Source organism: Leuresthes tenuis, unplaced genomic scaffold (genome assembly GCF_036924035.1).
Source record: "Leuresthes tenuis unplaced genomic scaffold, fLeuTen1.0.hap1 SCAF_10, whole genome shotgun sequence".
NCBI lineage: Eukaryota > Metazoa > Chordata > Actinopteri > Atheriniformes > Atherinopsidae > Leuresthes > Leuresthes tenuis.
This window is the reverse complement of record NW_027325364.1, coordinates 22,665,381-22,800,991: the sequence shown is the minus strand read 5'-3', so window position 1 is coordinate 22,800,991 and position 135,611 is coordinate 22,665,381. Positions and strand designations below refer to the sequence as shown.

At 42.0% G+C, this 135,611-nt stretch overlaps 3 protein-coding genes across 10 annotated transcripts; 2 read left to right on the top strand and 1 right to left on the bottom strand.

Annotated features, from left to right (window-relative positions):
• Positions 1 to 17,318: 17,318 nt before the first annotated feature.
• On the top strand, positions 17,319 to 59,635 carry LOC140316794 (myelin basic protein-like). Of its 2 annotated transcripts, XM_072394766.1 has the most exons (4): positions 17,322 to 17,562; positions 33,944 to 34,002; positions 43,644 to 43,725; positions 59,337 to 59,635. In XM_072394766.1, the coding sequence occupies exons 2-4, from the start codon at positions 33,958 to 33,960 to the stop codon at positions 59,633 to 59,635; spliced, it is 426 nt and encodes a 141-aa protein (XP_072250867.1). In that variant the 5' UTR covers positions 17,322 to 17,562; positions 33,944 to 33,957. The 2 variants fall into 2 exon arrangements, with proteins under 2 accessions (XP_072250868.1, XP_072250867.1); XM_072394767.1 differs by lacking the exon at positions 33,944 to 34,002 and having other exon boundaries at positions 17,319 to 17,562.
• Positions 59,636 to 59,650: 15 nt separating this feature from the next.
• Positions 59,651 to 75,479, top strand: LOC140316796 (myelin basic protein-like). Of its 7 annotated transcripts, XM_072394769.1 has the most exons (7): positions 59,656 to 59,882; positions 68,479 to 68,583; positions 68,778 to 68,804; positions 69,331 to 69,360; positions 70,626 to 70,697; positions 70,831 to 70,848; positions 74,543 to 75,479. In XM_072394769.1, exons 1-6 carry the CDS (start codon positions 59,763 to 59,765, stop codon positions 70,831 to 70,833), a joined length of 357 nt encoding a protein of 118 aa, XP_072250870.1. In that variant the 5' UTR covers positions 59,656 to 59,762; the 3' UTR covers positions 70,834 to 70,848; positions 74,543 to 75,479. The 7 variants fall into 7 exon arrangements, with proteins under 7 accessions (XP_072250872.1, XP_072250871.1, XP_072250873.1 ...); XM_072394774.1 differs by lacking the exon at positions 69,331 to 69,360 and having other exon boundaries at positions 59,653 to 59,882; positions 70,635 to 70,697; XM_072394773.1 differs by lacking the exon at positions 69,331 to 69,360 and having other exon boundaries at positions 59,653 to 59,882.
• Positions 75,480 to 77,907: 2,428 nt separating this feature from the next.
• On the bottom strand, positions 77,908 to 127,727 carry LOC140316793 (zinc finger protein 236-like). The gene is made up of 32 exons (XM_072394765.1): positions 127,626 to 127,727; positions 126,313 to 126,452; positions 123,368 to 123,532; positions 123,103 to 123,281; positions 121,301 to 121,431; positions 119,227 to 119,399; positions 112,792 to 112,914; positions 110,803 to 110,976; positions 109,976 to 110,153; positions 109,587 to 109,859; positions 109,071 to 109,271; positions 108,728 to 108,860; positions 107,562 to 107,822; positions 107,173 to 107,405; positions 105,357 to 105,458; positions 103,459 to 103,601; positions 102,953 to 103,056; positions 100,494 to 100,645; positions 99,771 to 99,947; positions 98,668 to 98,968; positions 97,788 to 97,891; positions 96,897 to 97,340; positions 95,925 to 96,070; positions 93,243 to 93,474; positions 92,946 to 93,137; positions 91,890 to 92,048; positions 89,343 to 89,500; positions 89,056 to 89,178; positions 88,699 to 88,893; positions 87,094 to 87,223; positions 81,228 to 81,401; positions 77,908 to 78,919 (listed from the first exon to the last, which is right to left on the bottom strand). The coding sequence occupies exons 1-32, from the start codon at positions 127,675 to 127,677 to the stop codon at positions 78,798 to 78,800; spliced, it is 5,574 nt and encodes a 1,857-aa protein (XP_072250866.1). The 5' UTR covers positions 127,678 to 127,727; the 3' UTR covers positions 77,908 to 78,797.
• Positions 127,728 to 135,611: the final 7,884 nt, after the last annotated feature.

Below are 135,611 nucleotides of genomic sequence, written 5' to 3'. Positions count from 1 at the left end.
TTTGAGTGATTGCGCAATATGTTGGAAAAAACTGGAAAGAACCCCATAGAATTCAGCAGCCATTTTTGAGGCTATTCTTACTGCATTCTTTCATGAAGTGCAGATTTCCCAAGAGACTCAAAGGGTCATGCTAAAGTTCAAGTTGAGTTGTTGATGGAAATTTCATATATGAACTATTGGCTTATTGTTCGGTTTGATGGAGGGACTGCTGTGTGGAGCACGTATTGACATTGTTCACTGAAAATATTGTGACATGATTTGCCGTGATAACATTTATCTCCTGAAATATACTGACTGCTGTCACTTCTGTGACATGCGCTCAGCCAAGCTGCCAAATGTTAAGGGCTTTAGCAGTTTATCATATGATGTAGTCATCCAGAAATGGGTGTACATTTTTTTCAAAATGATTGATTTTATTATCATCCATAAACAATTTGCTCTGCAGACCTAACAGTGACTAAGGGTCCGTCACAACTTCCCAGATAAAACAATGGGAAATCTTGAAACTGCTTGATTTGTCGTCGAGGCAACAGTCAGGCATTCAAACATGTGTGGCTTACCGCTGGCAAAAAACACAGACATGTTGCAAATGAGGGGCTGATCATGGTTGGCTTGTTGCTGTGTTTCGGTCGTGTTATCAAAGCATCCATTAGTCATATTAACTTCCCTGTGCCTGAATTATTCGTGACTGTTTGGTAAAGGTGAAAAACTGTCAGACAATATATCTTAAGTTTCTACCACTTTAGTCTGAAGTTGAACTTATTTCTAGAAATGATGCCATGCAGGAAACTTTTCTGCACCTTCACATACTTTAGTGTGTGTTAGACAACGAACAAGAGCAAAACTTGAATTGTTTTTAAGTATATTGGTCCACCCTGGGGCTCTTGGCTGGAATGTTTGATTACCAAGTAGTTCTTTAACAGCACAAATGTTATAGATACATCTATTCTTAAGATAGAATAAGTCAATTACAGACTTTTAATATACTATATGAATCCCATCCATCCATCCACTTTCTATACCCGTTTAATCCAATTCAGGGTTGAGAGGGGGCTGGAACCAAGCCATTTGGTGAGAGGTGGAGTATATAATATATTATTACAGTATAAATAATGAAAAGTTGAAAATAAGGAGAACAATCATAAAAAATTGTTTGTATAAGGCCATTGTTGTAGGCAGGAACGGCTTGTGTGGTCCTAAATGGTCCTCATTGCAGCCGACATGAAGAAGCCTCTGACTGAAGACATTTCACTGTTTAAGCACTATGGATGTGCAATTTCAGCTAAGAAACACACATCCAAATATATAATTGGTAAATTTTTCTTGATGTCCAAAATGTAATGAGGTCTCAATGGAAGTGTGAAAATTGGGAGACTGTTTTTCATTGCCTGTTATTTTGTTTGGGGAAGTGTTCAGGTGACGTGTTTCAAACCTGTAACCATGTCTTTGTTGATATCCAAGCCTAACCCTGCGTTTTATTTCTTCATTCCTCACCATATATGTATTACCTAAACCTGACCGTGTATTTTTTCAGGCCTAATCCTCCCAACCACGACAGGTCTCAGGGTTGAAAAGCAAAAAAACTTGCTGGACAATATTGGTTCTCTTGCATGAAATGTGATGATTTAACGGTACCATACACCCCCACCTACCCTCTTACAACCCTTTTTTTTTAAATGTAACAGTTGTGCAATTTCATATTTGCGATTATTGAGTTTCATGTAAGGCAAAACATAGGCATGTTACAATTTGCAGTTTTTATATTGCAAATTCGTTTTGCAATTCTTCCGCCCTCTTTTTTTTTAAACTGCTGCGTTTTGTGCCAATGCAGTTCTTTCTTATTCTGGTATATGACAACATGGGCCATATTGTTCATTGTGTTTAGTAACTCATGCAACATTCTTATTTGCACAGTCAGCTCTATGGTTTCAAGAACAGTCCCCAGCACAGAGCCAGCCTTCTTTATCAGTTTGTTCACATGATATGGCGATATTGTTTGCGAAGGAGCTGTTTGCTTGCACATGCAGCAGCCATGAAGTACCAATACCATCCATTTTAAAGCATATTTCTTGCTCCACAGAGACTGTCAGTCCTCTTAGTTCAGATTTTGGTCAGCAGATACCAATAGTGTTCGATGGGTTTTTTGTTGCTTCTTCTGGCACTCACCATAAAGCTTGGTAAAGCTGAAGGGAGCTGCAGTTTAATGTGATTCTTGCTACTTGTTCTAACTGTCAATCCTGTGATTAACTGCTTCAAGGCTACCTAAATCCATCAAATTTCACAAAAGCTGACTTGAATGTCACACATCAATTTTCTTTTTGTTTAAAATCTTTCTTAGAACAAGCATAATAGACTTATCTAAAGAATGTTTATTTTGAGCCATTAGAGTCTGATTTTACATCAAATTTCCTTGCAGGCAGTTATGCTCTGCCACTGACATCTTTTGCTGTTGTTGTTTTTTGCCATCTTTTGCTGGCTTGTGTTCCACGAGATTAAACTATGTTAAAAACTGCAGCGTTTGCAGCATCACTGAGCTCTGCCGGCAGCTATCACAACAGAGCTAAGAGACGTAGGTGTGGAAGGGTCGGTGCAGAATAATTCACTGCTTTCTGCTCCTGTCAGATTTCCAAATCCCACAAGTGTTGCTCGGTTCTTGTTGTGCCTCACAGCAAAGTGCATGAGCACAATTGTCTGGGTAGCACGCGGAACAGAGCACAAGCTTCTCAACAATCGTTCGTCTATTCAGACGTGATTAGATTGCATGTAACCTCTAAAATGGTCAGTGTAATTGTTATTCAAAGGTCAGACAAAAGGCCCAATACAAAACAAATAGATGAATAGGATTTTCTCCTGTAACATGATACAGTACTGTGTATACTATTGACATTTTAAACATTGTATACATTGCGTAGAAGGTTTTTTCTCCTGAGAGACTGTAATTGTGCAATTCTCTGTGTATGGCTGTCTCTAAATGTCATAGCTAAATGTTTCTCCCTTCTTTTGCTGGTTTAGCTGAGTTCTCTCATAAATCTGTTCTTCTGTCATAACATTTATACTTCAATACATAAAGTGTTGAGATTTTGGATGTTGAAGGAAGGGAGGAGAGCCGTCGTTGGCCAGTCGGAGGGTCGGGGGTTTGATCGAAATGTCTTTGGGTGAGAGTGTGTGGAAGAGAAAAGCCTGTAAGACTCTACTGGTGTGTGTGAATTACTGAATGTGGCTTGTAGTGTAATAGTGCTATGAATAGTCAACAAGACTAGAAAAGTGCTATACAAATACAGCTGATGAACCTTTTCTTTTCTTGCGGTGTTTGACAGCTTGTATTTGCAAAGCAGTGTCTTGATAAATGGGCCTCAACTTTTTTTGTTGTCATGATTTTCACATCATTTCACTCCAGTGGAATTGCGTGCTTGCATAGACAAAGTCATAGAATTGCTTTCAATTATACATGGAGGTACAGAATGTTGGTCTCAACAAGATGGACATTGAGCGTACATGATAAAGTGCCACTGACTGGAGGCTGCAGCAGCGACCACATAATTTTACTTTCGGTCTCAGAATGTTTAATCATGTGGTCGCTGAAAATGTTGTTTCGTACATTCTAACTTATCAGCAGACACATAAAAATGAATTTAACTTCAAGTAAAGTCTCAGTTGTGTGTAACAGAGCTGTGGTTCCCAACCCTGGAGCTCAAGGCACATGGCCGTGCATATTCTCCATGTTTTCTTTCTCCATCTCCTGATTCAAATTAATTGGTCTTCATCAGCCCTCTTCAGAGTTTAAAGAGCTTAAGAGCTGATTCCAGTGTTTGAGCAAGGGCACATGGGAAGCATGTGTCTTCATCTTGGTTTACTTCTATTAATTTCCTTTGTAAAACTTTTGTAAAACCTCCCTCTGTAAATATACAGTCCCTTTTTTTCTTTATTTTACATTTTTCACCGGAGTGCAGTTTTACCACCTGTCTGGTTTCAGTCCTGTTTCCTTCCTAGCAGTTTGGTTGCTTTGGAATATAGTTTTTATGGTTTTATTCTCATGGTTTGTTTCTTGTTGTTCTCGTCTGGGCGCCTTCTTTATGTTCCTACACTTAGGTTCTCTTGCCCATACACCTTGACATAAGGAAGCCTGCAGCAAGGTTAAGTCTATGAGAATTTCTCCTACCATCTTTACTTAACCTCAACAAGGACAAGAGCTGCTTACCTGAGCAGGTATCGGCCATATTCCTGCATCAGATCTGTTGCAATTAGAGAATGCCTTCAAACTGATTCAAATTCATAAACAGCCTTCGGGTGCAGGGTGAGTCATCAGCATATTTCGGACAAACGCTTGGACACAACTTCTATTTTATCATTCTTAGGCCAGGCTCGGCGATGTGGTGTATAAGTGATGTATCGCAAAAGACACAAACATTAAATTAGATTTTATGGGAACTTTAAAATCATATTGTTTCACAATTTCTAAGGTGCCCAATTAAATTGCAACAACAGCAATGTCAGCTTGTCCCGACGGTGAGAGCTCAGCAACCCCACATCAGTTTAACACCTGCCGATGATCTTCACTGTAGCATGTTGTCACCTTGTGTTATAAAACTTTAAGGATGATGTTTCAGGAGATGCTGCTGTTTTATACAGAAGATGCATATAGAAACTTTTTTTTTTTTTTTAAATTTGTGATGGGAATCTATGCTTGACGGCTCAAAGTGTATTTGTGTATTCGGGTCATGCAGACGGGTTGATTCTATCTCTGGCAGTAATTCCCACTCTGTGCTTTTGACAAGTATTCAGTGAAAATAATGACACTGCTCGAGCCAACTTGATTTTGGAAAGGCACGCAGGCTAATTTCTGTGGCGTCAGAGTGCCATCGTATATGCAGCTAAAAGATTTGGATGAAAGTTCCTTCACTGTCAGCTCTGCACAAATCCACACAGTGCAAAGGCATGCTGGATGTCAGAATATCAGTTTGTGCTGGTTCCTATAAAAAGATGGGCTTTTTTTATTTTTTAATCAGGTATGCTGTATTACTCATTTTCTGCCATGAAAGACAAAACGGGCTCATTTGAAACATTAGTATATGACTTTGTTATCTTTTATTTTGGCCTTGGCAACAAAGGAATAAGACCTCTTCATTACCCTTCATAGCGCGACAGATGGAAAATATTCACACCACAACTTAAGGCCAACATTGAATCAATCTGTGTAGGTGTGCATTAGACTGATAACATGTTGGCTTTAACTTTTTAAAGTCTTTTTCACCATGTAAAGATGTACCGGTGCACTCAAAGAATACAAAACCCAGCTATTTAGTTTTCTCAAGAAAGGCTAAATCCTTGTATTGAATCCAGGATCTTTTTATGGCTATTCTTAGATCCAGCAGCACACAGCCAGTCAGTTATGGGACTGAAATGCAAAACACAAGAGCTGCAAAATTAAATTGAATGTAGAAAAACCGAGCAGGCAATAAATTAAAAGTGAAGGGGCTAAGAGAAGCCATTGTTTTTATGTGAAAAGCACAAAGACAAAGAAAAAGCGACCAGATGGAAACTTAAGCTGAATACAGGAAAGCATCCAGCTTCCACTAAAAAATCCAGATGGGACAGTTTGAATAATATGTACAGAGGGACTGGTTAGCAGAGTGGAAACAAGTGAGCTGACTGGAAAAAAGGGTCAAAGGCAGGAGACAAAACTGACCAGCAGGACTGCTTGTGGGTGGAAGAAGGGAAAATAAAGGGAAAATAAATACATGAATAAATAATATGGTCAAAACTCCATTGAAATTGATGTAAATGGTCTGAAGGTGATTGGGGGAACAGATAAACCAGAAGCCTTTGATAGATGGCACTATGGAAAGAAAGATGATAGGACTGCTGAGATAAATGCTCTCAAGGTGTGTTAGGCAGGGTGAAGAAATTGTAGGACACAGGGCAGGCAAAGGGTGGGATGAAAGATTAATTGGACACCTACTGTCAGGATGGGCAGATTCCCATTAGACTTGGGATCATAGATCAGTGGCCAACAGAACCTCTATTTAATAACTAAGGGGCTGACAAGCTGTGAAGAGACATGCTTTTTGAGCTGGTCTTTCAAAAAACTCAGTCCGGGAGATTGGTTAGTGGCTGGTTGATTTAAACTAGGAAACTAGTGTGAGGTGATGCAAGCCCAAACCAATTATCTTTAATTCCTTGAGTCTCACAGCAGAATCGTTCCAATGAAGATCTCATTTATAGCAGGTAGAATCCAATGTCTACTGGGTCCATATATGCCAAATCATACTGTCAGACATTAGATTGAAGGAGATGCATCATCAAAAGGTTGACTTCAAAGTCAAAGGGATAGCCTCATCAGTCAAACATAGTTACATGTACAGCTGAGTTAAGCTGCAGGTCACAGCTCAACTCGGCCATTTAATTGTACACCTGTCCCTTGTCCCAATATACATGTGTGGGAGTGGAATCAAGCTATCAAATAAAGTATGACTGACACAGCGACATTGTGATCTGAGTGAGAGAATGTTCTATTGCATGTCTAACTGTCCCAGTAAGAGATCGTCCCATGTGTAAGTGTGACTGAACTCACCGCACAGACATTCTCCTTAAGTTACTTGAATGGATATTTCGTCAGATGCCACTCCGGTGATAAAACCAAAACTTTTAAAGCAGGGCAAAGCTGCAAGTTGACACATAGTCTAAATGTCTAACGCATTTAGCCGTCTGAGAAGAAAAGAAACAGAAAAAACGTGAATGAGAGCAGGTTTATAGGGAATATGACTCTTTAAATACACACTTACGTTTTACAGATTTTATTAATAAATGGAACATCGGGGCGTCAGTGGAAATCCAAGGCCCACTTGAGTCGAACTGATAAAAGTATCCATGCAGGATTGATTTACTCCCAAACTACATTATCTGGGTGTGTTCATTTGTTTTTGTATGATGTTTGTCTAAAATTCTTGCTTTGGACAGACCAATGAAATCATTCTTTTTTTTTCTCGTGTCATGTAAACATGTTTAGTGTGTGACAGATTTGTATTTATTTTCATGCTTTGCTACGTTCATGGCTTCGCTCCGAGTCTCAGATGTTTCCTCGGCTTGCAGCTTTTACATGATTAAACCTAGAAAGGTGAAATCAGTTGACGATTACTATCCATCAGGTCTCTTGGTGTTCATTAGATAAATGTGGAGAGAGAATATGCAAGTGCGTGTAAAACAAGCAACAGTGTGCTGAAGGACTGTACTTTGGTGAAGCAGCATTTTCAGCATTACTGACCATTCAGAGTGAAATCTTGTCAACATATGTCAAATTACCTTTCATCTTGAAATTAAAGGCACTGAAATATCTTTTATGAATCGCTCATATAGCCTTTTTTTGTACTTTACCCCATGCAAAGTTGGTTAAGTGGCTGAATTAGCTGTTTATTTGAGAATTCCCAAATGTCAGAGTTGCCACCAGGGAAAAATCTGTCACACTGCGGCCCCTTTTAAAGGAGGTGGGTCAACATTGGACATTGAACATTGGTCAACAAGGGTAAACCCTTAAACAGGCAACGTGCACCACGAGCTACAGACTCTTTAACATCCTGTAGGGGGTGTGCTGGGAAGTTTTCACTAATCAAATTAGCATGTATCAAAAGTCTTGTCTGGTATTAGTATCTAGATCACATGATTTGGTTCAGGCTATCTTTCATCGTTTCGTCAGCCTGATCAGAAAACATCATGGCCGCCAGTGGTGGAGAACCTGCTTCCTTGGGGGTAAGTAATCATATATCAGTCATACTTATTTTCAATAAAACAGCAATAACATTCCTAATATTAATTAGGACATTTGTCTAAACATTCTGATGAAGAAAAATTTTTCCAACTGTGTTTGTGGTGTTACTTAGCAGCTTTTGAAATGTACGTATCCCCTGAGATACATTGCCAGATTAGGGTTAGAAATTTGGTCAATGTGCATTATTCAAGATTTTGTTTCAAACTGGAAGGCATGTCAATAATTATTGCAGTACCAGATATTATCATGCACAGCTGTGGCCATTAGAACAGTATAACAGCATTTTACTTATAAAAAAATCTATTTATATTCAAGCAGGGCATCTCGGCCAGGTCCTTTTATGGGAAAAAAAAGGAAAGCACATGAATGAGAGTGATAGAGGAGATCCCTGCAAGTTCTTCTGACTCTGAGTCAAACAGTGATGAAGATCAGGAAGTAATTTTCAGCCAGCATGAGATAGAAGCAATGAATGAAGGCAGTTCTGATGAGGAGGATGAAAGTTCTGATGAGAAGGATGAAGAGATGGAACACAGTACAAAGTTCAAACGAGCCAAGGGATTCAGGTGACAGTAGTTTTATTTAGGGGAGACTTATATGTGAAATCCTTACAAATATATGTATGTAGTAGTTGATGTAAGGTAAAAAAACACAAACCTTCTGTATGGTTGTGATATTTTCCGAAAGTAGCATGCCACTAACCAGCTAAATTCAGTCCATACTTGCTAATAATACCACTTTGTACAAATAACACAACACAGTTATGTATTTATGAATATATTTTTGTTTTTTACAGCTGGCGTGAGAAACGATTTCAGCACCAGTCAACAGCAGCTGCCAGTGAATACACTGCACCTGTTGAGCTGTCTTCTCCACGTAGCTACTTTGCCCAATTTTTTGGTGATGATCTGTTCCAACATATTGCTGAACAGTTAAATCTCTACAGCTGCCAATTACTTGGAGCCAGTATTAACACCACTGTGGATGAGATCAAGTCATTTGTTGGAAGTGAGGTGTATGGAAATTGAGAGTGAGAACAAGTTCTCAATAGATGAAATGATGGTCCCTTATAAGGAAACAAAGGCTGGGTCTCTTCGACAGTATCTCCAGAGCAAACCTCACCATTGGGGCATTAAGATCTTTGTCCGAGCAGGTGTTTCTGGGATAGTGTACGATTTCCTGACATACACTGGAAAGAGCACATTTGGCACAGGCCAGGGTCCAGCCAAAGAACTTGGAGTTGGAGCCAATGTTGTCACTCAACTCTGCAAGACCATTAAAAATCCATCAGAGTGTGTTGTCTGTTTGAAAAATTTTTCACTTCACTCCCACTCATTGTGCATCTGAAGGAGTCCATTGGTTTGCGAAGTCTGGGAACCATCCGCAAGAACAGGCGGTCACCTTAGCTAGCTCCTGTGCTGCAATCCGCCCTCTCAAGGAAGTCAGGCGTTTCTCCAGAGAGGAGAGAAGAAGAGTTGCTGTTTCCTGTCCAAACATTGTGTCACAGTACAATGTCCACATGGGAGGAGTTGACCTTGCTGACATGATGGTGGCCTTGTACCGCACCCCTGCAAAGTCCCACCGGTGGTACCTGTGCCTCTTTTGGCAAATGGCTGATATAGCCATCAACAATGGATGGCTGCTGTATCGCCGAGATGCCAAAAGCATTGGTGTGCAAAAGCACAAAAAGCTCAAGTAATTCAGGCTGGAGGTTGCAGATGCCCTTATCCACAGTGGAAAGAAGAAGGGAAGGCCTTCCAAGGGAGGGGAGGAGAATGTGCACAGCCCCACCAGATGCATACAAAGGCCAACAACCCCAAGACCGATGGCTGATGTCCACAAAAGCGGACAAAACTTTTGTTATGGAGATAAATAAGGCTACAGGTTTTGCATATTTTACTTCACATTAGTTTTAGTTTTTAAGTTCAGTTTGTATATTTCAAATAAATAATCTAAACAACATAAAATACAAAGCAAAAATAGGAGGCTTAGTATCAGCAGTAACCACACAGTTTTCCTATTTTTAGCAACATTTTCTTACTTAGAATGTTGGTTTAAGACAGTTCTGTGTTTTTATGAGGTGATAAACATTGTTTAATTTCCTCGGTGCAGTTCTTCCACACATTACTCCCTTAACTGTAAAGCTGTGATAATTTGCTTTAGTTGTTAATGTCCTCTCAATTTATGACATTTCAGTCTTTTTCAGAACAAATTCAAGTAATGTCATTGGTGGTTGTGACTTCTTCTAGAAAATGACTTTGGTATCATGATTATCTGGTCCTCTAAAAGTTTACCATAGTAATCTCGTTTGTCACAGTTTCTTTCCTTGTTGCTCTTTTCTTTACACTAGGTTCCATCCCTCAATAATGGGAGAAATAGATCAAAACTAAGTGTACTGACAGATTACTACAGTACACAGTTTACAATGTGCATCTCTATTTCAGCTTCTACTCTACTCATGCTCATGATGTTCCAGTCAAGTTAATACGAACAGTTAAACTAGACTAAACTAAAAGAGCTACACTGCAAGGAATATATATATTTTTTATTCTTCATTTAATGTTTCACACAATTGATGGATGGTTTAACAGATAAATTGCCTGAGTTCAGTTCCAGGTTGGTAAATTAGGTGTCTTCCTTTGAGCTTTGAAAGATATCAATCACCACTTTTATTTCCTGACATCTACATGGCTCACTTATGATTGCATTCATACAAATAACAGGGGAGAGAATTAAATGACAGATTGTGTCCATGTGTTAACGGGAAACAAGGAAAGCTATCTTCTATATGAATGACGGCTTTCAATTAAGATAATTACTCTCACGACAAATACAGATATGATTAAGACACCTGGGTTTATTTCTGGCAGGTCATCTTGCAAAAACATCCTGCAATACATAAAACATGAAATCATGAAGATGTGTCAGTGTCAAGGCTGTAATTCACCACCTGTGCTTATCTGCAGCTGGTGAGAACAGACACTCTGTGAGTTATGGGGAGTTTTTTTTCAGGAAACATAACTGCTAGTTTGGGTTAAAGGAAACACAACTCTGTGTATGTTGTAGAGAAGTAGCGCAAGTTTTCCACGATACAAATGCATCAAAGACAAATATCTCCCATCTGCCTACCACATGCTATCTAGGTTCATTACTTAGACTGAAGCCTGGGTATTTCCATGACAACGAGTTACAGTATCTCTGCTGAAATCAGTCCAGGCTGTGAGTTAATGGGTTATTATTCTATGACTGACAATGTTGAGTCACTTTCTATGCCTTAGGCTGAAGTCCCTAGTAAACAAATTGCTGATACTGCCAGCATCTCCCACCGACTGCCATTCCCACCACCCAACTCCCACATCGCCCAACCTGTACAGTACAGTCACATTAGAGACACTCACCCCAAGATACATTATTGTGGGCAATTTGAGGTCTTGAGCCATGACGCCATAAAATTAAATATCCTTAGTTATGATATATTCAGTTTGAGTACTTTTTCAAGCTAATGGAACTCCAAGAAACTTCAGTTGTGTGTGTATTTAATGTTAATTAATAGACTTTAGCATGCCATTACGATAAAGTTGGTGAAAAAGGTGCTCAACATTAACGAGTTAGCAGTGCGACTGACAATGTGTTAGCATAAATCAATTATAGTCATGTAAATTAGCTGTTTGTTGCCTGATCAGGTATAAATATTAGCCCCTATACAAGGATCCATGAGCTATTAGACTATTTTTGAGTTGGTAGATGAACAAATGGAAAACTGAATGAAGAGGGAGCAAGCTGAGCTGGATCACAGAATCATTTGGGGCACTCAATTAAAAAGTACCTGGGTTTCAGGTAATTTTGGTGGTTGTTGTCCAGTTCAATCCACATTCATTTGGATCATTGAAATATCTTGCCAAACCTAGTCTTTACTGCTGGGGGAGCGCTCTTTGAACCTAACAGGAACAGGTTCAGCACTAGTAATGTGGTTGGGATTATCAGTCCCTATCAGGATTTTCTATTTAGGGCTTTACCTTAAATATGTTTACATGAGATCTAAAGAATCACTGTTTGACTGATGAAAACCAAACTTTTATCATTTGTTTCAAGATGTTAGTCCCACTGAAACTGTATTCAATCACATTTATCAGTCGGAAGAACACACGTAGATTGGCCAATGTGGTTTGGAGTCATATGTCTCCTACCTGTACCCTTTCAATTGGATCCAAACCAGCCAAGGCACTTTGTGCCCATTTCATAATAAAAACCTGCCCTGAACTTTGACTCTGAAAAGCAGACAACAATGGAGAATAACCACATAAAAACAGGGTTTACAAGGTGATGTGGCTAACCTTGATGCTGTGCTGTAGCTGCTTGAGTACAGAATTGGGCTGTGGTCCATGAACATAAGAAAGGCTATATATCAGGCTGGGTTCAGATCAAGATTATAGTACATATCAGGATCTTTGGTTTTTAAGAGTGATTATTAACATTAGTGTAAAGTGGGAAGTTGGGCAATGAGGGTTCCTCAAGCAGTGGATTATATTTGGGTTGCATATCTTTTTAAGACAAATATCGCTATGCTGGGGCTTGTGGGTATTGTGATATGTAGGGATATAGGGACTAATATAAATGACCAGGTTGGGAAGAGGGAGCAAGCTGAGGTGGAAATGCAGCCAGGGGTAGATAAACATGAGGTAGGATTTGGTCACTGAAGGCTGAAAGTCCATGAGCTGACTGTAAAGAAGCCAATCGTTCTTGTGGAAACACATACTGTTTAGGCTGTGCGTGGCCTGTTGGCACAAGAAGTGGTCATTTTGGGCTTTGATGTGCTTAAGTTAGAGGCACTTGATTGACATGAAGCACCTGGCTATGATTTTCATGGGTTACAGCCAGTTAGCTAAAACACACTCATAACATTAGCCAAAAGTACACTTGGGCTTAATGTGTTTGGCTGCGTAACAAAGGTCCTGGACAAAGTCATCTGTATTGTGCATAAGCAGACAACACTTGGGTCTGAGATGTTTGATATGTGCATGGCTGGGAAGAGAATCGGGGGCTCTGAATTTAAATGTGTTTGACTGAGCTCTACAGGGCAGTGGTTACACAAGGGCATTTGACTGACAGCTACAGAAAATAGATTCCCACAGCCTCCAGCTGCAGAGTGAGCTAAAGTTGTGAGAGTTGCACTGCAGTCATAATCTGTGCAGTATATTACAGTGGTTACTCTCCACTGACACAACAGCATTTGTACTGGCTAAGAAATTTACTTCCAAAAATATTGTTATATTGTTCAGACTGTGAGTGCAGGCTCCTATAGATTGTTCTATGCTTTCTAACGTGAAACATGCTTCTTTAAAATAGAATCACTCTCTGTTTATATTATGCAAGTGTTTTTTAAGCTTTTCAACCAATGATTGTTAGTTCTGCAGGTTCATTTCAAGTTCAAATTGACACTAAAGCATAAGGTTGTTGAACAACATGAAGAACATCAAGTAGAATTAACAAAAGAAAAATCAATACAAAGAGAAAAAAGAGGAACATGAGCACCATTGTATGACCGATGACACAGAAAAGAAGGCAAAAAGCAAATGCAGAAAGGATTAAGGACTACATCTTGCCTAAGAACTTCATAAACATCATTACTATGGAAATGACTTCCGAATTATTTTCCGTTAACCTATCTCACATCGTAGTTCTTTATCATAAGTTTGGAGCGTTTGCAGCTATGCGATATGAAATGGTTGCTGTGATACTGAGTTTATCTTCCCGACAGACAAAAGGGATTGAAAGCCAAAAAAAAGGAGTAATAACTTTGTCTGCATTAAGAAACTACAAACAGACATGCAGACTTTATCGTGCTGGCAGATTCTTGGGCGGCAGAATGTGATTTTGGTCAGATACATTAAGCCAAAATAAAACATTTTATTTTCTTGAGGAATTGAGGTCTCTCGGAGTTGCATCCCCGAGGTCCGCTCTGAGTTAGACTTTATTTTTAAAGTCGTGGGAGATTTAGCAGGGGATAAAAGTAGAAATAGACAATTCTGTCCTCAGTGGAGAACACAAGACTGATTCCATGATACATAGTGATGGCTTCTTATGGAGATTTTGAAGGGAAGAAGGTGTTGACATTCCACGGGAGAACATTTTTTTTATCTGAGCCTAAACAGAAAGGGAGATTGGATCCAAAAAAAAAGAAAGAAAGATTCAAAAGCTTTTAATTACAATGACACCTTTTCTGAGCGCTTTGATTGAAAAGTTGAAGTTTCTGAATAAATTGTGAGCATATTCATCAATTATTTGAGCAAAAAGAAGCATTCAGGACTGAACAGTCTAATATGATTTATTTTTTCATCCAATCAGTGTCTCATCATTCATCACTCATTTCTGTACAAAACTTGGTTAAAAACTCAAAGTTCAGTCCAAACAGGATGGTGTAGACCAATTACAAAGTCATTTGAAAGTACACCGTCTTTCATTTCTCAAGGTTTTATCAGGGCATAAAAATTAGGTGAATACTAACTCAGATGAACGACAACATATCTTGCCACACCGTGTCATTATCCAACTCAAAATAAGCCAAAATGCAAATGCATTTAGGGAACACCCTTAGCCCATCACACGTTTCAACGCTCTGAACAGCCACCTTTAGCAGCATTAAGTATTAGTTTCTGTACGACGGTATCAGCCTGTTGTGGGGACATTTTGGACTCTTCTTTAGAACCTTGCTTCAGTTTTTTGTGGTTTGCAACCATTTGTTTATGCACAGCTTTCTTGAGATCCCACATCGTCTGGACTCTGACTGGACCATTACAACACGTTGATTCTTTTCTTTTTTTTTAAAGCCATTCTGTTCTAGATTTGCTGCTGTGCTTGGGATCATTTTCCTGCAGCATAACCTAAGCGAAGCCTGGTTTTAGCTGTCAAACAGGTGGCCTCACATTTGACTCGAGAATACTTTCGTATGCAGAAGAGTTCATGGTCGACTCACTGACCACAAGGTGCCCAGGTCCTGTGACCTCTCTCACCGATGTACCCAAGGCAGATTGAGTTGAAAAAGGTGAAGAGAACAAGAGCGACACATGTCATATTTTTCTCCGACAATATCTGATTGCCGGGTATACAACCAGCATGCTAAATGCTGTAATATGTCGAGTTGTATATTCTTGACTTTCAGACCAGGTAAGGACCAGAGGCTGCTTAATACATATTCGGCTAAGATGGACGTAGTATTTGCTGTGCTTATTGTTTGCCACAATAAATGTGGTGCTCCTGCAGATGATGATGTTTATACCAGGTTCAATTGTAAATCATTAATAACTCATTGTTATGATGATTTCATATACTCTATAATTCAAAGTTTGGCTGGAAGTAAAACACACTTTTCATCTCTTACTCTGGCATGATAATGAGGACAGAACTAAAGATACTGAAAAGCTAAAAAGGTTAGTTGACTGTTTCAAAAGGCCATCTAAGCCCTGGGATGCATCCTAAAAGCAGTGGAGGATGTGGGAGAATAATGGGGAAGGTGTCATTTCTGATGAAAAACATATTTCATCCCACACAGGACACTCTGACTCCTCTGGACAGATCCATAATGACAGGCCATTTCATTCATAGTGTTTCAAGGAGGCATGCCTCTGATATCTTAATCAACTTTGCACTTACAAGACCAAACACAGCAAAACTAAACAATGTGAATGCAAATAGCTACTAATTATTTTCTCATAACATTTTTTATTCACTCATTTACGATACCTAGATTGTACATTTTCTCACTGTGGGGTCATCTTATTTTGAGAATCCTGTGGCAACTTAACCATAAAAGACATTTTAATTCTCCAATGATTTCTTTACATGCAATAGCAATTAAGAGGTGTAAATTAGGAGAGACTGAAAAAAACAGTGCAGGGTGTAACAGCACCCTTCAAGCGAAAAAATATCACAGGTGTTTTTTCCCGCAGACATTTCGACATGTGACCGCAGCAAATGCACAGGCGTTACCAATAATATGAACAATGGCTCACTGAGCCAGTATGCACAGTACTGGGGCCAGAAACTGAAGCAGCTAATTGTTAATCAGCCATCATTAACATCATAACTTACACCTGTGCTTTTTTCCCCCACAGCCCTGTTTTATATGAAAAAAGCCTGCATGTCTGTGAATTAATACTGAAATAAAGAGCACATATTCAACATTTTGAGAAGCAGGACAGTAGTATGGCAGTGTTGAAGCTCAACTTCAGTTTGTAGCTGACCACTGGGCAAAGAATAAACCCTCAGAGGGAAGATTTTATGGTCAGATGAGAAAACGTTGAGCTGTCCCACCTCAATGACCAGAAATATGTGTAGATGAGTGAAGATGAGGCATTCAGCCTGTAGAACATTGCGCCTTCTAGCAGGCACGGTGGTAGTAGTATCATGCTGGAGGTGCTCTGCTGCCACATTTCATAAAGCAGATGTAGTAACGAGGAAGAAGATTACCTCAGATCTCTTCAGTATAACCTCAAACTATCAGCGCAACAGCTGAAACAAGAGCTAAATTGTTTGTTCTAATGGGACAGTGATGCCAAAAATGCCTCAAAGCTAGTTGTGGAATAGGTAAAACAGATTCAAATGAAGCTTTCTGCGTGAAGTTTCCAAAGTCCCATCTTCCAACTTATCAATAATTTATGAATGAGTTAAACTGAACATTGCTGCCAATTCCATCATAAGGGGCAGGGGATAATACAACAACTCTGCCCAACATCTCATCTTCCTTTTGTTCTTGTTTTCTTTATTAAAGTTCAGCCTGAAAAAGAATTACAGACAGAAATCACTGAAAGCCAAATACAGCCACGACCATCATCATCATAATCACCAAGATCATAATGAGTGTCTGTAAAATTGATTTGGGAAGAGCATAGAACGGATGGAATACTACACCACCAACAATTCAATAGGTGCAGGACATAATTATACACAACAATTTCCAATCCAGCTTATTTCAAAGCAGTGTCTTCAAAATGAGACATTTGCATAAGCAGCACATGTTCGCGCAAATGTGGCTGCTATCCTTTAGCGACCGTTGAATGTGAGAAGATAGTGAAGGAGTGTAGGGACAGCACCGTAAGAAGGGCAGATCAGGTGTTAATTTAATGCGCAGGCCTGACAAAAAAGGAGAAAACACTGATAAGGATCAAAGAAATAACGACACGCCTCCTTGTGGTTTATAATGGAGTAATGATGTGAAAGATTTCTTTTTTTATCGTGAATTTATTGGGAATGGTGTAGACTGTCATGTTTTTTCAAACTTTAAACGACTCTAGGTGAGGGAACGCGGTTAAAATAGTACGTGAGGCTTGTCACTGTTCCCCTGCAACCTGCAACATGGGCAACCCACTCACCTGCCGGGTGCTGGTATTGCGCAACTTCTTACACGCGTTGGGTCCTAGAAGGATCCACTACTCCCAAAGCACGTTCTTTTTAACCCTTCCTGTAAGTGCTCACGAGTCGGTACACAGACGTGCACCAACGTGCTTCTAAGCCAACATTTCTTGGCGGACTGAAGCTGCATTCCGCCCCACCCCTTGCAAACAACATCATCACCACTGTACCTAAATCAGGAAGCACGGATACGTTGTTTTTCTCCCCCCCCACCCCCCTTTCTAACGGAGACACTAAAGTGATTACAGCAAAAACGAACCGTAAAGGGGAAAAAGGCGTTATTGTCAACGGTGTTGACAACCACCGTCGACCACTGCTGAAGAAGACTGTCAGCTGGTTACATCCAGTGCAAGGCTCAACTGTGGATGCATTTAACACAGACTAACCGGAGACGGGTATGTGCACTGTCAAACTGATCAAATTCACGTTTGTGTTCAAGCCGATGGGGGGGGGGGGGGACTAAACAAGTACACGCGCGCGGCGGTGTATATGCAACAGCCGCTTTGTTGCGGCTTTTTTTTTTTTTTTTTACGAGTGCTGGTTACGTGGTGTAACGATAGTAAACATGTTATCCACGTAGACTTGTTTACACTGCGTAACAGACGTCGAGAACCCCTGCAGGTTAAAATGTGCTTTTTCGCGCTCTTCCGAGTTGTCCTAACTTAGTGTTTCAAAGTACATTAAGTCATAATGTGTTTAAGCATCTATCATCAAACTGTCACTCTGTTTGTCATGTGCTTTGACCCCACCGCCTGCACGACACCGCCACCCACCACTGCCATCTCTTCCGCTCCAATCCCTCTTAGCATATATCGTAATTTAACGCTTCTTTAAGCTCTGGTAGTGTATTATATACTTTGAACGAAACTTAGCAAATTTTTTTATAACAATTGGATGTTTTTCTTACATTCGGCATACACAACGCACACAAAGTAGTCTCAAAATGTAATGAATTTCAGTTTGTATTGAGCAATTACAGCGCACTCCTTCCGGAAATATGTGTAGTCTTGGAGAAGATGAACTACTGAGTCGTTTGCGAAAAAGGATATTTATTTAAAGCTTTAATGCAGACATTTAAATTACTATGAAGAATGTATATGTGCCGAAATTAGCATTACGGTAAATTGAGACTGACAAAAACGGAACTGTGCCCCACGACGCATTAAGTCCTGCTCTGAAGTTTGTCACCTTTAAATAGGAAGATTTGAAAATGGTAGTTTAGTATTTGTATATAGGGGCAGCATGGGAGGCGAACATGTCAATGTTTTCTCCTAACCTACAGTTTATATTGTCTGCTAAAATACACCACATTAATACAAACACAACTCTAGGGAGACACAATCTTTTTTTCTTCTTTAATGAATAGAGGATACTTTTTTTTCATTGTTTTCACAGTTGTTGAAATCATTTTTGGGCTGGCTTTCAGGACACTGGACCACTCATTGTAAAGCCCAGAGGAAACTAAGTATTACATAATTCTGCTTCCTAAGCAGAATGCTTGTCTACAGCAAGCAAGCTCCACTTGTTACCCAAGTTTACATAAAAACACTGAAAGCCTGTAACAGAAACTGTATGGGCTCCGTTGGCTTAAATGAACAAAACAGCTTCAGCACTGCCCTGTTGAGGGAAAAGAGCGGCAGCGTGCACAGCAGCTGAAGATCCTACAATAAGCCCACAGCTACATTTCTTAATCACATGTTGTCAGTTTGATATGAAAGGGGAGATGGGGGCTCAAAGCTGTGATTATGTGCTCGCTTACTGTCGCTGCTTGGCGCAGGCTTTGAATAATGCACTCACACATGAGTGGGTGCTTTTGTCTGAACTGCACAGATTCATTAAAGCCTACTGCCCTGAATGCTCTCTTGCTGGAGAGTCCTGTGTGAGATAACCTCAGGCCTTATCTGATGCTAATTACAAACAGGTTTAATCCTCCCCTTTTTAGGTCTTCCTTCAGATGATGAAACACTTAGGGTTCGTCTTTTATATCAGCACGGTCACAGCGAGTGCACGGCGGTCTGGCTGTACTGTCATTTCAGTTTTAATGCAGAAAATTAAGAAATGACAGATTTAGTTAAATGTCAGGGATTACTAAGTATTAAAAGTATGTAAAGCCAACGTTTTTACTGAGATAATGAGATGCCAAAACCTTGATGTTAACCTCTACATGCTTTGAGGAGAAAACTCATGTTCGCCTGTGACTACCTTTGCTGGATAGGTCTATGGAATGCATTCCATTGAGTTTCGTAGGATTTGCCCCAACCAGGAGAAAATGCCTGAGGGTTTGCTCACACCCTCACGTGTCTCGCTTGACATTCCTTTGTCTTTATAAACACACTGCACTTACAGCAGGAAGACTGGAGAGCACATTTGACAGAAATGTGCGTCTCCTGTCAGAATTTTCGGCATAGAGTGAATTTCTTCACTTTGCTCGCTAAATGCACTACATCCACTTGCCACAACTCCGTTTTTTTTTTTCAGGTGATACACTGAGGTTTGTCGACTTCCGTGCGTTCAGACTCACAAACTTCCTCCTGTTTCTCACTTCCCCTCCTGTCTGTGCCTGTTCTTGGCAGACAGGTCGAATCACATTACCTCCTGTTTGAACACCTCTTGAGCAGCAGTGCAATGATTTTGTTAATTTTGCCCAAGGTGTGACGCAGGCAGTCAATCCGGGGTGCTACTCTGACAGCATATCTCATCATCTGCAGTATTTAGTGTGGGAGAGAATAGCTGTTTTGATCAAGGACAATAAGTGTGATATAGCCTTTTTGTTTTGTTTCAGTATTCAGATTGAGAAGTTGCAACTTGGACTTTTAGGTTGGAAATGCATTTGTTGGGCTGTGATGGCTGCCTTGTACATCCTGTGGTTATACTAGCATTAATTTAGTCTACAGGAAATTTTGCTGCATGTAAATATGATAGAGGCAGTGTAGGATCAAAATTTAGCTGCTGTCTCACATCCTCATTGTAGGTGCATTAAATATCATCTATGATGCCACAGCTCTGCTTCTCTTTTTTCCACCAGAACTTAGCATGATCTGAATGCCTCCTGCTGCCACGGTTGCTGTGGTCATTGAGTCCAGTTCCAACAAGGTTGGATCTGGTAGCGATAGGACACTGTGTAAAATGTGTATTCAAAACAGAATGCAGTAACTTGCAAACCTCTGAATAAAATAATGTATTCACAATAGAACAACAACAATAAAATAAACGTCGAATGTTGAACATGAGACACATGGTCATCTTGAATTTGATGGCAGCAACATGTCTCAAAAAAAGTTGGCCTCGAAAAGTAAGTCGTACTAAAAGGGGGTAGCTGGGGTTAATTGGCATCAAAAAGAGCACCATAGAAAGGCAGTCTCTCAGAAGTAAAGAAAAATGTTCAGCAATCTGCAAAAAACTGTCTACAATATATAGAGCAATTTCAGAATAATGTTCCTCAATGTTCCTGTGAAATCGGGAGTGCTTGGAATATTCCATCATTTACAACACACGTTCATCATCATTATGATTTAATTACTCATTGTCAAAAGGGTTTGTTCCGGGGCCTGAAAACCAGAACTGGATGCCTGTGAACCATTGCCTCTGAACGTGGTTCACATTGCCATCTGCAAATACAGGTTAAAATTCTAAAAAAAATCATTCCAAATGTGAAACAAGGGGGATCCAGGAACAAAGTTATTTTAAATGGATAGAGAAAAAAGTATTTTAGGTCAGAAAAATTTAAATTTGGTTTGGAAAACTAATTTGTGGCGAGTGACCATCCACGTCGTTATTAGTGCTCAGTTCAAAAGCCTGCATCTCTGATGGAATTCGGGTGCATTACAGACAGACAAAAACTGTAGATGCCTGGACAAACTAGTGACAAAGGCCAGTTCTGTAGTAGGCAGAAGGCTAGACCATCTCAGTGCTGTGGTGGAGCAACAGATGAGGAGGAAATTATATTCTGTTTTGGAGAACAATAAACATCCTCTCCACAGCAGCAGGACAGAGGAGCAGGTGCAGTGAGAGGCTCATCTCTCTGCACTGCAGGACTGAGAGTTTCAGGAGGTCCTTTGTCCCCACAGCCATAAGGCTTTTTAACAGTGATTGTTGACTTTTCATATATATGAATATATATTTATTAATGTATTCATTTATTATTATTATTGTTCTAATATGCAATCATTGTAAAATTTAAAAAAATTATAATACTTTTTTTTTTAGCTACTCGACTAATTTATAATTTATGTTCTGTTGTGAATAGAATACTGGTTTATGAGATCTTCCCAACATTTTTGGCATTGTGGTTGTATTTCTGATCCAGAGGGGCACTGGCTATGCATCCCTACTGAAGAGTATTGTCCTTATGCTTCAGGTCCTTGGCTATATTAGCTGAACTCTGAAACAAACATCTACTTAAATTAATAAAGCAATATATATACATAGCACTGGACCCTTTGGGATTATTGTTTTAAACAAACATTCCCATAGAGCCATATGTGCTGTTTCAAAAATGTCCCACAGCATCTTTTCTAAGAATTTACTCACCGTAACACTTTTTTTGTCTCAGCAGTCACACTCCTGCAAACATCAGACTGTGTGTCATAGTCTGAGATATAAGTCAAAGTCGGGGCTCCTCATGTGAATGAATCACCCATGTGTGAAACCATTCATGTTGTGGTTTTAGAGCAAGAAGCCAGGATGACAGCGACTTTCATGTTTCAGTCGGGCAGCTGGAGCCCAAAGGCAGGCGTCGCCTCTCTCTGTTGTGGAACTGTTTTAATTCAGCCAAAAGTCATTTCTGCCTGCTCACCAGTCTGACAGAACCGAAACTCCTCCTCCAGTTTGGTCCCACGCACAACTGTCCTCACAGATTGAAACTGAGGATCTCAAACCAGACTGCCGTTATTATCTGAGCGTAGTGCCGATGCCGAAAATGAAGTGACGCTGGCATGACGAATGTAAATGCGAGACCCTGACGATTAGACATGACTGTGACCCCCATACTGGCTTCAGTTAGTTGTTTAAGGTGCCAGCTACTGCAGATATGATAACAAAGAAAACTGTGCTAAAATTATTGCTTTTAATGTCATGGTTACAAGTATTTCTTTTTTTTTTTTTACTGATAACTTTGCCATTCTCACTCTGTTTTATTTGCAGAAAGGATTTTCAATCATTATTAAGCTGCAGAGTGTTTTCCTTATTTTCTCCACAGTCTGGAAGCCATTGAAACTGTGACGGTATGCTAGAGCGCAAGGTTGGCCTACAGTCTAAAGCCCTGAAATACACTAAAATATCAAGAAAAATATCAAACTCTCAAATGTCAGAGGCAGAGTTTTTTGAGATATTGAAATGAATATCAAAATCATGAATATCAAAGTATTTGACCACTGATATTCATTTTGTAAGCAAGCTGACTAGCTGATTAGTAATTTCAGCTTTTAATGTAGCTTGACCTGAATGGATTTTTCTTTGGCCAATTCTGATGATGAGTAAGAAGATATGATTGATGTTTTTTGAGGTGACTCTCATTTCTCGTCTCCTGTTGAAAAAGAAAAAAAGAAAATAAATACCCAGTGAAGCTCACTGATCTAAGCGATTCAAATGATAATAGCTTTACGAACTCTTATTACACAACCTGCGGCTCGTAGTTCCCGAAGATTATGACACAGCGTCACAGTGGCTACGACCAAGGTTTGAACTAAATGAATCCCTTAATGATAGTCCCTTCCTTTCCTAAAACAGACTTGTGGTCATTTTCTGTAAATTTTCTGCTTATGACCAAGTAATTTATGCTTCACTAATGCATGAAAACACAAAAAGAACACAAAAATGATGCCGTAAGGTCAACTTGCAATGAGCCGTCCATTGGGGATTGAGTCATTCTGTAGGCAACATTCCATTTTTTTGTTTGCTCTCTTATTTTCAGTTAGGAACCCTGGTTATCTGGAGTCCTGTTGAATGAAAAACATTGTATGTCTCTTAATTCTTCATTTATGGTCTCAAAAATAGTATTGAGTGTGTTACTGGGTATAGACATTGAGTTTGAAATTTCAGTATTGTGACAGCCCTAGTCTCGACAGTTTACTGAAACACAAATAGTTTCAAAAGGTGTTGATGAGCACAGCTGTGCAGCCTTTTCCAGTTTTCCAGCAACCATCAGTTCTTGTGGGTGAAGGTCGCCAGTTAACTTAGACACACATTGATCTGTAACACTGGTAGCTTGGCTGCATGATTGGCACAAGGGTTGAAGTCAATTCACAATTCCACAGTTCCTTTACCGTCTGTGTTTCCACAGCAGCAGCACCACATGGTGCACAGAATCAGATTTATACCAATAACTGATGGAATCCGTGCGTGAATCGTAAGAGTACCTAACATGCTAAAAGAATTTGGACGAGGAAATTGAAAAACATAAACCATGTGGTTGCTTGTTTTCTTTTTTTTTTCATAAATAAGACAGCAAGATTGAAAACAACCAGTTTTCAGTCTAATAAGACAGGGAGCATCTAAGAATGAGTATGATCCTGAGTGTAAAGCCGCTAATGTTACCCTAAACTTTAACAGAGAGCTGCTGTCAAAGAGCGGGAAAAGTTTCTGGTTTTATTTCAGTGGTTAACAAATGCATTGGGAATAATATGCCCTTTTAGAAGGAATACTGGGTAGTATCATAGCTGATAACAAAACCAATTAACAGAGCATGCCACTCTTCATACCATTTAAATCCATCCCTCTGGCTGCAGAACCATGTATTTCTTTCTTACAGGGAAAATTCCAAAGCTTGACCAACCTGCTCTGCTGTGTGGTCTCTAAACTGTAACTGCACAGCTGCCGACAGCGGAAGGGGCTTTGATCAATGGGTGAGAAATTGACCTCAAAATAACAATGGGGGATCATTTGCATAAGGGTTTGAGTTTGCATTCATTGCCACTTATCTACTGGTATAGAACACCAGCACAAAACACATGCATGTCTCCCAAAGGCATGAAGTGCACTTAGGGCAAGGCGATATGGGAAAGAGTCAAATCACGATTATTTTTTTTTATATCAGTCAATATCGATATATGTATCGGGTCCATAACTTTTAGCATCCACTTGAACCCCTTATATTCCACTGTGCTTATTAGTAGCATGTCTTTTGCAATACAATAAGCTAATGCATTTGTAATATCACAGTGTGTCTTAAATTTTTTTGTCATATGGCGTGGCGCTGGATAAAGCAGACTCGATGGTCTTCTGTTGCTGCTGCACAGGCGTTGTTATTGGGGGAGATTAGTACTTGTTCCGGGCTGTGTTTGTAAAAGTTTGCATTCACCGTGCTCAAACAGGTGGCGCTGCTTCAGGTGATGAAAAAGATTAGCGACATTCCCTTTGTCTTTGTCGGAACTTGTGCTTGACATAATTTGCAGTGCACACTACTCTGTTTTGTGTTGGACTTCATAAAACCAAAATACCGCCACACCACCGAACTTTTAGGGCCCTTCTTATCAACAGTGTCATCTACAATGTCATCCCTTACGCCTTGGGCTGTGTCTCGTTTTCTTTTTTTTATACGGCTGCAACAGCACAAACAAACACGCCACGACTAGCTGCTGGCATGGCTCTATTCCAGCCACGTAATTGGTTCACCGAGACGCAGCTCTCATTGTCATTGGCTATTTGTATTATCTGTCAAAAGATGGACGAATGTAATCTATCGAAAAGTATATCGACCATGTTTCATATCTCTATCGAGGAAAGGTTATTATCACCCAGCCCTACGAGCACTGCATCTCTTTCACGGTTTCAGACGTTTTACTCAATACAGAATCATTATTTAAATACTAATAATACCTCTTTTTTCAACTGTAGAAAGATTGATAACGGCCAAATTTTCATCAGGACAAGTGGTTCTCTTCGCTGGACAAATATCGTTGGTGTCTTTGTGCAGCCCCCTGTGAAACCAGTTCACAGGGTCCTCCACCAAGTGCAACATCTAAAAGAGCAGCAGCTTCTGCCGGCTTTCATGTTTGATACATGCCATGTCAGTTGGATCCGTATTGTCGATTAAAATCCACAGAGACATCTTTGATTTGAGAGCAAGAGAAGGTCCAGTAACCTTGAGCTGTTTCAGTGATCTAATTGTCGGCATCCAATCAAAATCATACAGTTTAAATTAAAGATAAGCTGAAAAAATGATTGAGTTGAAGGTCAAATTCAGTTGTTAGAGACCGAAAAATTGAAGCCTTTAAACCCATGACGTATACTGAAAAAAGACAAAGGAGACTAAAGTCAGCCAGGCTAAATGTGAGGCTTTCTCTTAAACAGTACTGTTCACACAGATGCCCTCCCTCATTCACAGATGTTGATCTTTGTCCTCATATCTCTTCACAAGAATAGTGTGCTCTCACTGGCAGATAAGCAGAGTGTTGTTACAGTTACTTCTCTCCTCCTTGCCCCCCCCCCCCCCCCCCCCCCCCCCACCCCCCCCCCATACATATGGACATGCACCATACTCATTACGTAATTGACTCTCACAGAAGCTCCTGACATGGTGCAGACACAGCAGGCAGCTGGAGGGTTAAAAGAAGCTGTTGTGTCACACGCTCGGCTGCAAACCTCAAGCGAAACAAAGGAACCAAGCAATTTTCAGAGAGGCACACGTGTTCCGGAAAGAAATGGGTTTGTCCACATGTTGTGGAGTGATATGCCATGAAGGCTTTTTTTTCTTTTCTTTTTAGAATAAAAATATGTACGCTGTGGTTACAGAAGCTTTGATGCCAACAGAAGACTTGTATGGCGAAGGTACACGCCTCTTGTGATTCTTAGCTGTAGGTTTGTGTTAGTTCTACTCCATGGGAGACATATATGCAATATATATATTGCATATATAAAATGTGCTTAGTTACACAGAGATATGCCAGAGGGACAGAGAAAACATGGTATTGTGCTGCAGTTCGGAGGGACAAGCTAAAGTCATAATGTGCAGTTAGATGGGCTTTCCTTACTGCAGCTGTCATAAAAGTGGAGTATTTTTATTCGCTTAGCTCAGAGATTGGAAGCACACGGAGAGACTAGGCCAGCTCTCATCAATGTTAAAATCTCTTTTTTCTTAAATTATTGATAACTTTATAGTTTACAGTAAAGTGGAGGCTGCAGAGTTGGTTTGAGAGGAAGTTATGTGCTCGAGCAGAAGGCTGGCAGTCGCACACAGACAGCAATCTGAGAAGTCACTCTGTCACCTCGCTGAGAAATATTTATAGCATGTGACACGCTATGTTATTACAAACTCTATATTACAAAGCTGCAGTAACACTTTCCTTTGTTTTTTTTGTTTTTTTTGCAAAGGCTGTGTGTGTTTCTGTTCATGATGGCGCTCTCACCGGATGAAGCAGGGTTTCTTGCATAATTTTAGTCGTAAATGTTATGTCAGAGCCTCAGGTTAAAGACGCTTTCAGCCAGAAACCGAAAGGGTCGACTGTTTTCAGTCGATCGGCTCGATGAAAAGTAAAAGCTGCCCAAACAAAAAAAATGAACATGTTGCCACTTCTATTTTCGTTTGATTGATACAAAGCTGACTCCTTTGATGCACTGAAATAGCTTTGATTCCGCTGTTTGAGCTAATTTCCCTCAGTTCTTCAGAGAACTTGGCTCCTTGTGGGAAGATGACTCACAACTGTGGTGCAGCTTGGATTCTGACTGTCTAGCAAGAGGACATAGAGTAAACTGATTATTTAAAAGAAATTATGCTTATATCCTTCTGCATGGCAGTGATGTCTGTATCATTTGATTAAATAGTCTGGTTTACGTTTCTGTTACTTTTCCTTTCCCTTGATCTTGCATTTGCATTAAGATGGCAAGATAAAAACAGAGCTTCCTACATTCTCTTGGCCTGATGAACACAGGGAAGTCGACATTTACCTTTCATGCTTTGATTACAGACGTATTCAGTTTTACACCACTGTTATAGTATGACTCAATCATGCAGATGCACCTTTTTAAGAGTAAAACCATTTTGTTGCAATAAATAGTCGAACATAGTCACACGATGATGTCATTTAAAGCCTTCAGTTCTTACCCATCACATGGGTAAGTTTCAACCTGCTGTTTTCACACGGTTGATGAGAAAAAAGACGTAAGTGTCGAAATGAGTTTGACAGTTTTCCGTACCATCCAGACTTTTTAATGGTATTTTATTTTGGATAGCATTAAATCTTGACATCTTACATGAAGCAAAGCTTGCTTGTTGGACCCTAAATGTGTCACGCTGGGGATCTTCACCTGTGGTGGATGCTGAGCCTGGCCCTCAGAACGTTTCTTCCCTCCTCCACTGGAAGCACGGGGTTTGGAGTCACGGCATTCCATCCACTGTTTTCAAAATTTTTTTTGCATGTGTCTGGATTTTATGATAGCTGTAAATCTGCGGGTGGATATCGAGGCAGGATGTATGAATCTGAGCTAACGGAAACACTTTGACTCTGTTTTTCTGTCTCAGTCTCAGCACATTAGTGACCTCTCTGTTAGTGGAGGCACTGACCTCAAACCTCTTAAATCCTTTACCCTCGCATGTTCCCATAAGATTATTAGTTCTCCCCACAGAATGTGCCTTTAAGGGACAATTGTCCAAGAGCATTTCTATGCACTAATATACTGGACAGAAAAGGGAAGTAAATTGCCCCACGTTGCTTACTTGGCTCCTCCCGTCCACTCTTTTTTTATTTTTTTATTTTAGTGACTACACTATAAAGTGACGCTTCATTTAAGGAAGTGTCTCAGACAGAAGAGTCTGTCCCTGCACACCATGTTTTGGCTTTGTTCAGAACTGCTTCTCCAAGCAAAAAAATTCCAAACATATTGACTGCCTTTTGATAAGACAGAGCTTCTTCATTTGACTATTCCTATACTAGCCCCCCCCCCCCCCCCCCCCCCCCCCTTAGGTTTATGTTGCAGGGAGGAAACATTCCATTTATTTTCAATGGCCTGAGGTCAGTGAGTTGAACATCTGTGCATCAATGCTGCATTTAGAAAGGGAAGATTTGGATTTTGCCAGTAAATAAGACACTTTACAGAACCTGAACCAAATCTGCAGCTGGTAGCCCAGAAAAGACTGTCTTTCTTCCATCTGTTCAGCTGTTAGTCCTGCTGACAACTCCAGCATCGCACATCATTTTCCTGCAAAATGTGAAAGCCCCCGGAACATGATCTCTGAAAAAGGAATTCTGTCATTCGGACGTGACGGCTAATACTCGTAACACTCAAGGAAACAGAACATCAGGTTTGACTAACTCGGTGAGAGCTGTCAACAAAAGAATATACGGCTGTTTTGTTTATTTCAGCGTGTAGCTGTTTTCACTCTAATGAGTCCCGTTTTGTTCTCTGCCTCTGTGTAAAAAACATTATTGGCTTATGAGGATGATGATCTGAAATGGCTTCGGGTAATGGGCAGGTCAGAGGGATGTAATTGGTCATATGTACTGCAGTCTCCACTTTGGGGAGGTAATGGATTCTTCGAGGTGCTGGCCTGTGTATGTAGCCACCTGATAATGAAGAGCTTTTTCCATCTTTACGATGCATTAAAATCCCAAACAATGTTTCCAGATATGCACTTAGGCACACCTAGTGGTTAAATGCAACCTATAAGCCTGAAACCAGAAGGGATTATTGAAATGAGCTTTCCTTGCATCATTGTTAATTATTTGTTTTTAAATTACAGGTGTGTGTGTGTGTGTGTGTGAGGAAACCAAAAGGCCATGAAGTACAGTCTGTGCTGTTTTAGTGGCGCGGCTGTATTTTGTCCTGCTGTATTACACCCAGCCTCCCCCTCTTCTGCCTGTCTGCCTCTCTCCTTCTCCTTCTCTCACACTCCATTATGCAATCGTCAATTCTTGCAAGTCCTTGCAGGATCGTAGCTTCGATTGTGTAACATTCAAGGGAAACGCTTTGTATGGCCTCACATTTACCCACAAAGATTCCGGGCAACGTGTCACGACATCCAGCAAACATCAGAGTCCTCAGTAGGTAGTTTGATGTAGATGTTTGTTGATTTTTCTGCGTATCAGTATCTCTAAAACAGCAAAGGTCAGCTGCATTAGATACATGTGGTCATGTTTGGGTGAATTATAAAGAAAACACATCCTCTCAGTGGAAAACCACAGAAACTGGGTTGCTGTGCTTCATTATTCTGTCCCTACTTTCCCTGACACTGTGTGAGGACGTCTGAATCAGACTGGTTGCGTAATGAAAAGAAATCTCATTAAAACCTGAACGAATCAAAACTTTTGGATTGAGTAAACATCGGGTGGATTGTTTGGCATGAGAGGGATTTCTCCCAGTGATGGAATTACAAGCAATAGTTTTGCAAACCTTGATGTTTGCCGTCACATTGTTTTATCTTTAGCTCATTGTTTTGGCTGTATGGTCCTGACTCAGAGAGCGGATTGATAATAATTTGAAAGTTTTCATTGGTAATTTGATTGGCGGGGGGGTGAGGGTTGGTTAATTTTGCTTGCACTAATACTTTAACTTGTTGTTATTCCATCGGAAGCGACGGAATGCCCTCGTGTTCTCTGTTATTCGCTCACATTCACAGCCTCCTTCAGCTGCCAGTCTGCGGTCAAGCAATCAGCCACCGCATTTAGTTGGTCAAATTACCTGCTGCTAAATCTGGAGCGCAGCCATATTACGGCCATTATGGTAATGCACTGAAGCCTCCTAATCTGTGCTCGACGAACAGAGAGGGACGGTCTTACGTGGAGAATAGTTAAGGTGTTTTATAATGTTGCCACTTTTTTTTTCTTTTCTATTTTGGCATGTGCTTTTTTGAAGGAAAAAAAGATGCTAAAAACTGTCAAAATCTAGTGTGACCCAACCATCAATCCTCCCTTTGACGATCTTGTATTGATTGTAACGTGCTAAGAATTGGTGATCACATACTTTAACTTCTGTTAACTGCAAGAGGTTCCACAACCATGTCTGAGCATTTGGAAAGGTTCTTACCCCTTGAAGATTTAGCGGTGAACGTGGGGCAGCCAGCCCGTTGGGATTTGCTGTCAGATCTGAGAGATCTAGGAGATGAGTGGAAGCGAAAAAAGCCTGTGCTTTAAGATGGGGCCCTGAATATCGAGAGGTTTGAAAGCAGTCAGCAGGGACCCCAAATTGAATTCTGAAATAATCATGGAGCAAGTGAAGGATGCCTTGGACTAGGGTAATGTGTAAGTACCTGTCAGCTGCTTTACGAACTAATAAAGAAAGAAGGGGCTTAAATCTGTTGAATAGGACTTTGGCAGTAACTTTTTTCAAGTCAAAGATCTGGCCACACCAATAACAATTTAGATGCATAAAAATGTCAATATTTACTCACTAGTTGGATCAAATCAAACAAAGCACCGTCAGATATGTTTCCATTTCAATTCACCCACTCAGCGCTGATAACACTTTAACTGCACCCACTTAGAAGACATGTTGAAATGCGTCAGCCTCTGGTTCTCTCTGCCACCGACTGAACAGAGCGGGGGCTGAGAGAAGTGTGTCTGCAAGACCTTCCTGTCGCAGTGCAGTACTCCAGGCCGCCTGCTTGAAAGCAAGTTCACACTACAAGATTGTTCTTAAAAGTGTCTTCCGATTACATGTTACATCGTTCAAACTACGAACCATGCAACTCTTATGACTGGCAGTCCCAGTAGGGTTTCACACTACGAGTAGTCTGAACTCGTGTGTCCCAACCCGTGGGATTTTATTTGTATGTCGGCTCCAGCTCGGCACTGATTGGATCAAAGATTGGAACTTTTACATCTGCTGTCTGCAGTCCAGTCAAAAGAATACAACTACCCTAATTACCGTGTCAGTCTGGCCGTGTAGTTTTAAAGGGGAAATTCGTTCTGGTTTTGTCACTGTGCAGTGAAAACCTTGCACGCCCCCTTTAGTTAATGGCTGGAAACCACTGTTCTACTGTCATTTTGTAGATAATCTGTAAACTATGCGTAATCAGCAGCTTGAAACATCTAAATGTGATAGTCTCTCGTTCATCAAGCCAAAATACAGTGACAGCTGCCCCGGACTTGATGATATAAATCAAATATTTTTAAAGCGTATTATTAGACTAGCTGATGTGTTCACAGCGATGGCAAGTTATTCTACTTTTTAAAAATGTGTTGCGCTGAGATAACGTTTGCGAGCACGGGCCTCGTGGCCCACTTGTATCGAGTCTGCCTGTAGAATGCAGCGTAATGCCATCCCTTCATGTCGTCATAGTTACAGGCTTGTCTCCTGGAAGCTGGGGGTAGTTTTTTGACCGGTTGTGAATACTCTGAATTCTCCCTCCCAGCTCCTCTCCTGCTGGCTGCTTCAGTAAGAGACTTGGACATGTGCACAAGGTTAAAAATCACATCTTTGAAACGTTCACACATGGCCGCCAACTGAACTCTGACTTCCCTCAGATCAGGCCCATTCGCAAGCCACCTCCAATGTTTGTCTCTGACCTGAAAATCAGGCTTCGAATCTTGTGTGAACGTGCCTTAAAGGGCCACGAGATCTGTCATTACATCAGTAATACTTCGAATGGAGAATTTCTGTGTTTTCAGCTCTAATGAGAGTTTCAAATGATTAATGATAATGGTATTTAAGCAGTTTTGTTGTTCCAAGGTCTGCACGACTCTGTGCTATCTGTTCAGTGGACAGTGGAAGTAATGACACCTCTCAGTGGGTTTTCTATGTACTATGTGAACTTTCTATTTAATTCGTCCCATTGACAGTTGCATTAGGCAAATTAGGTGATTAATCATGTGTATGATTCTCTGTGACGTGGTTTCTATCCTTGATTAATGTCTTCTTTTAACTGATTGACTTATCTGAAGGAAGTGGGAAACTTGGGTAACAAACTGCATTCTTGAATGAATTGCTCTCAGACTCTGTTACCTTTGACATGTCGAGTTCTCAGCCTTCCTACTGGGGTTTCTGTTCCAACTGTCAGAATTCTGTTCCAGCATCAGTCGATAGACCATCAAGAAACCATAATACAGAACAATTGTATTTAGCATGAGCTATTGCAGCAGTATTGTTTTTGACTGCATATGAAATAAAGAAAGGGGGGGGGGGGGGGTGTCTCAAAGATGATGAAAGCCTTTTTTGGTGTATTCAGAACTCTCCTGAGAGCCAGAAATGCATGCTGTGATTATTTGAAAGTATGGGCGAATGGTCCTTGTGGGGGGAAAATGTTATTCCCAGAAAAGGTGGGTGCAGGCTGAGGTTTAGATTAGATAGTAGATAGATAGTATTCCCCCTTTCAGCTTCTTTTTGCTGTACAGCCTTTAGCTTTTCAAACTTTGCATGTAAATGAACGTCCGTCTGTCCCTCTTTACTCGAGTTAGAATCCTTCATTTCTTGCATTCTTGTTTTGAGATTCTGACATTTCCCCCCACCCCCGTACAAGTAGAAAGCTGAAACTTCTTTACTCTTCTTCTGTTATTAACAGCTCGGTTTTGCCAGAAGCATAGACACTGGGACACATGAACACCATCTTACCTTCTAATGCTGCATGATTGACTACGCAGTCATTGTGTAGTTTATAATCGCGTAGATTAATCACGGCTGGTAATTAGGCCACTTTTTATATGACAAAGATACCATTACTTTCTTTTTATTTATTTATTTATTTTCCGGCCTTCAGTCAGATGGCGGAGTAGCACATGATGATCAGGATGTGACTAATCGGTGGTGCCCCACAGCAGATTAATAAGTCAGTTAATCGTATCAGCTTCAAAGATGACTCGAATGAAGTGGCTGCTAATCGCTGTGCGTTGCAGCAGAAGCGATACTGCAGTGCAAAAAGCAGCGTCACGCGGTTCCTACGGGGACACGGCAGCTTTGTTGGGCTCCAGCATTCGCTGCTGCGTTTGCATACTCACTTTGGTTTGTTTGGAATCTTTTGAGAGGGAGAATGTTTACGCAACACTATAAAAATTTAAAAAAATATATTGTTAGTTCGACCAAAACTGAACTTAAAATGGATGTAAGCGTGTTAGTCTGACCAATAACTTGCGAAATCTAGCTTCTCAAAAAACTTGACCAACGCAGGGAACATGATTGGAGGCTAAATAACTCCTGCATACGTAAATGCTCAGCTAGTTTGAAGCTCCGAACACGCCTTAGAGTTCCATATTTAAGCATCATTTTGTAAAGCCTAACTGGATATTGATACAACTTAATTGACAGTAAAGTTGCTCTTCATTCACATAGTTTCTTTTGTCAGACGGCTAACAGTGCTGGAAAATGTGACTTTTAATCTGAGATACTTAAGCTAATATGGCTGTTGCTGTGTCTCGGAGGTGAAGTAGAAAGTTCAAACTCTTTCTCTCTTGCTTTTCTCTCCGCCCCACGACCCTGAATGGGATTAAGCAGGTATGGAAGATGGACGGTGATGGGTGGTGCTCCCATTATCCCGTATTGCCTGCTCTGATGGCCACTGTTCCCCAGCACGTCTTGCGTGTCATGTCACCTTTCTCTACCCAAGACGTGACTCTATTAGGTCTATTACGTCAGTCTCTATTAGGGGACAGAAACATCGATGTTGAAATGGTATGAAAGTAAAAAAACTCAACTTATTAGAAAGAATGAAGTCAAAAACTAATGTGAAATACACATTCATGAATCAAATTCTTGTTCCCATTATTTAAGTGGCAGTGTTCCTACTCACACTGTGTGTGATGCTGCAGTTTCACACCCAGCCCCTCTTTCTCAGATAAGAGGTGTTTTTAATCTCCACATAATGTGCTGCTTACAGCCCCCCCCCAGTCTAAACTCATTCTCTGTTTCTTACAGTCTCTGTCAGCAGCATGGGACAGCATCTAGGAAAGAGGGAGTCTCCCGCAGACAACAAGGTAAGAGTCTTCTCTGGTTTGGATGCTCTAATGTGTTGTTTAGAGTCCAATTTGACGCTCAAGATCTGGGAATGAAGCTTGTGTGAGGAGTTTTTTTTTTTTTTTTTACCCTTATCAATGTGAGCGCTGGCTTTTATCAGCAGGACTTTGGACCACTTTGCAGTCGTGCTTGTCGGTCTCCTTCTCTCATGCTGATTTATTACTGTTATTGAGCTTTCAGTCAGACGGTTAACCATTCCACAGTTTGTATGTCGGGAATCCCTTTTGAGAAAATCTTGGATAGGATGGCTCAAAGTTCTAGATTCCTTGGAGGTAGTGTTTCTCTTCAACGTCTATGCACTGAGTATCTTTACAAGGGGTTTAAGTTCTTTTGGAGCCTCCTACAGTTTGCAGTCTTGGTTACAACTCTCACTCCCAGCGCTCGGGTGGCAAATCTAGGCTTTGTGCTAATCGCACTGCCACAGGCCACACTTTGTACCCCCCTCACAAATGCATAAAGACGTAGTAATCCACGAACAAAGCTTTGACTCGCGTCTCATGTGTAGGTTTATCGTGTTTGGAGTACAGTATAAAGGATGAGATTCAAATATGTTACAAGTTTCAGACTGCAAACTTACTTTTTACTATCTGTCCATCATTTTGACTCACAGTCATGATACAAAAAGAAAGTGCACCCATGTGTTCGAAGGTTTTACGTGTTCAGAACGTAAAAAAGAAATAAACGCCGTGGTCCTTACCGCTGTCATGTTTGTTTCTCAGGAAAACTGAGAAGCAGCCTGATCGAGATGCTGTGGGGGTGATAAGTGATGAAAGTGATAATATCACACAGAAAACTATTAATTAAACTTATTGCTGTTTAAGGTGGTTCTACAAGCTGTTCAATCATGGTCTAACAGTGTAATTAGTTTGCCACAAGCTGCTGCTGCATCTTAACTTATAAAATAGGTAATGACACGTTCACATTATTTCTTTTCTTGGTGCTGTTTATATATTTGACCTCAATTTAGCACCTGGTAAGGACCAAATTATTTTTTAAATTAAAATTGGAGGAGGATATACTTTAATTTCAAGGTGACTGTGTAGTTATGTGTTATTTCTCTGGGATAAGGACCATTTCCTCTATATTCATTATTTCCCTAAGTGTGGAGGCACTTATTGTGAGAATCCAGCATATCAACACTCTCCTTTTCAAGCACGGCTGCTTGGACCAAATTGCTTCTCACTTTTCGAAGAAAATATTTCACACAGTGCATTTTTAGCAGTCACAGCAGTCAGTATCTCCTTTTCAACCAAAGCAGTTTGCCATATCAATACCTATGATGTGGCGAGCATCCAAGGTTCTTGTGTGCCGCCCGATAATATAGCCTCAAAAGTCAAAGGTCTTGGTGCAGCAACACTTCACAGAGGTTCTCATTTGAACTGGACAAAGTATACAGATGATGGCCAGCATCAGGACTGACACTAAACACTTTCCAGGTACACATCTCACATAGCCGTTAGCTTTAGCCCAAGGATCAGAAGGATGCAGTTGGCCTACCTCTGCAAGTCCAGCTATCGGAAGTGGAGAGGTAGCTTTTGCTGTTTAAAACAATAAACTGGAATGAAGTCAAACTATACTTGCTGATGGAGTGTGTTTGTTGCTGTCACAGGTCAGCAAATGGAAAGAATTATTGGTACAGAAGCAACTTTTTTTTAATTGGCAGCTGCACCTGGAGGTTAACACATAAAAGCCATGTCTGGCTTCTTTTTTTTTCTTCTTCTTCTTCTTAATGTTTCAGCTCTGTAAGTGGAGAAATTACAGGTCAGACGCTGCTCCTGTTCGCGCATCATGTAAATAACCGCAGCCTTTTTGAGTTCTTCGTGTCACAGCTTTTCAAAATTACTGTGGCTGTAATGAGTTTGCACCATAATGGCTGAGGCTCCAATCATATTTGAAGAGGTTTGCCAGCTAGCGGTGAGAGGATCTAACCTCAGACTCTAAAAAGAAACACTGAGGTTGGTAGCACTCCTCTGTATCAGCTCTTGAGGTTGTGAGCAGCAGCATAAACCTGTGGTCTGGCTTTTGGCTCCCTGCAACGATTGTGTAGGGAAGATCGGGAGCCTGAACCAGCAGGGAGGCTTATGGCTCAGCTTACATATGATTTGTTTCCTTTGCCTGCCAAACACACTCCAGAGAGACAAGAGCAGGAAGGAGAGAAGTGGATCAATTTGTCAAGTGTGGAGCTGGTGGAGGAGGTGTTGGGGGCAGCATGCCGCATTAAAGCAGCGTTTCCTTTCAGGTTTTACATTTTTCTTTAGGTGTTATGCTGATAACGTTTCTGTATTTATCTTTTGTTTTCCCTTTACTTTATTGTCAATTTAAAGCGCTGACAAAAGAGCCAGTTGTCATAGCAACGGAAAAACAGGAGCAAGCGCAACAGAGCAAGGCAGGCTGTGTTTAGATGCTGCAGAGTCATGATCCCTCTCGGAATCCCTAATCACTTTGGGAAGGTGAAATTATGCTCTCTGTCTCTCACCTCAGTGGAATGTAAACAATACTGAAATCATGCAGCCACGAATCCTGCTTGGAATTACGGGATAGTTTTGTGTTTTAGACGGCTTTTTGAACACAGCAAGGAAAAGCATTTTTTCAGGAATAAGGGTGCTGAATTTCATGACAAGAGCATTCTCTCAACTGTTAAGCACGGGGGTGGAACAGTCATTATTTAGACCAGTGTTGCAATCACTTTCACAGAGAACATTTCAGTTCTCGAGGGAAGAATGTATTTGATTAAATAGGACTTCAAAAGATTTTTCTTTTGTTGAGATAGTCCTTATAGAACTAGTTCAGCTATGAGTGCAAAAGCTGACGTTATGCTAACAAGATTCACAGCCAACAACATCACACATGTTGACCAAGAGCTGATATAATATTTCATAGTATGTTTAACAGTAAGACTAGCTAGCCATCCACGTCATTGATACAATGCAAAAACGTTTGCAGACGAATGATTGACGGCATACTTTTGCTACAGTTTGAAGCAGCAAGTTGAACGGTGAACAGGATGCGAGATGATTGTTGGTGTAAAACCAGCGCCACAGAGAGGCTGTACGGCTCTTGCAGCTTGTGTGTTACAGCTGCCATCCTGTGGTGTTCAGAGGAGGAGGCGCTGAAGGGCTAATGAGATTTCTAAAAAATGTTTCTTGTCACTTGAAATGTCAAGCGGGTTCAACCTGATGCAGATGATCGAGGCTGATCCAGTGGATTCATTCATAACATTTCCACTGGAACGCCATTTTTTCTTGTCCATTATGAAGAATTCATGATCATTGTGGCCAATCACAGCTGAGTGCTCTTCCAGGAGAGGCTATGATCCGTTGTATAGGGTTGTAGGGTTGTATAATGGACTACCTCAGCAAGCTCCTACCCGAAGGTTCCCGTGACCTTCATAACAACACCAATCTGTGAATGGATATCACGTGACGTGTGCTAAAGATGAAACAGAAGGCCGTTTTGAATGACGACTGAAGATCCTCACTAAAAGAACTGAAATATTCTTAATTTATTGATTTACCCAGCATCCTGTGCAGTCTGTTCTTTTTTTATTGATATTTTCATAAACTGAACTGTAAAAATAGCGTAAAGCCTTTGGAAGACCAGGGGATTTTTAACTTGCCCACACTGTAACAGAAATGAGTAACATTCTTGGCTCATATGTTTCTTTACTTATCAGTGCTTTTGAGAAGGTGTTAAAGAACTCTTGATGTATTTGAACACCGGAATATATAATATCCCCCAATATTAAAGCGGTAACAGGAGAGTCGTGAAAACGTAAGTAAGTTTGTATGCAGTCTGTGTGCTTTAAGTCAACACTGAAATACGGAGGCGGGGGTGGGTACACGCTTAGATTATTTTCCACTGCATTTAGTCTGAACTAACCATCTGAGTTGACGTGAAAAAAAAAATGCAACAAGTGATACACAAGCCCGCTTTAAAATGGCAACCATTCTGAGTGTACCGTGCATATCTCACTGGCCTGTGAACATTACCGCACACCCATCTGTTGCGTGACACCTCGTGTTGAGATGGGTTTTTTTAAAAGCTACAGTGAGTGCTATTGATTTTTACTTAGCTCGAACATCAGCAGAGAACATCAGGATGTGGTATAGCCTCGACATGGTGCACCCTTTTCCTCCCCAGAGTTACTGCTTTGCTGTTAATGCTGAACAATCAGACTGCAACAATTACAGTAAGCACAGAAAGAGGTAAACAGAGCACAGCAGCCCCCTCACTCTGGCTACATAAAGGCTTTTGGGAATGTTTAGCAGTAGTAATGTGCCATTTACTTTAACACATGGTGTCTAAAGCCACTTTTGGGAAGTGTTTGAATGAACTAACTGGAGGAGAGTTAGATGGAATGCATTTAAGTCTTACTTTGTTCCGGCATGACTTATTTTTTGCTGCTTAGCTTTATATTCATGTAAGTTTGGAGAGTACATTTTCACTTTAAAACTCAGAAAGAAAAGCTCACCAGAGTGAAGATGATTGGATCTGTTTAACACATCTAACGGCGTCTTGGGTAATGTTTTCTCCTCGCAGCGGAGAACGGATGTAAATCAGATTGAAAGACCCAATGACTGCAAGTCACCACGCACAAAACTCTTTAAATGTCCGAATACTGAAGGAGAATTATTTGCCTCTGCAAATGAAACTTAAAGCAACAAGTACAGCTCAAGTTTGATCAGTTCAACCTCACTAATGAAATCAAAAAGTAGCTTTACGATATTGGCAGTCATACTTTAGGTGGGTGTGCTGCTCCAAACCACTAAGTTAGCATTAAAGCTTCACAATAAGGTGTTACTTTGCCTGTTTAATGTGCTACTTGGTGCTTGGTTGCAGTGCAGCTCTATTACTGAACTGGCTGAACTGAAGACTCAAGTCTCCAGATGAGGGAGCTTGAGGCTCATTTTAGTTGACAGATCAGCCGTACCAATTAGAACCCTCTGTGTATTGTGACAGGCTCAGCCGGCCTGTTCCTGTGTCTACTTTTCCTCTGTGTAAAGTCTGTCTGGAGTGACAGCCTCATCAGAATCACGGCTACTTCCTCCAATCCCTGAGCGTGGAATTTACACCATTACTGAGCACAGAAACTGAAACTGTGATTCTTTTGTTACCTGGAATACTTTGATTGGGTGTGGGTAAAGATATATAGAGATGCAGTTACTCCAGTTTTCCCCTCATTCTGTATGTGCTCTTTTCCCCTGTGGTGGAAATATTATATACTCATATTTGACCGTCATCTTGACCGTCATCTTGGTGAATATAAGTTCAAATCTGGCCCTTTGAAGGTACAAAGTACAAAGTAAACACAGTGAACCATACATGCTTCATTTGTCCTCGATTCCTCAAGAGTGGAGAGGATAAAACACTGAAGGGCACAACCATCACTGAAATACAGACGAGGTGAACTTGGATCCCTTTGAAAATCTCAAATCAGCCAAGCCATGAAAGGTGTTTAAATTGCTGCATTCCTCCTCACCTTTCTGAGTGCTCAGGAACACTGAGCCCCATCCAGCACTCTTACACTGAACTCGGATCAGAAGTTCGGAGTGGATCTGTGGCGGCAGCCATCATGGCAGAGTGTCTGAGACGGCCATCAAACAAGCAAGCTTGCTCGGAAGAATTAGCTTTGTCATATTTCAGGCAGAGTTACTGGGACTGACATGACACTCGGGAAGCATCAGGACAAAAAAATGGTTCTTTTTTTGCGTTTTCGCAAACTTTCTTTTCTCAAAGAACACACCGCAGTGGTAAACACAGTATTTTTGTCATTGTAGACATAAGCAGGCGACTCTTTTCTTACAGAAATTAGATCTTTGGAGCTTTAGTTAACAATCTAATTATTAGCTACCTTTCATTTCAACATTTACACACGACTTGTTCAAAGTGGGACTGTGCACATTTAAGATTGCATTGATTTCACAGAGGCTATTATCCCTGTCAAATTACAAGTAAAGAATCTGGAAAACATCACGTGGCCTTCAGTGGAATCATTGCTGTAGTGGCGTAACAGTTCATTAAGTCCAGGTGGATCAAGGAAGGTGTGTAGTTCTAAAGATGCTGTAATGATTGAGGGGGGAGTCATAAGAGTATGTTCATTCAGAGTAATTCAGAGTTTGATTGAGGATAACATAAATCAATGCAACCAGAATAGAGTAAAGCAGGACTTTCTCTAAAAAGCTTAAAAAATAAGCATGTGTTCTCCCACCTTAGTTCCCACCCTGCTCCCATTTTCAGGCCACTCAGTCAGATTATGTTCCTCCGTCTCTGGAGTCAAGAGTCATATTTAAAGGTTCTGCATACTGTTATTACTTTTTTGCATTTTGTCCTGTCATGCCATGTTTCGATGAATAGAACCATTGTTTGTGCGCTACTAGTCCTAAAAATCCAGATGCTTCAGGCTAAAGTGCCGTTTTTTTTTTTTTTTTTAACCATCTCACTCGGGTCAAGTCTCGAGCTGTTTTTGAAAACCTGTTATGGGCAGATCCAGTCCCGGCAGTTTCATTGCCAACAATTAAAAAAAAAAAATCTTTTTAGGAAATGTCCAGTCACCAGTGGCTCAGTTCTTGGAATGTGGATTTGTTGTTTGCATTGCTGAATTTAAAAAAATCTGAGGCTGCCAAGAGAGATAAGAGAGCTGTGCCTTTGTGTGCGGGTGTATGCAGACAAACTCAAACAAAGGATGAATGCTAGGTGCTTACGTGATGGAGAAAACCCATCATCAAAACAGACTGTAGGAATGCAGAGATAATGAACCCTGAGCAATGCACAAAGTAAATTCATGTGCAGCTCTATTGTTTTTGGCTAATATGCTGTTTACAGTTATATGTCCACCCGTTTGTCCGCCATGCTCATTATGTTGGCATCAGTCACACGGTTAAAGGGCGTGAAAGATGAGACTTCTTCAGCTGTCTAAAGAATGTACTAAATATAACTGTAAGATTTGGGTAGTTGTAGCTCATTGTTGGATCAGATTCCTCTAACAGTGGCGTCGTTTTTTATTTGTTCACAATCACAATTTATTGTGAAGCAACAACAACGACTGCGGTGGACATCCACAAGAGGAAAATGGAGAAAGTTCTTCTTCAGGGAATGCTTTAAATCTCTGGGAATATCTGGGATGTTATTATCCCAGACATTAGGGAATATCAGGGAATCTGCCAGCCAGTTATGGCAGTCTACTGTTTCCCTGCTCGGACACAGAAACAGCTGGTGAGTCGAATCATTTTCACCAGGTTTACCAGGTCATACGTGATTTGCAAAGTTGTTTTCATTCCCCTTCGTGTACATCAACTCTTCTTGGTCTGTCTTCGAGTTACATAACTGTGAGCTCAGAGGCCGAACTAAACAAGGAAACTAACCTACATTCAAGCTTTGTTAGAGGAGACTGCCTCAGACTTTAAATAGACCTTTCACACATTATATTGCTTTTGAATGTTCTTAAGTGTAATTCTTTCAAAAGTGATAAATAGTCTCTTGGAGTCCAATAAATAAATCAGAATTTCTTCACATTGGCAGAAAATGCATTATGAGCTTACATAATTACATGATTAAATTTAAAAAGCATGGCCCTTGTCAACCTTTATGTGATTTGCATTAGTAAGTGCTAGTTCACCACACTTCACCTCCACTCAGCTGACAGGACTGCTTCACAGATGCACACAACGGTCAGCTTGTTCAAATGGAGCAATGCGCCCACAGTTTTCGAATACCTTTGCTGATTCCCCGTATTGGCGAGCCCACGAAGAAGTCGAAACCGGAGCGCTAAGTGACTCTCAGTCAACAGTGAGGAGGGGTGGATGAGTAAGGGTTTTTAAAAAACTAAGATTAGAAAAAAAATGCCTCAAATGGAACTGAATGTGTATTCAGTGACAAAGTAGAAGTAAAATAATGAATCATGACACATAATTTGGTTGTTTTGTGTCAAAGTACAATTTCTTTTGACTCAGAAAAAGAGGTGAGCGTATTTTTTGATCTTGCATGTGGGTCAAGTTACGCATTCATCCGTTTAAAGGTGGATTTTGTCATTTTGTCTTCAGATATAATCACCACAAGGGGGCAGAGTTTTACCAGGCAAGTTGAACTGAATGACCATGTAGCCCTCTTCACATATGGGTTCAACCGTATCAGCGCAAAAGAAAAAAAGAAGATCTCCTGAGTTACTTGTTAACTAGCTGTTTTCCCTCTGTGGTAATCCACCCGTACCAAACAGAGGGAGATCAGCACTCAGTAATGTGTGCACAGTCATGTGTGCTTACTTACCGAGATGGTATGGTGGAATCAGCTGAGAAAAATTACAGCTACATCATAAGCTGCATCCACCATGTTCACAATTGAAGCTTTTTACCCACCAGTCTGGAATAAAAGTTCCAACGTCCACATCAGAATGAGTCATTTACTGCCCAGAAGCAAAGGAAAGCAACACCAAATTTGCTCTTGTTTTGGCTGATTTTTATTTTTGCCATTTCTGTACCTTTGCAAAGTGCGTCCATCTGCATCACGGGAACTCCATACCTGTCCTGAAATGGCTGCTAAGTGTCATGTAGCGTCTGTGCCGTGTTAGCCATCACACTGCTGTCAAAACTCACCTAATCAATCAAAACTCCATGTTTACATTTTTACCCTCGTTACCTGAAGGGCTCTGTTGTGAAAGCTGCTGAAGAAACGGTCGAAGTGTTTCACTGCAGACGCAAATCCGTCATCAGCGGTGTCCACAGTCTTAAGAACAATCGTGGTTTTGAACAGCTGAGATTGCGATGCAGAGCATTTTGATGGAATCATAGATTCTGTTTGGGGATCCGTGTAAAACGGTCAACCCGAGGCCTTGTCATCGATGACATCTGGGACAATGAGCTAACCGCATTGCTGACTGCCGTCATCCGGTCTGAATTGACCATTTCACAGGCTTTTTCCCCCAATCTCTGGATACACTCCCAGTAGACCCTCCTCATGAAGGAGGATGGCAGTGTTATTTATTCAGTTTTCAGTTACAAAGACGTCACAGTTTTTGGGAGACACTGTCTGCATGTAAAGATATTATCACAAGAATCCATCTCAAATCCTAGGTGTAAACAACACGGCGCATGATGTGAGGCATGAATTTGCTTTATCCTTTTTGTCACATTGTAGGCTGTTGATTTAAATCCCCTAAAATAAAGCTGCTGTATTATTTAAAGCTTGACAAAAAGAAGTAAGAGGGCTTTGTATCGATATAATGGCGTAGAAACTGAACACCCTTCTTGCCAAAATCTCTTGCTGTTAATCCTTCGTGAAAAACTGCTTTTAAAAAAAAAAAAAAAAATGACATGCAGAGTTCCTAATTGGGATCAAAACGGTCAAATCTTCAGATGTATGTGATTTGGAAAAAATATATGCAGTTTTCCTCTTAATGTTAAATGAGTGAATGCCTTTCAGCATCACTCTGTGCTAATGAGGCCTAAAAGCCTAAATCTTTGTTGCTGTACATCTCTCCTTTCTCTCCCTCCCTCCCTCCCTCCCTCCCTCCCTCCCCGCGGTCTGTCTGTTGGTCTCTGTCTTTGCTCTGTTGCCATGGCACCTCAGCGCCTCACCTCTTCAATCTGTTTTTGTGTTCTTATTAAAGGCTTCATCACCTGAACCCGAAGCAGCACCAGCACTAGCAGCAAAGGGAGAAGAAGAGCCTGAATCACAAGATGAGGTTTTTGGTAAGATGTCAAAATAAATCCTTTTATTAGAAATGACGAGCATGCTGTGTGAACATCGCCGCCGACAAACTCCGAACATGCGTGTCTTCTGGCTTAATAACGCACACGCATTTTATGCAAATTCAACCCATTAAAGTGGTTTCTCCAGCATAAAACACTGTGGACTGCACTGAAATGTGTTGGCTCCAGGGTAGCTCAACCTGAAGTTTGAGCATTGAGTCCACTGGAACAGCCCCCCCCCAAACTCCCAGCCTGCTCATCCTCTGCTGTGACATTTGTTTACAGGAAGTTTGATCATTGGAAAAGTGAGCAGACGCCAACAAAAAGGGTTTTCATACACCAAAAGGTTTTTTTATTTGATTAGTTTCTCGGTTTTTCAGAGGTTTTCCCTTCGAGTCACAGCCACGTATGACCCGTTCGGGGTGAGAGGGCAGGGCTGCGAGTTCCTTTGTAATGCCGCCGCTCAGCAGGTGAGGGCAGAGTTTGACGTACAAGAACGAACCCATCTGCAGGTTTGCTCTGAGCCGACTGATTTCAGAGGGAGATGCTTTAAGAAATCAGGACGAGGGAGATAATTTGCGAGAATTACTCATGCGCATGGCCGCAGAATCCTTTTTTATTTTTCATTCTTTTTAAAGAAACAAATTCATCCATGATCCCTTAAAACTGACTGCCGGGATCTCGGCTGCAGTTTTTGCCCAAAGTGATGAGCAGAACATAAGCTCCTGGAAAGTTTATTTTGAATTACACGACTAGTTTCTTTCCTACTGTAAATGAAACTGTCAGTGTCTCCGACGCTTCCTGTTGGCACTTGTCAACTTCGATGTCAGCGGTGAAGCTGTGTGAATCTGCAGCTTCCATCACCACCCAGGGAGAAGGAAATTACTTTTTGTTTTCTTACTTCCCATACAATAGGCGCTAGAAGCTGACTATAAACTATAGAATCAAAATGTTTTTATCTTCCAATAACTCCCTGTTCCGGCAGTTTGACCAGTCTGTAAAGAGACATTTACCTTGATGCTGATCCTGTGAGTATGTGTTTATGAAAGAGTTAGAAAACCATGACCCGTTTATGGCTTATTGACAGGACATAAATAATGTGATCATTTCTAACATTTGTAATGTTTTTATCATCATTTCTGTCTGTTATGACCACTGCCACAAGTATCATCACAGCTACTGGGACGTTCCGTGTAAAGTCAAACCGGAATTCCCATGACAGCTTTTCCTTTTTTTTTTTTTCAGCCTCATGTCGACAGTTGAACTTATCCCAAATGTTTGACATATTCAGGTACAATTAGTTGAATTGTAGCTATGTTTTCAAAAAGGTTGGGACACCTTGATCAGCAGTGTGACAAATGTCATAACAATCCCCTCTTACAAGAGATCAAGCACCTTTCCATGCTACCAATGGTTGTTTTGGTTGATGTTAACCAAGCGTGCTCAATACTATAAACCAGCAATACTTAAACTGTGTTTAATTCAAGGTGTTGTTCTGAAAGAGCAACAAACTAAAGCATATACGTATTTTTCTGTTTTTCAACCAATCGACTTGTTGATTAGTCATGCTCATCTCTAAAATGTAATATTTCGGTCAGTGCTCCTAAAATCTGTATTTTTTAGTGTAAGTTCTCATAGTACGTCATAGTAGGGCCTCTGCATTGAAGCTCTGTGCAGCGTGGTTGGTTGTGAGTCTTTTACCTCACACTGAATGTTTGTGCAGGTTCCACAGAGGTCCAACTTAGCGAGCTTTCGTGCCTCAACTCTAAAACGAACTGAGCCTAGTTTGGATCCCAATAAATGGCTCACAAATCCTTTTTAATAAAGTAAAAAAGAAAAAGACAACCTTTGTGGACTCAGATTGTATCCCTGCCCTGATTACTGCATTTGTGTGCATGTTTGTGCACTTGTGGGCGTCACATTTGAATAATTTCAATCACCGCTTAACATCACATACAATGTGTTGGACTTTAAGTCTCAAACATAGTCAACATGGTATCGAGTGATTACGCGAGTTGTTTATACTTCATTACGAGGTGTAAGGCACAAATTGATTGGTTTTCCAAAGGTCTTTATTGAGTTAATATTATGCGTGACGAATTAATCCGATGCTTGATTGAACTATTATGAGCCCGTGGTAATGTGAGGTCACAGCAGCTTGTTTGAGATGGGGATTGTGCCTCTGCATGCAGCAACGGAGAGTCGTAACTCTCTCCTGTTCTTCTTACTGATAATTAGCAGGAAGGTTGTACAGTGAAGGGGCTGCATCTGATTGATCCACTCGATCCTCTTCTCCCACAGCGCCATCTGTAATTAATGTCCCACCTGTTAAAAACTTGTCATCAATCAGCAGGGAACAGACTCGGAGGCTCCACTGCTGACACAAGTTATAATTCAGAGCAGTCGCCCACACAGTTTGTGTGATAACGTAGCGGTCAGGCACTGTCATGAAATTATGTAAAATAGAGTGGCTCACTCTGAAGTCACCACGCTTGCTTATTGCTTACATTGTTTATTGGCCTGGCCTTGAATATACAATGATGAAACCTGGGGAAACTGTATATTTCTTTTACCCTTCTGTCTCCTTGTTGCCTTCAGTCTCCTCACAGTGGTGCTTCTGGGAGCTCATGATTAAAATGAATAAATTAGGAGGGGTTTAAGTGATAAAAACGTGATCGGACTGCAGTGTCTGCCTCGCTGGTTCAGGTTCTTTAAGTTCAAAGTGAACATTCCGGGTTTGTACCTCTTCCATAGAAATAACTAGCTTTTTTAAATTGATTAATCTTTTAAATGAAGACTGGAGTTAAAGAGCGAGTTGTCTTCATGAGGCTTCGGCAGAGGGAGAAGGAAAAACTGCAACGCATGGCAGAAATGATGGAATCACCACCACTTTTTTAAAGTAATAAGATAGAGGCATTCATTTAGGGCTCACCCAGTCATGAAGGGGCAAAAGGAAAGAATCATGAGTGAAAGTTCGAACGTTACACACCTCCTCCAGCTTTTATGACGTTTGAATTATTTGAGGACTAATGAAAAACAATGTTCTTCATCAACCAGGTTCCAACTTTCTTGTGTAGCAGTTGACACGGTTGACTTTTCTGGATGTAAACGACATTTTCCCTTTTTCTGCTGTCCATTTTCTATTTTCAAGGCACATTGTTCTTCTGACGTCTTCCACGGTCAACCTGTGCGTTTCCCTTTTACAACTTTCCTGCTCCAGATTTTAGACACAGCTGACTGGGACCAACCGCCGTCTTGTTTCTCACTGAGCTGAATGACTTCCTGCACCATTTCCACTGTCAGCTCAACTGTCGGGGCCATGTTTCCTGCCAGTCAGCCAGGTGCAGCAGCTCATTAGGCTCTGCAAGAACCCTCTTATAACTGCAGACTCATTTGCATGTTAAGACTTGTGCAGGTCTTTGTTTTAGAAATGCAAATAACGAGACGATTCCTTAATTTTTCTACTGATTCTAATGATTCTGTAGCTAGACAAAAAAAGCAAAAATTGCAAAGATTTTATAAGAGTCTTTAAGGATGTCTTAGGAAGAATGTTAAGCTATTAAATATTAATGTTTTGTGTCATAGAAGTTGTAAAAACTCTAACATGGTGTATTTTTACTGATGTTATGGATCAAAAATCTGCTTCTGTGCATCTCGATAAGATGCTTAATGTTTAACTGGTGCTTTGCTGAATGATGTTGCATAAAGTCCCATTTTCTCTTCAGTTTCTAACTCAGTACTATGGGATGTAGGGTGTGTTTAAAACCTGTGCTCAAGTAATTTAGTGCCATTAGGTAGATCCAGAGTGCAGGCAAAGAGTGCTTTATGACGAGGAGCTTAGCTGTCTTATTGGAGCATCTTTTGGTACAACTATCATCAGCAGGCGTCAATGCTCTTCTCGAAATGTCCAGCGTCTGGGATTGTCTCCATGCCGCTCTTCCTGTTTGCGCTGCTTTTTTCACTGAAGGGCAAACACTACCTTCAGCTGGGCGGCTGTTAAAAGCCCATTATGAGTCCATTACCTGTCCCAGGCTGCAGCAGGCCCTGCCTCAGTAAAACAGACCCCCTGTATCTGTATGTCTGCCTTTTCCATCTCGACTCAGTCTGGGTTACTCTTTCAAATCTGGGTTGCCTTTCCAAAGATTTAATTTTACACTGAGCCCAGAAGTTCTGAGCACACAGTGGAGGTGGACTGTCGCTGTGGGACAGCAGGTACACGTGCAGCTCAGTCGTGCTTCTGGTCGGTTGGTTGGAACGCACACTTAAGGTGCCGCTCCAATCATAATCCACATAATGACATTCACAGTTGAGTTGTTTCAGCCTATTTTCTAGGATGCCACAGCTGCTACTTTACTATTATACATTTATTATTATACTGTGAATGTCAGTGATCCCAGGCTTTGTTTTCTAACATTATAAACATGCTAAGAGATGGGCATCGTTGAGATTTCATTCTTTTTTTCTTTATCTTTTTAAGTCCATTTTGAGTGGTTTTGGAGAGTATTGCTTCATCTCTGCCAGAGAATATATAGGTCGACTTAGCACAAACACGTTTTACTGTTCAGACTGAACAACTCAAGATTCAAATGTGGTTTGTGTTCTCATTTTACAGATAATTTCTAAAATCCTGTGGCTCGAAAAGAAAGAGAGACATCCGCCTTGTGGCTATGATCTCTGTGGGGTATTACCTGCTCACCGTGTATTCTCAACTGGTCAGAAAATCCCAAGAACTAGCCGCAAATGCGGTCACCGGTATCAGCGTGCTCTGTGAGCTCTTTGCTCCAGGGCGTGATGGTCTGTTTCTATTGGTGACATGTCCGGCTTCTCTACGCCACTTTTGTTGTATCGTGTAACAAATTTGTAGTGCACTAGGATAGTGAATGAAAAGTTTCTATTTAAATTGCCGGTTCACTACGTTATGGACTATGTACTGAAAACAGCATCTGCCTTCGAGATCTCAATCCAACTGAGCCTCTGTGGGTTCATGAGGCGACTTAAAGTATCTGCTCCTAACGTCTTGGAGGCAGAGGACATTTGGTACCTTTGCAGGTGTTGTGCAGTCCGTGCCTCAGTGAGTCACAGTGATGTCATTAGGCCTATGTGCATAAGAGTAACGGGGTTTTGTAGTTTTTTTTGGAACACTTGGCTCGAAAAGATGGTCTTTTCTTTGTAATTAGAGGGCTTTGTCGTTTCAGTCTCATCCTATGAAGTAAGACATATTATCTAAGATAACACAAGAAAGCGCATGACTATACAGGATAAGCCCTGTTTTCAAAGAGTATTGGTATTAAAGAACCCATACGGTGCTCATTTATAGGTGCTTCATTTTAATTTTGGGATCTAGTAGAACAGGTTTAAACATGGTATGGTTCAGAAATAACTTTATTTTCTTGATACTGTTCAATGCTGTTTTACATTTTGTTTACCTCTGTCGATATGCTCTATTTTAGCTCCTTTAAGAAGAAGAAGAAGAAGAAGATGTCCTTTGGTTCGGGGTTTGGGCTTTGTAGCCATGCAGATTTTTTACATGCAAAAAAAACGTATAGAACTCTGAAAGAAATTTTAAAAAAAACAAACAAACAAACAAACTGCACGAAATTGCCACTTTCAAGGAGTGAAAATGTGTTTTTCTCATTTTTCCTTTGTATATTTTTGCCACTCTTGATGTCAAAGTCAAACTGTGACAGAATGAAATCGGGCTTCACCGCAGGAAGGAGAGGAGAGACAGGCAGCAGATAAATGTTTCCCTGCAGCGGATCAGAGAGGGAGCTCGCAGCTGACTTGTTGATGGCTCACACACTATGACACTACGCATGTACGGCGAGATCAGACGGCACAGAGCGTGCAGTCATGGGAATAAAGAAAGGGAACAAATACATGCTCTTTCAGCTCCAAGGTGATCAAAGCATTGCACTTTCTGAAAGCATCAACACCGATAACCGAAGAACACAACGAACGAGCCAATTAATGACACTCGCTTTGTGAACAAAAAAAACACACATATTTCATCAATACCACTTATTTCAAATAGCTTTAAGGGTCTCAGTTGCTCTTCGGGTTTTCTTTATGGCCCTTTTTTTTTAATCATTACAGAATTGATCAAATTAACTTGGTCCTCTCAGCAGATAAATGAAACTCAGTGATCTTTGTTATAGTTTGAAAAGAGCCCGGTTACAAAATAATTTTTCCAGAAGAATCCAATACTGTGGAATGAAGTGTCTCCTCAGAGAAACCCACTAAAATGGAACCAAGCCTGCACTGGTCCAATCTATGTTTTCTGTTTTGTAGAACCAGAACAGTGTTTTTCTTTTCTTTTTTTTAAGGAACAACAAGCAGCTTGTGTAGCTTTGGACAAAATATGGTGAGACACAGTTCCCTGAAAAACAGGCCCAGATGAGTTCTATCAGTGTAATGAATGGATATGGGCATGAGCCAGTTATCACTTATTTCATAGGCGACGTGCATCCCCTCTAATTGCATTTGGGACTTACGGGCTACTCTTGAAATATTGAGGGTGGAACAGGCTGCTGCAGATCGCATTGATTTGCTTTGAGCCTGATGAGTTTCGTCAGAGTGCCCTCTTTTCGGGCCGATGGGGAGCAGGAGGAGGTCTGAGATCCGTCCACTTCGCTGTCTGTTCGTTACTAACACTGTAGAGCAGCCTCCGAAAAGAGCCTTAATAAAAACAGATCCAGATCATTTTCTTTAGAAATTCAATTTACCCTCATGAAGTCTTTTTAAAAAAAAATAAAAAATTTCTTCACATATTTGATTTCTGGTTTTGTTTCTGGACGATGAAATTAAAGCAGATTTGTGTGCGACAGTTACAGACATGCCCTTCGTCTGCTTGCCTCTGTAATGATGTCACTTTCTTCCTCACCCTGCCGGTTTCGCTGTTTGCACTAAGCACCTAATGTCATATTCCTCCAGAGAATAAAGGAGCCAAACAAGTGAACTTTAACTTATATTTTTCCTTTTCTTTGGTGGATTTTGGCCCCATCGTCCTACCCAACAGCTCCACAGGCTGAAAGATGAGACAGCTTTCTTTAGAATGGCACCGCTGAATATGAGTAGAACAGGTCTGTTATTATTTCCTTCAGAAAAAAAAGAAATATGCTGTTGTATAATCTGATGAGAGTCATTCCATAAAGTGGATCCACATGCTGCTTTGGCTAATTTAACATATTTTAAAATAGCAGAGTTTGCACGTGGACTTTAGACGTGTGTTTGTGCTGTATGTTGTCACTTAGATTGTGCGAGCATTGCTGACTGTGCATACAACACAGTATTGAGACTATGTGTGAAAGTGCAGAGGCTCGGTCATTTGTCTCCGTGGCGGAGAGCGACTCGAGCTGGTACGGGCCCTGGCACTGCCAACACCTCTCCAGCCCCCACTGAAGCTCTGATTGTTAAAGAGCAGCATCCATCACTGGACCAGTGTTCTTCGGTTTGACACCATTGTTCAGAGTCTCCCTCTGTGTCCCCTCTCTCTTCTTGCTCTCTCTCCTCTGATCTCTTTTTCTTTCTTTCTTCCTCTCCATCTCATCTAGTACGAGCAAATGAATCGCTCAGAAATGTGACGGCTTTACTGCCGATCCTCCGTGCGTTTATTCAAACACGTTTAGCACCTCTTCTGCACGCCGCCTCTGCCCACTTTCTGTGCGTTTGTGGGCCATGTTGTAAGAGACTGTGCCTCAGTTGGGCCATGAGTTCAGGAGAGCACGTCATCTGGCTTCGACCATCTGGCAGGACAATCACTGAGTGTGTGTGTGCATGTGTTAGCAGCTGGGTCTGTGGCCACAGAAAAAAACCCACAGGGGAGGAGATGATGGGTGACCAAGAGAGTACAGAAGCGCTACCATAACTAACTACATCCCATATGTCAGACAAGATGTACTGGAGCCCTTTCCTGTTGGAGAAAAACAACAAACTCCACTGAAAATGGAAGTGGAGCTGTGGATAAGCACAACATCCATCTCAGGTTATGTCTGTGTTCGGTGAACATGGATTACAGAACAACTCCAGACTATTTTCACCCTACAAGAGCTATTGTTTCCTGTTAGAAATTTTAGGAGTCTCTCTTTTTTTCTTTTTTTTTTTCTTGTCAAAGCATCAGTTTAAGATGGAAAAAAATAGAAATTTGTTGTGGGATAATTTAACTTAAGGCAAATGGTTGACATGTTAGACTTCGTCAAGGATAGATAAGACAGGCTAACTAACCACATCCCGAATGTCAGTTCTTTTATCTTTTTACTTCTCAATCAGTCTGTGATGACTCCAAAGCATCACTCACTTGCTCACTCACTCGTGTTGTAAGTCAGATTCATTTTAACTCTGTTCTTTTCGATCAATTCAGCGTGACCCCTGATTTCAGTAAAAAGCGGCACTTTCTTTGAAGTCCTGTGGGCCGTAATGAGCGTTATCGTCGATCCAGTTTCTTGTGCAGACGGTGTTATTACACTCCTATCTTTACAAAGCTGCTGGCAGAGGAGCTGAGCATTGTTCATGCTTCCTTCTGCTGATGTGCTTTACGTGTGTTGAATGTTTTCCCGTCCAGTGAGGAAGACTCACTGAGACCACACAGAGAGCAGTAACCTCCAAACACAACACAGCGATCAAATTCCCATCACATGTTACGCCATGTCAGTGACATTTGACAAAAACTGAGCCAGAGTGTGGAAAAACCCTCCACCCTCACTGTTTCAATACGAACTAAGAGGGTAAATAGCAGCTCGGTGCTGCTAATCGAATGCATTTGATTAACTAATGACAAGTAAGTCTGAGCAAGTTTTGGTCTGGTGCATTCAGGTGGGTGATAAAAAAAAAATACCAACGGAGATGTTGCCCATTAAACCTGGAAGGCATACAGTATAAGGCCATTTCCAAACTGTTCTGAGTCCATCATTCCACAGTGACTAAGATTATTCACAAGTGGAAAAAGGAGTGGACGTCGCAGTATGTTCACCCTGAGGGCTACTGATAAAGATTTGTTTTTATAATCACTGTTGTGGAAGCTTTGAACCACGGCATGCATAGTTTTGGTAAAATGGTGGTTTTCTTTGAGCCAAACTGACTGTATGTGATGGAGATGGTTACGATTGGCTTCAAATCCTCCTCACGTGTCTGCCTTTTCGAGGCTGATTTTTAGTTCACACCAGAGCAACTTTTCCCTGTGAGCAGAACTGATGTAAAGCTGGGAACGTGCGTCATTTCCAAACAACGACCCAAGAAAAGAACTGTTTTTGGGGTGAAGGGGTACCTCTATTTAAGTGCTTCTTCAATGCTTTGTGGACGCACCTGTTTTTAGAGCTGTCCAGAATGACAGGAGAAAACAGCTGTCCTGCTTAATTAGGGCCCACTTCAGCCCACCCTCCACCGGAAAATGAAGCAGTCCCACATCAGTGCATTTACTGGCATGTGCTCTGCTGCAGCATAAACCTTTAATCTCTCCCAGTGTGTGAAAACACTGGATCGCCTCTTTGTTTTCGGTTCCGTTTGACGGAGCAAAATGTTCCCATGCAGCGAGCACTTTAAGAAATATGATTAACAATTGTTACAACAGCAGAAATAACAAAGCTTATTGTGTCCACTGAAGGCTTTTACTAAACCCTCCAGCTGGCTCGAGGTAATTAGTGATACGAATAAATGTGTTTTGGCCCTTTTGGCTCCGTCTGCTTCTTAGCCCGGGCTGAGCAATCATCATCTCGGGTCAAAAAATGTCATTTAGTGTAAATCCAGCATTACAATGTGAGCAAACAGTAACAGTGAGATGTAGCCTGAATATTTGGCTAATGGCTCTGAACAGATGTTTTGTCGTTCTCTCTATTTTAGTTGAACTGATATGAGAGAAAACATGCAAGTCTCTGATATACTTCTGTTAGGTAAAGCTAGAGTCATGTAAACAATACAGATGGAATACGGTCACAGTTTCTCAGACAGCAAATCAATAAGAGGCGCAGGGGGTAATGAAAGTTCCCCTCACAGCTGCTGGGAACACATGCAGCCGCTGGGTATGATGGAGCTTACAGCACTGGGAGCAAACAGAGATCAAAGTAACTGTTAAAATGCCTCATTGTTTGCTTTGGAATCTGAGGATTTACTTTGTTTCGATTTGACATGACAGAGAAAGATGTTGGTATGAATCTCGCCGCCACAGACTGAGCAGACTGGTCCCTCGTGAATCACATCCTTCCCCACATTTACAGTGGCAGTTTAAAGTGAAGGTCCAGGTCATGGAGTGGCTCTGCTGTCACTCTTATCTCCTCCGTTAAAATCTCTGGAGGACTAACGTCCTGAATGCCAGTTGGGGTGACAGAGACAGAGGATGTCTTTTTTTCCGCCGAGCCTGTGGGTGTTCAGAGCCAGCATGAATGCAGCGGCAGAGGGATTTTTGCCCCTGGGTGGGAGGGTTGGCCCCAAGCCACATAGCAATGGATGTTTTTTGTTTTTTTTCCAGAGGAATGCTTCCCGCGCCTCTGTCCCACCACAGTCCTTGTTGTTGTCCCAGATGCTTGGCTGCACATCCTTTTCACCCCAAAGAAGAGGAGGAAAAAATGAGGAGATTAGGGCCCACTCCCTGCATACCTCCTCCCTCCTAGAGGCTGATATTTCTGCTCTCCATTTCTACACTGAACAAATCAAACACGCCATTCGTGCCGTCTTGACCCAACTATTGAACTGAGATCATGCAGAAGACAGAGGGGTGATGGCAGTTGATTTGGGCCGACTGTATCAACTGTTCCCTATAATTTCACCAGCATCAGGCACTTAATTGTTCTTACTCTCGTCTTGGAGTTGTCCTGTTGAGTTATTCACCATGAGGTAGCAGGCTGTTATCTGGTCATACACAAACTGCAATAGTTTCTGGGCTGTATTATAAGCATCGGGGGAGAAAAAACCTGCTGAATGAGGCCGCTATCTCTTGATGCTGATAAAAGCAGGCGTCTGGAGGAATATACTTGAGAGCATGCATTTCATGTCCTGACCTTCCCGACTTCTCGACTTCTCTGGTGGTTTAAAGACCCCTCTGCTCAGCCTGTGAAGGAGGGGGATTCAGAAACTGCCATTATCTTGGGCTTTCAACCCATGAATAAATCCAGTATTTATGAAAGAGGCCAACAGAGTGAAGTGAGCAAACTCGCAGGAGACTCTTCTCTCAGCTTCACTGTGAAAAAAGACTGCAGAAATAGTCCCTATCGGTGCTTAGAAGTTGCTTTCTTTTTTGCATAATGACTATGCTCAGCCATGCAGATTAAAGGGGGAGAGATGATTGAACTAAGAAAACCTGCATGTGAACTGCTCGATTGTCTTCTCTTTTCCATTTTCCCAAACAGCCTCTGAGGCTCAAATATAAGCTGTGAAATCGGTGACATCAAATCACACTGAAACTGCTCTCAACTGTGAAGGTGAGCAGCACAGACAGTTGTGATAAATGAATAAGGTCAGGTGTTCTCAAGGTTTCATTTGGTCCCGTTTAGGAGCTGATTGATTCCCATCATTAAACTAAAGGGTAGATCAGAGGGTGTGGGTGAAACAAGTAGATAGATGTCGAGTGTATGGCGAGCTAAAATGTCAGCATACTGGGAAATGCTCACCAGCACACGGTGAAGTAAGAGCCGTTTTCACACGTGGCGTGGAGCCCAAAAATCTTTCCCGACTATATCCAGGGGCTTCATACAAGAGCGAAAATTTGTGAATTTGGACAGCTCCCTCGTATGAAGTTCAGACGATGAGACAGTGTGTAAAATATAAACTACACTCTTACTGTTACCCTCATTTCATTTTATATTGCTTGGGAAATTAAAAGTAGGTGCAGTTATTTATTGAAGTGTGCAAATCTATATGAAAAAACAGGATATAAGGCAAAAACAGTGTAGAATTCTAACAAGCCTGAAACACAGTATTTCTTCTTCAGATATAAAGAAATTAGGCGTGGCTCAAGACTTCTGAACAGTAATCAACTTGTGTGTAATATTAGCACCAATGTAAAACTATCATGATGAACACGTCTGTAGGCTTGTTCTGTTTGCATGAAGCCCTTCTTCCTGTATATCTTATCGTTAGAATACATCCGACATTGTCCGACCTATTAGCGCTGTAAACCTTCTGTCTATACCAACACGATTCGTTGCACACTGTCCAAAGTTTTTGTGTGAAAACAGCTTCTGCAGGTGACTTCAGAGGATGTGAGGTTATCTCTGCTTTTTTGGCTCATCTTATAAGAAGCCCTGTGAGAGCTGACAGGCTGCACAGGAGAAAGACTTTTAACAGGAGCAAGGATTATCAGTGGCGTACTGTATTACTGAAAATGTATCTTTTAAAAAGAAAAAAAGCAGCCGTGTGAGGCTGTTTTCAGGGGAAACGGCTCCTATAAACCAGCCAGTGAGGACTTTGTCTTCCCCGTTTTATTATCGGTTATGTTACAGTACATTAATTGCACATATGGATGGGCAAGTGGTCATATGCCAGGATACGGCTTTAATCCTCTGTCTCTATCCACTCAGTCCACTTACACTCTGTCACATTTTCTGCATGGATCAGAAACTGTTTTTCATTCCAGTTGAACCGTCTCACACAATAAATATCTGGGCTGCAGACAGATTACAGTAAACGGTGGAAAAACAGCTGATACAGTCAAACGGAAAGGAATCCCCGTTCCCTCATCTGATATTTATTTCAAAGTGTCACTGAAAACCAACAGCGTGTCAGCAGCACCGACACTTATCTTATACAGTGTACAGTGGGTGGTAATAAACACAAGTAACAGTCTTTATCTTCACTGTGCAGGTACAGAGGCCATCAAAAGGAGAGATCCAAAAAAAAAAAGTCACTCGAAGATGACTCGTGCATGGATTAAAAAAAGTTGTTTGAGTCTTTAAAATAGCCACGTACATTTCACTTTGTAATCTGCCATCCACCATCATTAGTCAGGGGAAACCGGGTGGGGTTTTTCCAGAAAAAAAGAGTTGGAAAACATGTAATGATTGGCCTCAAATGTCAGCACATTAGTTCAGAAACGAAGGAGTCACTGAGTGACCGTGCTTTGAATGCACACCGGTAGTCAGCTAATTTCCATTTACTCATCAGCACATAACCTTTCCTCTGGTCAGACTTGACCAGCGTTCGGTCAATATTATGCAGGAGCATTATTGACCGTGGAGGTCTGTTTAAAGTTGATCCATGTCATGATGTTTTTCTCTCTGCAGTTTGTGTTTTATTGGTATTCCAGCGGTGGATGGCAGTGTGGCTGGGCTGAGAGAACAGAGCAACAGATGATGGATGGTGGAAATTTAAGAGGCCTAGTGGGCAGGCCACTAAAGGGTAGAAAAACAACCGCTCTCTTATTTATTCCTCTCCGTAGAGTGAAGTAGCAGCCACTGAGAGGACAGCTTGGTAATAAAACATATTTACTGCTGGTAACAAGAAGTGATGAGTTGCATTATCTTACAGATTTTTTACTGTTAGCAGATAAATTAGATGGGATCATGATCATTTTATGAGGCTGTGCCTCTGTGGATGACAATAGGGTTTCATAAACAGTGTTGCAACGTAGACAGAGCGAACCTCAGCTGCCTTCCTGCAGCTCCTCCTGTCCCCGAACACTTTCCGGACTCGTGCATCCCCAGAGAAAGAAACCAAACATCGAAACTCCTTACAAACTTTGGTGCTGCGGTGCTTAAAGTTGCACCTTAAACAAATGAGCTGAATTGATTATGCTATTCAGCGGCTGTCCCTGTGGAAAAGTCATAGATTCAAACAACACATCGAGCAATCAGTTCTTTTAAATCAGCCTCACTGCTGGCTCTGGCAGGCCATGCTGCCTGCTCATAAACTCGAGGGGAGAAACGTGGAAGCATAACGGTTGGTGGGTTTGGTTGAGGATATGCGTTTGTCTTTTTTTCTTTTTTTTTTGCTTTTGCATGGCTTGAACTGCATTTAAAATGTTTTCAGGCCAGTGAAGTTGAAAGAAAATCAGCCTTGTTAATGGTGCGCAGGAACTCTTACGAAGAAGCAGCATTATGGACAAACCACAGCACCCACCTGATGGCATTGATTAGAACTTTGGGAAATTAAGCTGCGTGTGCACAAGATACTTTTTTTTGGCATAAAATGCCATATTCGAGTAGGTTGAGATACCTGAGAAATGCTGAAATGGAAACTGTGGGTGAGATTTAGCTTAAGAGGACAGCAAACCTCTGTCCAGCTGCCTGGGAAAAGATTAAGAGCTGGACGGTTACCTTTTCTGCTTTATCACACATGAAGTAAAGAGAAAGCTGTAACTATGTACGATTCCTGGACCGACACTGATCTGCCTCAGAGACAATGACACAAACTTCCCAGTGATGGGAACACCACATTCAGTACTGACTGGACTTAAAATCCAAAGCAGATTGCACCATATAGAGTATGGAGCCATATAGACTGAATGTTATGTCTGATTAATAGCTCAGTTTAACTTCTGTGAAAGAAAAAAAAGGCTGCTTTGTATCACCATCCCTCATTTTCTCCTCCTGATAAGCAAGCAACATAAAGTGTTGAACCTTCTCCAATAAAAGGTGTTTTGACAGAGGCATAGTTACTAGTCGAGGTCTTTGGAGGAGTGATATTGAACGGCAAACTCCTCGCAGCTTCTCTCTCCTACTCAGTCATCTGAGTAACGTCTGCATCAACTCTCATTTGATAGATGAATTCAAATCCCACCACGGGGGGAATGTGAGCATAAGAACTCATTGGATCTGTTGCTTTTGTAGTGATTCCATCTAAAATTGTTACAAATCGAAGTGCAGTTTCTTCCCAGCTAAGAACCAGAGCGGGCTCTGCTTCCACAACGAGGAGCGTCGGAGCCCTCGGGTCCCAAATCAGATAAGTGTCACCGTGCATCGAGTTGAAAATCCATACTTATAGGAGTTATTTTAGTGACACTGGGCCCTTTGTTCTCTCTGTAATAACTATGCAGCTCTGACAACGGACCTCTGTTTGAGCCAGTGTTAGCATGCAGATTCTCTGGTGTAGTGCTACACCATTTCTGTCAGTACATTGGGTATATTGTTTCAGTGGGAGGAATGCACTGGATGTCCTCTGCTGTGGGAGCTGGCCAGTTTAATGGATTGCTGTCAAACTGGACGATTCAAGAACAGGCGTATTTCCATGTCAGTGGCACTATACAACTTTGCATTCATTTCCATAACATTCCAGGCAGACGGGAGCTAATGCGTGACACTGTCACACAAACATAAGCATGTCCAGTAGACCGGTGGCCATTATAATGTAAATGACGTGCTCGCTTTTGTAAAAGGAGACACAGTTTTGGCCTCAGTTCAGTCTTTTTTTGTTGTTGTTGTAAGAAATGAATATGATTAGTGTGCAGAGTGAGATGAAGCTGGAATTAGGAAGTAAACCAGCTACAGCGTTGCTTCTATTCAGAGGCAGCGTGTCCTCGTGTCTTCAAGCTCAGCAGGTGAGCTTCATTCCAGCTAAAAGGAGAAATATTAGCTCTGCTGGTCTCGACCTCAGCAGAAAGGGTCGGGTTCTGTCAAAAGAGCCCATTGTGTTGCTCTGTTTTTTTTCTGTGCCATGCGGGCCCATAGATGACCCTTGTTGTTTCTGCGCAGGCCTGGGTGAGGCAGATGCGAACCAGAACAATGGCTGCGTCTCGGAGAAGCCGGCGGTGACTGACTCCACGGGCGCTGAGGGCCCCCGCGAGCCCTGGACCCCCGCCAGCACAGCTGACCCTGACGCTGCCACACCACGCCCCCACCTGGTCCGCCTCTTCTCCCGAGATGCCCCGGGCCGAGAGGACAACACCTTCAAAGAGCGACCCTCCGAATCGGACGAGCTGCAGACCATCCAGGAGCACAGCGGAGCGGCTTCAGAGTGCGGGTCGGAGAGTCCGGAACAGGACCTAGAATAGGCTAGCTTTTTTTTTTCCTTCCCTCTCCTCTCTTTTCTCTTTTTCCTCCTTTGCTCTCTCATTTAAGGAGAGACAAATAACCCGACTTTTGACAAATACAAATATACCACCAACTGCTACCACAAGCATGGCATCCGCAAGCAGCTCCGCACAGGCCGCCTTCGGGCTGGGTCGGAGGAAGAAGAACCCCGGGCTCTTGGATCAGATTGGAAAGTTCTTTGGAGGGGACAAGAAAAGGAAGGGCAAGGTGAGGAAGCGGGGAGAGTCGAGGTGGAAACAACTCGACCCTTCTCAAATATCTCGGTGCATTCTGCGGATTCGCTCCCAGAACCACGTTTTACTCCAGATTCTGTAACACATACTGTAAGGTTTTGTCGCAATGCATCTGTCAAGTAGAGCTGCGTTGGTTTTACTTTTGGTTTTTATGGTCAGCCAAAGCCTGACACTGTCCTTCGACTCACATTAACTCTCCATTGTGTGATGGGTGGGACACTGGATGATAACTTTGGGTGGGGTTTGTTTTATTTTATTTTAATTTCTTTTTTTTTTTTTTATTCCAAAGAGGCTGTGATTTTGAATCATTTAAGGATAAGTTTCTCTCTTTAATTTGAATGGTACTGACATGAGTAGCATTTCTTCAGTTGAATTTAATATATCAGTAGATGTGATGTTTTAATGTTTGTCATGTTGCCGCCGTTACTGCTGTGTTTATTTGAGCATTTGTCTAACTGGAGAACAGCTGTGTTTCACTTGAGGTACCTCACTTAATGATGCTGATGATGTTAAACGCTCAGAAATTCGTGTCCACGCCATTAAGATGTGATACAGGCAGAATATTTTTTTGCAGCTTCTTTGTCTCTTTGATTCTGAAACATCTGTGAGAAGTCACCCACTGGGAGGCACTTCCCTGCTGTCTATGGTACACAAGTCTGCTAAGTCACTTTCAAACTCAGTGATCACATTATGCTATAAATGATCAAAGAAATATATATATATAATTTAACTTTTAATAACGGTTATATTAGAGTATGAGCTTATTTTCGGGAAAGTCTACATCCTTTGTTATAAGAAAGGGCATTTCAGTCTGCTTTGATTTCTGATTACTTTGAACTGTAGTGTTGTCAAGATGCCAGTTAATGTGGAAATGCCAACCTCACTGAAAAAGGGACAGAAAAAAGCTTCTATTTCTAATGTCTGCTTTGCGTTTGCCTGTGCTTCGGTTCCATTTGTTCTCTTGGCATCGATCGGTCCACCAGTTGAGACAAACTGGGATCCACTTCCAGCCATGATGGACTGCTTGGCACTGCCGCCACAGCTATTTAGTCCCGGTCCGCTCAGACCGGCCGGACGGGGGCGGTAGGAAATAGAGGTTCCAGCTTCAAGTACCAAATTGGATGAAAATATTGAGTTCCCCAAATTGGAACTGAAGTTTTGGTTGTCTTGGCAACACTACTGCATCCAGCGAAGCCCAAAGCAGAAAGCTTCTTGTGTTTCTGGGTGCGGAGCGCAAATGCGGGTGTGTTTCCATGGTGTTTGCAGAGAATTCACTGAGCAGCATGGAAAAAATATGCATCCCCAGCACGCCTTATACCAACTATGAGAGCGATTCAGGATAAATACGATTTCAGACTTATGTGAGAAAGTCTCTGCTTTACCCTGCTCTGCTGATCAGACGCTGTTTTGCTTGAAATATTCAGGGAAAAAGGTCACCAGAACAAATTGTGACTTATGAATTTGCTGCAGCATTCTTTTTCTTTCTCGTTTGTTTGGCTTTTGCCACATACTGCATGACGTTGACAAGTAGATATCGATCACCGATGTTTTGCCTTCAAACGACGAGTCTCAAGTTAACCGGCAGGTTCGCCCCACCTCTGTTGCCTCTAGCAAAAAATAGATTTAAAAAAAAAAAAAAAAACAATAGAAAAACAACCTGCACTAACTTTCTGCCACAAAACTTATGCTTTCCATCAGGGCGGATATATTTGAACTTGATTTTTATGATCATGCCTGCCAGACAGTGCGCAGGGAATTTCTACAGATGCTCTAAACACACACTTTGACTCACTCAGAGAGATGGTGTTAGTGTTTCTTTGCTGAATTTTGATTATGGACGAATCGTCTGCACGCTTGGCAGGTGTGGACCCATGTGCACGCTGATCTCTTGTGCTTTTTGATATCTCGTGTCTGATGGATTTAGCATAAGTTCCCATCTGAGCCCCAGTCTGGGCGTGGAGAAAACATTTGGACAGATGTTCCAAAAGACGCCGGATGACGTAAAAAAAGACAAACGCTGATCTCGGCACACAAAAGCAACTGCAGAAAATCTGCATTTGAATGCTAATTGGTTTGTGATGATATCAAATCCCAGGCATAATGACTTGCTAATTGAGGGGAAATTCAGTCCGCATAAGCGGCCGCTGTTTGAGCAGCAATTAAGACACAGAAACAAAATAATTAATTTTTTTTCCCTCTTCGTTTGCATCCTAATTATTCAGCGGTGTACAGAGCTAGTCATAGAGTGATTACTGTATATGAGTCAGGGCTCTTCGCTGAACAGCTCTCTGTGAAAATCCAAACTCTTGTGTTACTGTACTCTAACCCCAGTGTCTTGGATGTGAGAGAGAGAGGAGGGGGTCTGACACCTCCTCTCACATCAGGTTGCTCACCTCAGGTTCACGTGTCTTTGACCCAGTCTCAGTCTATGTAAACCAGCAGCAGATTGGTGCCGGCCTGCTGTTTTGTAAACGCCTTTGACTTTGCAGTGTAACTGTTTGTATCTGTTGTGACCGGTGACCTGTTCCCGATCTGATCCTGTTCAAAGCTTTTATTTTAGTTTATTTTTTTTAATTTTTTGCTTGATTAAAACTCTTTAACACCAGTCCCATCGCTCTTATTGATTTCTTTTAATGTGCACTTGCTTTCCTGTGTCTTGTTTTGCGATAAAGCTTTAAAGTGACCCTGCTAACAACTGGTAACAGCCTCTTAAAATGTTTCTGTCTGCAGTCTCTGCTGTTGAGAATATAGAATAAAACGGTTAAAAACAGTTTGATATTCCTCACATCAATAATCACACAATCATACTGCAAACCAAAAGGAGTTATTAGAGAGGGCTTAATGGAAAGCAGACCTACTGTTTATCTTCACCCTGATAGAGCTGAGTAATGGATGACTGCCTCGGCTTGTTTGAACTGCCAGAAAAGGGGGCGAAAAGTTATTCTACCAAAAGATGGCCGAATTCTGTAATCAGCACAGGTTGATTGCTCTTGTTATCTGGAGTCATGTGAACCAAAATTAATTTACTTGGACTCAGATTAGAGTCCAATATCCAGATCGGTGTCGAAACTGTGTTAAAGTCTGAGTTCCAGACGTTCAGGGAAGTAAAGAAAGCCCATTTGAATATTTATTAAAGACGCAAAAGGCTGGTTTTAATGCATGCCCTGATTACAAAAAGCAAACGCGTACAGTCATGCACCGCGGCACAAGGAATGATTGCCTCATAGCAACAAACCCTGCACAGGATTTTGCACGTCCGTTCATTTGAATATGATTTAAATGCACGCTGCAAATGACTGATACTGCAGAATTAACAGCAGCCACTCGAAGCAGGAAAACGGTGAGACCTGAGAATTCGCCTGTTCAAGCAATTTCCTCATTTTGGGGGTTTTATGCACCAAGTAGTTAATGCTTAAAATACAACATATCCTAAGAGGTTGTATGAATTGTTTTGGGGAGAGAGATGGTCAACATACTGTAGTCCATTACTATAAATGAGTTATACTAATATAACACTATAATTGCAATTTATTTTGCCATTAATAAGTACCTGTGCTCCTAGTGAATGGTTACAGCTACCAGTGACCCAACCAGCAGGCAGTTTAACAGATTTAACCCTGGGTTGTAGCCTTTAATGTTTACCAATATGATAACTAACCATCAATACTCCATCCAAATTACTCAGTCCCTGAAGAAAAATAATATCCCCCATTTGTTCTTTCTGATAAAGGCGTCATTAGGTTCTTTTTCACATGTTATTTGGTGTATTTGCAATGCACAGTATGCCTTTCCCTTCCAAGGGGGACCGCAAGCTGCCACTGCCAAGTTTGTGCAGCTCTGCCGGCAGATTAACTGCTATGTTAGTCAGCCAAATCGATTGGCCCCACATTTCCTCTGCTGAAGAGTGCAGCCAAACAGGAAGAAAAAAGAAAAAAAGTCCCTCGAGTTGAATCCGATTATTTCCTCTTTCCCTCTGCTTAAAAAAGGATTAAGCTGTGGTGGATGGTAAGCATCCTGCTCAGTGCTCAGGGTGAAGTTCAGCAGCTCTGATAAATATCCATAATTCCAACTATGAGAGCACAGATAGGCTGTAAATAACTGTAAGAAAATGCATGAATGAATCAATGAATAGAGGCCGGGAACTGATGTCGCCTCATCTTCCGCAATGCAGCGCTGCATGCTGATATCTGAAATGCTAAAATACCAACATATGAAATGTTCAGAGTGAAGTGAATGAATCTAGTTAGAAGTCTTAAGCTCTATTTTCTGGTACTCACTGTAATAAAGATTTGTGGCCATAAACTCCTCTGCTCTTGAGATTAATAATTAAGTATCATCCATACTGAAGGAGACTCCCGGTCGGGCAGTGACCTGTAACCTCAGCGGAGATGGTTAATGATCATTAACCAGCACTTTGGGATAAATTGAGGGGCAGGAATACCACATGCTTTGAATCCTGATTCCTCATTTCCTCCTGCATAATCATCTGAAAGACACGATGTGTGATGGAGGTAAAGATCGCAAAGATTAACGCAACGGTCAGAAAAGCTGAAAGTATGATAAATATTTTGTGCTGATTTGTCAGTAATCTGTTACTTTTTTTTATACATCTAGCAGATGGAGAGTATTATCATTACTTTGAAGTTTTGTTTCAGGCAAATGTAAATGTAAGTTTCCTACTCACCAGCTCACATCACATCAATATGTGATCATTTGGGTGTGTCATTTTTTTTGTTAGTCTAAACATCGAGATTACGAAAAAAAAAAGAAGTAAAAACTAAGAAGCCATTAGATGCTAAAGATGCTAATAGTGTTTGCTCAGTACTGACAGGAAACATAGATGATAATCTGTCACTCAAGGGTACAATTCAGTCAGTTTTTGTCCACTGTTATTTCTACAGAGTTTGTAAAAATGTTTTTCAAAGATGTACAGAGCTATAGCCCCGCTTAGAAAACTGAAAACTAGAAGATACACTCATAATTTGACATGTTTTAAGGACTCTATGCTAAGCTAACCAAATACGTTTTGGTGATAGGACTGTGATAATGGGAAAATTTACACTGTTGTAGTTGAATATAAAAAGGCTTATTTCACAAAATACACACTTTGTTAACAGCATTCTGAGCATAGTAACTTAGGGGGTAATGTTACAGCTTTCAGTGTGAGAAGAAAAGATTCCGTCTGTAGCCACTTTTTCAAAATCTGGTGAATAACTTACTCTTCAACCGTGTTCCTTTCCACAGTGTTACTTCCTACGTCCTGCTCCCTGTGCAGGGAATGTCAGCTAAGTTAACTTGCTCTGACAAAATTCCACACTGTGCAATGACGCCATGTAGACGGTGCTCTCTACAAGAATAGTGTTTGTCACCCAATCACCTCAGATATCTGTTACAGCTGATGTCACTATTTTAGTACCAAAAGCTAGCTTCCCAGGTAAGCTAGCAAAACCAACATTAGCTTAGCCAGCTAACTGGTTAGTTATAATAGTTTGAAAATTGTTAATTTGAAGTAACTTTACCTTTATATGATATCAACAATTAGCCAACTCCAGTCTTTTCTTTTTATTTGGCACTTAAACAGGTGATGTGACTTATGGGTAATCGAGCTTCTCCACAAATGAATGAATTGAACTGATTTCTTTTTTGTGACTTAGAGCCCCCCTTTCTCGCTCACACTTGCATCAGAACCCAGTCTCCTCAATCACGAAGCAATCGTGTATTATTAGTTCCTGTGGAAATTCCTCGAGGTCCTGAAAGCTGTGCAAGTTCAGCAAAACAAAAACCTTAAACACTCACCAAAATAGCTTGTTAGAAAGCCTCAGTGTGATCCAACCCGGTCAGAATGGCTCCATCTTAATCAACAACATGCCAGAAGCCAACAAAAACTTTTTGTCATCTTGCAGTCCCTGCCCTCAGATGGAAAATGAAGAAGAGAACAAAGAAGAAATACAAACTCCTTCAGATCAAAGGCACCACTGGCTGAAATTGAGACTATATCAGGACAGTTCCTATGGATTTATTTGATCCACTGTTTCCTTTCTCATCTCTTTCTTTCTCCTCCACTTTCCCTTGAAACAAAGTAGTGGTCACTGAAGTTGCCCTTTTTTTCAATGCTTTTCATGTATGCATCCATTTACCATCATCTTCCACCTCTGCAAAGATAGCCATGCAAAAGCATATACAGCGACACTTACAAAAGTAGACATCATTACGGGGTCTCTACTGAACAGATAAGGGTCTGGAGTACCTGTGCTGACGTCAGTGGCAAAGAAATATTTGAAACAGTTGTAATAAAAGGGTAGGAGTGTTTTTTTTCCTTTCTGTTTTTCTATCTTCTCTTTTGGTGGGTCCATTTTCAAAACACCCATAAAAGGTAGGCCGGGTGACACCGCAAGTATATCATGTTGTGTAATGGTGATGACACTGAAAGTCCCCCCCACCCCTTTGTTACCTGTGAAGTTCTTTGATGTCAGGAAGAGGTGAGGGTAATGGATGAGAATCATAACCCCCTCACACAAACACACACAGTCCCGTATCCATGTCTTCAGAGGACATTACAATGATTTTCATGGAACCTAAGCATTACACATAAACCTCGCCTCACCCTAACAGCAACACGTCTCTTAAGATCAATCGATATGTTGCAGAGACTTGCTTTTTGTAATTCTACTGTAGAAGCAAGAAGTTCTTCTTATATTACTGCATCAACAAATGTAGGTTCCCACTACATAAGAAATACCCCGGCCCCATACACACAAACACACACATTTTCCTGTTCCATTACTAGGCTCGGAGAATAAGGTGAAATATCTTAAAAGATGGGTTGCACAGCGGTGTGGTACTTAGCACCGTCGCCTCACAGCAAGAGGGTTCCTGTTTCAAATCCTGATTGGGGCCCTTCTGTGTGATGTTTGCTTGTTCTCCCTGTATGCGCTAATTCTGAGTTATTTCCAGACTCATCCAAAGATACTTCTGTTAGGCTTAGTTGATGTCTCTAAATTGTCCCTCGGAAGGAGCTTGAGCGTGCATGGTTGTTTGTCTCTGTGTGGCCCTGTGACGGACTGGCAAACCGTCCTCCCACCCAACGGCAGCTGGGATAGGCTCCAGCCCCCCTGCGACCCTGAATTGGATTAAGTGGGTATAGAAAATGGATGGATGGAAGATTGAACTCTCGGGAGGTAGAAATGAGTAGTTGCCTTTGTTCTGTTGTTGGCTGCAGGTTGCTGATGGTGTTTCTGTAATAGAATTATTGTTCTGTTTCCCCTCTATGTTTCTGTTCTGTTAACAGACGATTTCTTTTCTTTTCTTTTTTTAATAGGCATGTTTTCACTCAGGCTTTGCAGTCTGTAAACATTCATCCTAATATACCTTTCATAATGTTGGACTTTGAAGACCGGGCTTTGTGCTTGATGATCATTAGTTCTTTTTGTTAAGATGAACCCATTGACAAGAACATACAGACAGATTCAACTGCTCATCTGTGCCGTTTTGATTTATTTTAAATGAGTTGTGGTCAAAGGTTTTCTAAGAAAGGTTAATGAGGTGAACCTTGCACCATCCGCAAAATGAGTTTGCTGTTAATGTCGCTGAAAGAGTGAATGTAGAATTTCTGTTTGAAGCGCCACTTCTGACCGTGGCCACCGGCTTTCAGCGTTATCAGCCCATTAAATGGACCTCATCACTTGTTATGACTCCCACAGATATGGCCAGGATGTGCCCCTATGAAAGTACAAGAGTCAAACGAATGAACAGTGTCATTGGTTGGCAAGTTGTGACTGAACAACACCTGAAAACAAGAAGCCTAAAACAAATGTAAAGCAGAATGTCGAGCAATAAAGTGCCAATACGAAAAAAACAAAAAGCCAACAGGAGTCAAATATGAGATGTCTGGGGAAAAGTCACGAAGCTGCTGCTATCACCAGCTGATGAGAACAGCCTAATGAAGGTCAGAGGACACTGAGAAGGGAACTTCCTGGCCGAATCTGTGGGGAGACACAAGAGTTTACGGCCACTCGGTGGCCTGCAAATATTCCAATCAGGTGCTGCGACGTGACCTTCAAGAAGAAAGAAGCTCCCACATTAATGCGAGTGGCTGTATTAAGGTGTAAAGCAGAGGTGAAAACGACCACACTCCAAAGGAAAGACACGTAAGCTGTGTCCCTAACATGAAGTTTTTTAAAGCAGCCATTCTTCCTGCCTGGTGGAAACTGTACAGGCGAAAAGCACTGTTCCTTTACCAAAACATTTAATATATCTTCTCTTATATATAAGAGATATATCTTTATATTTATCTATATCTATTTTTTTTATTAGTTGCTGCATATTACAGCATTATTTGAAGAAAACACTTAATGGCTGGACGAGCATTCACTTAAATCAAGTAACTGATTTAAAGTTTAAGTCGGAATCTGTTCAATATTTCATGTAAGTAACCCCAGCATGCACCACGATTCTCCGTCCAAACTTTTCTGTCTTGACTTGCGTAATCCCAAAGCTCTTTTCAAACAGCACCTGAGCATTTATAGCACCTACGACATGTAGGAATACTGCCACTTTCCTTGTCTTCCCAGGGCTCTTTCAGAGGTGCTCTCTCTCCAGCTCCTCAGAAAGCCTCTGCGACCTCCCCACGTAAGCGCGGAGCAGAGAACGCCGTGGTCCACTTCTTCCGCACGATCGTGAGTAATGCTCGCACTGGGCTACACCTCCCAAACACTACGATCAGCTCAGATGTTTTAAAGTGCCTCAGCATTGTCATGGGCGCTTCTGTCTGCTCTTCTTCCACGTTTGTCTCTCTTTTGCTTTCTCGTGACATCTTCTGACCTCATTAATTCTGTCAAAACCTCTTCTTCTTTTAATAACTCTTCTTCAGGTGTCCCCCGCCCCTCCCAAGTCTAGGGTGAGTGCACGCCATTATTTGAAGTTACAAGATGTGTTGAATACCTAAGAAAGCTTAAGAAAATACCTTCCATTGTTCTGGCAGACTGCATCGTATTAGACAGAGCTGAGCTTTTCATAGTTTATCGCAATGTTTGAACGCCTCCAGGATGACATCATTTACCTTGACATTTGCACATTTTTATGACAAAAAAAACTCACTCATAAGCACCCGTAATCAATTATGTCTGGAAATATACAGCAAACAAATGTGCACAGGTATGTATTTGCCTCTAAATTTGTGCTCTTTCCAATGGGAGCATGTGCTTTGCTCCTGCTTACACATCTGCCCCACATCCCACCTGATCTCCTCCTCTGCTCCTGCCCACCCTGTGACCCCGTGACTCCTCCCCTCCCTCCGGACGGACTCTCCCACCTGCCTCCTCTCCTTCCCATCCTGCCTTTACACTGAGTAAGACACACCTTTCTCTGTTTGTCCCCCCCTCCCCATCCTCTATCTCTTGTCTCTTGTTTCTCTGCACACCCAGTGGAGAGGACTAGCAGCTAAGATGGGCCTGGTAGGTTGTTTGAAAACCGGAAAAAAGGAAAAAAAAAAAAGGGGGGGGGGTATCACGCCTAATTAAACTTGACGGAGCAAGTGAGGTCACCCTTTCAGACTGCCTCCGCGCGTGAAGCCCTTGACTCTCCTTACATTTACTCTCCATCATCCCCTTTAAGGCTCCATAATTTATTCATACACCAGCGATAAAGCTCTCATGTTCAACTTTGGTCCATTTCGAAAAAAATCTTGCCCATTTTGTGACTTTGCAGACTGACTTCACCATATCATGCACATGCATTGTACATTCATGATAACAATGGCCTTACTCTCCTCTTCATTGTACTTCTTTCTCAAAGGTCTTTTGTGGCTGGATGAGGCTGCCCTGCATTTCAGTGTTATCGGCACATAAATTAACATCTTCATATGCGTGTGTGAGGCAGAAGAAGGGTGACTTGTAGATAAAAGGAACTTCATTAGGGGTTCAAAGTTAATGGCACGAGGAGAAAAAAAACAAAAGAGGGCATTCTAAGTATTCTTTGGCCTGACAGTAGATTCCCTCTTGGTTATATCAAATTTATGTCAACATTCCTTTATAATACAATGAATAGATTTTTTTTTAAAAATCCCTTACATTATGTTGCCCCAGTATGATCTAAAATCCCCAGCTGAGCTGACTGACTGAAATGTGCACATGATTACCTTGCTCTATGAATAGCAAATGATGTGTGTCGTGAGGTTCCTTATTAATGGAGAAAAAAAAAACCACATTTGGGTTTTTATTTGCAAATAAATAAACTGCTCTAAAATATTGTGGGGAGGGTTTCATACTCAACTGATCTAACAGAAGGACCGCCGTTGGTGGTTAAAAATTCTCAACCAGATATGCAAACAGAAAACATTTCCTTTGCATATTCGCTGCATTGCGGCCTCTCCCGGTCATGCATAATTCAAACGCTCGTAAACCTTGCAGGAGCGGGACACAATTATACTGTAAAATCAGGGTTTCAATTGGATTCCGCTGCGATCAGGGAGCGCAGTAGGTTTTCTCTCCAGCCCCCTCCAAACTTTGGGGTGATTGGAGAGCACACAGCTCCATCACTCCTGAGCATAATCTGGAGCAGGGTGATATACTGTAGATGACATCATTTCCTCCAATGCAGCAAATCTGAATTTTTCACCACCGCGGGGGGAACTTAGAATTAATCCACGACTCTCATTAGAAAAGGTCAGTGACATCTCAAAGACTCCTAATGTACTTCAATTGTTCTGTCCCTCTGCCAGGGCCAACAGAAGTCAAGCAAGAAGGCCAGCGCAGGGGATGGAAAAGGCTCCCTGACTAGGATCTTCAAAATGGTAAAAAAGGGGGGGGAAAGTTATTTTCCTATGGTTTCTTTGCACTGCCTCTCTTTCCTGGCAATAGAATCTCACCGAAAATGAACTTCTTCCCTAATAACCTTCTTGCCCCTGTTTTTTTTTTCTATCTCAGTGATCATATCGTGGCAGAGTGAGTAATTGATATGTAACGGAGGGATACTTGCATTTAACTCACTGCGTATTTGTTCAACATTGTTACGCTTGGAAAACATCACAATCTCATTACTACAGCGGCAGAATAATAAGAGGCTTTCAGACACTGTGCTTGCTGCAAGCTTTAAGGGAGTGCTGATATAATCTTGCTGAAGATGGCAGAATCTGCTCTGATGAGGGCCCAGCGGGCCTGATTCTAACACACCGTACCTGCTCTGCCAAGAAGGAAGAAGCCGCTTGCGCACATTTTTTCATTCGTATGTGTGATGTCGTGTTTTAATGCTGCATTATTAGTCATTCACCCAGCGGACTCCTTCAGGTCTCCTTTGAGGGAGTCGGCACCCAAAAACTCTGGCATCGTGTAAATCTGGACTTGCAGTAAACCTAAAAAAAGTTATCAGTCAAGGACACTCAGTGTTAAAAGTTGACAGTAATTCATCATCCACCACAAAAACAATGTTATGATTATTTTGTGTCTTTGGTCAACACGAACAGTAAATTAAGAACAATGATGGAAATATATAATATATATATATATAAATGGCTGTAATGCTAAAAGCAAAGGGAGACTCTGACTGCAGTAATGACCTGTCAGTCAAAACGTAGCCACAACCTGAATCTTCCTTTAGTGTCTTCTTACCCCCAGTTTAAAATAATAACAACATGCTCAGTTGAATTCATTGGCAACATTTCTGGCCTTCTCAATTAATAAATCCACAAATAAGCCGTTTACAGCTCTCCTCAGACAGTGACAGAGGCTGAGCATCAAACATCAGAGCTAACTGTTAGCTCAGCAGTTAGCTATCAAACAGCCCGTTAACAGGGAAGAAGGTTGAAATTTAATTGAGTTTGGCAGAGACCAAACAATAAGGCAATAAGACGATAACTGGACAAAATGTATAAATGTCTTCTTTCTCAAATCATAGATGTACAATGTCGCCAACATGCGCTAATATATATTATATGTTATCCACTCAGAAATAGATTATGATGTGATCTTTAAAGGCAGTTTAGAAATGTTAAACATTGAGTTTTATGCCATAAAATAAGCTAATAATAATGTGTTCTAGTTAGCATAATGTGTAAAGGTAACTGCAGACAACAGTCATTAGCAAAGAAACATCTTTAAGTTTAATTTGTCAATTATGGCAACAGTGAATTTCTAGTTCATTTGCGTGTGAGAATAACCTTCATAAAATTGCATCTGACAAACATTTACTAAAACCTTTGAATAAATTTGAGCGCAGATAAGCAATTATGGATCCTAGAATGACTGAATGATCTGAAGTTTTCAAGCCCTCAAAGTTTCAGGCCATTCACTCTGGAACATTCAGACAGTTTCTCCAAATTATCCAGCACTTACGTCACGCTGCTGTGTCGTAACTGCTTGGCTTTCCACTTTACAGAGAAGCTCTATATAAGCTTATTTATTTTCATATGTCATGAAAAGGAGTGTCAGCTTTCATGCTCTGGTAGTTCCTTCTTGATAGCTCATCAACAGCCAGCCACTCCGACTGTACCATAGATTAGTTAGTTTAGCAATTACTGGAGGTGGAGAGAAATTCAAATTTCCCAAGGGCTGCATATTCTTTGTAGTGCCTAAATGGTTGTCACCAAGCTACAAGAGTAAACAGTTCTGATGGTGACGGACCGCTGGGATGCTTGTTTTGTATCTCTGTGATTTAGCTAATTAGCTTAGACTCAGTGGTATTGTCCAATCACTTCTGTTTCTTCCCCATATAAACGGCACATAAATCCAAACAAAAAAAAACACACAGCCATTTCCCATTTCTATTCATTCATGCTCTGCGTGTCAGATTTAAATCTAAGCACTGCTGCTGTATATTAATCTTTTCAAGGCAGATAATGACGTCCCTCTGAAATGACTGGAAGAAAAGCTCAGTTTTTTAGCTCTCATTCAGTGAGAAGTAACAAGCTTTTCACAATATGGATTATCTTCTTAAGTAATCCATAAAGATTTGTCTCATTTGTATAATCTTTCACGTTTCATGCCCGTTGGTCTGTGTGAGAGAGCGGGGGAGAAAACGGCACCGTCTCTGTGATAAATACTGAACTTTAGAGGGGGAAACTGGGTTTTTCCCGTTGAAAACGGGTGAAATGGTTGATTTAAAAAAACGGTCTGTGAGGCAGCAGGTAAGATCCAAACAGTGGTGTATTCTGTTGGAAAAAAATTATAAAGTGTCCAAATTTCACTAGAAACAATAATAATGATGAGATTCATAGTTCAAATTCATTTTCACATACTTTCTTGCTTTCTTTGAGATTCATTTCATCATTTTGAATCTCAAAATGGCGGCACGGTGTGGCCTACATACCCCTCCGTTTCTTTTGACAGAGTCTGAACAATACAGCTAATATCCGTAATGAATTCAGTATTGATTTTGCAGCTTTTGTTGAGGAATATAATTGCTTTTGTTTTTATAATAGCTTGTATCTGCAGACATCTGGCATGAGTATGGATGTGATTTGTTCCCCAAATTATGCAAATGGATTGCCTTGAAGAGACCTTTCGTTCCAGTCCAATGAACAATTGCCCCCTGGGATCAAATATTGAATCAATACCGTTAAACTGGTCATGCTTTTTGCATGTACTTAAGCAATATGGGTTATTAGCATCGATTTCTCATCATTTTCAACAGCTCCAAGTGTAATTTGATTTTCACTATGGACTACAATTAAACAAAAAGTACCTTCCTTTTTTTTTTTTTTTTTTTTAGGCATATGAGCCATAGGAAGCACAGGCCAGCTAATACACACTTTCACTGCTTAATGACCCCCATCCACGTCTCATCGATGAATAATTATCCGTAATCCTAATTAAGATTTCATAGTTAACTGAAATCAAACAAGAGCAGTAAAGTATATTGCAGAAGTCTTCTCTTGACATGTCATTTAAAAAATTGTGATACAAATATTTCTCTGAATTTTTACAAATTTCATAACACAGTTTTGGCAAACATAATGTCTCTCATATCTGTGTTTAGAATTGATCAACTTTTGGTTTCTTTGTCATTCATTTCTTTTTGAGTCATCCAACTATCCGTCCACTCGTTCATATAATCAACAGTTTGTTAAGTTTGTTACGTTGTAATTTGGTTTAGTGTCTTACGCAGTATCACAAATGTTCACGTAATTTCTTAGTAGTCATCTATGCCTATTAATCACCACAGCCCCGGAAATTGCACAGAACTATACTAACTAAAAGAATTTCCCCTTGCGGGATTAATAAAGCACTTTGATTTGATTTGATAACATGCTTATTTCCCACATTGAATGACTGCTCTGACTGTTCACTGTTGAGCCCTGGTCCCATTATTCAGAGGAAGAACAGATGACCGGTGAAAAGTCGAAACGTACCTAATTCGGTGGCGTGTGAGTGCAGGTCTTTGGCTCGATGAAAGAGACTGTGAAACCTGCTTTAATATGTTCTCTGTTCTTACCAACAGAGAAGTGACAAAGTATCCACAGTTAATATTCAAATTGGGGATGACTCACACACTGTGTGAAATGACCAATGGGCCAGACTCTGAAAAAACACCAGCGTTGTGTTTCAAAGTCTTTCAAAGGGATATTCCTTTTTTTTTCTTTTAATGCTGAAACATAGCTATCTCATAGGCGTATTGATAAGATGTGTCTTTTCTCCTTTACAGGGAAGCAGGAGTGCTTCTCCAGCCAAACGCTGAAGTCCCCCTCTACAACCCCTTCCAACAGCAAGAGGGCAGATACTGAAGAGCACAGGGGGGACAATAAAAAAAAGTGGATGATAAGGAGGAAATCTTGTCAACCCGTCACACTTACCTTCCCAGTTGCCTTTGTTAACACCCTAATGTTAGCTAAATCCCACCTCTCCTATATTACTGCCTCCCCACACTCCTTTGGCTGATAGTTAGCGACACAATCTGTCCCCCACCCGTCCTCCCCTGCGAGCATCCTGCTTAGTCTGTGCAGTCATCATTGCCAGTGTGAACTGATTGCTGAAGTTGATCCTGAAGCCGCTCACATGTGCAGCCTGAATGACCTCCTCCCCCACCCGCCATGACTCTCTCTATATACAGCTTGAGTTTCTGTAGTGTCTTTGGTAGTTTTCTAACCCACATTGGCTAAACTGAGGCCGACCTGGAGCAGCTGAAGGTAAAGGCCGGTGCAGGTACAACTGACTTGACCGTTATGCCGTTTTCTGATTGGGTGAGAAGACCAGGTCGCTTCTGTCTTAGAAAAGAGAGGTTTTCCGTCTCGTCACACTGTCTGCGTCACTCCCTCAAGCCTTATTTTTGTCTGTGCCCCCCCAAACATATACGCCTGTGTTTGAAACATTTGTTTTGTGAAAAGATTTAACATGTTTTGCTTTCTTGTGAGAGCCATTTTGGTCACAGTGTTTTTATTCGCCTCTTGTGTCGTAGCTGTAGTGATGCGTCTTGTCATGAATGTGATGTTGATTCATGTTCGCCATCTTAGAACCTAAGATTGGCTGTTAAGTTTATGCTAAAAAAAAAAACTGTTTCTTTTCCAGTCCATTAGATAATGACATGACTTATTTATCTTTCCCTGTATAACTAAAGTAGTTGATAGCGCAGTTTTCCATTAAAAGATATGTGAATCTGAAGCAGATTCAGAGCTGTCCTCAAAGCTTTAGTGTAGTCTGCTGTAGGTTTCTCCATTGTCACCTTTGTTTGTAACGCATGCGCTGCACGAAAAACTGTAAATTCAGTTCACAAAACGCCACCGCTCAACAAGTGCCTTTCCTCCTGACCACCAAAAACAACGTGCTGTTTTCTTCTGGTAAATGACAAAGACAAAAAAACCAAAACACACTATTTCAAAAAAGGTGCTCTTTAACTAATGGTAATGACACACTATTAAGTGGTTCTTAAGAATGTTACGAGTTTTGTGTCGACAAAAAACCTTCGGTCGTGCCGTTTTCATCTGTCTTCCAAAAAGCAGGCATGTGTGATTCGTTGTGTTCATCCCTCCTACTGTTTGCGTGTGCTTGAGCCTCGTGAGTACTGTGTAGTGTTTACTGCTGAACGGACCCCGGGAATGAATGTAGACAACCTCCTCATCATTGTTCGTGTAATAAAACATGACCAGCCACTTAACTGAGAATGGAAAAAAAAATAATAAAAAAAACCCAAACTACAAACCAACCCGACTCTCTGCGTTTTGAATGTGTGCCGTTTGTGTGGCTTTAGCATGACATGCAGCAGCAAATGATGCATCATTAGAACGAAGAAGGAACACAAAGAAACGTACGGTGTGGGGAAGTGATACAATTGGGTCAGATCACAGCACACAAAGGTATGAGCATTTTTCTTGCATGGAACCAGAGCGCATGACTCATTTGGTAATCATTATTCATGCCAAGCTTTCCCAGCCGGAGCAGATGAAGTGCTCACTATTCTGGCCCAAGAACAATCACAGAGTGTCTGCATTTGCATGTCACGCTGTACAAAGACAGTGTAAAATATGAATGCGCTTCCCCAAAAGGACGCAACAGAAATAATTTCTACATCATCATTCTATTTAAATAAGTGGGTGCAAATTCTACTTTGAGCCTCGCCAAAAGCATACATGAAACGACGAGACGTGCACATCCAAAGTGTATGTTTTTGCACCTGTCACACACAAGGTGATTGTGTCGAATTTTTCCACCTCATCAGGCTTATAAGCATGGAATCCTGTTGAATTAGAGGCGGTATAGTCTGTGTTTCATATTTAAGAAGGAGGGAGGGGACGGTGGGAGCAGAGGATGTAAAAATGTACCCCTCCTCAAGTAAAAGTACTTTTTTTAAAAATAAAAAACAAAAACACTGTTACAAGTTGAAGTGTTGATTTAACTTAGTCAGGTAAAAGGTTAAAAAAAATGACAGGCACTGAAGAGCCGTTTTAGGTTTTACAGAAAAAAAATGAATCCTTTGAAGAGCAACTCTGTGAATGCTAAGCTAACTGAACCTCCCACAATAATGTGATCTGAGGAGACCTCTGTGATTTTCAAGCATGATAAAGAACTGTGCTAAAACGATCTACATCAACAAGACGAGTCATTCTTACGGTAGACGACTTCAAACGGTTCGTATGTAAGGAATAACTTCTGCTCCTACTGGCTCTTCTGGTCACAGACTTTCCTTTAGAGTCTACAGGTCCGGTCAAATAATGTTTTTTTGCTAAGGAATCCTCCCAACAAAATTAAATGAAACCAAAGTACCCAAGTAGCAGCCGTGATTTCTACAGGAATATAGAAAAATGCTACAGAAAGAAGCTTCAATGCTTCCTTTATTAACACCTTTAGCAAAGAACCACTAGCAGAATATGCTGATTATCTTTTAGCTGGAGGTGCCTTGTGTCATTTTCTTATTCATTCACCACAATATTGTGTGATTATCCTCAATGAATTAGCAATAAATGAAACGTGTTTTTTTCCCTATAAAATAGATGAGAAGATTTTTCATAAATATGTATGTTGTGCTCATGTTTGCTAGCTTTCAGTGCTAGCAATGCTCTGAGTGTCAATATCCAGATTTGCATTCACTAGTGAAGAGAATCTGAAAGCAAACTTTCGAAAAACTAAAGAAAAGACAATAAGACACAGCTCCACTAAATGGTTTTGGGTGAATTTACTCAGCTGCGCATTGTGTGGTGATATATGCTATGTTGCTAGCGGATGTAATTCAGTAGAAGAAGTAACTGTCTCAAGTGCACACTTATGTGATGGACATCCAGAAGAGGAAAATGGAAAGAACTTCTCAGAAATAACCTTCAATAATCCCCGGGGGATGTTATATGTAGGTCAGCAACATAATTTCAAGTTTTCCCGGTCAAACAGGAATCATATTCTCTCCACTTCCTCTAATACACATCAAGTCTACTTCGAAAAGTTAAGGCCAATTGAAGAGAGCGTGTAAACTTTTTTTTGCTTATTAGTGGAACCCCCCCCCCCCCCCCCCCCAAAAAAACAAATGCACACAGACAGCAGATTGAATTAATAGAAAAATTTACTTTAACCTTAATTTATCACAAATAGAAAATACCACGGCAAAGAAAGAAAAAAAAAGAGCTCATTGTCTTGGCTTTGCTTTAGAACAAATACAACATTCTGCTAAAATTACATGTATCCAAACAATCTGTATCCCAGTGGTTCTTCAGAAAATATACGCAATCTAACCACAATATTTACAAAATTAACTACAGTACATAACAGGCTGTTGTTGTAAATCCAAACGATACGACAACAGGAAACATAATGCTGACATCTTCAGTCTCGAACTTAAACGGCGCTGAGTCCACCATCAGCGTCCTCACAGGTCAGTGCTGAGCTTCACCAAGTGTTTGGCGCAACATTCTTACTTAAACAATTGTCAACTGAAAATTAAAACTCACCTCCAGATTAAATATGTACAATTTAAAAAAATAACAACAAATAATAATAAAAAATAATAATAATTCTCCATCTCATGGACTGTTACACAGTTGCTTCTGAAGCCACGTCGCCAGTTACTAACTCCGGTTCTCCGAGTGGCTTCTTTAAGTACAGCCAACTACAATTCCCTCTCTTTCCAGCAGGGTCAGCATCAGAGCAACCTGCTTCTCTCTCGAGTTGTGACTTGTCTGGAACCGGGCCAAACCTCTCCGGAGGTAATCATATTGATGACTATCACTGAGCAGCAAAACAGATTGAAGTCATTAGGCTGATCCAGAGAACCAGACTCCCCTGACTTCACTGCTAATTTGGATAAAGAGAAGAGGACTCCTGCTGGAGTTAAAGTCCTCGACACGTGCTGGAACAAATGATAAAGTCTGAACTCTTTTTTTCTGGCAATATGCTCCGATAAAGCTTTTGATTTTCAGCTGTAAAATGTAGTCATCGCTCAGGATCCTTCGACAGCGCTTTCTCACTCTTCGGAATTGTGGTCACGGGAAGACGTTGTGCCAGTCTCCGCTTGACTCGGGAACCACTTCGAGGTCAAGCTCGGGCGTTACCTCCACCTGGGCCGCTTGTTCTTCTTGGCCCAAGGGCACGTCCTGTATTTGACCTGGAGGGTGAAAGGGGGAAAAGGAGAGGCGATCTGCATGACTCCTTCAGTGAAGTACTTTCCCGGTAATAAAAGAGCTCTGTAAACCAAGGGACAAGCCCATTAACACCCATTCACAGAGCAGCACCAGCAGCTCTCATTCGGAATTCAATTTGCCAGAGGCTGTCATAATAATGAGACCATCTGTCAAAAAGCAATCATCCTCTCCTCACTCCACCAACATTTGCGTTGATATCCCACATTCTCCCCCTTTTCCGAAAATATCGTGCCCATTAAAAGCAGCTATTCTCAAACGACTTGGCTGATGTGGAACACACACGTTGTGAGATGTAAACACGATGCCATTCAGAACCATTCAGCTTAAGCTAACCTGAGTGCAAAGCTGATGCTGAGCGCTTCGCACACGCTCAGTCTGCTGCCGCAGGCCGCGCGCCGAATTGAATTCCGCAGTGGGAGTCATTTAATTATCCCCCGCCTTTATTTTTGCTTCATGTATGAAAGTTCACAAACACATGCTCATTGAGTTGCTGGAGCATGAGAAAGTGCTCCAGCATGAAAAGAAAAAGAGGAGAAAAACACGAAAGTGCTCATTGGCGTAAACGGATAAATGATCAATGATTAATCTGACTGAAACTCAATCCTTGTGGACTACGGTTGCGTGAAGTCAGCCATGAATTAATAGGTAGAGTTAATTCCCTACAGATGGGAGCTAATATTTAATGAAAACCTATTCGTTACTTTGGTCATTACAACCTAACAAAGTGTTTCAAAAGGGCAGAGGACGATATGCAGTCCTTTAACAACATCATCCCCTCGGCTGCATGTGGAATCCAGTTTGTTACTTTCAAAAACGACCTTCACTCAAACGACTCAATCTGAGAAAACAAGTGGGCGACTCAGGTGTGCTGGGAGGCTGCTGGGAGGCTGCTGGGAGGCTGCTGGGAGGCTGCTGGGAGGCTGCTGGGAGGCTGCTGGGAGGCTGCTGGGAGGCTGCTGGGAGGCTGCTGGGAGGCTGCTGGGAGGCTACTGGGAGGCTGCTGGGAGGCTGCTGGGAGGCTGCTGGGGGGCTGCTGGGAGGCTGCTGGGAGGCTGCTGGGGGGCTGCTGGGAGGCTGCTGGGAGGCTGCTGGGAGGCTACTGGGAGGCTACTGGGAGGCTGCTGGGGGGCTGCTGGGAGGCTACTGGGAGGCTGCTGGGAGGCTGCTGGGAGGCTGCTGGGAGGCTACTGGGAGGCTGCTGGGAGGTCTCACACAAATCCAAATTGGATTAAAATTGCACCGTGGAAGGAATCTGCACAGTGCGACTCCCCCGATGAGACAGTAACATCACCCACAAAAGCATTTTAAAAAGAAGAAAACGGGGGACTGTCGAACACTCAGAGCTGCTAAATGTCGACTGCAGCGATGGCCTTAAAAGGGTGTGGGGGGGAAGTTGGTTTTAAAGGCTTCGTGTTTTTTCTTCATAGCTTTATTTTCTTCTGTGCTTTATCATTTAAAATAATGTCCCACTGCAAGCCAAAAGCAGCGTCTCTCCCCATTTGTCTCTGTTATTTTTGGCTTGTTTTAAGGGAGAATTGTGGTTTCAAAGTCAGTAAGCCTTATGCCCCAGAGGTCAGGCATCTCTGTCAAAAATCTAACAGCAACCCCGAAAACAGTTGAAAACACCTCGCTCTACAGCGCGACAAAAACATTTACTGAGACATTCCTCCGCCTGAAGCTGCAGTCACTGCGTCCCACACAGGCCTCCTGCTGCTCAGTGCTTTTTCTTGTTAAAACGAGCTGATGGAACTCATTGTGTGGCACTATCAGCAAGAAGCCAAGTTTGGGTAATAAAAAAACAACGTGATGGTTGCTGTTTCTGTCCCACTTCATTATTTTGTCACTTCTAGGAGCTTTTCACTGCAGTCTGCCCATGCTGCGTCTCATCTAAAATCCAGAGTGTCAATGAGGACACAGATGATGTGCGTCTGTGCAACGGGTCTCATGTCAATATAAGGCGTCGCTAAAAGTGGATGACTTCACCCTTCAGAACTTTGTGACACAGCTAACCAGGAGACACTGAGTTTGTGGAGTATTAGTGCCGACTTATTCCACACGTGAAAATCCAAATAAAGTAACTTTCAAATGAGGATTGCTGACTGTTCTTTTTTTAATGTTAAACGCTGAACAAATGAAGTGTCTCACATTTAGGAAACATCAGCCAAGAAAGAAACATCACAAAGAAGAAAAAAGGACGGATACACAGACAGATAAGGGACAGCCCCAGCTGTTCCTCGCCCTGCAGCACAAACAGCTGGTACGTGCGCTCACCGTAGCCGTGGGATCTCTTCATGTGGTGTTTCATGTTGCTCTTCTGGGTGAACCGGATGCTGCACACCTCACACTTGAAGGGCTTCTTTCCAGTGTGTTTGACCATATGGACCTGCAGAGCGCTCTTCTGGTTGAAGGCCTTGTCGCACTCGCTGCACTTAAAGGGCCGCTCGCCTGCAGTGAAACAGAAACCACCGCTGAAAAAACATATCAAGAAGGCGGCTGCACTTATGATAGAAACACTGTTAGTACTCGGAAAATGAGCTCATGGTTGCTTCCAGCACAAAAACAGCTGCCATAGACGCAGACCTTCATGCTGCTCCATCTGTAGGATATCCCTTGACCACCAACACAGTGCTGAGGATACACAGCATCCTGCAGCGTTTCCTGCACTGACCAAATCCTTCTCAGTGTGCACACGCTCAGAAACGCAGACAGACCGGGCTGAACACATTGGATGTGTTCATCCGGCCTCTCAGAAATCAATGATGGAGTTCATGACAATAAATTGAGTAGCTACTTCATTACATAAATGAACAAACCTCGGCTGTTTTCTAAAGATCTTGGTGTGAACATCTTAATTAAGCAGCGGTGAGGTCGTGCAGTTCAGGCTTTGCGTTGATTTAAGAAAAAGGGAAAAAAAAAAAAAAAAGGCCTAGTTGACATGTTACTTATGATTTCCAAACAGGATGAAAAGTTTTGATTGATGGGGTCACATGACATTTACCTTGTCCTAAATGTAGCTGTTTCTGGATCTTATTTGCAAAGGTTTCTGTCTTTGTGACAAACTGGTTCACTGGCCTTCGGTGCCTTGCGATGCTCTTCTTAATTTTACCTGATGGAATTCTTTTGACTGTTGAACTATCTCCCCATCTTTCCTTCTAAACAACTCGCTCTGGGATGTACGTTTTAGACAATCATGTCACTTCATTGTTTCCTATTAACCCAATTATGTTTTACCAGATTTTTCTAAAAACAAACAAAGAAAAACATAATACACAGTGTTAGAAATCTCTTTTTGTACTGCATCTGTGCTATTTATATGGAAATACTGCAACTGCTGGGCGCTTAGATTCCTAGCCTTCAGCTTATATAAAGGAGGATTCACTTTTTACAGACTATTCACAAACACACAAAGCAGACGGGATAGAGTACCATTCAGCTGTCAATAATGCCTATTGTCATAACATTTCATTCATTTCATTCCAGACCCAGACAAGAGCACAGACACTTACGCATCCTTCCACTTCTTATCCAGGCACGTATGATCTGAGTCTCTTCGCACTTAGATATTGCATGGAATAACCTTGCAAAAGGACTCTAAACTTCACATTTACTGTAACAGGCCAACAGAACTGTTTGTTAATTTGTGTTGAAGGCTGATAATCAGGGCTGAATGCTTCAGATTATGCAGAGAAATGAGGAATTCAAGGTACCATGCTGATTGTTAGCTGTGTCTGTATGAATGTATGACTTAGCGAGTCAGGAATGGGAGGCTAATTGCTGTCAAATATGAGTTCTTTTTACACTAAGAAAGCATCAGTATTGTAAATTTGGCAATATTTCTCCATTTTATAGTTAATAATGAAATTATATTCAATTGAATTTTTTTTTTTTAAATACTCAGAATCTTGCAGCATGCAGTTTTTTTTTCAGAAGTGATTAACTTATTACTTCATCAGAAGCACTTGGTTGGGGCTATCGCCCCTCGCAGGAATGATCTCCTGTATCTCATTTGTGTTGCAGTGGAGCTGAAGAAGCCTCTGACTGAACACACTCCATTGCTTGCAGTGTGCGTTCAACATAACTTCTGCTGCATTCTTCGTTGCATAATCAGCTCCAGTGGCGCCACAGTTGTCGTTGGAACACGGCCAGACAGTTGCAAAGCAGACTGCACTCTCCACCACAGGCTAGATACAAACACTGAGGCACCCAAGCTTTCCGAGGAAAGTCAAATCAAATGGTGTTCAGCATTCTTTTCGTTGATGGTAACATTTTTACGGCTCCTAAAGGTTCACACTGGGAAATATTTGGATGAGCGCCGTCCCTTAATGTCCGTGATATCAGTCCTTATAGATCTCTTCTGCATTCAGTACTTTTCCTTTCTAATGAAAGTGCAGTAGAGCTTTATTGTTAATCCATTTTACGTGTACAAGTGAACAAATTAGTGGTAAATGCATGTTTAATTTCGATAAAAATCTGTGATTTCTCTTTTTCATTTAAAACTTTGAGCACACTAGACTTCGTGGTGGATCATTTCATACAGAAAAGCTTGTTACGGCCCACTTACATTCGAGTGTAACGTTTGATAAAAGTGCTGTTGCCACCTGTCGTTGCTGCTCTCCCCACAGAGAGCTGACAAGGACATTTTTTTGTCTCATTTTCCCTGCCGTCAACATTTTAATGTGGCTAACTGGCCTCTAAACACAACTCCTAAACAGATGAACACTCCTCTGATATCCAATGATCCTTCGAGGCAGTAAAACGTGTGACTTAAAGGGTGACTTGTTGAGCCTGTGATTGGTTGGCCCCGAGCCGAACGAGCATGTTGACAGAACAGAGCGAGCGTGTGGCAGCACACAGAAGAGATATCAGATAAGCACGAGTGCAGCTGTGGGGAGAGTCGTATCATTATGCGTCTACAGAGACAGGAAATTAATTCATTTCAGATTAAGTCATTCTTTGCACGAGAACAAAATATACAAAATATAACCGGCATTCTTGCAAAACCTATTTGTCTGCGCTCAGAAAGCCCTGCTGATTGCTCAGGAGTGAGGCACAATTATAACGGCGTATCCAAGGGGCCACGTGAAATGAGAGGACAGGAGGTTACTCAGTGAGCGGACGCAGGTGACACAGTTTGCACGGTATTATTCTCCCTCTGCATTGTTATAACAGCGGCAGCCTCGCACGTGTCCCCTCCCGGTGTTTCATGGGATATAGGATGACATTTTGAAAATGACAGAAGAATTTTCAAGTCACACTGATGCTCCTGGTTATGCAGTTTAGTTGCACTGCCTCAGGAAATCAGCCGCGAGACGCGACTAAACGGTCACAGTCTGAGGCGTCTGTGTAATGTGGGATGGAAACGCAACGGGCAATTTTCTAAATGTCAAACGGGAGGGGAAGTCAAAAGAACGATGACCCCATCGTGCTTCATCCTTCAGCTAGTTGGTATCATTCATACATAAAGAGTAAACAAACTGTAAATCAGGGTCTCTGCAGACTTTTTAAAGACCATAATGAATACAATTTAAGACCCATTTCACAACCATACTGGCAAAAAAGTCCAAAAGGCAAGAAGGAAACCCGGAATTACTTGCAAATGCAAAGTATAGGATTATTTTTACAGCTCTTTCACGCTGGAATACAAAATTCTTAACCTAACTAAAAACACCAGAAGCCTCTGTTGTGAACTAATATTTGTTCTACGGTTAACTTTGGACTTTAGACTGCTCTCGTTTCCTGAGCGGAATCCAGAGGAAAAAACACCGTTAACGGGACACGGGACGTCGCTTATATGCAACAGCAGCTTGTTGCTATGACAGAGAATATCTGTGGTCAGATCTGAGTTCACGTGTGTCGGTAAAGGCGCACATGAACGAGAGACACCTGCCGGGTGAGGCCGTGCTGCCGGTGACCCCCCCCCCCCCCCCCCCCACCCCCACCCCCACCCCGCTTCATCAAAACACCACGGAAAAAAGATTTTGTGTCAACACACTAACAAGTTGTGCTGCACAGGTACTTTAGTTCCGTTTTGTTATTTTGTTACAGCGTCCTCAAAAATCGAAATAATTAAAAGCACGACTGAGGTTTACGCATTTGTTTTAAATAAAAGTAACGATAATACATATTTAAGACCTTTTATGAAAATCTAAGATAATTTTAGACATTTTAAGACTTTTTAATACCCCGCTGATACCCTGTAAATGACCGCAGATTGATTTGCAGTTTCACAGCAAAAGTCACAATTTGTCAAGGCAACTCTATCAGACAAATTAGATGATCAGTCAAGTTCTTCTTTACCTGTCCCCTCCTCAGCGGCTCTGTCTCGAACACAGGGTGCATGTTCTCTCACGCCCCTGCTCACAGATTTGTCATTGCGTACTTTTCCCTCCGGTCTTTCAGTCTCATTTAGAATCTATCACGCTGTGAACTTTCTCCTCCAAATGTCCCGAACCCCTTCGACAGTGTCGCATTTATGCCCCGTCAAATACAGTTGGCCGACAAAAGCAAATATACAACACGTACAGGTGGCTGTAACATTGTTTACACTGAAAATTCACTCAGACTGAGACCCTTCTGCGGAAAATTATATCAGGGGAGACGTGACAATAGATGCAGTCGCTGCTATAAATGTTTGGTGCAACCTGAGTGGAGCAGTGCTTGTGTGTGTGTATATATATATATATATATATATATATATATATATATATATATATATATATATGTTAAGATGGTATAATCAATACATACAAAAATTAGTCGATAACAAGTCATTTTTTCTCTTCAAAATGTCCCTTTTCGCATTCTGTATTCATGTAACTCATCACTGATCTATCATCTTTCAGTCAAAATCAAATGTCTCAGAGTGATGCAGAAAAACTGCTTCATGCATTTGTTTCTTCCAGACTGGACTCCTGTAATTCTTTATTATTGGGCTCTGAAAGTCTCTGAAAAGCCTCCAGCTGATCCAAAATGCTGCAGCCAGAGTTCTGATGAGAACTAACAGGAGAGATCATGTTTCTCCAGTTTTAGCTTCTAGACTAGACTAGAATTTAAAATTCTCCTCCTCACATATAAAGCTCTTAATGACCGAGCTCCATCATACCTTAAAAAGCTGGTAGTGCAGTATTTTCCCAACAGAGCACTTTGCTCTCAGACTTTTAGAGTTTCTAAAAGTAGAATGGGAGGCAGAGCCTTCAGTTATCTGGCCCTGTCAACATGGAGAAAGCCTTTGGAAACAAATTCTCTGATCTCTAAATCTAAGCACTAGTTGCTGTTGTTAACCAAAAAGGAGAGTTTCCAGTTCCACCAAGCCAGCTCGCCTGCGAGGTTGCATAAGCTATCTCACAGCAAAGCGATGGCTTGGCAGTTAGCTTGGAATTGGGGTCCCTTCCACTTGCTTCAATGAACTTGAATAAGACAGAGAAAAATATGTAAACATAGTATTTAAGACTTGCTTACATATCATATAAAGTATCTAAGGTGCTTACGTGGACAGAAAGCTGCCTTCTTCCTGATGTTTTGATACAAATACAAAATTGGATCATTTATGTACTTCAGATGAACAACATCAGCTTTTCTTCCATTTCACCTTCTGTTCCTGTTTAAATCGATGGCTTCTACCAGCTGCAGGTATTTGTCACACGGTGACTGATGCAGTTACAAATTGCATCGTTGCTGTATGGCGAAAGTCAGCGGAAATAATGGGATTTAGAGCAGAGTGGTCCTATTGGGGCCACGGGCAGGATCCACGTGTATGTGTGTGAGGCGTAAACAGCCTCGCTTCTTATTCACTTTCAAAGGGGATACATCTTGTTTTGCCCAATTGAATTCCGGGCCTGCTGCTTCGCTTTGCCAGCGTGACGTGTGCTGGAGCGTTGAGAATAGTTCAGCTTTCGATGTGGCCGATTGCCACGACAATTCCAGATGTCAGGAACCATTCTTTGGATTTTTTCTGTACTGTGTCGCCCATGCTAACAGAAGCTAAACGACAGAAGTAAAGCCTTGATCTGCACTGTACCGACTTTGGTTATTCTATGATCAAATAAACACGTCAGCGTGTGAAATAACAATTTACATTAGAGTTTCACAAAGGATTGCTTCAGTCAAACAGGAAATGAGTTCATATAGTTCGTCTTACCCGTGTGTGTTCGGTTGTGTCTCTCCAGCTGGCTGCGCTTGGCAAACGCCTTCACACAGGAGGAGCAGTTGAAGACTTTTGGTTTCTGGGAGCTGGGTGACGGTCCCGGCTGATGCACTCGTTCATGCTCCTGCGGACAGAAAAATCTCATTTGAACTCCAACTTTTCTTTACTGAGGGTGACCTCAAACGTCATTTCTGCGTGCTGCATTGGAAGGTAAGTGGTACAGAAGAGAAGAGAATATTAGTTCATTGCAGTTAATGCATCTCAGGACAAAAGGATGGCGTTTGTGATCTGAAGGAGCTGCGAGTTGTACACAGAATACGACTGTAAATGTTCAATTGGCCTCTTGGAGCAGCAGTCGAGCGAAAAAATTCGCCAGCAGAAAGAAAAGTGAGTACAAAAACATAGAGATAAGAGCGCTGAGAGGAAAAACAGGCGATAACACTGCTGCTGCGTGTGGAGATGAGAAGAGTCATAAGGCTTTTGGGTGCTTGTGGAGAGAGAGCCTAATCCATTCAAAGCTGAGGCCTAATTTAAAAGAAAGCTGTCCAGCATTTTCTCAGCCTCTGACACGCTGCTGAGCATTATGGCCAAACAGCTCCACTTCAGTTAACATTTAACAGGCCGAGGCCTGCACACAATCCCAAGGTCTGACCTTCCCTTTTTTTAAGGAAGCACTTGGTTTTTCACACACTGCTTTGGCTTAGTTTTTGTGAAATAAAATCCCGACTAATAAGATTTACAGGCCTGAATATGTTCCAAGGTTTTTGACTCTCCAATTTAATCACGACAGCTTTCATGGGCCATAATGCTGTCATTATCCCTGTTATTCAGTTATCTAGTACATAGCGATGCGTGTGAAACCTGTGAGATTTTTGCACTCTTACAGAAGAACCCTCAGTCTTTTTATTCATAGTTTATTAACGAGTAACGAACTTGTAACGCTGATCTCCAAACCGCCGCCCTCGGCTTACTTCAACATGTTTACCTTTTACAGCACATGCCAGAAGGTGAAGCTCCTCCGTTTGCATTCTGCTAACCTCTCTAATTTGCTGCCATGCCTTCATCTCTGATGAAGGGTTAAAATGGCCAAATTACTATCCACAGTTGAGCAAAATAGATAAATAACCACTCCACATATTCTCCTCCTTTTCCTCAGAAATTCAAAGCCCGTATCCATGTTTTGGATGGAGACTAATGAGCAGCTAAGGGACCTTGAAAGGAAGGAGCTCGGCTGTGACACCCAACTAATCCCGGTGTCGTTACTCTTGATGATAAACGAGCGTTCCTCAGCATGTCGAGGCACATTTACAAAGGAAAAAAGCTGTGGCACAGTGGCCTTGGTGTCGAAACTTGACGTTTTAGCCACATCCTCCTCCTCCCAGGCTCTTAAATAATGGAGTGTTTCCACTCCATGAAGAAGGCTGCTGGAAAAGAGAAGCTCTCATGGTCCTCTACATAATGTGGCAGCTGCACAGTTTCTGCATCATGAAATTTGATAAATAGATTCGTAAAAACCTGCAGAGAGACTCATCATTTGCATGCACATTAGCTTTAAATAAACTCCCTCCGCAGCTTACGTGTACTGTGCTCGCTTCTAACCTTGAGGTGCGTAGCTCGCTTGAAGGCCTTTCTGCAGACGCCGCAGACGTGACAGCGGTCCTTGCCGTGCGCTTGCCGGCAGTGGCGTCGCAGTGAATTGGCATTCTGACACACCTGGTTACAGTAGAAACACTGGTTCCGGCTATCGGTCTCCATCTGGGGGTCTTTCCCGCCTTTGTGGCCGTCACCAGCATTCTGGACAGCAAACAAAAAGATTAATTTGATGTTTTAACTCACGTTGCTCGTTTGAAGACATGTTCAAGGTTTTTGAGGTTCTAAGCAAGTGCATTATGCTATGTACATGAGCATTTTTTCATGGAATGTAATGCTTTCGTTTTGCAAGACAAACACACTCACGTTATATCCGTTGTCAGATGCTCCGTTTGTGGACTGGGGATTGTGGCTGACCAGTACGACCTGTTGGCCTGAGGTGACCGGCTGCATGGTCGACTCATTCAGGACTGCAGGGAAACTCTGACCCTAAAACAAAATGGGAAAATGAGGCTGACTAAAATAGTCGGACATTAAATCTGATGTAGAGCACACTCTAAATCCCTTTTTAATCACTAATTTAAACTGCGGATGTGTAACAATTCGACTTTTTCAGTTTCAAATTCCCAGTGTGGTTTTCTTTTTTTTCTTACCTGCGTATTGAGGTTGAGAGTGACACCATCCAGCATACCCTGAGCATCTGCGAGGGTTAGAGTGACGCTGCCGTCGCTGGCCACACCCCCCGGTGACATCACTAGGCTCTGGGACGCAGCAGAATGTGACAAAGTGGTGCTGGATGCCAGACTGGTAACTGGAAGGTGGGAGGGGAGATGGTCAACAGTCGGTAGATCTACCTTTCCATAGCAAATGTAGGCAGATAAATAAACCTACCAACTGGTAGCGATGTATAAAACCACAAAGTATGCAAACCAAGAAATATCCATATAACAGATGGGTGAACAAATTTCCTTTATAGATGCCAATGATGGTGAAAGTGATGCTGAAATTGAAAGAGTTCTCTGACATCAAAGGGAAAGTAGAGAAAAGAGTGATGGAGCAGTGTGGCCGACACAGGCCACGGTAACACAGTGCAAGGATGATTATCATCAGTTTATGAAGCGGAAACTATGGGGTCTGGCAGATGGAAGACACGGCTACAAGTACGTCCGAATCGATCAAGCTCGGAGAACAGAGCAGAGGGGCATGATCAGAGCGCACCCCGCTGTCCGCCTGCGGTCCTGCTGCATCCCCAGCCCCGGCTGCTGTGGTCAGGTCCTTCCAACAGCTGGAGTCACAGCCGATGAAAGCCATTTGCAACGAGCAGAATGATGTATTTGGAGAAATAAGCTGTTCATAGAAGTAAATGTTGAAACATTCATGCCACGTTCTACCCATTTTTCTTATCATCATACTTTTAATACTTTGCATCATATCCTAACAAGGCTGCAATGGCCGCTGCGTTTAGGGATGTAGGGATTGATGCTCTTTGACTAAACAGACATATTGTGGACATTGAGGAGCCTCTGTCCTGACAGTGGTGAATAACACTTTGATTTAAATTCAGCAAACAAACCAAAAAAAAAAAGTATCACTTATCTGTCAGAATGCAGGTAAATCCTATTTGCATACAGAGTGACAGAAAGACTTTGCTTTAATCAACAAAAGGAGAGATGCTCGACGTATCTCTGAGAAGCAGTGGGGTCGTTTTCCACTTGAGTTGACAGAGAAAGGTAATTGAAGGGAGGGAAAACCCAAGGTAGAACTACCTGGAATAGTATGAAAGATGCCCAAAAATGCCGTGATTTTCACGTTTAACTTCACTTCTTTGCAGACAGAATGAACCCAAAGTTTTAAGGCGCACTGGTGGATGTTACAGCATGTGGTGGAGCTTGACAGAAGTTTTCCAAAAGTAATCCGTTGCCCGTGAGGCTAAAGCAGCTATTAAGGACTGTGGCTTCTTGGATGCTGTCGGAGGTATCAAACATCACTGACTTCCAGCTTAGAGATTATCTCTATCTATTATGCACTGCAGTGGGAAAAAATGCAAATCTCCTTTAATCTTCCTTTGAGGAACATGTGTTTTTTTTTTTGTTTTTTTTTTTTTATAAAAACAATTTGTTGACAATCCAAAGATCCTCTGCCCATCTTTGCTCCTCAAAGGCTTTCATGGATGCTGCTTTTCAACTGAATCATAATCACAATCACCAGTTGGAGTCACCTTTTTTGGAATAACGTTTTTATTTCTATACTTTCACCTCTTTACAAGTTTTAAGCAGCGGGTTTGAGAAATTCAATCATTATTATACCCACCTCACTGTGGGAGCTTTAAAAAGTCTCCCTGGCAGTTATTGTGGCCTCCCACATAGACTTTGATGACTTTGTGGTGGCGGCACAGACCTCAGCGTGCCATTTAAAGAAAAGGGCATTGATTGACTGTTTGAGCCTCTCCATCAATACAAGGATCTGCCACTGGCACCGAAGGCAAGGTAGGGTCCATCTGAACCCTTAAAAGAATCAAGGTTAAAGGCGCTCAAACCTGCCATTACTCACGCTCCTTCTTCTCTCATTCTATTTACGGTTGAAGCATTTCAAAATGTCACAGTGTTTACCACACAGAAAGATGCTTCGTGTCGTGTCGACTCTATAAAAAAAACAACGAGAAATTAAATAATGTCTGACTGAACGGAGGAAGTTTGCTGCTTCTGTGTGCATTTCAGAGACCTTTCATAGAGCATATTTGTATCAAACTAATTTGTTGGGGGGAAAAAAAGAAAAAGGTTTTGTTTCTTTTGCAACTTTTTAAATCCGCTGTTTGTTTTGTCAAAGAAAAGAATAACTGGAGGCAAAGCACGCTTAAGAGAACAGGAAGAATGCCACATGGCTGGCAGAGAGGCCATGGGGTGTGATGGTGGGAAAAAAAAGCTTTTCTAACAGCTTGTGTGCCTCTGTGGAGTCCAACTGGCAGCCTGAAAGTCTTTCTAGCTGCGGTGGCTCAAGTAACCTGCCTCCCTCCTCCCCCCCAGACTGTAAATCTGCTTGTCAGGATGTTGCTGCTGCATGAAGACCCGACAGCTGTTTGGACGACTCAACAGCCAAACAAAGCATGCCATCGCAATGTAAGGTAGGATAAGGTGAAACCTTTGCAGACGAGGAGATGCTTCTTTGGTTCCAAAGATATACAAAACACTCAGAGTGCTGACCTGCCATTCCAGTGTTGGAGGGGCTCTGAGGTAGAAGGTGGTCATTGGTGATGGTCAGGGTGGCGTTGGTGGGCTGGCTGGTGAGCGGCGATGCCAGCCTGATGCTGCCGGTCATCTCTGCACCATTCGGATTGTTATGCTGCGGGAGCAAGTCTTGACCTGCAAAAGGGATTCAGGAAAAAAAAACTACATTTCAGGAGTAATTCAAAAGACTGTCGAGTGCGACCAAAACAGTGTACGATTTTCAGCTCATCTCTTCACTTTTTGCTCAAAATTAACATCATAAGAACCGAAGTCATTAAAAGTCCACAAAATTATTTTGGTTGATCTCGTTTATGAAGTAATGAGTGTTGGGAAGTTAATTATCGACCAGTAATACTGAAATCTAGTTGTGAGAACATGGGTTATAATTATTCATGATCATACTGCTGTCAAATCCCACCACTGATAACTGGAAGTATACGGATGAATCCAAACAGATAACAATGTGACTGCGTTTACTCCACGTTTTTGTAATAATGGCCCATTATTACAAAATGGATTTGCTACCAAGCCCTTTAAATGACATGAAAATGCATGGTGCTGCATTGGTTATACCAAATTAAACTGCTTCTTAAAGCCTTACACCGAAGAATTCCAATTAAAAATCTGAACTTTTTAATGAAAGACAGGCCAAATAAATTTCAGAGGAAATGCTTCATCCAGCCCTGTTGTCCAAGGAGGGATCATTTATTTTGATATAGTGGGCTCAGTTTCCTCTACGCTGTGGATGCAGCATATATCCCCAGCCGATATACGGGACTGTGAAAGGAGGTAATGATGTTGTATCAGCCACAATCTCCAATACTGCAGCCTTGAAGCATCATCAAACGGTAAGATAGGGGCACAAGTTATTCTCTGTCTGTTCTTTCCACTGCCTGCTAGCGTGTTTGTCTGTGTGAGGAATCAATAAACATACCCATCCCTGAGGGAGTTTTACCCTTCGTGTTTGTTTTTATTGATGATTTGCTGCAGAACTCCTGCGCTTGCAGCCAACTTGCATCCAGCTGTCCATACCTGATATAGTGAGGGTGATCTCCTGAGGGTTTCCCGCAGCCGTGCTGGAACCAGCAGACGAAGCGTGGGCCTGGACCTGGGCGAGCGCTTGTGTCAGGCTGGAATTGTTGATGGTCAGAGTAATCTCCTGACTGCCGCTACCCCCCGACACCAGCCCAGAGCTGCCCATGACATGATTTAGGTCTTGAGAGCCTGCACAACACACAGTCGGGCATAGATCAATTTCAGAGGGAGCCGAGTTGGTTTTTTTTTTCTCCCTTTTTTCTTTTCTTCCCAAACAAAGGATTTGTCACAGACCCGCAGCATCCTGCTCTGTCAGTCCAGCCATTGAGACCTGCGGGGGTGTGATGGTGGACGGCTGCAGGGCAAGGCTGGTCAGAGGGTGGATGACGACGTTGGCAGACACCGAGGCGTCTGCCGTAGACATGAGCTGGCTGCCAGAGTGGGAGACCAGGCCCGTGTCAACGCTCAGGGGTTGAGGGAGGAGATTGTTCTGCTGTAAGGTATGCTGGAGGAGGGCATGGTCAATCTGCAAGGGAAAGTGGTACATCGGAGAAAAATGACAGTGAAAAATGGGGTGGAAGTTAGTGACGCAGATCCTCTGCCTTTAGTGCTTTCTGGGGTGCTACAGCATTATGTTTCTGGTATTATCCACCTGTACTGAGAAATGCTTTTCCCACCTCAGAACTTATCACCAATAAACTCTAGTGAAGTGGCATTAGCAGACAGAAATACCCATGTCCTCTTACTGTCTCCTCCATGTTTTTGACGCAGTGTGCTTTAGATCATGAGCTCTTCCTTCCCTTCTTCCCTGATCTTCTTCCCTCACTTGCTCTCGTCTGTTTAGTGTATTTTTAGACGTTTTTCAGCAACATCCACTCTGACCTCTCCCTGTTTGTGAGTGACTGTGCTTTGCATCTTGAGGCAAACCTTCTGTACTGGCATAGATTAAGGCTCCTCGTGGTTATAAGACCATTTGCGACTCATTAATGCACATCTTCTTGATAAGAATGCACCAAACTGTTGTCTTTGCCATTCCTAAAGCTCCATGCACCGTTGGATGCATGGTAGCTCTACAAAGAAACAATATGGCCTCGGTCCAGATCCGGACGTTTGGTGATGCCTGGTCCAGACGAGCCATCATTAGCAAACTCAACCCGCTGTGGCAATGCAGCCACGAAAAGTGTTGAGTGTAATTTCTGGTGGTGTAAATTAAATGTGTAAGTGAAATGTAATTCATTAAGATTCTGGATGAACTCCTGTCTCTACTGCTCTGTCTGCCCGTACAGTCTAACTGCCAGAGAGAGAGAAAGACGTTGGAGTTTACAATGTGCCCCTGCAGATGTGTCCCAGTGAAACACATAATACTGCATAACTGATATCCCTGCTGTGTCCTCATCAGTGCTCCAAGCTGGTCACTTTTATTGGCCAGGGATCTCACATTGCCGATGACGATGAACTAAAGAAATTATTTAAACTTCCTCCTCTTCCTTGCTCTCCATATTTCTCACACTCTGCATCCAGGGTGTGTCCTCTTCAACATGTCTGAATTTGAGGTCTTATTCCAGGCATTATTTGGGCTTTGGAACGTTCAGTCAGTCAACAACTTTCCTGTTGCCATGGTAACGCATTATGCGATATTACGATCAGTCATTCCGGCAGCACAGGATCCAACCCAGCGCGCAAAGATGGCCAAATTAATATTTCTTCAAAAATAAAAACACTCAATAGACTATCTCATGAAGACAACGTGTCCAGTGTGGTGGCATTTTAGAATTTTGCTTTAAATTCATCTTTGAGTAATTCAAATTAAATCCTTATTAATTCATATGTAGTTCTCCACAATGTTTGCAGTAATTTGTAACTGAATTGTAAATGCAAAACTAAAAGTTTTCAAATTGTGAAGTTGAAGATTATGTGAAAGAACAGATTAGGAAAGAATCTTCCTGCTTCTGGCCGCCCAATCAAACTGAACGATGGGTGACAGGGCCTTGGTCAGACAGGTAATATAAGTGCCAGCAGTCAGTATGAATAGAGCCAGAGATCCATTGTGTAGACTGGAGAACCTTACAAAACAGCAACCATCAGTGCGGCAATTCCAACAATCAGACCATCAAACAGGAGCCATCTGTCAATAAAATGACCACCCCAATGGAAATGAGCTAAAATCCACCTGAATGACTCTCAGACCATGAGAAGTCAAATCCTGATGAAATAAACACTGAACTATTTGTGCTCAAATTCCAAACGTGCCAAGAGGTTCATAATGCAGAAAAGTATAGAGCAAACAGAGCAATCCTGAGTGAAAATCCTTTTCCAGAAGGCACAGGGTTTCAAGCTGAGGGGAAAATGTGCTTTAAATACTTATGTAATGCAATAGTTCATTCATTTTCAAAATACAATTAGAATTTTTTTTTTTTCTGGCCACGGTGAAGTTCGTGTTTGGAATAAATTAAAAACAGAATCCATTTTAAGATGAATCAAACATAAAATGTGGAAAAACCTGATTGGTTCTTGAAATTTTCTGTTGTGAAAAATTGGGGTATTCAGCCCCCCTCTTTACATTTAAACTGCCTTTTTAGCTTGGAGCTTCCATGTTTAACGGCCACAGTAAAGATAAGGCAGCAAGATCTTTCCACAGAAAACACTTGCTTTGTATAATTTTGGGCTATTTTTAGATTCAAATAGTGATTTATGATTATGGAACAATTAGGTGTGTATCTTTCCTATATTAGACACTTTGATAAGCACAGAGAAATACGTTACTATACCGATCGGTTCAGTTCAATTTGATGAAGTTTGATACATGATTCATCATTTCTTACAAATTAAGGCCCATTTTTCTACATCATCGCTGGTTTGCCTTCTCTAACCTAAAGGTTTGGTCATGACAGTTTGGTTATTTAAACCCACGAAAAGAGACGATCTCTCTGCCAATCGTAGGCGAGAACACAATGTTCAGTAGCAGGTGTGCGTCACCTGTAGTGTGATGTTGTTGATGTTGCTTGTGTCGATGCCAGAGATCTGGACGTTGGGGCACACCAGGTTGGCCGGCGTTAGCTGTAGGTGGATGCCATCCAATGTTGTCAGGCCATCCGGGAGAGACACGGTCAGGTCTCCTGCAGCTGCAACACACACACACACACACACACACAGAAACTTATTCGAGTTGTTGAGCATAAGTGTTTAATTAAGAAAGAGGGAGAGGGAGGCTGAGTGATCTGAAAGGATACCATCATCAGTCATCCAACTTTCATCATATCATATCATTAGAAGCTTAACTCTTGACATAACATTTCTGAATATCCTTATTGAATGGCATTTAGATATGCAGGGAAACCGTCTATGCTAAGCCGCTTAGAGTGTGAAAATGCCTGTTGCAGAAACTTAAAAGCCCTTCTTTGGTGCCCGGGAGTGTCAGCTCTATCAGCTAAATACAAACATCATAAGCAATGTTTGGAGGCGCTTTGATAGGTTTTCAGTGCCGTGTGACGGCAGGTTTGTCCTGAAAATGATCAAAAGCTCAGTAGTGGTTTGAGGAAATGTGGTGCACAGAGGGTGGCTCATGATGATAAAGCGCCTTCATGCCCCGGGCAGTGGCCTTATGAAACTATGATTTACATCATTTTGCTGATGCTGCCACAAAAGCTTAGAATACAAGTGATGTTGATGATCCCTGCAGTGTTAAATAAAAGTTAGTGCATTTATCGGCACTGACATTATGATCAGAACACATCAGTGACTCTTCGGGACAATAAAACTCACTTTTACTGTTACAGATCACTTCCTCCTCTCAAAGTGATGCTTCTGACCGTATTATCTGTGAGTTAATAAAATCAAACTCTGTAACAAACAGACTGATAATAACCTTCTTGCTACAATGTTTCCTTCTACTGCTGCGTAAACCAATTCCTTTGCTGCATGTGTTTGTATGTCATCAACGGTCCCTACCTGACATGGAGGCCGGCAGGATGGCTTGACCTACAAGTCCTTGTTGCATCAAATTCTGGTCGAACTGCCCCGCCAGGACTTGATTGGCTGGGAGGTAAATGCTGGGGTCAGAGTTGGAGGTTTGAAATAGACACACGGGTTGAAGAGCCTCTGAAGAAGTCGGCTGCTGTCCTTGACCCGAGGCCACAGCCTGCCCAGTGCCCGGGTCTTGATTCTGTCTGGCGTGACTGCCGGACGAGGAAGAGCGCTTGGATTTGCGGCTGTCGCTGTTTGGGCGGAGGTGACACTGGATGTGGGTTTTGCGGTGGCCTGAAGTTCTGAAGCGGAGCTCACAGAAGGGGCATTTGAAGGGCTTGGAGCCGGTGTGGAGGCGCATGTGCACCTTCAGGCTGCCCTTTGTGGAGAAGGAGGTGTTGCACATGTGACAGCTGAACAGCTTCTGACCTGCAAAGACAGGAAGAGTGTTATCCACCTTCTCCTATATATCAGCTGCTGTTCTGCCTCATCTTAAGACTCTAAGACATGTCCCTTTGTTATCCAGGTTTCAGGGACCCTCTCTATTTCCTGCGTGATATCCATCTGTTAAGAAAGCAGCTGCATAAGTTTTATGATTGTCACAACCATCAAGCAGCTCTGACATAAGAAGAGCAGCCTGTTAGAATGATTTTTGAATGAGTCCATTGGAGACAGAGATACTCTACAGTGAGCACTGTGTAACTGTAACAGATTTAGCAGCTACTGATCAGGTCTGTAATAATGTGTAAAACATCAGGCCGTGAAAATGAAGCTCAGGGAGAAACTCACATTCTGCTGCGTTGGGGGCAGAAGCTTTCCCTTTGCAATTCCACTTCCTAAAGGATGCTTGTAAGCAAGTAAAAATAAGGCACTTACCTGTATGTGTTTTCACGTGGCAGTCCAGAGTTGATTTTACTGTGAAACTCTTCCCACATTCGTCACATTTGTAGGGTCTTTCGCCCGTGTGAATCCTGATGTGCCTGTGAATGGGAATCAAACGTGAAAAATCACAAAGGACAGGTGAGGGCTTTAATTCATGGGAGAAAAAAAACTAAATCAAAAGCACAACGTGTGATACATATGCAATAATACTGCAATACTGCTTAGAACTGTAACTGTTGTAACTGAATGTTACAACAGGTAATGGGGAAATGTGACCTTGAGCGATGTTCACAGACTTCTGTCATTTTCTGAGAGTAATTACAAATCCTGACACATAAGAGCTTCTGCAAATTGCCTGATTTGTATTCAGACGGTGTTTGATTTGATGTATATGTGGTATTCTAAATCATTCCTATAAACACTGGTCAAACTCAAATAGCTGGAAGAAAAAAAAAAAGCGATATGAGCCACTACTTCTCAAGGACACATGCTAAATCAACAGGAACTATGAAGCAGGCCAGAGTTTCTGCTCCTTGTTAGTCCAGGCTTCCCCCTTCAGCCTGTTTTAAGGGTCACTTGACTTCCAAACAGACGCTTCGTTCATAACAGCAGGTTGTTTGACTAAATAATATGATAATTTTCCACTGTTCTTTTCTCTGTTAACTTGCTACGTTCAAACAGTTCGAAGCCCACAGAACAGCTCAATTTCACTGAGAAACGGCTGAAGAAGGCGTTATTAATTGTGTGATATTAGTTACACATTCGTGTCGACTTCATTAATCTGGCTGAGGGGCAGCTGCAAACCACAGACAACTCGCTGTGTTAAGCTCAGAAATCTCTCCTCAGTCTCTCAACAAACAGACGTAGCATTTACCTGACAAGGTCACTGGGCTTCTTGAAGCTCTTGGGGCAGTAATTGCAGCAGTTGGCAAACTTGGGTTCCGTTTCCAGCTCCACGGCTTTGTCTTTGATCTCGCTGATCCGATCCCTCTCAGCCGCTGACTGGGCCAGGATTCGCTCCGACACCGAGGCCTCCTCGCCGGGATCTTTGGCCAGCTCTGCTGCCTGCTCTTCGGTGAAAGTGATGATCTCCAAACCCCTCCTCTTTGATGTTTTTTGTTCACCGTCCTCTTCGTCGTCCTCTTCTTCCCCATCTTGACTATCCAGACCTATAACTGTGATAACAAGCCTCTGTTATCCCACATCGCTGTGTGACACTTAACGCCAGGCGGCTAAAGCTGAGGTGAAATGTACGGAAATATTGTCAGTGGGAGTGAAAATGCAAATGTTAATCAGAACTCTGAACATGTATCGTGGGTCTGGGCCTTTTCACAGTGGTCACACCTTTTAGGCGTAAAATAAAGGCTGATATAATAAAAGAAAATCCCTTTTCAGCTGTTTGAAAATCTTTCGGAAGAATATCAGGGCATCTGTCAGTGAGCTGAATCTCCTTTCACACACACACTGCTTTCGGCTGGCTCCTGAATGCGTCAGCATCATGTGTGAACCCTTCTTTGAACATCTGCGGAGATTTGAAGTCAAATATATGTGAAAGATGTTATGTATACGGTGGCCTCAGCAGAACTTTTAAAGTCGCACAGTTAGATCATAAAGAATGAGGTTAAAGAAAGGCAACAACCGGCGCTCAGCCTGTGGCTCCAGGCGGCTGCAGATGACGACCTTACTCGGTCAGGTCATATAAAGCTTTTATCAAGGCCAAACGTGGCTGCTGTGAAGAATTTCAATCTTTTTTTTCTGTTTACATTTTGGTCCTCCAAACATTCTTCTGTACTAAGAGAGCTGACATCTTCTCTGTTGTTCTACAAGTTAAAGAATAGCAGAACAATGAACAGCTCTTAAAAGAGTGCATGTCCAGACTTCACCTGGCACCGCACAGCTCTGGAGAAATGTAACCTGATTGTTTGTGTTGAAAAGTAACAACTCTGATCAAAGTGTCCCGTAAAGACACATCCTTACTTTGTTCCTCGACGCCGTGCTCCTTCTTCATGTGCCTTTTACACAGCAGAGTGGTCCGGAAGCACTCGTTGCACACGGGACATTTGAAAGACTTAATGTGGATAATCATGTGGCGGCTCAGGCTTCCGTTGGTGGTGAACGAGGCGTCGCAAACGTCGCACTTAAAGGGCTTGACTCCTGTTGGAGAGAGGAAAGAGGAGCCGTTTCACAGGATGCCTGCAGCCTTCCACAAAAGGTTCGGTTTAACCGCCTTTAAGAAAATGCAACTGCAAGACATCCAAGGACTCAAAGCTTACATCAAAAGACTGTCCCAGTCTCATTCTGCCAAAGCAAGTCCCCAAAAATACATTTTTAATGCTGCATTTTCCGTTTCTGTGACTTCCAATAATGCAAATGTTGCTTTGATGGGGTCAAAGCAACATTTGCATTATTTTACCACCGATTTTCAACTACAGAGCACACCGTAAGATTGATAGCAGGAAACAGTGGTGTAATGGCCTCACTAAGTTTCATTTGTAATTTTGGTGCGAGAGCAAAGCAGCGCAGACTCTGGGAGATAAAGTAGAAAGTAGTAAGAAAAAGCAAAGGCAAACAAACATTTAGATGAATCATTTCAATATGAAAATAATGTGGAATTTATGACCGTGTGTAGGAATGCGTGACCTATTAGATTAGGAAGATATAATCTGAGTGCCTGCACACACTGACACAGAGACAGCTCACCTGTGTGAGTATTCAGATGGGACTTCAGCACTCCGGCTGACACAAAGGCTCGTCCACAGAGGTGACACCTGTATGGTTTTTCCCCAGTGTGGGATCGGATGTGCTGCTTCAGATGGCTCGACTTTTTGAAACCTTTATCACACCAGCTGCACCTGAAGGGAGGGGGTAACAACATTAAGAGAGATTGTTACCTAGTATTAAAGGGCTTACAGTAAGAGCTTAACAACGCGACTTCTTAAGCACCGCTGAGCACCGACGACGTGACTCTCGTCCCCAGAGCAGCTGGCAGGTGAAATGAAGGCTCGTGCTTAATTTGCCACTTGTGCAGATTTGCACCAGCCAGCTGTGCAACGCTCTCAGGCATTTTATACATTTTAGAAATTCTTGCACAAAGCAAGATGTTGAGGAAGAATGCCGACTGTTGGAGTTCCCAATGAATAATGCTGGACTGATGGTGGAAGCAGTTAAACTGATAAACTGATTTTAATATGGTCTGTACAAAAATTGAAGCATAAAAAAAAGGTTTTACATGTCAGGACTGAACAAGTGTGGAATTCTGGAATAATAGCCTTTGGACGGATAAAATCAAAGCTGGGATGCCAGACTATAACACGCGATGCCATGTTCGGTGAAGACCAAACAGTCCAAACCCCACAAACTACCGTCAAGGTGGAGGGCTGATGATTCGGGCTTGTTCTGCAGCCACGGTCATCCACCAGTCAGTCCACCATGAACTCCTCTGTGTACCAAAGCATTAGAGTAAAGCATGAGGCCATCTGTCTGACAGCCAAAGCTCAGTTTAAAGTGGGTCGTACAGCAGGACAACGGTCCCAAGCAGAGCACCAAATCCACAACAGGACGACTGAAAAAGGGAAAGTATGAAGGTGCTGGAATGGTCCAGTCAAAGAATAGTGGACCAAAGTCCCTCTGATGACATCGGACAGAAAACGGCTTCTTCAACTTATTGCTGCTAAAGCCGGTTCCACAAGCTGCTGGATCCCGAGTGTACTGAGACTTCTGTTAAATAAACAACGATGTGGCGTTACATGTCGTGTGTTGCTGTTCCTCTGAGGTTGTATTTATCTCATCTCATGGCCTGGTATGAGCGGGATGATCTTTTTTTTTTTTTTTTTTGTTTAATGATGTCCTGATACATTAAAGCTTCCACTTAAAGGAGGTTATTTCATGCAATTAACTATTGCCTTGATTCTGTGTTCAAGTACTGATATTAGACCTTTGATTCTTTTAGTCTAATATCGTCTCTTCTTTCTTCAGTGGGAATTCTTTCCCAGAATTTGCCCAGATTGGCCTTCAAGGGGGCAGTTGCCAGTTTTGGTTCTAGTTATCCCGTTTAAGTTGAAATTAGGGAGTTTAGTTGAAGGTTTGTACATTTTCTTTTCTCCTCTGTGGTTAGGCTGGCTGTAGTTTTTAAAAAAAAAATTATATTAAAGGGATATTTTGTTTGTTTTGTATTCCTTGGCTCCTCCCTTTTCCGACTCATGTCTGCCTCTTCAGACTGAATATATCGACTGATTCGGAATAATTAAGTTTATAACAACAATGGCAGCTTGGTGGATGAGGAAAATAACTTGACAAGAAGGAAAATACCCAAGAGAAAGTGTGCTTGACACACAGTGTCATTCCAGCCGAGTCCAAGAATATGTTAAACATTCATCAAAATATGCATGAGACTCCTTCCACACCTTAAGATGTAGGTCTGACAAAGCAGGTGGAGAACTAGAAACATATTGACCGGCACATTAAGGGGGTTGTCTCAAAGGTCACTGCTTTATCTGCTGAAAAATATTAGCTGAAAGATAGTGATATGAAAATCAGGGAACTTCCATTTCCATTATTTAATACTTGTGGTTGATACGTGCACATGTTATTGTTTTATTCCCAGGGCCTAAAAAAAACAGAGTTTCTAAGGGTTGGAACGAGAATATTAAGTGTCAAAAAGATGAAAAAACATCTATGAGTATGGGGGCCTACAGTGCAAGACACTGTTTAGATATACTGTGAAGTCCTCTTAACCAGTGCCAACCCAGGGAATTACTTATCACTTAATCACTTAACGGAATTTGTAAATCTGCTCTCATAGAGCTCTGAGAGCAGATTTCTGCTTCAACAATGCCATTCTTGAGCTCCTCTATCTGGATGCAAAGCACTTCTGTGAAAGCCAGGGTCTTATGGAGAGGAAATAAACTCAATACGATTTGTGTGTGTGCACTACTTGATTTGTGTGTGCGCAACTTGCCCGAAGTTATGGACAAAACGATAATTATGAATTCAAAAAGCCTCCTACACACACATCGTTAAATACGCATGCACGAATCGCCTGATACACACACACAAAGCTGCATCTACCTATAGATCAGCACGACAGGTTTTGAGACTCTTTTCACGCCTCCAGGCAGCGACACACGCAAACAAAAAATATATAAAACCAGGAAACAAACCTGTAGGCCCTCTTGGTATTGTCTTCACTGTCTTCCTGGTAGTCCGGCGTTTCTGTGCTCAGCTGGAGATCGTTCTGACTGCTCTGCTGGAGAAGTCCGTTTGTCTTAACATACGAAGATAAAGCAGATAAATAAATCCAACGCAAAACATTTTCTGTACATGGAAAATTGCAGTTGTAATACTTTTTTTTTCCCTTGAAACATATCATGTATATCTATGTATTGAAAATGATGATGTCATAGTCACAATATATCAGGTTTGAAAGATAAAGGAAACATATAGCGTCCTCCATAATGTTCGGGTCACACGGTGGAACTGAAATATACGAAAACGACTCGAAGTTAAACTCTGGAACGTGCACTTTAGTCACGTCTGAGTTGTTCGATCCAGAGGTTTACACTGAGGACCAGAGGGGGAACTCGAGGGGAAATGGGAGTTTGTCCCAAGCATTAAGGAGGTCACTGTATGTCGGTTCAGGGTTAAAGCTGGTGGACCCAGAACTCACCACCTCGGCACTGGGAACATGAAGTAGGTTTGGGGGGTGGTAGCTGGAGGACAGGGCCTGAGACTCCAGGGTGCTGGAATCCTGCAGCTGCTGGACAGTGGAGAACTGGGACTGATTGTAGCTCGTTTCAGTGATGGTGAAGCCTGCAGGGAGCAAAGAAGGAAGGAAGAAAGAAAGAAAGAAAACCTTTCATTCAAACGTTCTAGCCTTGACCAGTGACAATAACAACTCTATATAGAATTATTTGAAAGGGAGAAAAGAAACCTGAAGATAAAAAACAAATACATCTGTCAATGCCTGGCTGAAAGCTTAGAATGAAGTCAGATCAAGGACATTTTGATAAAGTGAGCCAGCCTCATCTATAAAGCTGAAAAGACTCTTTGCAATTCTTTTTTTAATTATTCAGTCTGAATGGAAGACAGACTGCTTACTTCTTAATATTTCTTCTGCACCTTTGAATAATCTTAGACTTTCGAAGAGCTGCTAATTTCGAAGCAGAAACCCTGTGCGAGAACCTCAAATGAAGTGTGTCGCAGGCGCCTGTGAATTTGGGCACGAGTCGGTTCATCCAATGAGATTCTGAGACAAGCAAGCAAACAATCCTGGGTTTCCACGAGAGGCCCCCAGCGGATGGGTGTCAGCAGTCGAAGCACGGCCATCACAACACATGCGACCACTTCAGGTCCTACTGCACACAAAGCGGGAGCTCGAGTTCAAGAGCCCTCTTGTTCAGATACATGGAATTTGTGCTCTTCAATGACAATAACAGCCCCGAGGCTTCCTGTGTGAAATGATGAAACCTCTGCTCCGTCAGATACAACGATGAGAACATGTCCTGCGAGAGACATAAGACAGATCCGCTTCCCACGTGTTTGATGTCCATTCTGTAATGCTGCCAGTTACAGCAGCCCAAATCCCTCTGTACTGGTTACACAGAAACAGCAACAGCCTGGTGGGAACCTGGCGAGCTTGTCGGGGGCAGTGAACGCTGAGAGCACTTCACTGGCTTAAGAGTTATACAGCGGAGAGGAGGGAATGAAGACGGGAAGACGCAGCGAAAGGTTTATTACGGGAATGAACTGCGAATCTGGCCTTTTCCAAAGATCAACTGTGCTCCCTCTCACTTGACAGTCCTCTGAGGCTGACAGGAAATCTTCCATCATCAGCTCTCATGTGTAACCGGTTTCTTTCACTCGTGTGGAACAAGAAGGTCAGCTCCAGACGCCAATGCCCATAGTGGAAAACATTGCACGTTAAGTGCTAAACGGAGTGAAGCTCACTACGTTGTTGTAATGGAAAATTAATTCTTATATGCATTGTATTGAGTGTTACTGTGTATAACCTGCAGATGACCTCGCTGCAACATACCAACATATCCTGCTTTTCTCTTTCCTCCCGAGAACATCGTGTTATATGATAAAGCTGCACTTTAAGGAGAATAGAAGGGAAGCTGGTACTCACAGCTGTGTCTGTGTGACCTTGACTGTAGTTAGGAAGGAAAAGTAGACTAGATAAGAACGCTCAACTATACCCAAGGAGCGATGATGCAACAATGTGCATTATAACTGAATTATTTTTGCACCGGTGGTCAGAGCAGCACTGTACCTTGTACTGTTGTTCTCTTGCAAGATGTTATTAAAAGTCTCATATCTCCTTAAAAAATGACTGACTCTGTGCTTCACTAACATTTCCACCACAGTTGTCTTGCTTTAAAAATTCATATTTATGCTCAAAACCATCATGTACAGAGATTTCACACTTTGTTTTTTCTTTGTCACATAACACACACACACACACAGTCTTTAGTGTGTTGTTAAGCATAACAGACAATATAAAGTCTGGGAACCGTTTGAGTGGGAAACTAAGCATCAGAAATGGTAAAATGGTGGTCTTTGTACCTTGGGTTAGAGCTTGCTGGTCAAACGTGGGCTGAGGAAGCGCTGGTGTCTCAAACTGGCTGATGTTCTGAGGTAAAGCATGTTGTGAAGTCACATACGCGTCTGTCAGTGCAAAGAAAACATGCAAAGCCACAGGTTACACTCATTACATTAGTTGGGTTTATACAGCGACATTTGTATGCTTAAATGTTAGGTTTTGAGTGTAGCTGAGCAGCAGATTATTTAAAGAAAAATCAACCATTTCAACAGGTCCACGTGGTGTCTTTTTATACGCTACAAAAAAAAGAAGCAGTCAAAACTGAAACTCCGCCTTGGAACTGAAGAGTACCAATGGCAATGTCAAAAGACAGCCGGGGTTTCAAAGAATTAGGTCAGCAACATGTTGAAGAAGGAGTGTGTTTAATCGAACAGAGATGGGTTTCTAGTGGTGCGATCTAACTAACATTATAGTTAAACTGTGCAAAGTGAGGGTTGTTTCAAAAAGTCTTTGGACACGGAACTCAAGAATTACAAGCAGGACCAGCTCACTGCAGATGGCAAAGCTGCTCGATTCTTCCACTAAATGTTCGCAGAGATCTACAAAGACTATCCTTGCAATATGTGCTGCCTAACGGACACGCATTTGCCCACCAGTTCCATCCTGACAAGTTCCCTCGGGAAACCTTTGTGGGAGGACATGGCACGACTGGGACTGTTTTTAAACACACAGATGCAATCCAAAAAGCTTTTATTTCATGCATCACACGTGCTTCTGGGTGAAACACCATCCAGTGCTGGGCAAAGTCTTGAGCCACCCCCTCCTGTCTTTATATGTTGAAGCATAGGTGAAACTCGAGCAAGCCTAAATGAAAATACAGTAAATAAGACTAATTCTAATGAGCGGTGTTATATTTTGGTTTTGAAGAAACTAAAGAAACTGAAACAAACTGTGTGTCTTTGCCACAAGCTGCTGGTAATAGAGTTTTCTAAAGCTATAGCTGAGTAATGACTGAATCAAAGTCATTTTTTTGCTAAAAATACAAGGAGTTCAGAGAAAAACACTGCTATAAAGTCTGACTCCTTAGAGGCAAAATATAAAGAAATGATGGATGGCTCATGAGTTCTGCTCAGTGCTGAATATCATTCCAATGAGATTGGAGAGCTGCAGTCACCTAAACCCAAGGTGAGCTTGCTCCTTGAAGTTTATGTGTGCAACATCTTCAAGGATAGGTTTCAAGTTTGGAGGATCTTTTGGCTAAAATGTGATACATTTTGGAACTGCAAGATAAGGCTTGTTGTGTTTTTGTGACCTTAACAAGCAATTTATAGCCTCAGACGGTTTCCCCCTTTTCTTTTTTTTTTGCAATGCCATACCAGTTTAGAAAGGAGAACGCTGGCTCTGAAAATGGCCTTTTGCAGCTTTAGGAGCTACCGTAGCTTCTCTTCCTCACTTGGAAGGGATAAGTGAGGCAAAGGGAAACTGTCCACTGCTCTCCGAACCAGCAACAAGAAGTTCCTTAAAAGAGAGTTTTAAAAGGTCAGCTGAGGTCCAGTTGGCTTAGGACAGTGCTGCCCTGCTCATAGCAGAGAGATTACATGTCATTCTCTTGCTGTCCTCGAAGTGCAGGAGCTTCAGACGCTGTGTGCTTGGCCATAGCTTTTAAACCAAGTGTTTGTTGCACTGAGGTTAATCCCACTGCAGATTTGGTTTGAGAGGCTTCCACTACTTTTTGAAAATAAAAAGTCACAGATACTCAACTTTCTTCAACCAGTTTTAACCATTCTTCCCAACAGTAAAGTGATAAAATACGGTCAAACTACTTTAGTTTGCTCCTACCTTCGCCTTGTACGAGTGGTTGATCAGTTAGGGGGGCCTCCAGTGTCACTTGCTGGCCTCCATTAACTACCTCCGTCTGGCCCAGTCCCAGCATGCCTTGCTGCTCAGCAGTGGTAGCAGCATTTTGCTGGAGAGACTCTGTCTCCATCTCCACTGGCATATCATGGGCCACGGCTCCTGCTGCTAAGGGGTCTTCTGCTGACTGGGGTTGCAGCTGCTGTGCCAGTTCATACCTGGTTTGGCACGAAAGTGAATAAAAGTCAGGACCTAAGAATGAGCTTTTTTGATTAATGACTTTTTAGCACAACAATAATTCTCCAAAGCACATTGAGTGCGAAAAAAAAGAGAAAAGAATATGACCAAAGCGAACACTTGGTGAGAGTTCAAACCTGTGCGTCTTCATGTGCTTCCTGCAGTTGGGTGACGACTTGAACGTTTTCTGGCAGTAGGGGCACATGTAAGGTCGAAGGTCACTGTGAGTGGTCATGTGGCGCCGCAGGCTGCCACTGGTGGTGAAGGTTGTGTCGCAGATCAGACACTTGTATGCCTTAAGGCCCGAGTGTGTCCGGATGTGGGCTTTGAGGACTCCCGAGGAGGCAAAACCACGACTGCACTGCACGCACTTGTACGGCCTTTCTCCTGTATGTGATCTGGAAGAATAAAAGGGCCAAAAGAACGACAGTTTGAGGCGATGACGTGCTGTTTGACCAAAAACAAAAAAACATACGCAAACAGAAAACTCCAGGACCTCTTTGGTAAATCTAAACCTGAATGCTGACTACATGAAGGCACTGTGGGGATGAAAGTGTGATTTTTTTAGACTCACCCATAAATACAGGCTGTCACATAGAAAGGTGAGAAAGCTTAACAGAGATGCACTGATCAGAGCAGCTGAACACTTACTCTTAGTGTCACTATTTTAATGTCTTATTTCATGCATGAGGGGCATTTTAAAGTTATCTCGACCACGTCCTTTGCGCTGTCCATCACTGTGTGCTATCAAAACAAACAAATAACCTAGAAATGTGCTCCAAATACATGTTTAAAGGTTGACATGACGATTCAAGATTAAGGCGCAGCGGAGGTCTGAAAACGAGCCAGCTGCCTCTCCTCTACTCACCTGCTACTGATTTGGTACTTTCCCTTCACCCCGTCTCACATGAGTCTCATCTCACCTCCCTTTGTACTTTCATTCCATCCTCCCCAAATTCATCACCTGCATAAACATGCCTTCATTTCTATCTGTAATGATTATCTTGGCACAGAGCTGTTTGATACGGGCAGATTTGAAACAATGGGACCGTAGAGAGATTAAAAAGCGGGGCCGCTGCCTGACTGTGGTTCTATTTGTCTAACAGAACAAGTCATTGCTGATGATATCTCTCCTTTGGTGCTCGACCTCATCTGCGGTGTTCCACATGGTTGTATCTCGAACCCCCCTTTTCTTTTTAGTATAGACACTTTTACTACTCAGTGTTGTCTAAAACCAATCAAAGCAATTTTCCCTCTTTCGTGCAAAGCTCGAAAGAAACACTGAATTACAACGACATTTTACCTGACATGCTGTTTTAGATGGCTCGATTTCTTATAGGCCTTGTTGCAGAACTGGCACTTGTAAGGCCTGTCGTTGCTCACCACGTCCAGGTACTGTTGAAAAGCCAGGCGGGGGTTCTGGGATGTGACAAGGCCTGTAAATAGCAACGTGTAAACATGAGACGCATCGTCTTCCGTGGGAAAAGATATCATTTAGTGCATGTGTCAAGAAACAGTGACAGCAAAATGACAAATCATTCCACTCGCTAAAGCACAACAGGTAAAGTGTATGTTTACGATCTGGAACACAGATGCAACATCACCCTGTATTTGTTACACATGTGCCTGTCAACCTGCGCTCATACCGTAGTCAGAGATGAAGATGGGTTCTTGCAAGGGGATATCAGGCAGAGGTAGGCTTTTGGACACTTTGGCTTTGTTGGTTTTCCGGGGAAATTTCTGCTTCTTCTGCTGCAGGCTTTTGAAGTGAGAAGCAATGTGTGTTTTCCTGTGACCTGAAGTACGAAAGATCTTGTCGCAGTGAGGGCAGGAGAAAGGCCGTACGCCTAAGAAAAGTCGGGAGAAAACAACACTTTTGCAGAGCTGATATTTTGAGAGTTGCACCGATTTTGATATTCTCATCAAAGACTCGAAAAACCAATTCAAATGTGTTCTCCTTATACAAATCTGAACATCTGTTTCAGAATTTCATGTAGTTTGATTGCGAAGCCTTTCAGCATCATGTTGGAGTCTCACACAAATCTTTAACTTAAGCTTTCACTCGTAATGGTGTCGCCCACGGAGAAAGTTAATTTAGCGAAAAGATTATTTTTACTTCGTCTTTACGTGCAACCCCTCCATGAAGTGGGCCTGCTTCTCACCTGTATGCAGCCGCATGTGTACTTTCATGCTGCCAGAGGTGGAGAAGCACTTCAGGCAGCACTGACACTCAAAAGCCTTGACACCAGTGTGCGTTTTCATATGTGCTGTGAGGGTGCTCTTCACAGCAAAAGCTCTGAAGCACTGTTTGCACTTGAAAGGCTTCTCGTGCGTGTGGATGCGGATGTGGCGAACAAGGTCACTGGGTTTCTTGAACTCCTTGGGGCAGTACGGGCAGCCATGCCAGCGGACGCCATCCTCTTCCCTGATGGAGCCTGGACGGGAAAGGAAATGAAGCAGGTCGTCAGTGTTTCTATCGCTGATCGCAGAATTACGTTTGATAAATCTGACAGTGGACACATGACAAAGCAACACAAACTCCAATGCCAACCTGGCATTTGTATAGGTTTCTTAAAAATGCTCCTCTTCTTCTCCCTGATTGGTTTGTCTGGGCCCAGCGCTTTCCTGCTCTCGTCAGCAGCACCCTCGGTGTTCTGGCTCTGCAACTCTCTGGACGGAGCGTCACTCTGTGGTTGGACCACGCTCAGGCCGCTGTTCTCCAGGGCTTGCTGCAGACACAGAACACACCCACCGCGGCTTCAAAATGACACACAGGACAAGTAAATGCAACCGCCGGGCAGATTTGAACTGCATAATTCAAATACAAGTTCTGTCAAGTAAAGAAAATAATAAAAAATCTAATCTTATCACGCTAAAACGTTTCCAATAACGTGGAAACCATTTGGCTACAAAAACAAGCTTTGATCCAGATCGACGGCTCGTGATGATCACGTCCCATCATGCTGGCGAGCAGAGGCTCTATTTAACTCAGCAGTTGTGCCCATTGATTAAGTTTCCAGATGGAAATGTCTTCTTTCCTCTGAACAGATTATGTTTCCACTACAATGAAAAATGCGGCCATGCAGTCGCAGAGGAAAGCCGGGTGACGGAGCATGTCATTGGATTTCAAACTAGCATCTTTTAAAACGGTTATGGAAAACCCTGCTTCTTTTAATCTCTTTCTGGGTGTGAATACATTCACCTCCACAGCTCCACTAAAATGACTGATCACTGTCAATCGTCAAATCACGTGGCGATGCATCATAAAATCCCTACTTCTTGAAATGTGTTTGTTGCCTTAACATCCAAATAAATAAATCTTTTTAACCCCCTTTCTGTGTTGCATTGATGTTAAATGTTTAAGCGTCATTCGCTCACCTGGAGGATGTCCTGGTTGATGGCAGTTTCCATGGTAATGGCTGGCTCTGGAGGCTGAGGCTGGGCCGTTTCCCCGCTGACTTGCTCAGACAGCTCAAGAAGCTGCTGGATGACATCGGTCACTCCCTCACCTACCTCTGACCCGCCTGCAGTCTGACCCGTGGTGTCGTTCTCCTGTGGTTGAGGGGGCGAAGTAACGGTGAGAAAAGAGGGGAGTAGAGCGATGAGCAATGCAACAAAGTACCAGAAGAGGCTTAAATCTAAAGGTTGACCCACTTCTATCAGGGTCTCCCCGATATTACCAAGAATTACAGAATTTCAACATCTGGCTGGGTCCGGATCACTGACACTTTGAGACACAGATTTCAAAATAAACACAGACAGACAGTGGTTGGGTTTACATATACAAGGTTAACTTGTGCATGAATACGTGCCACACAGCTTGGCATCACAAAGCTGTATATAAAACGCTGTAAGTATTGAAAAGTTAATGGAAAAGAAAACAGTATCATTTTCCAGTAGTGAGATGGAAAAATGGGCCTAAACTGTGTTCCAAAAAAGTTGTGATGGTGTAAAGCTTGATTTAACTACCTCGAATCGAGCCAATCAAATGTAAATGCAGCAGCAATTCACTCCGGTATTATGCCGTCAACAAACTTGTTAGACAGAAGTCATTCTGAGTATAAAATGTGGGATAGAAACTTTTTTATTTGAACTATTTTCCAGTCAATTTTCAGTTGAGCAAGATCAATCAATGTGCTAACAGTGTAGTGAAAGCAGTCTTGTTGCAACAGAGAGATTTATGTCAGGAGGGATGCTGAAAATGGCCGTTAACAGAGTGGGAAGCATGAAGCGAAAGTAGGCTTTCCTTATCGTATCAAAAAACACCAAAATATATGAAAATGATTGGCAGGAGCGGGCAATTCTAAGTGTTCAATTCTGGCTAATTTAGTATATGTACAGTGGATTATGTGGAGGTGTTTAAGGCAGTTTCTCCTTGCCATAAAGCAGGTCAGGTTCAGGTCACAAACCCATACTGTTTTTATAATGGGGAGAGATGTCGAGGAAGCTAAAAACAGTAAAAAGGTATCAGTCAGAGTTTCAGGGGGACAATTGGAAAATTGAGGGAAATCCCTTTTTAAATTCTCCAGTCCATGATAAATGAAAGGAAGGGATGTTTGGCAAGTGGTATAAAGATAACAGTTTCACAAGCAAAAAAAACATTGTGTCGTTTTCTTTTACACCGACAGTGCCATTACTGTGCCAGGTTCTGAATGACAGGCCTGTATTTGAAGGTTCAAAGCTTATCATTTTTAAGCATCGTGAGGAGGACACTTTTTGTTGGAGCACACGCCTCTGAGGGCAGCAGCTTGGATTTCCAGGTGTCGCCACACAGAACAGGAGTTTCTGCACATTAGCTGCCCAATAGTGCTACGTTAGTTAGGGAGTGACAGGCAACCCCTGTTCTTAGGAAGCTGACGGGTGGCATTTTTAGAAAAAAATCATCTGCCTGTTGAAATTTGAATCCAGACTTGTATAAATTGTAAAATTATGTTTTAATGATGAATACAGTGAAGTGTGGGAAGTGATGAGTGGAGGAAGGAAGGACAAGCATCTCAGTGAGGCTGATCCAACCCACTTGGGACAGTGATAAAACTGGCCAACCGCTAAAATCTCCCTTAGTCTCAGTGAGCAGAAGTAGAAAAAGTCTGCAGGTAATATGGATGCTGTGATAAAAATACCTAAATTAAATCTCAAACAAGCAAAACTTAAGCCAAAGAAACCTCTTTAAAAAAGCACCCTCAGCATTGCTTGAGAAGTATTAGTATCTTAACCTCTCCTTTCTCTTTGATTAAAAAACACAGCCGCTGAATAATCCCAACTCATTTTGTGGCAAGAACTCCCCCTGTTGGAAATCATTTCAATCCAGGAGTGTCAACAGAGCCTCTGAGGTGAAGCTGGACCTTCTGCTTCCTGCTGCTCTCTTACCGGCGTGCCGGAGGGAACCTCAATCACAGAGATGTGCATCTTGCTGATGTGGGCGTTCAGACTCCCCAGCTTCTTGAATACACAACTGCAGTCCATGCAGGGGAACAGAGGCACCCCTTTGGTCTGAAAAAGAACAGACACACACACAATCATTTTTGCTGGCTGCAACATTTGCTGCTAACTGTTCACGCTCGGCGACTCATTGAGCCGTGACCCTCTTTGCTGTTGGAACTCAAACGATTTACCCACTACAAAAATAACAGCCATGGCCTGGAAGACCACAAAGTATCAGATTCTGGATCTCCTTTAGAACATCCAGTATAACGTTGCATGTATTGAATTGCTTTGCTTGTGGTCCACTAGATCTGAAAAAACCTTCATTTCTCATCCAGTGGAGCGGTTGAGATTTGCAGTTAATTTCGACATCACACTCCCAGCCAGTGGAAACTATCCTCCTCCTCTTTATTCTCGTCCCGCTTCAGGTTTGGATCATGCTGCATGTGCTGTCCTTCGAAAGTGGAAGCTCTTGATTTTTGCATTAGCTATTAACGGCGAGTGCAAGTTCTCTGAGATGCCGTTAAACAGATCACTTAACTTTGTGAAGAAATGAGCTGATAATGCTTCGGTTAAAAGGAGCCAAGAGAAGCAAGATTCTGTACGTTAGCTGCTAAAAATAAAAAGAATGGAGCGACAGTGAAGCCACGCATTACTGAACCGATACGCAGCCTGTATTGACCTGTCCCCCCCTGCGACTTCAGGGCTTAAGTCACCAGTTTAACACTGTAGGTGTTAATATTCATCTTTAACTTGTTCTTACATTTGTTCTTCAGTTCACCACCTCAGCATCTCTGTTCCAAATCTCAAAATGTTTTTGTACGCTCGAGTCAGAGTTCGCTCGCTCTTTCTTTTTTCATATGATAAAGTTTGTCTTTATGCCATTTCCAAACAACTTGGAGTCCCTCGTCCTACAGATTATTTATACCTGGAAAACAGTCGAGGCAGATGGAAAGTTTATCCCAAGCTCAGTCGGTGCAACATTCAGAGAAACGGCATAGAAAAGAGGAGAAAAAGAAAGGATCAATAAGTTCATAAAAGTAAAGAAAAAAGGACTGCGTTAGCATGGCAGTTTGACTTAGGTTTGTGTCTGAACGACCCCAAGACAATGCACAGATCCAAAAACAGCACAAACACCTCGTACCAACTGTCAAGCACGGCGGTGGGTGGCTGATGATTCGGGCCACTTTTGCTGCCATGTGACCTGGGCACTGAGTCAACTGTGAACTTCTCTGTAAGGATTTGAGCTTGGCCGAAACTGGGTCCTGCAACAGGAAAACAATCCCAAGTACAACAACACATCTACAATAAAAAGCCTGAAAGAGAAGAGAATCGAGATGTTGGAATGATCCACTCGGAGTCCAGACCTCAACCTGACTGAAATATGCATCAAACCGTAAAAATTGACAAACTGTGTTCTTTCGTGGATCTGATGATCTGCTAGCTCCTTCTGCTGTGATATAAACAAGAGAGGATACTTTAATGTATCTTGCTGAAGCGATGCCCAAGTTATACTTACAGTCACATGTCAAGTATAATGAATATAATGAAGGAAAACTATATGTATAAGGACATGATGTTTGTCAGTGTGCACACTTTCCATCCTTATCTATGAAGCCTGTCAATCTTAATGACAGTCCAGCTCCCACAACCTGAATTTAAAAAGGAAAGCAGAGCTGAATCTCACTGAGTTCACTTCAGGGGAGCTTGGTGGAAACAAGCACTCACAGCAGATACGAAAATCTTTGTTTTTTGTTTCAGCACCATCTGTAAAATCCTAGAAAAGTGAAGAATTGAGACACTGAAATAAGAGAAAACTAGTTTGAAAATGGAGCCACTTCCAAACGGGACATTCAAACCTAAAGTGGTGAGTTTGAAAGAAAGCTGTTGAGCATACCACTAAAAAAAGAAAAGGAGGTCTGACAGCTTTTATATGAGCGGCCCACCACAGTGAGGGTCGGCAGATTGCTTATGGGAAGCCAGGCAAGATTTTGAAGTAAGGTGGTTGCATTCTGGAGACAGAGGGGACGTATGCGAAGTATGTTTGAAGTGTTGAGGCAGGAGGGGGCAAAGAGACGAAGTAAAGTGTCATCACTACCTTGATGGTAGGTTTGTAGCTGCAGGCTGTGATGAGTGTGGACAAATGTAGAAGAAATAATACGAGAGAAGAGACATGAAATGTACAATTCTCTTGTAGTGGTAGTCACAAAGTGGGGGGAAAGGACGAGAAAAGAAGGTTAAGAAGAGCAGTTGGAACAGATAGTTACATGAACATGCAGTGAAAGGAGAAATCCTGGCAGACATTGGGTGTATGGAAGATGAAAATCATAGTTAACTATTACAAACATGAGCTTAAATTGTTTGAATATGAAAGCGTCAGGTTCAAAAACAGGTTGAGTTGGCATACAGAGGCATAAAAGTGTTTGAGAGCAGTGGCTGAAGATTTAAAGATTTAAAGCATCTGCTGAAATTTCTTCTCTTAATATATAAGATCAAATGCAAGAATTTAGAGTTGTTGAAATCTGGTAAGGTGTCACACTTGGAAGCATCATTTGTGCCAGTTTGTTCTGATGTATTAAAAAACAAAGTTACCCTGATGATACACCTGTTTTATTTCATAAAGCTCTTTGAATATTAGCACAACTTTGGCTAAATTGACATGATAGCACTGATTACACACATATAGTGCTGCAAATGCAGAATCTAAAAGATTTGAGAGTTTTTACTATTCAAATTCTGATGCTACAAGTTATTGCTTCATCATCAAGGATGGTAACTGAAAAAAATAATCAACGGTGAAAGCTGGTGTTACAGGTTGCTCATCTATGCTGCTCGTACTCTTGTGTCCTAATATTTATTGACATAAATCACAGTTAGAGCAACTGTATAAAAATAACCACGTGCCACTCTGAATGTTGCAGCCACAAGGAACTCTGGGATAGAATCAATGCTTTTCCTTTCAGAAAGGATGACCTGGTGTTTACTACACAGAAGGAAATATTAGAAGGAGAAATCAAAGCTTATTTCCTATGTAGCAAAAGAATTAGATCAGCTCTTATCGTTGCTGCTAATTAGATACTTTCTGGTTGTTTCTTTCAATTTGGCGCCTTCCTAACCAGTGGAAAAAATAGAACCAGTGGAAAAACCTGACCTTGGCGTTTTTACACTGATTCTATTTTTTCCACTGGTTAGGTTTTGGTTTTCTGTCACAGTTGTCGGAGGAGAATTATGACAGACATGGCAGGAATTGCTTCATCACTGTAGCTAAATGCAGAGATGCAGTGTGGTGCGGTGTCTATAGCAAGCTCGGCTTTCTGATGAAAAATACACGTTTATTGAGTACACTACATGACAAACAGCATATTTGTAAACTAAAGTGGAAATATACCATAGCTTTATAATGTGTTTGTATGTAAAGATATGTTAAATAGCCATGTGGAGGTGTGTGGATGCAGAGATTAAACTACACTGTCAGTGGAGTTAAAGTGAGACATGAAAATTATAAGGAAGCATTCCAATACCTTCCAGGCTTGACAGTGAAGAAAAGCGAAACCAACTGATAAAAATGCAATTATTTACTCTGCCTGAACGATACTGCTCATGATGCTGTTGCCATTGTTTCAGACAGTACAGAAGCCAAAACTAGACACAGAAAGGAGCAAGCATAAGATACAGAGAGCAATCCGAGGAGTAGAAAGTAACTACAAGGAATGGTCTGCCACAAAGTGTATATTTTTCCATCCCACTAAAGTTTTCAAAGCCATTTAACAAGCATAATGTTATCAACGTGTCTGGAAGCAACACAACTTCTTTTTCAAGGGGAAGTGTTCAGCATTCATCTGCTCATGAATGGCAAACCATATAACACCTGAATACAACTCAGCAGTAAAGCCAATAAATCCTAGGTGCAAACTCGATCTAGAACATGAAAGCTGAAGCACACTTGTGAACATCGAATGCATTACTTGGATGGTCCGGCCGTTTGGGCTTTCCAGAAATTAGTCAGTCCCCTCATCCTATCAGCAGCTTTTAGCATTGGAATACACAATGGAATGATGGCTACTGTTGAAATATAATTGAATTTGTTTAAATATAATTTTTGTAATAAGACAACGAGAAAGAAAAAAGTTGAAAGCGCTGAGAATGAAATTAGGAGGCCCAAACCATCTGAGCCACAGAGATGGAGCATCATGCAACATTTTACTCACAAACAACACCTTTGTATGCAAATTCATTAATGAGGGCAACAGATAACCATGTCATTTTAGTCAATAGTTGATATTCATAATTCATTTTGATCATGAAGGGAAAGTGGATATTGGTAGAAAAGAAAAGTCATTTTTAGTGTTTTCTCATTCTGGACAGATACAGATTTTACAGGCCAAAACACAGCATGATCATTAACATTTTAGGTTTACTTGGCTCCATTTTTTATATATATATATATATATATATATATAGGACATAGGCTCACTGAAGTAATTTAAGAAAAAAGGTAATTTCACTGCTCACCTGTGGTGAACAAAGTTAGTGTGAGTACTGGGGCGGTCTTCATTGTGTGATACCTGCTGATTGGGGCCCCAGTGACCCCTGTGATGGAGATCATTATGGTGCTTTAAAATCAGGCCAACAGGGAGCTGACCTAGTTCAGACTGTTGCCACATTAATGGAAGTAGACGTCAACCAGGAAACAGAACCACTGTACCAATCCACCCATTAACGGGCTCAGTTTCAAAATAAACACCCTCACACAGTAGAATTTCTCATCTGATGGCCACCTGGGGTAGACTTTGATGTGTGTGCTTACTTTTTACCTCTCGACCGCAGTTTGGCACTCAGAGAATGAGCTGACAGAGCGTTGTTAGAGGCCAAAGTTGTGGCGAAATTAGATCGGATAAATCAGGAAGCATTTTACAAATAGGCTGCCAGGAAATGCTCTGAAAAGAGGGGGGGGGGGGACAAAGGCGGAAGAATGGGGCACAATCTTGCCACATCTCCTCTCTGTGAGTCAAACAGACCAGGTGTCAAGCTGTAATGAAAATAACAGTCTGTAAGCCTGAAAGCTGATCGTTTCGTGTGTGTTGAAAAAAACGATCAGAAGCAGAATTCCCGACTCACAGCTGTAAGTCTCTGCTAAGCAGCCTGGTTGCAGCTTAAATCCTCCTCAGCCTCTGCTCAGAGCCTAATATTTATCTTTTTGAATAAGGGGAACCCTCTCCACATAAGTGTAATGTATACACAGTTGGGGGACACTGCTTGTGACCTCAGCTACAGCTCTTACGCTGTCCTAATTTTATTTCAGAAAGCATTTATCTGCTTTCCTCCAACTCAATGTTGTCTCTGAACTAAATTCAGCGATACGATTGGCCGTCACTCTGGCCCTCCTCTCCAAGCGATCATCTCCTTAAGCTGCAACAGTGTGTTAGACTTCTTTTTTCGAATTTCCAAGACATGGCACACCTAACCGTGTAATTGGTCAAACAAACCATGTGCCTTGAAGGAAACTCTCACTACACGACTTCTGCTCCGTCTGCTTTGTTATTCAACTTGGCAAACTGTACTGACATTCTTATTGGAATTCTCAAGCATTTCTGAGTTAGAAGAATGCTGCTCAACATAACTGACAACACGCCACAACCTCTACACATAACAGTGAGCAAACAGAGGGTCTTCAGACAGAGGCTTCTTCAGCTTCTGCTGCAAGTATTACACGAGGTTAATCGAGCCTGCAGCAGCCTTACACAATGACTCTCTACAGTATCTAATCTACTCTGAACTGGGGGGTTTTTTGTTCTTTTTATTCATTTTAATGTACATGTATCTATTATCATATCGTTACAAAATCATTTTGCTTTGGTGATTAACAAAACAAAGCTTTTTGTGAGCCATCACGTTTCATCTAAAAATTTAGTTCATTTGTTGTTGTTATCTGCTATAACACAGGAATTTGAGATAAATGGTTTATCTCACATAATCATAAGACTATGCCTTGGAAAAGCTTGTTTGCATACACGGTGCACATTGTGACAAAAAGCCTTCAAAAGCCACAGAGTTACTATTGTTTATTGGCGTAAATCTGTGCACTTTTTCACCACGATATCAGAGCAGAATTCAGGGGATTTTGTTAAATGATGCACAATAGCCATAATCCTGTGCTGAAATTCAAGCCCCGCCCTGTCCTTGGATTTTGGCTCTGAATAAAGAGGCAGAAAACGTGTTTCGGCAGAGCATTATGATCGTTGAAACTTCAGTCTTGCAGGACGTTTGTGCCACAAGCAGTGAAATTCCTGCTAAACTGTATTCACAGGAAAGGGTAGAATGAAATAGGAGAGAAGGGCAAAAAAGCTCATGAAGCTCAGGGCTTGGGTAGTGTGCCGTTACCTCAGAATGAACCCTCTGAACGTGGGAGTGCAGGTTGCCCTTCTGCGAGAAGGACGCCGGGCAGAACATGCAGAGGTGGGGTTTCTCTCCAGTGTGTCTCACCATGTGAGTCTGCAGCACCACCTTCTGGTTGAAAGCCTTGCCGCAATCTGTGCACTTGTAGGGTCTTTCACCTGAGGGGGAACACGTGGTCAGTTAGAGAAGTGTAAATCCTGATTTGATACATTAATGGCAGCCACATGCACGGCCTGAAAACAACAGGTAGTGCTTTTCATTTCATTTTGGGAAGTTACTCACTCAAAGGTTTGCAATTTCCCAAAATAAATCCCACTGCTTCTTTGTTATTTCAACAAATTCAGCAATGTCAAGAAAAAATATCAAAGTGAGGTGTGTGTTCTCACAAAGTGACTCCTCACCTCTTCAGCTGAAAGGCTGATTGAGATTCGAAGCACAGTGGAATCGACATCATCGACCATCAGCCATGCAAGCAGCGAGCCAACCACACTAATTAACATGTGGATGATGCGCAATCAACATGTGGATGAAAGCTGCTGGCTATATCGCCCACAACCCAGACGGCTGAACAATCTCAGAGCAACACAGGAGCATTCGAGTTTAAACAGCACATCAAAATTCTACCCACAAACCCTTTCTGAGTAACAGATGAGCGATGAGTTGTGTACACTCTGAGGGAAAAAAACAGAGGAAACCACTCAGAAGAAGATGAAGAAGTCTGCATCGGAGGGACAGATGTGAGACTTATGTTGTGCGTTATTGCTCTGGTTGCAATTTCGGGGGCACTAAAGCGCTCAAATGAAGAGATCAAACCGCCAGCTCGCCTTTTTATGACAGCATCACACCTCAGCGCACCCATGGCAGAAAGCTGCGCCTTCGATCGGTCGCGACTCGGCGCCATTATCTGCCCAACCCGATGAACCAGGTGGTTTATGCCACAGATGCATTTCTAAAAGTTCTCCATAAGTAATGTTTCAAAAGTTCAGACGCATTCAACAAATGCTACGTAGACGATTGGCTGGCATATCAATGGTTAGTGTTTTAACCTCAAGCCAGATTGTGAATGGGAGAGACGACTGTTAAATGTCATCGCTCCTAAAACCCAACCGGCACTCGCCAGTACAAGTCACTGCTCCGTCTAAACTCTTTTGAAAAGATTCCCTTCAGGTTTTCTGGAATTTACAAACCGGAATCCTATTGGAGCGGTTTTCCGAATATGTTGCGCGAGTCTTTTCAGCAAGAACTTTGACGCGTGCAATAAAGCGAACAAAAGCCTGTTGATTTTTATTTATTTTCTTAAATAAAATTTACAGACAAAATGCTTAGAAAAAAAAAGGAAACGCAGACTAGAAGCCACCCAGCTAAGCTAAATGATACAAACTGGCCCTAATACTTAACTGCCAGTTAAAAGAAGAGCACAGCCAACATCACCAGCCCAATAAGATTCTGGGGGATACAGTATATTCAGGACCTGACAAGAGACAAGAACTGAATCCACAGTTCACGAGATGTGAAAAAGTCATTTAGCCCAGTCCAGTTTGGAGACAAGTTTACACCGCACCAACTTTTAGGCCAAGACTTCATCTCAGATGAAGATTGGACCAGGGGAGTGAAAAGGTCATATGAGGGTAATGGAAATGACGCCATGAGTTACACTGAAGATAGCAGGAAAGTTCATCAACAGCGGAGGAGGCAAAGGAAAGGAGAGAGAGTTCGCTAAATTGTCCCTGTTCCTTTTGGTGCAAAGAATTTGAGTTACAGCAGGGGAGGAGGAGTGAATATCCAAACTTTGACAGCGGGTCTGTACAGTGTACTGAATGTTTGCAGTGAGCGCCCTGCTGCTAGTAGCTCAGGTTGAAGTGATAAACTCCGACAAATGTCTTTAGTATCAAAGTAATTCAGTGATAGTTGTCCATGTTTGTGATGGCAAACACCTAAAGCAAAGTGTTAATAGCTAATACGGCTTTATATTTCAAAGAACAGACTAAAAAAATAAAGCTCATGTCTCAGCCCGTAACAAAACCCACTGTGCCATCACATTTCCGAGCGTGTCCCTCACCTGTGTGTATCCGTATGTGTCTGACGAGCTGGCTGGGTTTTTTGAACGCCTTTCCACAGTGATGGCAGCTGTTCGTGAACCCACTGCGATCTATGTTTTTCTTGTAGTTTCTGGAACTCGAAGAGAGCGGCCTGGGAAGGAGATAAGCACAAGAAATTCTAACTGGTTTACGACAACAAAGGAAGCTCAACGGTACCATCGTGCCGATTCGTTTCAATTCTTGTACTTTGGTTTTAACGTTTCATCTTCACAATGAACACAGGCTAACCTTGGATTGGGCCACTCAAGCATTTACGAGCTAAATGCTAATAAAGAAAATTGAACAATTTGAAATGAGTAAAAATCTTTCCATCTTGTCATCAGACGAGAACTTTTAGAACAAGCTATTGGGGTAAGAAGTGGAGAGCTCTCAGAGGATTGTGAGGTTTTCTCTCAATGTATATCTGCATTTGCACAGTAGATAAGAAGGCTGAAGTGATGCAATAGCTGACAAGCAGTTTGCACACATCTAAAAATATGTTGCATAAATGCTCAGCAATGCCTGTACTTCAGTGTCCAATTTCCTGCAGCTCACAGGGAGGGCCATAGTTTACACATCCAATATGCTGCTGATGCTTTTATAGTTCTTCTGAAACAGCGTTTGCCAGAGCAAATGTTAGTGTTGTGGACGATTTCTACGAAATCTTTTGAGAAATTTTAATAGCATAACTGCAGTTAATTGTCCCCAGTTCCTTTTACTATGATCATTTCTGGCTGGTTTTTCCCCATATCAAGCATCCATCAGTGGAACTCTACACCACTGTTCATCAGGCAATCTTCATCCTATCATTTGTTTAAACAGTGTGAATAAATGTCTGTTTGAGAAACAATGCCAGCATCAAACACGTGAGATAGTTCTACTTGAAATGAATTGCTTTGCTTTCTGACAACTTATTAAAAACGCTCTTTTAGTTCACGGATGCCTGTGAACATGTGACGGATGGACTGCCAATGAAAACAAGCCTTTTGTCGTATTTGTGTAGTTTGAAATTGCCTTTGTTTATATCCCGATTAATGGATATTGTCCCTTTTTTAAATATTCCATTTACTTGCGAAGCAAATGTCAAGCGAAAAGCTGCAAAAAAAACAACTGTGAATCAGAGACGTTTCCATGACTACGTTGCTAGAGGCTGTGATTCAGCAGAGGAATTAGTTGTCCTAACCAGAAACAAACCTTAAGGAGGAAAATCAAAATTAAAAAACAGCTTTTTCAAGAATTACTTTCATCCCTGGGAATATCTTTGACATCACATTTTATCTGGACAGATGCAGATAGTCACGGTTTGAGTGACAGGTTTTATTTTTGCCAGCCAGGTCAGATGTGATCCACACAGTCGTTTCCATTCTCTCTAGTGTCAATCAAGTCTTCTCCAAAACTGGCAAAAATCATCTAAAGTTTACAAAGTTAACAGTTTTTTGCCCACATTAGTGGAAGTTTATTGATTATTACCGTTTCCATTCACCATCTCCTATTCAAATCGTCTGAACGCAAATCAATAACAGCAGTGGAAGAGCCACCGACATGCTGTTACTTAACATTAACCCTTTCCCCACATGCAGCTTTTCCTTAATCTTGTGGCAACTGAACGTGGCGACATGTGTGAATGATCCTCTTTTACAGTAGTTCAATCAAACCCTCATGAATAGAACACTGACGGTTCAACAAGCTCAAACATGTCAACATGTTTCAGCTGTTGGATTTAGGCTCCTTTGTGCTGCTGTTTCGCTTGATTAGGCCAAAAAAAAAAACACTGGCTGCAGACCTAATCTTCATGTGGCTCTTCATGTGCTCCTTGAACTGCGCAGAGGTCTTGAACTCCTTGCAGCAGGTTTTGCAGGTGTAGACGCTGATGCCCGAGAGCTCCTTCCGGTGCTCCTCCAGGTGCAGGGAGAGTTGGCTCTGGAGAACAAACTCGTCTCCGCACTCTGCGCAGATGAGATTCTGCACGAATGGAAGCAGAGTAGAGTACAGTTCTTGGCTATATGCACAAAAAAAAAAGCGAACACGGCAGTTTGACATCCGCTTACCTCCTCCTTCTCGTGCAGCATGACATGAGATTTGAGGCTGGCGATCCGGGAGAACTTCTTATTGCAAACAGGGCAGGTGAAGTCAGAGGTGGTGTGTGTTGACCTGTGCAGTGTGAGGTTGAACTCCACGTTAAACGTCTGGGAGCACTGGTCACAGCGATGAGGCTGCGAAGAAGGGAGGAGGTAAAGAGTCAGGAGAATTGATGCTGTGAAGGGAGAAGAGATGCAGGTAAAAAGTGAAAGAGTCTGACATACACTAAACCCACACGGTGTGAAATATTAACAGGCAGCATAAAACAACGTTTCTCCTGAGAGGCAAAAATGGACCCGAAAATTCATTTCCATTTCTGTCACAGGGGCCAGCTGACTTCATTTCAGAGTGCATTCTGAATCTGGAGAAGGCTGACAGCAATGATGGCACTTGTAAGTCTGAGGAGTGAAAGATCCCAAAGCTACAGCTCTTCAGTCTGAAGAAAATTAAAGAAAAGAGAGTCCTTGGAACCGAAATTACCTACAAATGCAGATGCAGCTGCAGTGAGGCTGGCTTTTACTGTTGTCTTTCAACAGTCAAGGTAGAACTTTTGTTTCCTCTGACATGCTTGCAGATAAAACCATGTAAAAAGAAAAGAAAAAAAAGATCCTTTTTTGTAAATGTGAGGGAGTAGGGGAAGGGGAAGGTGTGGTGGAAAGCATGCACAAAGGGGAAAATAAAGGTGTTGCTAATGCTCATAGCAGATAGTAGAGTAAATAAAGACAACTTCAACAGTCAAAGGTCACCAGACAAATATTCAAATCAAAGAGAGACTGACAAAGTGATGGTGTGGTTATAAAGGCTTATTAGAGGTTATCCTGGGAGGAGCTGCACAGGCTCATTATTTCAGACTGGCTGCAAACAAAAAGCAAACTCAGACTCATCTGCACGTAAACAAAGGCAATCTCCACAAAATGAATAAATACATTCAGACGTGCCGACTAAGTGGACGATGAACGGGATACATTTTTCATAGATTTCCAATTCAGTGCTTGCACAATTCCCCCAAAAAATGCCTCCTTCATGAAAAGGTAAAACTGTGTTGTGAATAAAACATGAGTTTATGAGCTTTGCAAATCTTTGCGTTGGGTTGTTTTTTTCCTATTTTACCTTTTTACACAGCATCCAAACTTTCTTGGAGCTGGGGTTGTATATTTACACCCTCATGTGCACAGAAGCACAGGCTTCACCCCCACTGCTACACGCGTGCAACACGTGTCGCCAGCGAAGAGGAGGCGTAAAGCTCTAATCTGAGCCCATGTAGACGAGGCAAAATATATGAGTATATGGAAGGAAATCCCTTTACAACACAGCAGCCGTGCTCCCTGCACCATACCTGGTTTGAGTTCTTTCAAATTTCCAAGTTAATAGCAAATGAGGGTAAAAACTGGTTGGAAACTCATTTTTAGAAACAAGCCGTGCCTTCAGCTGGGCAGTCAACATTGGTCTCTGTGTGCAGCCAGCAGCAAAACAAGAGCAGGTGCAGCAGAGAGAAGAGCCGCAGCCTCTGCCATCTCTCATGACAGTGGGATATACTGCGATTTATTTTTTCTTTTTGGTTTCACAGGAGCTCCGACATGTAACCTGGAGCACTTTGAGGATTTGTCTGAGTGAGGCTGGAATATTGTGCAGATTTGAGTTACAGAATAGTCGGTTTTAAATATGAGCTCAAATCTTTGAGCTTTTCCAATAAAGCAGAAAAAGAAAAATGTCAAAAATGCTCAAAGAAAACTAGGATCTAAAAGTCAAGACTTTTAAAGAATAAGAAATTATCTCGGATTTCGGCCCTTGCATCCTTCAGTTACTGCATTCTGTTTGAGGCTAACAGGAACGACATCCTGATACTGGTATCATGTACTGAGTTACGCCAACTCATCTCAAGTGGCTCCACCTACTGTCTTTGAGTATGACCCCTCCGTTGGCACTCTGGCTTCCATCCGTTTCTCATGCATTTTACAAGCTACAGCGATGAAGAAGAAGAAAAAACAAACTTTCTTGAGCAAAGATGGCGTCTGGAACTCAAACCTCCCACCAAACTTCGGGGAGCAACCTGTGTCGCATTTAAACCATGGCGGAAAGCTCTTATGTGGCTTGCTGTGGAATGACAGAGAGCAGCTGTGGCAGCACAAACTAACCTGACACGCAACAGGTTTGTTACACAGAAACATCTGGTAAGAATTTGGCGCAAACTGTTGAGAAAAGGGCAGGGGTTCAATTTTTTTCTCAAAAATGACACTTGGCAGGCGGGATGAACCATCTGTCTGTCACAATCTAACAGGATTAGCTTCAATCAATCACATTAATGGAGCGGGAGCGGGAGAGGAGTGTCATTTTCTGAAAGATAGACCCTAAAATCATTTCGTCATTACTGCAACAAATGCAGCAAACCGTGATACAGCCATGCTGCTACATTTACTGTGCTATTAGCAGAGAATCACAAGCTTTAGCCTTTATTGCCTCAATGTAAGAAAAAGATTTGTTTGAACTTTTCTGCACAGTTACAAAAAAAAAAAAAAAACACCTGTGCACAAATTGTACACATTTTCCCCATGACTGAGGCAGCCATTCACAAAACAAACACGACAATCTTATCAGCAAGCATGAACAGCTTGGAACACCACCGCTGTGACACCACAATATTCACCTGGAACACTATTCAGAGTTCAGAGGCACAAAACCTCAGCACAGCTGCCCCTCACTGCTTTCCAGATATGCCTGAGACTGATAAACGGCTCAGCATGAAGTCTTATTTATCAGCGCTTACTTGAAATCTACTTTGAGAATGCCAAACAGGCAGCAGCATCAAAATCTAGAGTCGTTCGTCCACCGCAGTTCAGTGGATGCTTCAATCAGGCAGAGTCTCCCCTATCCTCACAAAGTGGCGTGCTTTTCTCGACTTCTGTCATAAACCTACCTTATCATTGACCTCATGTTCACGGAGATGCTTCTGCAGCTGGCTCTCCGTGGTGAAGATCTGGGAGCATATTGTGCACTTCTTATCCTTGAGCTCCCCATCACCCAAACTTTCTGCCTTAGATTCACTGGGATCCGCATCTGATGGGAGAGGTACAAGAGGCTAGGCATGAGTGTCTTAATGTGGTTCAAGAGGCTTTCTGCTGCATCTTTGACTCGTCTTTTTAGTAACAAAGATGGAGTGCTCACTGGTGTTATATATATATATATATATATATATATATATATATATAAATATATATATATATATATATATATAAATAAACAGTCTAACATGAAATCCTCCAAACACTATATGTTCAGTCACTCTATGATCTGTGCTTATGAACATTTGGCAGACAATAACAATGATCTTCAATACTGTTTTTCTTAATTACACAGAGAAGACACAGAAAGAATACATTTACAGTGTTTTCGTACAGCAAAAACTGTACTGAGTTCTTGTTAATCTGGCTATCACTGATACAACTTGGTACTGGTGTTCAACAGCTGGGTACTACACGCCCATCTTCGCTGTGACAGTCACTGACAGCGCGAGGACACTGGGCGTTGGGTTATTTCACTTTTTTTGTCATCTATTTTCGTAATTGTTCGTTGTGCACATCCAGTTGTTCATTATTTTTAAACCAAACCCCGGAATCACGTGCTTATATACTATACAAGTTGTGGAACTAAACGTGTTAAAGAACGTGCCAGACTATTGTACTCCAGTGTTGACAAACTACAAAACGAATTCATTTAGACATTTCTTTTTTGTCGTTTGGAAACCGTGACAACTCGCCATGACTATCACGACTTTCCCATCAGTCCATTGACAGTCTCGCTACGGTGCTTCTCGGGACAGAAAAAAACCCAAAACAACGGCAAACAATTTAGCGTGTTAGCTGCTAACGATAGCAAAGCGAGCTAGTTAGCAACAACAAGCTAACAACGAATTATTAATAAATAAGTGTTATCTGTGAAAAGCGAACGTTAACTAACATTACACTATAACACCGCTCCTCTCCTCACGGACACCAATTTGGACTGGAAGCCAATAAGAAGAGCCACAGAAACGTTATTAATATCATTCCGCCTCAAACGCTCCTTCGCCGTACAAAGCAAAGCCCACCCGCAATACTATATCCGGGGACTATATACACTACATTGAAGTGTTATTATTCAAGCTACAAGGGTGCTTGAGGAAAAAATAGCCGGTTATTTGGATAGCCCACAATTTGTATTATTTATTTCTTGCATTTTTGTACTAGTTACCTGTTTCGTCGTTGCTTTTAACTCTCAGTTTGCGAGGCCGGCCCCGCGGCATAGTTCCAGTACTCAAGGCGGGTGTGCTGTGAACGATTTGCTTTTCAAAATGGCGATTCGGTCATCTGTAGATAGCAGCGAACCCATGAAGACACAGCTGCGCGGACTAGGGAGACATCTACCGTTTGGTTAATTGTATTTCCAGCTTCAAGTAGACATTAGAGCATAGTCTTGATACTGATAAGGGAGTGTGAGGCACATTGTTATCATGAAGAATTTTGGGGGAACAATAAAATTTAAATAAATATGTTTAAGTTGACAAACTGCAATCATCGTCCTTTAAACACCGAAATATATAAAGAAAGAGATAAAGAAACAAGAACAGATATTATTATTAAAAATTAAATGGAGGGAATAACAAATGGACAAATTAACTATGATAATATTTTTAAAAGTAGTGTTATGTTTCCGAACAAAACACATTAACTGGAGAGTTTTTGTACTATGGGAAGAAAAGTGCCACAAAGAGTGCCTTTATGACACTTGTCATTGATTACCAGCGACAAGATAATATCCCTGAGAGAACATTTATTGTGTGATGAAGCCACTTTCCCCTCTGCCATAATTAAACTTCTATAGTGGAGTGTGAAACAGGACAGATCATATTATGTCATATGTTAGTTTTATCTAAAAAAATATGTACCGTTGACAAGATCCTGTGTGTCAGACTAGTTGGTAAATAACGTTATTGTCCATTAATGCCAGCAGGGGGAGGCAAGGAGTTATGAATAGCTCTGTGCCACTGATCACAGTTGACAGTTTGTTTCAATGAGATTTCCATAGGATGTAAATGCCTTATAGTGTACGTGGTGACTATCCTCCCAGACACTAAACCCTTTTTATCCTTTTTATTTGACCCTGCTCATAGCTGCCATGTGCAGAGGGGCAGGGTTCATCTTGGACAGGTTGCCTACCCATAGTGCTCCACAGAGGAACAGACAACCACACAAGAACAGATGAAAAGTCCACACAGTAAGGCCCCGGTTGAGATTTGGACCAAAAATGTTCTTACGATGAGGCAACACTCACCATTTCACCTCTGTGTCTCCCTGAACTGAACACCACATTCCCACACCCAGTTTACTTCAGACTAAAATACGTGTGGACGGTGCACACAACCATGCAAATGTGCACATGATGGCCTCAGTGAAGATAAAGACATCTCATTTGCTTGTCTTTGTCAATTTATAATCTGCCACTGGTATTGGTTTCTGCCCTTTCATTCATTCACAGAGGCAGGAAATCAAGAGAATTTGTTTTTTCCGACTCACACGAGTAAGTAATTCTATGGAAACGCCAAGGCTTTGTGTCACAATTAGGGGGACTGAATCCTAAACACAGGGAAATCATTTGTACTGAGTCTAGTTGAGTCTTCGAGCTCAGTGATTCAATTAAGTACTTTGCAGGGTTCCAGCCTGGTTATATCACTTCATGAATTTTACATCAGCTGCCTGTAATATAGTAACAATCTTTTTTTTTTAAGTATCTGTTGCAGGAAGTAAATCTTAGTGAGTGAGCCTGACTGCCTCTGCAGCCTTGTTTACTGAGATTGGCCTACAGGTGGGAAGCCGCCGCTCTCCTCTGTATGCTTCTTTGTTTTCAAACTGGGCAAGTCAGGCAAGCGACCGACTGAGTGCATGTTCGTTTTGCAAGAGCATCTGTTCTCTGGCAGGCCTGCCGGCCGTGAAGCGCGTCCCTCCGCGGCTGAGCAGGCCACTGATCTCACGGCCGGGAAACAAAAGACTGGACACCGTTCTGACCTTGTGGGATTGTCCACACCCCTCTTATCATCCCTCTCTTTTCGTTGCGCTGCGGTGTTCTGTCTTCCCCCCTCGCCGCAGTCAAGACGAGGGAGATCAGTCATGAAAATTGTCATGAGCTCTGGGAGTGGGATTGTTAGGAATCCCCCACCTCTTCAGGAGACATGCTAGACTCATGTTGAGAAAAGCGCGTGAGGGGAGATCTGCCACCCTAACGCGCAACACTGACATCAGTGATACTGGCTGCACTTTTCCACAGTCGAGGCTAGACATGAGTCAGACTTGGAAATGCGGTGCTTGTTTGCAGCACTTTGCAGATGAGGTATCCTGTGAAAAACTCCGGCACAATTAAAGATTAATTCCTTGATTTCTTCGCAGTGAACTTAAAGGACATCAGACTATTCAGCCAAACATCAGTTGTCTGAACGGTGTCCTTGCTGATTCCCTTTTCAAAAGCAGAACATTGTTGTCTGCAAATTCCCCATCATGTCAGACAGAAGCAGACAAAGACGAAGTCAGACTTAAACAAAGGCTAAATTCAGAGCCAATATTCTCCGTCTGGAGCACGAGGCCTGGCTGTTCGTTCCTGGATGACAGGTCTTGCTGTGACCCTTGGAACAACCTTGTTCAGGAACATTTCACATCCTGCCAGTGTTTCTTGTCCCAGGTGTGGCCAAGCCTTCCCCCTGTGCTGTCAGAGAGCTCAGTCCGGATCCATGAAACCGATCATTCTCCGGCATCATGGAAACAGCATCTGACAGCCACGGTCGCCACGGGCGGCCTCCCCTGTGACCGTCCTCAACAGGGGACCGGGGGAGGTAAGGCCATCGCTCAGCAACGCTCTCTGGACGACTGCTTCTCAGCTGCAGTGAGGAAGCAAGAGGCTTGCGAGCATGCACAGAATTTTGCGTTTCTGTTGATTTTGTTGTGAAGATTCCAAACTTAAGTATGAAAGTTTGCAGCTGAAAGAAGCTCCAAGAGGTAGAATATACTGTCAAAAGGAATTGAATGAAATTGATCAAAGCTAACTAGTACACTGCCTGCCAACACAGATTTTTTCAATACAGACATGACCGCACCTCACCGACCTGTCTCCTCCCGCTTTTGCCTTTCTTTCCCTACCTTTGTCTTGTGCCATCATTGTGCAGTGTTGTGTATGGGAAATGGGAGAAGATAAAAGGAGTTGTTTTTTTCCTGCTTATCCACTATCCACTATTTAGCATCCTTCTTTTGGGGGGGGGGGTTTAGAGAAATAAAACAATCGTTCCAAAAAGGTGCACGCATGGACACAAAGCAGATCTCAAATACTTTAAAATGAAGCTCGGTTCACGGTCATCTGTGCTCCACAGATGAAATAGCATTGCCGGAGTGTTTTGTAATCAATAATGCATGGCTGTCCGTCTTCGGAAAAGAGAAAGGCCCTCCAAACACCAGAGGCATCAGACACTTTTCATTTCATGCTGAAGGTCAGCGGAGCAGCATGGACGTCCCCACAGTGCACGAGGAAGCAGAGGGAAAATGCTCTCAGATATATATACATCCATGTTTGTGTGCTTTATCTAAATCTAATGTAGCGCTTGCAGTGTAAGGCCTGGTGTTGCTGCATGATCACAAGTGTCATAATAATCCTTTGAATGGCAAACTCAGTGGTTAAAGACTGTGTTGATTTCGTGTAATACGTTTAATATGCTCACGTTTGTCACATTAGAATTTGCTTTCACTGAACCAATGTCATAACAGACGTCATTGTGACTGTAACATGACACTTCCACACGTCAGTGGACACGGACGGAGAAAAGTTAGCCATCAACGTGGTCCTTTTGTTGTCAGCTGAATGATCCAGCGGCTTTCTTTGTGTTTTATCTCTCTATAACCCTATAACAAAGAAGAGTCAAGTGCACTTTTGCAGAGTGATTTTGTTTAATGTACAGTCTGCATGTATTTATGTATCATTCACCAGTGATTTACTGGCATGGTTTCTTTAGTGATCATTTACTGTATAGCCCTGAAATTCTTCGGGAAGTGTACTATAAGGATTGTCTTGATCGTTCCTCTCTCACTCTTTGCAAACTTATCTGTCTCTTATTGCAATGTCCATCCATTCAACGTTCAAATTCCTTGTAGGTGTTAACCTACTTGGCAATAAAACGGTTTCTGTTTCTGTTTATACCCACTCTATCCAGTCCAGGGGTCACATGGAGGGCGGCGCCTAATCTAGCTGCCATTGGACGAGAGGCGGGGTACAACCCAGACAGGTCACCAGTCCACTGAGGACCAACAAGGAGGCAAACAAGACCAACAACCTTGCACGCTCACACTCACCCCTACGGTCAATTCCAAATCACCTATTAGTCTAACACGGACGGTTTCAGACTACAGGAGGAAGCCGGAGTACCTGGAGAGGCCTCATTTGTGCACTGAGAGAGCATGCAGACTCCACACAGAGAGGCCTCTGCCGAGATTCAAAACTTCTTTGCTGTGAGGTGACACAAGTCTTTACAAGCAAATATATATATATATATATATATATATAAAACTCTTTCCAAGAGTTTTTTTTTCTGCCACTTGAAAACTTTTTGCTCACCTTAATGATTCATAACCTATAATAGTTATCAATAGAATCTTGGTCACTTTTTTAAAATGTACTTTTGGGGTATGGCTGATGTGCATACAGCCTGTTTTCAGGTTCATTTTGTAACCACAGCTCCTCACGGTGAGGACATTCCTGTCGTGATTGTGAATTCAAAATGATCATTTGAAGAAAAGTACGTCTCAATGTCCTTTTCTCTTGCCACGTGTCCGTGATCTTCCGCTCCGCTCCAGCTGATTCTGATCTCAGCTCGTTTCGGCTGATGTGAAACCTCTTCCTGTGATTATTCGTCCTCACTATAAACTCATCCCCACACTCCTCAGCATTTTTCAGCAACATCCATCTGCCCGCTCCAGATTACTCTTAAATATTAATCCATCGCCATCCTTTTTGCATTACGACAGAATGCTCATCACCTCGAGAGACACGCTGTGTATCGATTTCCCTGCGGCTTCACCAAATCTGGATGTTAAATTATTCGACCACGGCACTTCTGCCCCTCCTCTCAGATGCTGTAAGTACAAATATGCATATGTGCGGTCTCAACGCACACACACACACACACACACACACACACACTTGCCCTATGTGTAGAGAGTAATCTGCTTCAATTTAATGTGCATACAGATGCATATAAAACCCCTCCCCTGTTTCTTGCAGAGTTACAACAGCTTGCTGTTACATTTACCTACACAGACACACACAGCCACCTGTACACAACATGCATACAGCCGCCTTATTACTACGTAAAAGTCAGAAGGCTGAGTTTACACTCATGTTCTGAGGATGGCACGTGAGGATGATCATCCTCCCGCCACACAGAACCCCGGCCCTGTGACAGCTCAGATCAATTAGATGCCATTAAAAGCCGGCCCCAGAACAGCCAGGGAGACTGCCTAATGTCTTCTCTTCCCTCCACATGGCGCAAACAAAATCCATCTTCTCCCTCACCCAAACCTAATTACAGGTAGAGATGCACTGTGTGAGATGAAAAGCGGGAAGACGCTTTGATGGATGGCGAGCCCCTGCAAAACAGAGCAAACAGGTAATTAACATGACAATGGGGACGAGGCAGGGGTCTCACACAGAGACACAAGTGTGGCGTCGCCGCGAGTGCAGGAGCAGAGGTGAGCTTCTGTGTGTTGTGCGCACGCGCTCCGGGGACAAAGAGCACCAAAGTGCAGAAATAAAGGGGGCTGAGGACAAGAGCTGAAAACTTTGATGTGTCGTGAAATGCTCCTGCGTGCAGCCGTGAAGTGGAATTGATAACAGTCTTAGACAGCGCTGCAGGGAGTGACCAGACGCTTAATGGAGGTGTTGAAACCTTGTGCACGGATAAATAATTTAGCCTTTGACAAAGTATACCTCATTAATTTTTCATTACAGCATATTTACGAGTGGATCATGAAGATGTGATGGCTGCATCCATTTAAATTGTCAGGTGTGTTGGAAAAGAGTTGCTCCTCCTCCTCCTCCTCCTCCTAAATGCACTGATATCAAAGACAGGAGGTGACACGTTTCAAACATAAACCACAGATGTGTTGTTTTTAACGGCAGCATATGTACAGACAGAGGTGATGTGAATGCAGCTGCACACTTTGATGGCTCATGATAATAAAACACAAACCTCATAAGCAATAGCTGTACACTGGGAGTTGCATGGAGTTGTAAATGACCCTACAAACGATCCCACTGTGGGCAATGTGTTGTACTTCTGACAATGTTTCTCTGCTGGGATGACAACTATTGCTTGGCAGCATGTCTGTCAGTATGGTCACTGACAGGGGACTGAACAAGGACATATGATGGATTAGCAAAAGCACAGTAATATATCACCTCTAACTGCAACTGCAGCCTTTAACAGACTAGAAATGGTGTAGTTGAGAAATAATGCGTGATACCAGTCATAAAGATTTCCCTCTGAGTGTTCCCTGGTTATGTCGGCAATAAAAACCAGGGCGGGGACAAAAAGCATCTCAGAAAGTATTCACTGTTGTTTTGAGGATGAAAAAAAACGGGAAATTGACCTTGAGACATGGCAGCTTTGTTTGTTTTCAGATATCTGTAACAATAAGCCATACGGCAGAGATGATCCACGACCTGTGAGTGAATCCTCTGTGGGTAAGCGTAGCTGTTTAGGAGTCGGCTCGGCCAGCATGTGTGATGCAAGAATATGGCACCGAAATCTCATCTTGTGTCTGTAATAACTGTCTAGCTTGTGGTCGGACGGTCATACATCCAGTGACTGTTGACAGTTGACATTGTTCTCAAAGTGCATGGTGAGTTATGTTAAATCATATGTCGAAACGTAACAACACTTCACTGTAAAATCCATTTGTAAAGTAGTGGTATAAAAAGTTCTAGTTCTGTTGTGAAAGTGGCCCCTGCAGCTAATAAACGTACGTAACTGATAATATATTGCTAATACCGCTGCAGCATCGTGTGCACTGTTTTCAGCTGCTTTATACAACTAGTTGCAGATCATTTGGACCAGAGGTTGCAAGATATTTGTGCGTGTGACTACCTCCTGTCTTTACCTTCAAAAGATACTGAACTCGCAACGCCAGATTATGTAAAATGGAAAGACTTGAGTTTCTACTGTGGCCCTTATTGCAGTTTCTGTTGAAGTTTAGGTTCACACTCCCTGGCTTAATGATATTTTGGAATTCACTGAGTGGGTGTCTAGGACCTTGTTACTCCACCGCTGGACAGCTCATGATTTATTCCAAGCATGTAGCCTGCCTCTCTGGAATTTTTAGATAAGTAAAACAAGTGATCTATTGTAGATAACAGATTTCAGTGTTCAGCATACTCCTTCTAAACATAATATTCCATGTTAAACACGTCTCTCCCTGTTTTTTGAGTGTGTTGCGAGATTTGTCTAAGAAATTTGTCACTTAAGAAACTGAAAAACATTTGCTGAGCACTTGTGTATGTTGAAAAACTCTTCAAATGAATTAATGAATTACATATCTAATTTATTCATCCAACATATTTTTTAAACTTCTAAATAAAGGAAACTGGGTATCTGCATTCAAACTAAGTAGAATCCTTATTTTGAATTTATTCCAAAGACCTATGCTATGGGAAATCATTCAAGACACTCTGTCACCTCTACCTTTCTCCACGGGAGATCATTGCACTTGTAAATTAAGCTGAAATCACTGCGCTGATGTCTTTAGATTGTTAAAAAAATAACCATTACAGAAGGTCATTGTGGCCCACAGCAGCAGCATAAATGCAATGACTTTTTTTTTTGTAAGGACTTTTTGCTCATGCTCATTTTATTGATTACTTATTTATCATTCGTCAATATACTGCAACAGTATAACTTCCCTTCTTAATTCATAAAGAATCATTCGACTCCATTCTAAAGCAAACCTATTGAACCAAAAATAACATCTTCTTTTACATTTCAAAATCACATCATTAGAACACACTATAGTGGTGTGTGTGTGTGTGTGTGTGTGGGGGGGGGGGGGGGGGTACCATGTATAAAACTGTTTGCCACAGAGGTCGTTGCAGTGATACTAAGCTACTTATTGTAGATTTTTTTATTTTTTTTCCTCAACTTTTTGCTGTTGG

Coding starts and splice junctions, on each gene's coding strand:
- LOC140316794 (XM_072394766.1), top strand. CDS start 33,958: ATGGGACAGCATCTAGGAAAGAGGGAGTCTCCCGCAGACAACAAG. Junction 34,003..43,643: donor AGTCTCCCGCAGACAACAAG/GTAAGAGTCTTC, acceptor TTCTTATTAAAG/GCTTCATCACCTGAACCCGA. Junction 43,726..59,336: donor ATCACAAGATGAGGTTTTTG/GTAAGATGTCAA, acceptor GTTTCTGCGCAG/GCCTGGGTGAGGCAGATGCG.
- LOC140316796 (XM_072394768.1), top strand. CDS start 59,763: ATGGCATCCGCAAGCAGCTCCGCACAGGCCGCCTTCGGGCTGGGTCGG. Junction 59,883..68,478: donor ACAAGAAAAGGAAGGGCAAG/GTGAGGAAGCGG, acceptor TTGTCTTCCCAG/GGCTCTTTCAGAGGTGCTCT. Junction 68,805..69,330: donor CCGCCCCTCCCAAGTCTAGG/GTGAGTGCACGC, acceptor CTGCACACCCAG/TGGAGAGGACTAGCAGCTAA.
- LOC140316793 (XM_072394765.1), bottom strand. CDS start 127,677: ATGCCGCGGGGCCGGCCTCGCAAACTGAGAGTTAAAAGCAACGACGAA. Junction 119,400..121,300: donor ACACATACGGATACACACAG/GTGAGGGACACG, acceptor GTTCCCCCTCAG/GTGAAAGACCCTACAAGTGC. Junction 87,224..88,698: donor AGCGAGCTACGCACCTCAAG/GTTAGAAGCGAG, acceptor TTCTGTCCGCAG/GAGCATGAACGAGTGCATCA.